The sequence below is a fragment of the Mesoplodon mirus genome (genome assembly GCF_964341445.2).
Source record: "Mesoplodon mirus genome assembly, chromosome: 10".
NCBI lineage: Eukaryota > Metazoa > Chordata > Mammalia > Artiodactyla > Ziphiidae > Mesoplodon > Mesoplodon mirus.
Window position 1 is genome coordinate 104,600,445 of NC_138986.1, and position 144,179 is coordinate 104,744,623.

The window sequence follows — 144,179 nt, forward strand, 5'->3', positions numbered from 1 at the left end:
GGATGCGGCTGGATGCGTGTACGACGAGGACTGTGAGTTTGGGAATATCGGTGGTGCATTCCTTGTGGAATGGGGCTGTGGTGCAGGAGAGTACTGTGGAGCACGTGCTTGGGGTTGATGTGCACTGAGAAGGGCTGTGCCTGGAGGGCGCGTGTATGTGTGAGCTGTGTACACCTGAGCTGGATGGTCCTGCTCTCAGGCTGGAGGTGTATGATGCAGAACTCTGTCCTTCTCTGGAAGCAAAGGCAAAGACAAAGCCTACATTTTCCTCTGAAGATGCTTAATCTGGTCCCTCTTCCCTCCACCTCAAGCCCAGACCTTTCCGGCCCCTGCTCCTTGACTTCCCCACCATGGTAGTAGCAGTATTCACACACACACCCCCAGACTCAGCTGGCATCCATGCCCTCGGAACAGCTCAGGCATCCTGCCCAGGCTCCTCCACAGAGCCCTCATCACCTGTGATGACCCTGGATTTCCTCTCAGCCTCCCTGGGATCTGTGTGCCTCCTGCCTCACAGCCAAGCACCCCCTCACCTGAGGAGCCCCGCGCCCTTACCAGCGTAGCTGAGCTTGCGCGGAGTAGAAGTACAGTAGAAGTATTTAGAGGCAGAGGAGACCTCCCCTGCCCCTGGGCTGCAGCCTTGGGCCACCACAGTGGATCCAAGCCGAGGGGGATCCTCTTGTGACTTCGAGATTCCTGAGGGAGGAATGAAAGGCTCAGGGTGGGTTCATCAGTCCTCTGTCCACAGATATTTACTGAGTGTGTGACACGTGTCAGGTGCAGTGAATACACACAGTTGAGAGTGTGGTTCCCAGTGGATCCTCCAGGATTTAATTCCAATCAATACTTATTCTCTCACTGTCTAGTTGGTAATGTAGGCCTCGGTGGTGACTGTGAGTGTGTGGGAAGAGTGAGTGATGTGTATCAGTTAAGTCTGTGGTAAGTGTGGGGTTGGCATGGGGAGCACAGTGCAGACGTGTCTATCTGTGTCTGTGGCCTTTGTGTGCATGGTTTCTGTTCACAAGTCAGGAATTCTGGGACATGTAACTTTTCCTCATTACATGGTGTGGCTTGTATTTATGGTGCGTGTTCATTCATTCATTCACCAAGATTCAGTAAGCAGCTACTCCTGTGTATCCGGCACTCTTCCATTGTTGTAGTCTTTGGTAACGCTGCACATTCTAGTAGGGGAAGACACACACTAAACAAAACTACAATAACTATATAATACATCAGCTGGTGGTAAGTATATAAGGGTTGCCAGACTTAGCGAACAAGAATACAAGGCACCCAGTTAAATTTCAGTTTCAGAAAAACCCAGAATAATTTTTTAGTGTAAGTATTCCCATGCAGTCTTTGGCCTGACTTAGTTTTAGTGTAAGTATGGCCCATACAATATGTGGGACATACGGATACTGAAAAATTACTTGTTCTTTATCTGGAATTGAAATTGAACTGGATAGCCCATATTTTCTCTGGCAATCCTGACATGGGTTACTGAGACTGTGGTTTACTGTGGTTTGTACAAAGCAGGTCTGGCAGTACTCAAGAATGTGTTATAAGTGTGGTGTGTATGACACGTGACTGGTACTTATAGAGGTATTTAGAGATGGCTGAAGTTAGCTGTGTTTGTGCAAGAGTTGAGGAGATACATGTATATATAGGGTGTGTGTGTGTGTGTGTGTGTGTCCTATATATATAGTGTGTGTGTCTATATACATATCTCATCTCCAGCGTTTGGTGTTGGAGGAGAGGATTGTGATACAGGTGGGTTGTATGAGAACGTAGTATAGGAGGGATGCGTGTATATACCTCCATGTGCTGTGTGTGGTTTACTAAGGAAGTTATATGTGGGGTGTGTGATATTTTTCATGTATCAGAGTGTACATGGGTGTATGAATTACTGTCTCATAAAACACCCCTAACAAGAATTCTGTATACACTCTTACGTACACCGAGTGTCAGCCAGGTCCAGGCAGGGTGACAAGAACTTTACCATGCAGACTTTATATCTGGTAAGCACTCTACCCCCATTCATCTCGCTCTTCTCTGCACTACCACACACACACACACACACACAGAGACACACACACACACTCACACACCCACACCCACACAGGAACATAGAGCAAAATATTCTGAATGGTCAGGGGCAGTCATTGCCTTCCCCAGCCTGTCCCAGCCACTGCCTGGAAATCTGCCTGCTGTCTAGAGCTCCATTCCCAGGGCCCATCCTACAGTCTCCAGGGCCCTGGGCCTGGTAGGAGCTACTGGGCTCTAATCTGGGGCCAAGGCCTCTAGCTGGAGCTCTGGGGTGACCACCCCTCTCCCAGGGCAAGCTACTCGCCTACATTTAATGCACGCAGGCACCACGTGGCCCGTGGCTCTCAGAGCCCCCCGCAGGACCCTGAGGCCATTTCTCACCCCCGATCACGCGGTCTCAGTCTCTGGAAAACCCTTCCCTTCCCTTGATCTCCTTTGGGAAATTCTTCCTGTTGAAGGAATAAATCCTCCTTGCTTTCAATATGACACCATCCCTAGACAAACAATCTTCTTTCAAAGTGCATTCCACTTGTCAAGATATTTTTCAACAGGGCCTTCCACTCATGGGGCTTCTCTTTCCACTTTGGTAAAAGAGGCCAAGCAACTCATGGGTCTCTCTCAGCATCCTTGCATCCTTCACATCCCCCACCTCATGACCCCAGGGAAAGATCCAAGAGACTAAGAGAGAAATCGGGGACTGAGAAAAGCTGCACCTCTAGGTCTGTGCAAGCAGGATGCAGCCTGCTGTGAGTCCGACAAAGCTCCAGGCCCGGCTGCCCCAGGAGAGAGTCCTCAGACCAGCGGAGCTGACCTCCCATCTCCCAGGGGGCATCTGGCCGTTCTGTGCCGTCTCACACCACAGGGGCCCTCCAGATAGATACGGCAGCATCAGTGAGACAAGGTCTCTCGCTCCCTGCTTCACAGGTGACACGTTCTCAGTCCCCCGCTTCCTAGAGAAGCTTCAGTTTGGCAGAAACCCATGTGCCCCAGACAAGTTGCCCCCCACATACCTCCTCCGTTCTCGGCAGTTTTCTGGGACTCTTCATTTTCCAGATGTTTCCTCTTTTGTCGCCGTTCCATCGTACCAACTAGAAGTCTCCCTTAGAAGATGCCTCAAGAGATGTCCAACTCCTCCTCTTCCCTACAGGTTGGCCCTTCTTGGCTCTTGGGCAATCCGTTGAAATGATTCAATACAAATAAAAATGGTCAAGTCTCCTAAATGGCTGAAAAACTTGTACCACTTAGTGAACCAGCAGTACTGCCTAGTGCTCACCAGGGCTGTTATGTTTGCAAGGTTGCCAGGCGCACAGTGGAATTCTGTGACCTCAGTGATGACATCAGAGCATTCGGTGGACCTAGGTTGAGCACAGTGTCTGCAGTAGCACAGGCCCCATTTTCAAGGACAATTCCTTTTTCCCAGCCGAAGCTTTCCCGTGAAATAGAAAGGTTCATACCATATCTATTATAAATTGTATCATACCATGTCTATTATAAAATTCACATTTTGATTGGAGATCTTTTAATGTCTTTTCTAGAGAGATTTAATATGAATATTTTAAATGGTCTCCAGTTTCCCTGTGGATTATTGACATTTTAAACTCTGCACTTCAATTTTCCCTCAATACGTGTAATTTTGTCACGGCTATTTCTGTACTTAAAGATGAGGAACTATATAATTGATTTCTTCATTTTTTCCCCATCTCTTTCCAAGGTACTGCATTTGATTGTGTCTTGCGACTGAGTGAAAAATGCTAGTCCTTGAGTCAGGACATTGGGCCCTTTAGCAAGTAACTCAACCTATCTGGGCTTCAGCTTCTGTATGTGCGATCAAGAGGCTTGGACTAGCTGACTTTTCAAATGCTGTGTTTCTTTGATTCACTCTCACTTACTGATCTGCTCCTTAAGAAGAGGGTCTGTTCTCATAAAGTAACAACAGTCTTTTCCTAACCTTGGGTTGGGCGGAGTTTATCTGTTCGTACTCAGTTTGTTAGTTATATTGCCTTCTACGTATGCTTAGCTCTAAATAATTTATATGGCTCTTGTGACAATTTTTAGATCTTCTTTTTTTCTTATTTTTCTTTTACAGTTTCTAATTTGTTATCGCCAGTGTAGAGGAGCCTGATTGACTTTTAAAATTTATTGATCTTGTATGTGTGTGCCTTGTTGAACCGTCTTATTAGTTCCTGCTAGTTTATCTGTGGGTTCTTTTGGGTCTCCTAGATAAATGAGCATATTAAATGTAAATAATGTGTTCTTTGGATGAAGTTTATTTTCTTGCATCTCTCTATATAGAAGCAATATGTTGAATTGATTTAAATATTTAAATACTTACATACCTGTTATCACAATCTAACATTCTTTATCTTATTTTCTTTCAATCAATATTATGTTTTCAAGATTTATCCACGTGAATCCATATAGATCTAGGTCTTTGATTTTTGACTGCTTGATATTACTTGATCACATGCATATAGCATCATTTATTTTCCATTCAAGCATTATTGGACAATTGGATTGTTTCCCTCCCTTCTCTAGAACAAACACCATTTCCTAGAATATCCCTGAAGATGTCTGACAGTCGAGAAGGGCCAGGCTGCCCGAAGGATTGCTACTTGCTTTTAGCCACCTTCCAACAGGCCGTCTCCAGCCAGCAATTTGAAGCACCGCTGAAATGAGAACTGCCCCAAATGTGAAGATCTTAGGAGCTTTCTAGAAGGTGGGAGGTTCATGATAGGCATCCTGCTGGGATCCCAGGGGAGTCTGAGCTGGCCTGAAGCTCATCTTCCTCCTCCACCTCTCAAGAGAAATGTGGAGGAAAGAAGACTTCAAAAACTGTGAGCAGGCAGAGGGAGAGATATTGGGGGCCGAAGCTGTAACTGAGGTCTTGGAGTGGGCTGTGAGCATGCAGAGCCTCGAGAGAGCCAGGCTCTGCCTTCTGAGAACTTCTCCCCTAAGGCTGCTCATAATTCACGTGATACCAGCCATATAGAGCCGACTTGGCCCACACTGTCACAGAAAGCCTTATCAGAATCTCTTCTTCTTCATACACTCTTGTGTCTGTTACTTGGTTACTGCATTTGGTACTCCACTGATGTGAACCACAGTCGCCAGGGGATGGAGGACACTAGTGACCCATCTTGCTCTGTGGCCTCCGTCCACAGCTTGAGGGTAAGGGAAGAGGCCAAATGAAGGTCAAGAAGGAAAGGTGGAGTTTGAAGAGAAGACCTGAGTTAAGGGTGTCTTCTCAAGACTTGATGACTGAAATGTAGCTCCAGTACCTGAAGTCCTGCTTGTTCTCAAGGCTGACCGTGGGGCTGGGTGCACTCAGTGAAGGAACCGTATACACTTAGTATTTCCTTGCTTGCTCACACTTGCCCTCCTCTGATACACCCTCTGCAAGACTGATCTTCCCCTGAAACAACTTTCCACCTGCCACTGTCATCTCATGAACATTTGCTTCCCCTTCCTAGTGTCCCCCTAGAATGCCATTGCAGCCAATTCATAATTTGATAATCATGCTGCTTAGCATAGTCTCAGCAACTTCTGATAAATTTTATTCACTTTATTCCATAGTCTTCACCCATCAATCATCTTCCTTAACTTCCTAGCTGCAGGTTAACCCATTCGGCATCATTTCTTTTTCTTTCTCTTCTTTGGCAAATCCTTTCTATCTTTTAAGGTCTTTTTCTTGTCTCTCTACCATCCTGCCTTCCTGAACTTCTTTTTTTTCCGTTTAAGTAACCTTTCAATCTCCTTCCCCAGTTTCCTCATAAACATTGAGAGTTTATTCCTCACACGTTAGACAGCGGTTTATGAATGGCCAGGCATAACGGACTCAGAATGAGTTGGCACCCCCGAGGTACCTGTCTTGCTGGGGAGCCACAGGTGAAGGGCTGGCTGCTGGACACATGTTTGCATGGAGTCAGGCTGAGTGGCCTCAGGGTGTTTGCCCTGCACTTGTGTGTGTTTCTCCCTAGTTGGTTTCCTTGTCCAGCCACCTGTGACCTCCCTCCATCCAGCCCAGGGAATCCTTCTCATCACAGGGGTAGGATGTTTGTCTCATTTTCCATCACATCCTTTCCCCAAAGTTTGGTTGTGAGTTGTTCCCATTCCAAAGACCTTTCCTCTTTGAAGAGAAAAGAGAAAATCTTGTCTCTCCTTTCCTCTCACTTCACTTCTGCTCTATTATCTCCTCCGTCCAGAATGGCCCACTGACTCACATGGGTGTAGATCCGAAGATGGCAAGAACTGCCAGCAATTCTGAGATAATAATACGGATGGATCAGGAAAACTTGAAAACCTTTATCCCGCCACATTAAAAAAAAATTGCACTTCCAGTGTATTCAGAGTCTCAGTGTAGAAACACAAATGATAGAGAAATTGAATTACACTCAAGTTTTTCTTTCCTCCTTTCCTGATTTATTCTAATCCTCCATGCTAACATGATGAACTATTTGTTAGGTAAAGTTTCAGACATTTTCTACCCATGCACACTTTTCTTCTTTTCACATAAGAGTGTGAACTAGGTCACTTTCAACATGCTGTGATTCTGTGATTCACTGTCTCCCACCGAGTCATCCACTGATAAAATCATCTGTTTCACGGAGAACTATTTCCAATAGCTAATAGCCAATGTCTGTGGAGTGCTTACTCTGTGTCGGTTTCTTGTAACTACTTTACAGATCATTTGTACAACGTACCCATGGACCAGGTACAATTATGACCCCCAAGTGACAGATAAGTGCAGATAAGTACAAATAAATACAGAGGCCAAGTGACTTGCCCAAGACACTGGAGCAAATCAAAATCCGTGCCTCTGTAATCATTTTGCTCTATTGCCTCTGTCTGGGAGGCTTGATGATTTGGCAACTAAAACCTTAAATATCATGTTCCATTTTTATATCTGTGACACAAGCGTGGGGCTGTGATATGGGGTAACTAACCTGACTACTTTTGAAAACCCTTATGCACCTGGATGAAAGTAAGCCAGGGACTGCAAGCTATAGATTTAAGGTTTCCTACCAACTTTTAAAAATAGCTTCTTGAATGCAATTTACGTAGTGTCAAGTCTAGGATGTAGTCCAAATAGTAACAGAAAAATGGAGATATGTAGAAAAATACTTAAAGTTGACAAGTATTGGGAGTGTAGTATTTTGGGGGCCAGTGTGTAGACCACAGGAAAACTTGCTGTTTCCATCCCAAAGGGAAGAGCCCTACGTTGCAACTGCCAAGGTCCCTGGGGCAGCAAGTGTGCTCACTGCTTAGTAAAGAAGCATCCTCAGTTTGATAGAATCATATGGGAGCCTTACATTTGGTTAGCAGTTCTACATTCTTGATGTAATAATATTTTCAGGGTGTGGGAGGGTATCAAGCTCTGAAAATACCCTTGGAGAGATTTGCTTATTAAGTTTGGCTTTTTCAATCTCCCTACTACTTCTTGACTAAACACCAGGCGGTTTCCTTCACTTTTCAGAACCATGTTGTTTTTCCCTTGTCTAATGAACTTTGAAATACTTTTGGATGAGCTATTAAGTTTGGGAGAAAATAAACATCTCTTTAAAATAAGGAAGATAATAACAATGACAAGTAGACAAAGCTCTAAAACAGAGAATATCCTCCATTCTAGCCAATGACTGGGAGTGGAAGGTGCGTGCTCGCTGTCCAGGATGTAGAAATAAAAGCTGAGGAGGCGCTGAGGCGTCTCCTGGATCTCTATGAGCCTCCATCATTTCTGAAGGGTAGGGTTGACAGATAAAATAGAGGCTGTTTAGTTAAATATGAATGTCAGAAAAACAACAAGTATATTTTTAAGATAAGTATGCCCCAAATAGTTCATAGGACCTACTTATACTAAAAATAATGACTTATTATTCATGTGAAGTTCAAGTTTAACTGGGTATCCTGTACTTTTATTTACTAAATCTGACAGCCCTACTGATGATCCACAATGGAGGCAGTTGAGGAGCGGTACATGCTGGCTCTCGGACAGTCAGAAATGGCTTCAGCAGATCCAGGTACAGTATGAAATTCTTTTTGGATGTAGCTCAGAAGCCATGGCCAGCCCTTGACTGCAAGTACTGCCTCGGGTTTCCCTGAGGTGGGGTAAACCTTCCTCTTAATGGCCTTTTGGTAAGTCTGGAAGACCATATCCAAGGGGAGCCCCAAAGTCAGTTTCATCCTCACAACCATGTTTCCAATTCCTGGAATTGGCTGCATGTGACTCACAAGAGCTGAGGAGGTTTGTGGAAATTGGGAGTGTCATAGCTTGAACCCTTTGTAGGTAAAGTTTTGCTGTTGTGAGAGTTTTAACAGGAGCAATGTGAAAGACTCCAGGTCCCCAGGTAGATAGAAATAATCCTGTTCTACCTGTGTGTATGTGACAAGTCTCTAATAGTTCAGAGAGCAAGTATCTGGTCTTAGAAAGACTGATCCAAGCTTGGATGTTTCTGGTGACAAGGCAAGGTCCTGAGTTTCAAGTTCACCTTTTATGGTTGAGGAGACAATAAGGTGGTCAGAAGGGAAATCATGGAGGAGACCTTGGCTTCATCCATTGTGCAGGCTTGTATATGTGGTTCTATGTAGATTGTGTTTCAAAGGTGGAGCTTGTTTACAACTATGAACATTCTCCGATGTGCTTTTTGGACCTTCATTCCCAGAGCGTGAGCAGTGCCGAGGCTCTAGAAATGCCATGGATATTCTGAGCTGTCAGTGGCATTTCCCAGGTACTGTTCCCCTGGTGCCGCTCCTTGAAATGTCCAAAGGGATTATCATCTGTCTTGTGGCGGGTCCTAGCATTGTGAAAGGAAGCTGCTGCACCTGGCTCAGAGGATTTCGGATGTGGTGGGAGGAGTAGTAGTACTACGACTATAAATTGTATCACAGCATATCTATTCCATCTTGAGAGTGGGGTTGGGGGGTTATGAAGGGGGGCTTTTATTGTACTTTTATACATTGTACCCTTGAAACTAATTCAATTTTTTAAAATTAATTAATTTATTTTGGGCTGCATTGGGTCTTTGTTGCTGCTAGCGGGCGTTCTCTAGTTGCAGTGAGCCGGGGATCCTCTTGGCTGTGGTGCACGGGCTTCTCATTGCAGTGGCTTTTCTTGTTGTGGAGCATGGGCTCTAGGCACGCAGGCTTCCGTAGTCGTGGCACGTGGGCTCGGTTGATGTGGCACACGGGCTCTAGAGCGCAGGCTCAGTAGTTGTGGCGCGCGGGCTTAGTTACTCCGTGGCACGTGGGATCTTCCCCGACCAGGGCTCGAACCCATGTCCCCTGCATTCGCAGGCATATTCTTAACTACTGCTCCACCAGGGAAGCCCAATAATTCAGTTTTTTATAAAGAGAAGATTCCTAATATTATTCCAAAATTTTAAAAATATGTAGTTGGATAACACTATGAAAAATTAACTGATATATTCTTTTATTATTTCTCTTTGCTCCCTGGATTTTTTTTCCTCATCCAGTCAGCTAGGCAGTGTGAGCTCACTGCATTAGGAAGGTAAAGACTCAGCAGAAATGAGGGAGAAAAAAAGAAAATTCTCAGCTTTGGAATGTTCACAACGGAGGCCACAGTAAAACAGGTGAGAATTCTGTGAACAAAAAATAAATGTCGTCTCAAATGCAAAAAAGTATTATCTGCACTGGGAGGCAGGAGAGGGAGGGAGGGAAGGACTGAAGGAGAGAGATCAGTGTGGCCAGGGACATGGAAACTGTGCTTGAGGACGATATGCCCAGGAAGAGAATCAGAATCTGGAGAAGATTCAGCCTGCACGTGATCATTGCCTCCAGCCAGCACCCTCATCTCAGACGTTGGGAAATTCAGAGAGAGAGTGGGAGTACGTCAGGAGGGCCACACGCAGAGTCTGTGTGGCAGGGGTTGTGGCCGTTCCCTATTTGTGAGGAGTCCCCAGCAATTTGCAGGCCTCTTCTGGAAAATGCTGGCGGACGTCTCTAGTGCTTATGTGAAAGCTTGTTCACAAACCTTGAAAGATACAGATGTAGCTGACAGATAGATGCATAGATAGAAAAATGTCATTAAATCAAAGCTCCAGGAAAGGTTTGGAAAATGCCCTTTATTGCATAGGACGCTTCTATTGTCATATGATGTTAGACTGAGTGCCGGTCCCTTCATCCTCCTTCAGACCACGGCATTCTGTCTGCTACTCTCCCGAGGGTCCTTTCTTCTCCCTGGAAGGGATAAAGCAAATGAGGTAGAACAGGAAGAGACAAGAAGCACTCCAAGCTCTGCTGCTCAGGGTTACCCTCCAGCATTGCCTTAATGCTCAGAGCCACACACACCACAGTGAGCTTGGCTCCAGATCAACTACCACGCCACGAAGGTTCTGGAACATTTCCATATCTCGGGGGACCTCATTTCCACGTGACTCTCTTTCCTATTCCCCTTTGTCACAGAAGGCTAGGTACAGTGGTCAGGGTGAGATCTCGGCTCAGGCCCAAGGCTCTCAGACCTCAAAGTTCTGGTCCTGCAAGGGCCCCTGTCCTCTCTTGAGACCACTCCTGGCTCTCTCTGCCGAGAAGGAGCTGCTGGCAGTACGTCCTCTAAGAGTTGAGGTCCATCGTGCAGACCCTGAGAAAACTCCTAGGAAAAGGCTCCACCTTCTTGTTTACGTCAACAGAGGTCAATGCCTTTGTTAGTGCTGGGTGTGTCCCATTTGATGCAACTGCAGAGCCATTAGGTCAACCAGCACATGTGTGCGGCCCCTTCCCTTAGACTCCTCTGGGCCCTCGTGACATAGGCTCAGAAGACTGCCAGCCTCAAGCCTTACCTCTTCCAAGGGACGGCCACACCGTCTTCCAGGATCTTCTGTCCCATGAATCTCAGTTGCTGTTTGGAACTCAAAGGAGAGAAAAGACCCTGCCTGCGGGGTCTCTTTGGGCTGGGGCCTTCCCCCGTGGGCTGCTCTCCCTCATTCTCCTTTTCTTCTTGCTTCTCTTCATCCTCCTCCTCCTCCTCCTCCTCGTTCTCATCCTCCTCCTCCTCGTCCTCCTCCTCAGGGGTGCTTTCGGATTCCACATTGCTCATCCACTGGGCCATGTTGAGATGAAAGACACGGCAGCTGAAGCCCTGCAGGACGCCGAACTTCACGTGCTGCTGGAGGATCTCCAAGGTGGGGAAGACCCAGCAGCAGGCCATGCACCTGAAGCCGGTCTCCATGTTCAGCATCCAGTCCGCTGTCTTGGCGCTGGGTATCTCCTCGACGGCAGGTGGCCCTGATGGACTGCCTGGCTCTGCTCTTTCCACATACTCTTTCTCCTCCCCAGTGGGCTCACTGTCAGACAGGAGGCTTTCGGTGGACACATCAGAAGAGGGGTCAGGGGCTACTGCGCACACATCCTCAGGAAGGGTCACTTCTTCTGTCCTCAGCTGCTTTTCAGGCAACTCCAAGGGTTTCTTTGTCTTCCAGGAGACAGCGACACCCTTGTTCACTTGTACCTGCATGTAGTATATTTTCATGCCCCTTTCCTCTTTGTCTGGGTGCAGATAGTTCTTACAGGGTGAAGAGGGTGAGGAGGAGACACAGTGTGATGGGGAAGCGGTCTCTCCTTCTTCCTGATCCTGGGCTAGGGGTGGTCTAGGCTGGGCAGTGTCTCGATGAAATCTCCGGATTCCTGAAAAAGGAAAATAAAATCATAATAACATGCATGGGCCATGCCGGAAGCTGAGGGAGCAGGTGTGGTAGACGAGAGAGGGACATTGGCACGACATAGCTATGTCGTGAGCTTGGTGTCTGTTGGCCGTAGGACGGAGTGGTGTATCTGGTGTCATCTGTGGGCTTTTCATGTAGGTGGGGGGGGCTATACTGGAGCGGTGTCTGTATACAGGGCTGTGGAGTATGGTAGTGAGGGCTGTAGTATGTGAGGGATGCGGCTGGATGCGTGTACGACGAGGACTGTGAGTTTGGGAATATCGGTGGTGCATTCCTTGTGGAATGGGGCTGTGGTGCAGGAGAGTACTGTGGAGCACGTGCTTGGGGTTGATGTGCACTGAGAAGGGCTGTGCCTGGAGGGCGCGTGTATGTGTGAGCTGTGTACACCTGAGCTGGATGGTCCTGCTCTCAGGCTGGAGGTGTATGATGCAGAACTCTGTCCTTCTCTGGAAGCAAAGGCAAAGACAAAGCCTACATTTTCCTCTGAAGATGCTTAATCTGGTCCCTCTTCCCTCCACCTCAAGCCCAGACCTTTCCGGCCCCTGCTCCTTGACTTCCCCACCATGGTAGTAGCAGTATTCACACACACACCCCCAGACTCAGCTGGCATCCATGCCCTCGGAACAGCTCAGGCATCCTGCCCAGGCTCCTCCACAGAGCCCTCATCACCTGTGATGACCCTGGATTTCCTCTCAGCCTCCCTGGGATCTGTGTGCCTCCTGCCTCACAGCCAAGCACCCCCTCACCTGAGGAGCCCCGCGCCCTTACCAGCGTAGCTGAGCTTGCGCGGAGTAGAAGTACAGTAGAAGTATTTAGAGGCAGAGGAGACCTCCCCTGCCCCTGGGCTGCAGCCTTGGGCCACCACAGTGGATCCAAGCCGAGGGGGATCCTCTTGTGACTTCGAGATTCCTGAGGGAGGAATGAAAGGCTCAGGGTGGGTTCATCAGTCCTCTGTCCACAGATATTTACTGAGTGTGTGACACGTGTCAGGTGCAGTGAATACACACAGTTGAGAGTGTGGTTCCCAGTGGATCCTCCAGGATTTAATTCCAATCAATACTTATTCTCTCACTGTCTAGTTGGTAATGTAGGCCTCGGTGGTGACTGTGAGTGTGTGGGAAGAGTGAGTGATGTGTATCAGTTAAGTCTGTGGTAAGTGTGGGGTTGGCATGGGGAGCACAGTGCAGACGTGTCTATCTGTGTCTGTGGCCTTTGTGTGCATGGTTTCTGTTCACAAGTCAGGAATTCTGGGACATGTAACTTTTCCTCATTACATGGTGTGGCTTGTATTTATGGTGCGTGTTCATTCATTCATTCACCAAGATTCAGTAAGCAGCTACTCCTGTGTATCCGGCACTCTTCCATTGTTGTAGTCTTTGGTAACGCTGCACATTCTAGTAGGGGAAGACACACACTAAACAAAACTACAATAACTATATAATACATCAGCTGGTGGTAAGTATATAAGGGTTGCCAGACTTAGCGAACAAGAATACAAGGCACCCAGTTAAATTTCAGTTTCAGAAAAACCCAGAATAATTTTTTAGTGTAAGTATTCCCATGCAGTCTTTGGCCTGACTTAGTTTTAGTGTAAGTATGGCCCATACAATATGTGGGACATACGGATACTGAAAAATTACTTGTTCTTTATCTGGAATTGAAATTGAACTGGATAGCCCATATTTTCTCTGGCAATCCTGACATGGGTTACTGAGACTGTGGTTTACTGTGGTTTGTACAAAGCAGGTCTGGCAGTACTCAAGAATGTGTTATAAGTGTGGTGTGTATGACACGTGACTGGTACTTATAGAGGTATTTAGAGATGGCTGAAGTTAGCTGTGTTTGTGCAAGAGTTGAGGAGATACATGTATATATAGGGTGTGTGTGTGTGTGTGTGTGTGTCCTATATATATAGTGTGTGTGTCTATATACATATCTCATCTCCAGCGTTTGGTGTTGGAGGAGAGGATTGTGATACAGGTGGGTTGTATGAGAACGTAGTATAGGAGGGATGCGTGTATATACCTCCATGTGCTGTGTGTGGTTTACTAAGGAAGTTATATGTGGGGTGTGTGATATTTTTCATGTATCAGAGTGTACATGGGTGTATGAATTACTGTCTCATAAAACACCCCTAACAAGAATTCTGTATACACTCTTACGTACACCGAGTGTCAGCCAGGTCCAGGCAGGGTGACAAGAACTTTACCATGCAGACTTTATATCTGGTAAGCACTCTACCCCCATTCATCTCGCTCTTCTCTGCACTACCACACACACACACACACACACAGAGACACACACACACACTCACACACCCACACCCACACAGGAACATAGAGCAAAATATTCTGAATGGTCAGGGGCAGTCATTGCCTTCCCCAGCCTGTCCCAGCCACTGCCTGGAAATCTGCCTGCTGTCTAGAGCTCCATTCCCAGGGCCCATCCTACAGTCTCCAGGGCCCTGGGCCTGGTAGGAGCTACTGGGCTCTAATCTGGGGCCAAGGCCTCTAGCTGGAGCTCTGGGGTGACCACCCCTCTCCCAGGGCAAGCTACTCGCCTACATTTAATGCACGCAGGCACCACGTGGCCCGTGGCTCTCAGAGCCCCCCGCATGACCCTGAGGACATTTCTCACCCCCGATCACGCGGTCTCAGTCTCTGGAAAACCCTTCCCTTCCCTTGATCTCCTTTGGGAAATTCTTCCTGTTGAAGGAATAAATCCTCCTTGCTTTCAATATGACACCATCCCTAGACAAACAATCTTCTTTCAAAGTGCATTCCACTTGTCAAGATATTTTTCAATAGGGCCTTCCACTCATGGGGCTTCTCTTTCCACTTTGGTAAAAGAGGCCAAGCAACTCATGGGTCTCTCTCAGCATCCTTGCATCCTTCACATCCCCCACCTCATGACCCCAGGGAAAGATCCAAGAGAATAAGAGAGAAATCGGGGACTGAGAAAAGCTGCACCTCTAGGTCTGTGCAAGCAGGATGCAGCCTGCTGTGAGTCCGACAAAGCTCCAGGCCCGGCTGCCCCAGGAGAGAGTCCTCAGACCAGCGGAGCTGACCTCCCATCTCCCAGGGGGCATCTGGCCGTTCTGTGCCGTCTCACACCACAGGGGCCCTCCAGATAGATACGGCAGCATCAGTGAGACAAGGTCTCTCGCTCCCTGCTTCACAGGTGACACGTTCTCAGTCCCCCGCTTCCTAGAGAAGCTTCAGTTTGGCAGAAACCCATGTGCCCCAGACAAGTTGCCCCCCACATACCTCCTCCGTTCTCGGCAGTTTTCTGGGACTCTTCATTTTCCAGATGTTTCCTCTTTTGTCGCCGTTCCATCGTACCAACTAGAAGTCTCCCTTAGAAGATGCCTCAAGAGATGTCCAACTCCTCCTCTTCCCTACAGGTTGGCCCTTCTTGGCTCTTGGGCAATCCGTTGAAATGATTCAATACAAATAAAAATGGTCAAGTCTCCTAAATGGCTGAAAAACTTGTACCACTTAGTGAACCAGCAGTACTGCCTAGTGCTCACCAGGGCTGTTATGTTTGCAAGGTTGCCAGGCGCACAGTGGAATTCTGTGACCTCAGTGATGACATCAGAGCATTCGGTGGACCTAGGTTGAGCACAGTGTCTGCAGTAGCACAGGCCCCATTTTCAAGGACAATTCCTTTTTCCCAGCCGAAGCTTTCCCGTGAAAGGGAAAGGTTCATACCATATCTATTATAAATTGTATCATACCATGTCTATTATAAAATTCACATTTTGATTGGAGATCTTTTAATGTCTTTTCTAGAGAGATTTAATATGAATATTTTAAATGGTCTCCAGTTTCCCTGTGGATTATTGACATTTTAAACTCTGCACTTCAATTTTCCCTCAATACGTGTAATTTTGTCACGGCTATTTCTGTACTTAAAGATGAGGAACTATATAATTGATTTCTTCATTTTTTCCCCATCTCTTTCCAAGGTACTGCATTTGATTGTGTCTTGCGACTGAGTGAAAAATGCTAGTCCTTGAGTCAGGACATTGGGCCCTTTAGCAAGTAACTCAACCTATCTGGGCTTCAGCTTCTGTATGTGCGATCAAGAGGCTTGGACTAGCTGACTTTTCAAATGCTGTGTTTCTTTGATTCACTCTCACTTACTGATCTGCTCCTTAAGAAGAGGGTCTGTTCTCATAAAGTAACAACAGTCTTTTCCTAACCTTGGGTTGGGCGGAGTTTATCTGTTCGTACTCAGTTTGTTAGTTATATTGCCTTCTACGTATGCTTAGCTCTAAATAATTTATATGGCTCTTGTGACAATTTTTAGATCTTCTTTTTTTCTTATTTTTCTTTTACAGTTTCTAATTTGTTATCGCCAGTGTAGAGGAACCTGATTGACTTTTAAAATTTATTGATCTTGTATGTGTGTGCCTTGTTGAACCGTATTATTAGTTCCTGCTAGTTTATCTGTGGGTTCTTTTGGGTCTCCTAGATAAATGAGCATATTAAATGTAAATAATGTGTTCTTTGGATGAAGTTTATTTTCTTGCATCTCTCTATATAGAAGCAATATGTTGAATTGATTTAAATATTTAAATACTTACATACCTGTTATCACAATCTAACACTCTTTATCTTATTTTCTTTCAATCAATATTATGTTTTCAAGATTTATCCACGTGAATCCATATAGATCTAGGTCTTTGATTTTTGACTGCTTGATATTACTTGATCACATGCATATAGCATCATTTATTTTCCATTCAAGCATTATTGGACAATTGGATTGTTTCCCTCCCTTCTCTAGAACAAACACCATTTCCTAGAATATCCCTGAAGATGTCTGACAGTCGAGAAGGGCCAGGCTGCCCGAAGGATTGCTACTTGCTTTTAGCCACCTTCCAACAGGCCGTCTCCAGCCAGCAATTTGAAGCACAGCTGAAATGAGAACTGCCCCAAATGTGAAGATCTTAGGAGCTTCCTAGAAGGTGGGAGGTTCATGATAGGCATCCTGCTGGGATCCCAGGGGAGTCTGAGCTGGCCTGAAGCTCATCTTCCTCCTCCACCTCTCAAGAGAAATGTGGAGGAAAGAAGACTTCAAAAACTGTGAGCAGGCAGAGGGAGAGATATTGGGGGCCGAAGCTGTAACTGAGGTCTTGGAGTGGGCTGTGAGCATGCAGAGCCTCGAGAGAGCCAGGCTCTGCCTTCTGAGAACTTCTCCCCTAAGGCTGCTCATAATTCACGTGATACCAGCCATATAGAGCCGACTTGGCCCACACTGTCACAGAAAGCCTTATCAGAATCTCTTCTTCTTCATACACTCTTGTGTCTGTTACTTGGTTACTGCCTTTGGTACTCCACTGATGTGAACCACAGTCGCCAGGGGATGGAGGACACTAGTGACCCATCTTGCTCTGTGGCCTCCGTCCACAGCTTGAGGGTAAGGGAAGAGGCCAAATGAAGGTCAAGAAGGAAAGGTGGAGTTTGAAGAGAAGACCTGAGTTAAGGGTGTCTTCTCAAGACTTGATGACTGAAATGTAGCTCCAGTACCTGAAGTCCTGCTTGTTCTCAAGGCTGACCGTGGGGCTGGGTGCACTCAGTGAAGGAACCGTATACACTTAGTATTTCCTTGCTTGCTCACACTTGCCCTCCTCTGATACACCCTCTGCAAGACTGATCTTCCCCTGAAACAACTTTCCACCTGCCACTGTCATCTCATGAACATTTGCTTCCCCTTCCTAGTGTCCCCCTAGAATGCCATTGCAGCCAATTCATAATTTGATAATCATGCTGCTTAGCATAGTCTCAGCAACTTCTGATAAATTTTATTCACTTTATTCCATAGTCTTCACCCATCAATCATCTTCCTTAACTTCCTAGCTGCAGGTTAACCCATTCGGCATCATTTCTTTTTCTTTCTCTTCTTTGGCAAATCCTTTCTATCTTTTAAGGTCTTTTTCTTGTCTCTCTACCATCCTGCCTTCCTGAACTTCTTTTTTTTCCGTTTAAGTAACCTTTCAATCTCCTTCCCCAGTTTCCTCATAAACATTGAGAGTTTATTCCTCACACGTTAGACAGCGGTTTATGAATGGCCAGGCATAACGGACTCAGAATGAGTTGGCACCCCCGAGGTACCTGTCTTGCTGGGGAGCCACAGGTGAAGGGCTGGCTGCTGGACACATGTTTGCATGGAGTCAGGCTGAGTGGCCTCAGGGTGTTTGCCCTGCACTTGTGTGTGTTTCTCCCTAGTTGGTTTCCTTGTCCAGCCACCTGTGACCTCCCTCCATCCAGCCCAGGGAATCCTCCTCATCACAGGGGTAGGATGTTTGTCTCATTTTCCATCACATCCTTTCCCCAAAGTTTGGTTGTGAGTTGTTCCCATTCCAAAGACCTTTCCTCTTTGAAGAGAAAAGAGAAAATCTTGTCTCTCCTTTCCTCTCACTTCACTTCTGCTCTATTATCTCCTCCGTCCAGAATGGCCCACTGACTCACATGGGTGTAGATCCGAAGATGGCAAGAACTGCCAGCAATTCTGAGATAATAATACGGATGGATCAGGAAACCTTGAAAACCTTTATCCCGCCACATTAAAAAAAAATTGCACTTCCAGTGTATTCAGAGTCTCAGTGTAGAAACACAAATGATAGAGAAATTGAATTACACTCAAGTTTTTCTTTCCTCCTTTCCTGATTTATTCTAATCCTCCATGCTAACATGATGAACTATTTGTTAGGTAAAGTTTCAGACATTTTCTACCCATGCACACTTTTCTTCTTTTCACATAAGAGTGTGAACTAGGTCACTTTCAACATGCTGTGATTCTGTGATTCACTGTCTCCCACCGAGTCATCCACTGATAAAGTCATCTGTTTCACGGAGAACTATTTCCAATAGCTAATAGCCAATGTCTGTGGAGTGCTTACTCTGTGTCGGTTTCTTGTAACTACTTTACAGATCATTTGTACAACGTACCCATGGACCAGGTACAATTATGACCCCCAAGTGACAGATAAGTGCAGATAAGTACAAATAAATACAGAGGCCAAGTGACTTGCCCAAGACACTGGAGCAAATCAAAATCCGTGCCTCTGTAATCATTTTGCTCTATTGCCTCTGTCTGGGAGGCTTGATGATTTGGCAACTAAAACCTTAAATATCATGTTCCATTTTTATATCTGTGACACAAGCGTGGGGCTGTGATATGGGGTAACTAACCTGACTACTTTTGAAAACCCTTATGCACCTGGATGAAAGTAAGCCAGGGACTGCAAGCTATAGATTTAAGGTTTCCTACCAACTTTTAAAAATAGCTTCTTGAATGCAATTTACGTAGTGTCAAGTCTAGGATGTAGTCCAAATAGTAACAGAAAAATGGAGATATGTAGAAAAATACTTAAAGTTGACAAGTATTGGGAGTGTAGTATTTTGGGGGCCAGTGTGTAGACCACAGGAAAACTTGCTGTTTCCATCCCAAAGGGAAGAGCCCTACGTTGCAACTGCCAAGGTCCCTGGGGCAGCAAGTGTGCTCACTGCTTAGTAAAGAAGCATCCTCAGTTTGATAGAATCATATGGGAGCCTTACATTTGGTTAGCAGTTCTACATTCTTGATGTAATAATATTTTCAGGGTGTGGGAGGGTATCAAGCTCTGAAAATACCCTTGGAGAGACTTGCTTATTAAGTTTGGCTTTTTCAATCTCCCTACTACTTCTTGACTAAACACCAGGCGGTTTCCTTCACTTTTCAGAACCATGTTGTTTTTCCCTTGTCTAATGAACTTTGAAATACTTTTGGATGAGCTATTAAGTTTGGGAGAAAATAAACATCTCTTTAAAATAAGGAAGATAATAACAATGACAAGTAGACAAAGCTCTAAAACAGAGAATATCCTCCATTCTAGCCAATGACTGGGAGTGGAAGGTGCGTGCTCGCTGTCCAGGATGTAGAAATAAAAGCTGAGGAGGCGCTGAGGCGTCTCCTGGATCTCTATGAGCCTCCATCATTTCTGAAGGGTAGGGTTGACAGATAAAATAGAGGCTGTTTAGTTAAATATGAATGTCAGAAAAACAACAAGTATATTTTTAAGATAAGTATGCCCCAAATAGTTCATAGGACCTACTTATACTAAAAATAATGACTTATTATTCATGTGAAGTTCAAGTTTAACTGGGTATCCTGTACTTTTATTTACTAAATCTGACAGCCCTACTGATGATCCACAATGGAGGCAGTTGAGGAGCGGTACATGCTGGCTCTCGGACAGTCAGAAATGGCTTCAGCAGATCCAGGTACAGTATGAAATTCTTTTTGGATGTAGCTCAGAAGCCATGGCCAGCCCTTGACTGCAAGTACTGCCTCGGGTTTCCCTGAGGTGGGGTAAGCCTTCCTCTTAATGGCCTTTTGGTAAGTCTGGAAGACCATATCCAAGGGGAGCCCCAAAGTCAGTTTCATCCTCACAACCATGTTTCCAATTCCTGGAATTGGCTGCATGTGACTCACAAGAGCTGAGGAGGTTTGTGGAAATTGGGAGTGTCATAGCTTGAACCCTTTGTAGGTAAAGTTTTGCTGTTGTGAGAGTTTTAACAGGAGCAATGTGAAAGACTCCACGTCCCCCGGTAGAGAGAAATAATCCTGTTCTACCTGTGTGTATGTGACAAGTCTCTAATAGTTCAGAGAGCAAGTATCTGGTCTTAGAAAGACTGATCCAAGCTTGGATGTTTCTGGTGACAAGGCAAGGTCCTGAGTTTCAAGTTCACCTTTTATGGTTGAGGAGACAATAAGGTGGTCAGAAGGGAAATCATGGAGGAGACCTTGGCTTCATCCATTGTGCAGGCTTGTATATGTGGTTCTATGTAGATTGTGTTTCAAAGGTGGAGCTTGTTTACAACTATGAACATTCTCCGATGTGCTTTTTGGACCTTCATTCCCAGAGCGTGAGCAGTGCCGAGGCTCTAGAAATGCCATGGATATTCTGAGCTGTCAGTGGCATTTCCCAGGTACTGTTGCCTTGTGCCGCTCCTTGAAATGTCCAAAGGGATTATCATCTGTCTTGTGGCGGGTCCTAGCATTGTGAAAGGAAGCTGCTGCACCTGGCTCAGAGGATTTCGGATGTGGTGGGAGGAGTAGTAGTACTACGACTATAAATTGTATCACAGCATATCTATTCCATCTTGAGAGTGGGGTTGGGGGGTTATGAAGGGGGGCTTTTATTGTACTTTTATACATTGTACCCTTGAAACTAATTCAATTTTTTAAAATTAATTAATTTATTTTGGGCTGCATTGGGTCTTTGTTGCTGCTAGCGGGCGTTCTCTAGTTGCAGTGAGCCGGGGATCCTCTTGGCTGTGGTGCACGGGCTTCTCATTGCAGTGGCTTTTCTTGTTGTGGAGCATGGGCTCTAGGCACGCAGGCTTCCGTAGTCGTGGCACGTGGGCTCGGTTGATGTGGCACACGGGCTCTAGAGCGCAGGCTCAGTAGTTGTGGCGCGCGGGCTTAGTTACTCCGTGGCACGTGGGATCTTCCCAGACCAGGGCTCGAACCCATGTCCCCTGCATTCGCAGGCATATTCTTAACTACTGCTCCACCAGGGAAGCCCAATAATTCAGTTTTTTATAAAGAGAAGATTCCTAATATTATTCCAAAATTTTAAAAATATGTAGTTGGATAACACTATGAAAAATTAACTGATATATTCTTTTATTATTTCTCTTTGCTCCCTGGATTTTTTTTCCTCATCCAGTCAGCTAGGCAGTGTGAGCTCACTGCATTAGGAAGGTAAAGACTCAGCAGAAATGAGGGAGAAAAAAAGAAAATTCTCAGCTTTGGAATGTTCACAACGGAGGCCACAGTAAAACAGGTGAGAATTCTGTGAACAAAAAATAAATGTCGTCTCAAATGCAAAAAAAGTATTCTCTGCACTGGGAGGCAGGAGAGGGAGGGAGGGAAGGACTGAAGGAGAGAGATCAGTGTGGCCAGGGACATGGAAACTGTGCTTGAGGACGATATGCCCAGGAAGAGAATCAGAATCTGGAGAAGATTCAGCCTGCACGTGATCATTGCCTCCAGCCAGCACCCTCATCTCAGACGTTGGGAAATTCAGAGAGAGAGTGGGAGTACGTCAGGAGGGCCACGCGCAGAGTCTGTGTGGCAGGGGTTGTGGCCGTTCCCTATTTGTGAGGAGTCCCCAGCAATTTGCAGGCCTCTTCTGGAAAATGCTGGCGGACGTCTCTAGTGCTTATGTGAAAGCTTGTTCACAAACCTTGAAAGATACAGATGTAGCTGACAGATAGATGCATAGATAGAAAAATGTCATTACAGTGAGAGGCCCGCATACCGCAAAAAAAAAAAAAAGAAAAAAAAGAAAAATGTCATTAAATAAAAGCTCCAGGAAAGGTTTGGAAAATGCCCTTTATTGCATAGGACGCTTCTATTGTCATATGATGTTAGACTGAGTGCCGGTCCCTTCATCCTCCTTCAGACCACGGCATTCTGTCTGCTACTCTCCCGAGGGTCCTTTCTTCTCCCTGGAGGGGATAAAGCAAATGAGGTAGAACAGGAAGAGACAAGAAGCACTCCAAGCTCTGCTGGTCAGGGTTACCCTCCAGCATTGCCTTAATGTTAAGAGCCACACACACCACAGTGAGCTTGGCTCCAGATCAACTACCACGCAACGAAGGTTCTGGAACATTTCTATATCTCGGGGGACCTCATTTCCACGTGACTCTCTTTCCTATTCCCCTTTGTCACAGAAGGCTAGGTACAGTGGTCAGGGTGAGATCTCGGCTCAGGCCCAAGGCTCTCAGACCTCAAAGTTCTGGTCCTGCAAGGGCCCCTGTCCTCTCTTGAGACCACTCCTGGCTCTCTCTGCTGAGAAGGAGCTGCTGGCAGTACGTCCTCTAAGAGTTGAGGTCCATCGTGCAGACCCTGAGAAAACTCCTAGGAAAAGGCTCCACCTTTTTGTTTACGTCAACAGAGGTCAATGTCTTTGTTAGTGCTGGGTGTGTCCCATTTGATGCAACTGCAGAGCCATTAGGTCAACCAGCGCATGTGTGCGGCCCCTTCCCTTAGACTCCTCTGGGCCCTCGTGACATAGGCTCAGAAGACTGCCAGCCTCAAGCCTTACCTCTTCCAAGGGACGGCCACACCGTCTTCCAGGATCTTCTGTCCCATGAAACTCAGTTGCTGTTTGGAACTCAAAGGAGAGAAAAGACCCTGCCTGTGGGGTCTCTTTGGGCTTGGGCCTTCCCCCGTGGGCTGCCCTCCCTCATTCTCCTTTTCTTCCTGCTTCTCTTCATCCTCCTCCTCCTCCTCCTCCTCCTCCTCCTCCTCCTCCTCCTCGATCTCCCCCTTCTCCTCCTCGTCCTCCTCCTCAGGGGTGCTCTGGGATTCCACATTGCCCATCCACTGGGCCATGTTGAGATGAAAGACACGGCAGCTGAAGCCCTGCAGGACGCCAAACTTCACGTGCTGCTGGAGGATCTCCAAGGTGGGGAAGACCCGGCAGCAGGCCATGCACCTGAAGCCAGTCTCCATGGTCAGCATCCAGTCCGCTGTCTTGGCGCTAGGTCTCTCCTCGATGGCAGGTAGCCCTGATGGGCTGCCTGGCTTTGCCCTTTCCTCATACTCTTTCTCCTCCCCAGTGGGCTCACTGTCAGACAGGAGGCTTTCGGTGGACACATCAGAAGGGGGGTCAGTGGCTACTGCACACACATCCTCAGGAAGGGTCACTTCTTCTATCCTCAGCTGCTTTTCAGGCAACTCCAAGGGTTTCTTTGTCTTCCAGGAGACAGCGACACCCTTGTTCACTTGTACCTGCATGTAGTATATTTTCATGCCCCTTTCCTCTTTGTCTGGGTGCAGATAGTTCTTACAGTGTGAAGAGGGTGAGGAGGAGACACAGTGTGATGGGGAAGCGGTCTCTCCTTCTTCCTGATCCTGGGCTAGGAGTGGTCTAGGCTGGGCATTGTCTCGATGAAATCTCTGGATTCCTGAAAAAGGAAATTAAAATCATAATAACATGCATGGGCCATGCCGGAAGCTGAGGGAGCAGGAGTGGTAGACAAGAGAGGGACATTGGCACGACATAGCTATGTCGTGAGCTTGGTGTCTGTTGGCCGTAGGACGGAGTGGTGTATCTGGTGTCATCTGTGGGCTTTTCATGTGCGTGGGGGGGGATACTGGAGCGGTGTCTGTATACAGGGGTGTGGAGTATGGTGGTGAGTGCTGTAGTATGTGAGGGATGCGGCTGGATGCGTGTACGACGAGGAGTGTGAGTTTGGGAATATCGGTGGTGCATTCCTTGTGGAATGGGGCTGTGGTGCAGGAGAGTACTGTGGAGCACGTGCTTGGGGTTGATGTGCACTGAGAAGGGCTGTGCCTGGAGGGCGCCTGTATGTGTGAGCTGTGTGCACCTGAGCTGGATGGTCCTGCTCTCAGGCTGGAGGTGTATGATGCAGAACTCTGTCCTTCTCTGGAAGCAAAGGCGAAGACAAAGCTTACATTTTCCTCTGAAGATGCTTAATCTGGTCCCTCTTCCCTCCACCTCAAGCCCAGACCGTTCCGGCCCCTGCTCCTTCATTTCCCCACCATGGTAGTAGCAGTATTCACACACACACCCCCAGACTCAGCTGGCATCCACGCCCTCGGAACAGCTCAGCCATCCTGCCCAGGCTCCTCCACAGAGCCCTCATCACCTCTGATGACCCTGGATTTCCTCTCAGCCTCCCTGGGATCTGTGTGCCTCCTGCCTCACAGCCAAGCACCCCCTCACCTGAGGAGCCCCGCGCCCTTACCAGCGTAGCTGAGCTTGCGCAGAGTAGAAGTACAGAAGAAGTATTTAGAGGCAGAGGAGACCTCCCCTGCCCCTGGGCTGCAGCCTTGGGCCACCACAGTGGATCCAAGCCGAGGGGGATCCTCTTGTGACTTCGAGATTCCTGAGGGAGGAATGAAAGGCTCAGGGTGGGTTCATCAGTCCTCTGTCCACAGATATTTACTGAGTGTGTGACACGTGTCAGGTGCAGTGGATACACACAGTTGAGAGTTTGGTTCCCAGTGGATCCTCCAGGATTTAATTCCAATCAATACTTATTCTCTCACTGTCTAGTTGGTAATGTAGGCGTCGGTGGTGACTGTGAGTGTGTGGGAAGAGTGAGTGATGTGTATCAGTTAAGTCTGTGGTAAGTGTGGGGTTGGCATGGGGAGCACAGTGCAGACGTGTCTATCTGTGTCTGTGGCCTTTGTGTGCATGGTTTCTGTTCACAAGTCAGGAATTCTGGGACATGTAACTTTTCCTCATTACATGGTGTGGCTTGTATTTATGGTGCGTGTTCATTCATTCATTCACCAAGATTCAGTAAGCAGCTACTCCTGTGTATCCGGCACTCTTCCATTGTTGTAGTCTTTGGTAACGCTGCACATTCTAGTAGGGGAAGACACACACTAAACAAAACTACAATAACTATATAATACATCAGCTGGTGGTAAGTATATAAGGGTTGCCAGACTTAGTGAACAAGAATACAAGGCACCCAGTTAAATTTCAGTTTCAGATAAACCCAGAATAATTTTTTAGTGTAAGTATTCCCATGCAGTATTTGTTCTTACTTAGTTTTAGTGTAAGTATGGCCCATACAATATTTGGACATACTGATACTGAAAAATTACTTGTTGTTTATCTGGAATTCAAATTGAACTGGATAGCCCATATTTTATCTGGCAACCGTGACATGGGTTAGTGAGACTGTGGTTTACTGTGGTTTGTACAAAGCGGGTCTGGCATTACTCAAGAATGTGTTACAAGTGTGGTGTGTATGACACGTGACTGGTTCTTACAGAGGTATTTAGCGATGGCTGAAGTTAGCTGTGTTTGTGCAAGAGTTGTGGAGATACATATATATATATATATATATATATATATATATATATATATATAGTGTGTGTGTGTGTGTCCTATATATATAGTGTGTGTGTCTATATACATATCTCATCTCCAGCGTTTGGTGTTGGAGGAGAGGATTGTGATACAGGTGGTTTGTATGAGAACGTAGTACAGGAGGGATGCGTGTATATACCTCCATGTGCTGTGTGTGGTTTAATACGGAAGTTATATGTGGGGTGTATGATATTTTTGCTGTATCAGAGTGTACATGGGTGTATGAGTTACTGTCTCATAAAACACCCCTAACAAGAGTTCTGCATACACTCTTACATTCACCGAGTGTCAGCCAGGTCCAGGCAGGGTGACAAGAACTGTACCACGCAGAGTTTATATCTGATAAGCACTCTACCCCCATTCATCCTGCTCTTCTCAGCACTACACCCTCCGCCCCCCACCACACACACAGGAACATAGAGCAAAATATTCTGAATGGTCAGGGGCAGTCATTGCCTTCCCCAGCCTGTCCCAGCCACTGCCTGAAAATCTGCCTTCTGTCTAGACCTCCATTCCCAGGGCCCATCCTACAGTATCCAGGGCCCTGTGCCTGGTAGGAGCTACTGGGCTCTAATCTGGGGCAGAGACCTCTAGCTGGATCTCTGGGGTGACCACTCCCTCCCAGGGCAAGCTACTCGCCTACATTTAATGCACACAGGCACCACGTGGCCCGTGGCACTCAGAGATCCCCACAGGACCCTGAGAACATTTTTCACCCTTGCCCACGCGGTCTCAGTCTCTGGAAAGCCCTTCCCTTCCCTTGGTCTCCTTTGGGAAATTGTTCCTGTTGAAGGAATAAAACCTCCTTGCTTTCAATATGACACCATCCCTAGGCAAACAATCGTCTTTCGAACTGCATTCCACTTGTCAAGATATTTTTCAACATGGCCTTCAACTCATGGGGCTTCTCTTTCCACTTTAGTAAAAGAGGCCGAGCAACTCATGGGTCTCTCTCAGCATCCTTGCATCCTTCACATCCCCCACCTCATGACCTCAGCGAAAGATCCAAGAGAATAAGAGAGAAATTGGGGACAGAGAAAAGCTGCACCTCTAGGACTGTGCAAGCAGGATGCAGCCTGCTGTGAGTCCGACAAAGCTCCAGGCTCGGCAGCCCCAGGAGAGGGTCCTCAGAGCAGCGGAGCTGACCTCCCATCTCGCAGGGGGCATCTGGCCGTTCTGTGCCGTCTCACACCACAGGGACACAACGGATGGATACGGCAGCATCAGTGAGACACGGTCTCTCGCTCCCTACTTCACAGGTGACACGTTCTCAGTCCCCCGCTTCCTGGAGAAGCTTCAGTTTGGCAGAAACCCATGTGCCCCAGCCAAGTTGCCCTCCACATACCTCCTCCCTTCTCGGCAGTTTCCTGGGACTCTTCCTTTTCCAGATGTTTCCTCTTTTGTCGCCGTTTCATCGTACCAACTAGAAGTCTCCCTTAGAAGATGCCTCAAGAGATGTCCAACTCCTCCTCTTCCCTACAGGTTGGCCCTTCTTGGCTCTTGGGCAATCCTCTGAAATGATTCAATACAAATAAAAATGGTCAAGTCTCCTAAATGGCTGAAAAACTTGTACCACTTAGTGAACCAGCAGTACTGCCTAGTGCTCACCAGGGCTGTTATGTTTGCAAGGTTGCCAGGCGCACAGTGGAATTCTGTGACCTCAGTGATGACATCAGAGCATTCGGTGGACCTAGGTTGAGCACAGTGTCTGCAGTAGCACAGGCCCCATTTTCAAGGACAATTCCTTTTTCCCAGCCGAAGCTTTCCCGTGAAAGGGAAAGGTTCATACCATATCTATTATAAATTTTATCATACCATGTCTATTATAAAGTTCACATTTTGTTTGCAGATCTTATAATGTCTTTTCTAGAGAGATTTAATATGAATATTTTAAATGGTCTCCAGTTTCCCTGTGGATTATTGACATTTTAAACTCTGCACTTCAATTTTCCCTCAATACGTGTAATTTTGTCACGGCTATTTCTGTACTTAAAGATGAGGAACTATATAATTGATTTCTTCATTTTTTCCCCATCTCTTTCCAAGGTACTGCATTTGATTGTGTCTTGCGACTGAGTGAAAAATGCTAGTCCTTGAGTCAGGACATTGGGCCCTTTAGCAAGTAACTCAACCTATCTGGGCTTCAGCTTCTGTATGTGCGATCAAGAGGCTTGGACTAGCTGACTTTTCAAATGCTGTGTTTCTTTGATTCACTCTCACTTACTGATCTGCTCCTTAAGAAGAGGGTCTGTTCTCATAAAGTAACAACAGTCTTTTCCTAACCTTGGGTTGGGCGGAGTTTATCTGTTCGTACTCAGTTTGTTAGTTATATTGCCTTCTACGTATGCTTAGCTCTAAATAATTTATATGGCTCTTGTGACAATTTTTAGATCTTCTTTTTTTCTTATTTTTCTTTTACAGTTTCTAATTTGTTATCGCCAGTGTAGAGGAACCTGATTGACTTTTAAAATTTATTGATCTTGTATGTGTGTGCCTTGTTGAACCGTATTATTAGTTCCTGCTAGTTTATCTGTGGGTTCTTTTGGGTCTCCTAGATAAATGAGCATATTAAATGTAAATAATGTGTTCTTTGGATGAAGTTTATTTTCTTGCATCTCTCTATATAGAAGCAATATGTTGAATTGATTTAAATATTTAAATACTTACATACCTGTTATCACAATCTAACACTCTTTATCTTATTTTCTTTCAATCAATATTATGTTTTCAAGATTTATCCACGTGAATCCATATAGATCTAGGTCTTTGATTTTTGACTGCTTGATATTACTTGATCACATGCATATAGCATCATTTATTTTCCATTCAAGCATTATTGGACAATTGGATTGTTTCCCTCCCTTCTCTAGAACAAACACCATTTCCTAGAATATCCCTGAAGATGTCTGACAGTCGAGAAGGGCCAGGCTGCCCGAAGGATTGCTACTTGCTTTTAGCCACCTTCCAACAGGCCGTCTCCAGCCAGCAATTTGAAGCACAGCTGAAATGAGAACTGCCCCAAATGTGAAGATCTTAGGAGCTTCCTAGAAGGTGGGAGGTTCATGATAGGCATCCTGCTGGGATCCCAGGGGAGTCTGAGCTGGCCTGAAGCTCATCTTCCTCCTCCACCTCTCAAGAGAAATGTGGAGGAAAGAAGACTTCAAAAACTGTGAGCAGGCAGAGGGAGAGATATTGGGGGCCGAAGCTGTAACTGAGGTCTTGGAGTGGGCTGTGAGCATGCAGAGCCTCGAGAGAGCCAGGCTCTGCCTTCTGAGAACTTCTCCCCTAAGGCTGCTCATAATTCACGTGATACCAGCCATATAGAGCCGACTTGGCCCACACTGTCACAGAAAGCCTTATCAGAATCTCTTCTTCTTCATACACTCTTGTGTCTGTTACTTGGTTACTGCCTTTGGTACTCCACTGATGTGAACCACAGTCGCCAGGGGATGGAGGACACTAGTGACCCATCTTGCTCTGTGGCCTCCGTCCACAGCTTGAGGGTAAGGGAAGAGGCCAAATGAAGGTCAAGAAGGAAAGGTGGAGTTTGAAGAGAAGACCTGAGTTAAGGGTGTCTTCTCAAGACTTGATGACTGAAATGTAGCTCCAGTACCTGAAGTCCTGCTTGTTCTCAAGGCTGACCGTGGGGCTGGGTGCACTCAGTGAAGGAACCGTATACACTTAGTATTTCCTTGCTTGCTCACACTTGCCCTCCTCTGATACACCCTCTGCAAGACTGATCTTCCCCTGAAACAACTTTCCACCTGCCACTGTCATCTCATGAACATTTGCTTCCCCTTCCTAGTGTCCCCCTAGAATGCCATTGCAGCCAATTCATAATTTGATAATCATGCTGCTTAGCATAGTCTCAGCAACTTCTGATAAATTTTATTCACTTTATTCCATAGTCTTCACCCATCAATCATCTTCCTTAACTTCCTAGCTGCAGGTTAACCCATTCGGCATCATTTCTTTTTCTTTCTCTTCTTTGGCAAATCCTTTCTATCTTTTAAGGTCTTTTTCTTGTCTCTCTACCATCCTGCCTTCCTGAACTTCTTTTTTTTCCGTTTAAGTAACCTTTCAATCTCCTTCCCCAGTTTCCTCATAAACATTGAGAGTTTATTCCTCACACGTTAGACAGCGGTTTATGAATGGCCAGGCATAACGGACTCAGAATGAGTTGGCACCCCCGAGGTACCTGTCTTGCTGGGGAGCCACAGGTGAAGGGCTGGCTGCTGGACACATGTTTGCATGGAGTCAGGCTGAGTGGCCTCAGGGTGTTTGCCCTGCACTTGTGTGTGTTTCTCCCTAGTTGGTTTCCTTGTCCAGCCACCTGTGACCTCCCTCCATCCAGCCCAGGGAATCCTCCTCATCACAGGGGTAGGATGTTTGTCTCATTTTCCATCACATCCTTTCCCCAAAGTTTGGTTGTGAGTTGTTCCCATTCCAAAGACCTTTCCTCTTTGAAGAGAAAAGAGAAAATCTTGTCTCTCCTTTCCTCTCACTTCACTTCTGCTCTATTATCTCCTCCGTCCAGAATGGCCCACTGACTCACATGGGTGTAGATCCGAAGATGGCAAGAACTGCCAGCAATTCTGAGATAATAATACGGATGGATCAGGAAACCTTGAAAACCTTTATCCCGCCACATTAAAAAAAAATTGCACTTCCAGTGTATTCAGAGTCTCAGTGTAGAAACACAAATGATAGAGAAATTGAATTACACTCAAGTTTTTCTTTCCTCCTTTCCTGATTTATTCTAATCCTCCATGCTAACATGATGAACTATTTGTTAGGTAAAGTTTCAGACATTTTCTACCCATGCACACTTTTCTTCTTTTCACATAAGAGTGTGAACTAGGTCACTTTCAACATGCTGTGATTCTGTGATTCACTGTCTCCCACCGAGTCATCCACTGATAAAGTCATCTGTTTCACGGAGAACTATTTCCAATAGCTAATAGCCAATGTCTGTGGAGTGCTTACTCTGTGTCGGTTTCTTGTAACTACTTTACAGATCATTTGTACAACGTACCCATGGACCAGGTACAATTATGACCCCCAAGTGACAGATAAGTGCAGATAAGTACAAATAAATACAGAGGCCAAGTGACTTGCCCAAGACACTGGAGCAAATCAAAATCCGTGCCTCTGTAATCATTTTGCTCTATTGCCTCTGTCTGGGAGGCTTGATGATTTGGCAACTAAAACCTTAAATATCATGTTCCATTTTTATATCTGTGACACAAGCGTGGGGCTGTGATATGGGGTAACTAACCTGACTACTTTTGAAAACCCTTATGCACCTGGATGAAAGTAAGCCAGGGACTGCAAGCTATAGATTTAAGGTTTCCTACCAACTTTTAAAAATAGCTTCTTGAATGCAATTTACGTAGTGTCAAGTCTAGGATGTAGTCCAAATAGTAACAGAAAAATGGAGATATGTAGAAAAATACTTAAAGTTGACAAGTATTGGGAGTGTAGTATTTTGGGGGCCAGTGTGTAGACCACAGGAAAACTTGCTGTTTCCATCCCAAAGGGAAGAGCCCTACGTTGCAACTGCCAAGGTCCCTGGGGCAGCAAGTGTGCTCACTGCTTAGTAAAGAAGCATCCTCAGTTTGATAGAATCATATGGGAGCCTTACATTTGGTTAGCAGTTCTACATTCTTGATGTAATAATATTTTCAGGGTGTGGGAGGGTATCAAGCTCTGAAAATACCCTTGGAGAGACTTGCTTATTAAGTTTGGCTTTTTCAATCTCCCTACTACTTCTTGACTAAACACCAGGCGGTTTCCTTCACTTTTCAGAACCATGTTGTTTTTCCCTTGTCTAATGAACTTTGAAATACTTTTGGATGAGCTATTAAGTTTGGGAGAAAATAAACATCTCTTTAAAATAAGGAAGATAATAACAATGACAAGTAGACAAAGCTCTAAAACAGAGAATATCCTCCATTCTAGCCAATGACTGGGAGTGGAAGGTGCGTGCTCGCTGTCCAGGATGTAGAAATAAAAGCTGAGGAGGCGCTGAGGCGTCTCCTGGATCTCTATGAGCCTCCATCATTTCTGAAGGGTAGGGTTGACAGATAAAATAGAGGCTGTTTAGTTAAATATGAATGTCAGAAAAACAACAAGTATATTTTTAAGATAAGTATGCCCCAAATAGTTCATAGGACCTACTTATACTAAAAATAATGACTTATTATTCATGTGAAGTTCAAGTTTAACTGGGTATCCTGTACTTTTATTTACTAAATCTGACAGCCCTACTGATGATCCACAATGGAGGCAGTTGAGGAGCGGTACATGCTGGCTCTCGGACAGTCAGAAATGGCTTCAGCAGATCCAGGTACAGTATGAAATTCTTTTTGGATGTAGCTCAGAAGCCATGGCCAGCCCTTGACTGCAAGTACTGCCTCGGGTTTCCCTGAGGTGGGGTAAGCCTTCCTCTTAATGGCCTTTTGGTAAGTCTGGAAGACCATATCCAAGGGGAGCCCCAAAGTCAGTTTCATCCTCACAACCATGTTTCCAATTCCTGGAATTGGCTGCATGTGACTCACAAGAGCTGAGGAGGTTTGTGGAAATTGGGAGTGTCATAGCTTGAACCCTTTGTAGGTAAAGTTTTGCTGTTGTGAGAGTTTTAACAGGAGCAATGTGAAAGACTCCACGTCCCCCGGTAGAGAGAAATAATCCTGTTCTACCTGTGTGTATGTGACAAGTCTCTAATAGTTCAGAGAGCAAGTATCTGGTCTTAGAAAGACTGATCCAAGCTTGGATGTTTCTGGTGACAAGGCAAGGTCCTGAGTTTCAAGTTCACCTTTTATGGTTGAGGAGACAATAAGGTGGTCAGAAGGGAAATCATGGAGGAGACCTTGGCTTCATCCATTGTGCAGGCTTGTATATGTGGTTCTATGTAGATTGTGTTTCAAAGGTGGAGCTTGTTTACAACTATGAACATTCTCCGATGTGCTTTTTGGACCTTCATTCCCAGAGCGTGAGCAGTGCCGAGGCTCTAGAAATGCCATGGATATTCTGAGCTGTCAGTGGCATTTCCCAGGTACTGTTCCCCTGGTGCCGCTCCTTGAAATGTCCAAAGGGATTATCATCTGTCTTGTGGCGGGTCCTAGCATTGTGAAAGGAAGCTGCTGCACCTGGCTCAGAGGATTTCGGATGTGGTGGGAGGAGTAGTAGTACTACGACTATAAATTGTATCACAGCATATCTATTCCATCTTGAGAGTGGGGTTGGGGGGTTATGAAGGGGGGCTTTTATTGTACTTTTATACATTGTACCCTTGAAACTAATTCAATTTTTTAAAATTAATTAATTTATTTTGGGCTGCATTGGGTCTTTGTTGCTGCTAGCGGGCGTTCTCTAGTTGCAGTGAGCCGGGGATCCTCTTGGCTGTGGTGCACGGGCTTCTCATTGCAGTGGCTTTTCTTGTTGTGGAGCATGGGCTCTAGGCACGCAGGCTTCCGTAGTCGTGGCACGTGGGCTCGGTTGATGTGGCACACGGGCTCTAGAGCGCAGGCTCAGTAGTTGTGGCGCGCGGGCTTAGTTACTCCGTGGCACGTGGGATCTTCCCAGACCAGGGCTCGAACCCATGTCCCCTGCATTCGCAGGCATATTCTTAACTACTGCTCCACCAGGGAAGCCCAATAATTCAGTTTTTTATAAAGAGAAGATTCCTAATATTATTCCAAAATTTTAAAAATATGTAGTTGGATAACACTATGAAAAATTAACTGATATATTCTTTTATTATTTCTCTTTGCTCCCTGGATTTTTTTTCCTCATCCAGTCAGCTAGGCAGTGTGAGCTCACTGCATTAGGAAGGTAAAGACTCAGCAGAAATGAGGGAGAAAAAAAGAAAATTCTCAGCTTTGGAATGTTCACAACGGAGGCCACAGTAAAACAGGTGAGAATTCTGTGAACAAAAAATAAATGTCGTCTCAAATGCAAAAAAAGTATTCTCTGCACTGGGAGGCAGGAGAGGGAGGGAGGGAAGGACTGAAGGAGAGAGATCAGTGTGGCCAGGGACATGGAAACTGTGCTTGAGGACGATATGCCCAGGAAGAGAATCAGAATCTGGAGAAGATTCAGCCTGCACGTGATCATTGCCTCCAGCCAGCACCCTCATCTCAGACGTTGGGAAATTCAGAGAGAGAGTGGGAGTACGTCAGGAGGGCCACGCGCAGAGTCTGTGTGGCAGGGGTTGTGGCCGTTCCCTATTTGTGAGGAGTCCCCAGCAATTTGCAGGCCTCTTCTGGAAAATGCTGGCGGACGTCTCTAGTGCTTATGTGAAAGCTTGTTCACAAACCTTGAAAGATACAGATGTAGCTGACAGATAGATGCATAGATAGAAAAATGTCATTACAGTGAGAGGCCCGCATACCGCAAAAAAAAAAAAAAGAAAAAAAAGAAAAATGTCATTAAATAAAAGCTCCAGGAAAGGTTTGGAAAATGCCCTTTATTGCATAGGACGCTTCTATTGTCATATGATGTTAGACTGAGTGCCGGTCCCTTCATCCTCCTTCAGACCACGGCATTCTGTCTGCTACTCTCCCGAGGGTCCTTTCTTCTCCCTGGAGGGGATAAAGCAAATGAGGTAGAACAGGAAGAGACAAGAAGCACTCCAAGCTCTGCTGGTCAGGGTTACCCTCCAGCATTGCCTTAATGTTAAGAGCCACACACACCACAGTGAGCTTGGCTCCAGATCAACTACCACGCAACGAAGGTTCTGGAACATTTCTATATCTCGGGGGACCTCATTTCCACGTGACTCTCTTTCCTATTCCCCTTTGTCACAGAAGGCTAGGTACAGTGGTCAGGGTGAGATCTCGGCTCAGGCCCAAGGCTCTCAGACCTCAAAGTTCTGGTCCTGCAAGGGCCCCTGTCCTCTCTTGAGACCACTCCTGGCTCTCTCTGCTGAGAAGGAGCTGCTGGCAGTACGTCCTCTAAGAGTTGAGGTCCATCGTGCAGACCCTGAGAAAACTCCTAGGAAAAGGCTCCACCTTTTTGTTTACGTCAACAGAGGTCAATGTCTTTGTTAGTGCTGGGTGTGTCCCATTTGATGCAACTGCAGAGCCATTAGGTCAACCAGCGCATGTGTGCGGCCCCTTCCCTTAGACTCCTCTGGGCCCTCGTGACATAGGCTCAGAAGACTGCCAGCCTCAAGCCTTACCTCTTCCAAGGGACGGCCACACCGTCTTCCAGGATCTTCTGTCCCATGAAACTCAGTTGCTGTTTGGAACTCAAAGGAGAGAAAAGACCCTGCCTGTGGGGTCTCTTTGGGCTTGGGCCTTCCCCCGTGGGCTGCCCTCCCTCATTCTCCTTTTCTTCCTGCTTCTCTTCATCCTCCTCCTCCTCCTCCTCCTCCTCCTCCTCCTCCTCCTCCTCGATCTCCCCCTTCTCCTCCTCGTCCTCCTCCTCAGGGGTGCTCTGGGATTCCACATTGCCCATCCACTGGGCCATGTTGAGATGAAAGACACGGCAGCTGAAGCCCTGCAGGACGCCAAACTTCACGTGCTGCTGGAGGATCTCCAAGGTGGGGAAGACCCGGCAGCAGGCCATGCACCTGAAGCCAGTCTCCATGGTCAGCATCCAGTCCGCTGTCTTGGCGCTAGGTCTCTCCTCGATGGCAGGTAGCCCTGATGGGCTGCCTGGCTTTGCCCTTTCCTCATACTCTTTCTCCTCCCCAGTGGGCTCACTGTCAGACAGGAGGCTTTCGGTGGACACATCAGAAGGGGGGTCAGTGGCTACTGCACACACATCCTCAGGAAGGGTCACTTCTTCTATCCTCAGCTGCTTTTCAGGCAACTCCAAGGGTTTCTTTGTCTTCCAGGAGACAGCGACACCCTTGTTCACTTGTACCTGCATGTAGTATATTTTCATGCCCCTTTCCTCTTTGTCTGGGTGCAGATAGTTCTTACAGTGTGAAGAGGGTGAGGAGGAGACACAGTGTGATGGGGAAGCGGTCTCTCCTTCTTCCTGATCCTGGGCTAGGAGTGGTCTAGGCTGGGCATTGTCTCGATGAAATCTCTGGATTCCTGAAAAAGGAAATTAAAATCATAATAACATGCATGGGCCATGCCGGAAGCTGAGGGAGCAGGAGTGGTAGACAAGAGAGGGACATTGGCACGACATAGCTATGTCGTGAGCTTGGTGTCTGTTGGCCGTAGGACGGAGTGGTGTATCTGGTGTCATCTGTGGGCTTTTCATGTGCGTGGGGGGGGATACTGGAGCGGTGTCTGTATACAGGGGTGTGGAGTATGGTGGTGAGTGCTGTAGTATGTGAGGGATGCGGCTGGATGCGTGTACGACGAGGAGTGTGAGTTTGGGAATATCGGTGGTGCATTCCTTGTGGAATGGGGCTGTGGTGCAGGAGAGTACTGTGGAGCACGTGCTTGGGGTTGATGTGCACTGAGAAGGGCTGTGCCTGGAGGGCGCCTGTATGTGTGAGCTGTGTGCACCTGAGCTGGATGGTCCTGCTCTCAGGCTGGAGGTGTATGATGCAGAACTCTGTCCTTCTCTGGAAGCAAAGGCGAAGACAAAGCTTACATTTTCCTCTGAAGATGCTTAATCTGGTCCCTCTTCCCTCCACCTCAAGCCCAGACCGTTCCGGCCCCTGCTCCTTCATTTCCCCACCATGGTAGTAGCAGTATTCACACACACACCCCCAGACTCAGCTGGCATCCACGCCCTCGGAACAGCTCAGCCATCCTGCCCAGGCTCCTCCACAGAGCCCTCATCACCTCTGATGACCCTGGATTTCCTCTCAGCCTCCCTGGGATCTGTGTGCCTCCTGCCTCACAGCCAAGCACCCCCTCACCTGAGGAGCCCCGCGCCCTTACCAGCGTAGCTGAGCTTGCGCAGAGTAGAAGTACAGAAGAAGTATTTAGAGGCAGAGGAGACCTCCCCTGCCCCTGGGCTGCAGCCTTGGGCCACCACAGTGGATCCAAGCCGAGGGGGATCCTCTTGTGACTTCGAGATTCCTGAGGGAGGAATGAAAGGCTCAGGGTGGGTTCATCAGTCCTCTGTCCACAGATATTTACTGAGTGTGTGACACGTGTCAGGTGCAGTGGATACACACAGTTGAGAGTTTGGTTCCCAGTGGATCCTCCAGGATTTAATTCCAATCAATACTTATTCTCTCACTGTCTAGTTGGTAATGTAGGCGTCGGTGGTGACTGTGAGTGTGTGGGAAGAGTGAGTGATGTGTATCAGTTAAGTCTGTGGTAAGTGTGGGGTTGGCATGGGGAGCACAGTGCAGACGTGTCTATCTGTGTCTGTGGCCTTTGTGTGCATGGTTTCTGTTCACAAGTCAGGAATTCTGGGACATGTAACTTTTCCTCATTACATGGTGTGGCTTGTATTTATGGTGCGTGTTCATTCATTCATTCACCAAGATTCAGTAAGCAGCTACTCCTGTGTATCCGGCACTCTTCCATTGTTGTAGTCTTTGGTAACGCTGCACATTCTAGTAGGGGAAGACACACACTAAACAAAACTACAATAACTATATAATACATCAGCTGGTGGTAAGTATATAAGGGTTGCCAGACTTAGTGAACAAGAATACAAGGCACCCAGTTAAATTTCAGTTTCAGATAAACCCAGAATAATTTTTTAGTGTAAGTATTCCCATGCAGTATTTGTTCTTACTTAGTTTTAGTGTAAGTATGGCCCATACAATATTTGGACATACTGATACTGAAAAATTACTTGTTGTTTATCTGGAATTCAAATTGAACTGGATAGCCCATATTTTATCTGGCAATCGTGACATGGGTTAGTGAGACTGTGGTTTACTGTGGTTTGTACAAAGCGGGTCTGGCATTACTCAAGAATGTGTTACAAGTGTGGTGTGTATGACACGTGACTGGTTCTTACAGAGGTATTTAGCGATGGCTGAAGTTAGCTGTGTTTGTGCAAGAGTTGTGGAGATACATATATATATATATATATATATATATATATATATATATATATAGTGTGTGTGTGTGTGTCCTATATATATAGTGTGTGTGTCTATATACATATCTCATCTCCAGCGTTTGGTGTTGGAGGAGAGGATTGTGATACAGGTGGTTTGTATGAGAACGTAGTACAGGAGGGATGCGTGTATATACCTCCATGTGCTGTGTGTGGTTTAATACGGAAGTTATATGTGGGGTGTATGATATTTTTGCTGTATCAGAGTGTACATGGGTGTATGAGTTACTGTCTCATAAAACACCCCTAACAAGAGTTCTGCATACACTCTTACATTCACCGAGTGTCAGCCAGGTCCAGGCAGGGTGACAAGAACTGTACCACGCAGAGTTTATATCTGATAAGCACTCTACCCCCATTCATCCTGCTCTTCTCAGCACTACACCCTCCGCCCCCCACCACACACACAGGAACATAGAGCAAAATATTCTGAATGGTCAGGGGCAGTCATTGCCTTCCCCAGCCTGTCCCAGCCACTGCCTGAAAATCTGCCTTCTGTCTAGACCTCCATTCCCAGGGCCCATCCTACAGTATCCAGGGCCCTGTGCCTGGTAGGAGCTACTGGGCTCTAATCTGGGGCAGAGACCTCTAGCTGGATCTCTGGGGTGACCACTCCCTCCCAGGGCAAGCTACTCGCCTACATTTAATGCACACAGGCACCACGTGGCCCGTGGCACTCAGAGATCCCCACAGGACCCTGAGAACATTTTTCACCCTTGCCCACGCGGTCTCAGTCTCTGGAAAGCCCTTCCCTTCCCTTGGTCTCCTTTGGGAAATTGTTCCTGTTGAAGGAATAAAACCTCCTTGCTTTCAATATGACACCATCCCTAGGCAAACAATCGTCTTTCGAACTGCATTCCACTTGTCAAGATATTTTTCAACATGGCCTTCAACTCATGGGGCTTCTCTTTCCACTTTAGTAAAAGAGGCCGAGCAACTCATGGGTCTCTCTCAGCATCCTTGCATCCTTCACATCCCCCACCTCATGACCTCAGCGAAAGATCCAAGAGAATAAGAGAGAAATTGGGGACAGAGAAAAGCTGCACCTCTAGGACTGTGCAAGCAGGATGCAGCCTGCTGTGAGTCCGACAAAGCTCCAGGCTCGGCAGCCCCAGGAGAGGGTCCTCAGAGCAGCGGAGCTGACCTCCCAACTCGCAGGGGGCATCTGGCCGTTCTGTGCCGTCTCACACCACAGGGACACAACGGATGGATACGGCAGCATCAGTGAGACACGGTCTCTCGCTCCCTACTTCACAGGTGACACGTTCTCAGTCCCCCGCTTCCTGGAGAAGCTTCAGTTTGGCAGAAACCCATGTGCCCCAGCCAAGTTGCCCTCCACATACCTCCTCCCTTCTCGGCAGTTTCCTGGGACTCTTCCTTTTCCAGATGTTTCCTCTTTTGTCGCCGTTTCATCGTACCAACTAGAAGTCTCCCTTAGAAGATGCCTCAAGAGATGTCCAACTCCTCCTCTTCCCTACAGGTTGGCCCTTCTTGGCTCTTGGGCAATCCTCTGAAATGATTCAATACAAATAAAAATGGTCAAGTCTCCTAAATGGCTGAAAAACTTGTACCACTTAGTGAACCAGCAGTACTGCCTAGTGCTCACCAGGGCTGTTATGTTTGCAAGGTTGCCAGGCGCACAGTGGAATTCTGTGACCTCAGTGATGACATCAGAGCATTCGGTGGACCTAGGTTGAGCACAGTGTCTGCAGTAGCACAGGCCCCATTTTCAAGAACAATTCCTTTTTCCCAGCCGAAGCTTTCCCGTGAAAGGGAAAGGTTCATACCTTATCTATTATAAGTTGTATCATACCATGTCTATTATAAAATTCACATTTTGTTTGTAGATCTTATAATGTCTTTTCTAGAGAGATTTAATATGAATATTTTAAATGGTCTCCAGTTTCCCTGTGGATTATTGACATTTTAAACTCTGCACTTCAATTTTCCCTCAATACGTGTAATTTTGTCACGGCTATTACTGTACTTAAAGACGAGGAACTATATAATTGATTTCTTCATTTTTTCCCCATCTCTTTCCAAGGTACTGCATTTGATTGTGTCTTGCGACTGAGTGAAAAATGCTAGTCCTTGAGTCAGGACATTGGGCCCTTTACCAAGTAACTCAACCTATCTGGGCTTCAGCTTCTGTATGTGCGATCAAGAGGATTGGACTAGCTGACTTTTCAAATGCTGTGTTTCTTTGATTCACTCTCACTTACTGATCTGCTCCTTAAGAAGAGGGTCTGTTCTCATAAAGTAACAACAGTCTTTTCCTAACCTTGGGTTGGGCGAAGTATATCTGTTCATACTCAGTTTGTTAGTTATATTGCCTTCTACGTATGCTTAGCTCTAAATAATTTATATGGCTCTTGTGACTATTTTTAGATCTTCTTTTTTTCTTATTTTCTTTTACAGTTTCTAATTTGTTATCGCCAGTGTAGAGGAGCCTGATTGACTTTTAAAATTTATTGATCTTGTATGTGTGTGCCTTGTTGAACCGTCTTATTAGTTCCTGCTAGTTTATCTGTGGGTTCTTTTGGGTCTCCTAGATAAATGAGCACATTAAATGTAAATAATGTGTTCTTTGGACAAAGTTTATTTTCTTGCATCTCTATATATAGAAGCAATATGTTGAATTGATTTAAATATTTAAATACTTATATACCTGTGATCACAATCTAACATTCTTTATCTTATTTTCTTTCAATCAATATTATGTTTTCAAGATTTATCCACGTGAATCCATATAGATCTAGGTCTTTGATTTTTGACTGTTTGATATTATTTGATCACATGCATATAGCATCATTTATTTTCCATTCAAGCATTATTGGACAATTGGATTGTTTCCCTCCCTTCTCTAGAACAAACAACATATCCTAGAATATCCCTGAAGATGTCTGACAGTCGAGAAGGGCCAGGCTGCCTGAAGGATTGCTACTTGCTTTTAGCCACCTTCCAACAGGCCGTCTCCAGCCAGCAATTTGAAGCACAGCTGAAATGAGAACTGCCCCAAATGTGAAGATCTTAGGAGCTTCCTAGAAGGTGGGAGGTTCATGATAGGCATCCTGCTGGGATCCCAGGGGAGTCTGAGCTGGCCTGAAGCTCATCTTCCTCCTCCACCTCTCAAGAGAAATGTGGAGGAAAGAAGACTTCAAAAACTGTGAGCAGGCAGAGGGAGAGATATTGGGGGCCGAAGCTGTAACTGAGGTCTTGGAGTGGGCTGGGAGCACGCAGATCCTCTAGAGAGCCAGCCTCTGCCTTCTGAGGTCTTCTCCCCTAAGGCTGCTCATAATTCACGTGATACCAGCCATATAGAGCCGACTTGGCCCACACTGTCACAGAAAGCCTTATCAGACTCTCTTCTTCTTCATACACTCTTGTGTCTGTTATTTGGTTATTGCCTTTGGTACTCCACTGATGTGAACCACAGTCACCAGGGGATGGAGGACACTAGTGACCCATTTTGCGCTGTGGCCTCAGTCCACAGCTTGAGGGTAAGGGAAGAGGCCAAATGAAGGTCAAGAAGGAAAGATGGAGTTTGAAGAGAAGACCTGAGTTAAGGGTGTCTTCTCAAGTCCTGATGACTGAAATGTAGCTCCAGTACCTGAAGTCCTGCTTGTTCTCAAGGCTGACCGCGGGGCTGGGTGCACTCAGTGAAGGAACCGTATACACTTAGTATTTCTTTGCTTGCTCACACTTGCCCTCCTCTGATACACCCTCTGCAAGACTGATCTTCCCCTGAAACAACTTTCCACCTGCCACTGTCATCTCATGAACATTTGCTTCCCCTTCCTAGTGTCCCCCTAGAATGCCATTGCAGCCAATTCATAATTTGATAATCATGCTGCTTACCATAGTCTCAGCAACTTCTGATAAATTTTATTCACTTTATTCCATAGTCTTCACCCATCAATAATCTTCCTTAACTTCCTAGCTGCAGGTTAACCCATTCGGATTCATTTCTTTTTCTTTCTCTATTTGACAAATCCTCTCTATCTTTTAAGGTCTTTTTCTTGTCTCTCTACCATCCTGCCTTCCTGAACTTCTTTTTTTTTTCGTTTAAGTAACCTTTCAATGTCCTTCACCAATTTCCTCATAAACATTGAGAGTTTATTCCTCACACGTTAGACAGCGGTTTATGAATGGCCAGGCATAATGGACTCAGAATGAGTTGGCACCCCCGAGGTACCTGTCTTGCTGGGGAGCCACAGGTGAAGGGCTGTCTGCTGGACACATGTTTGCATGGAGTCAGGCTGAGTGGCCTCAGGGTGTTTGCCCTGCACTTGTGTGTGTTTCTCCCTAGTTGGTTTCCTTGTCCAGCCACCTGTGACCTCCCTCCATCCAGCCCAGGGAATCCTTCTCATCACAGGGGTAGGATGTTTGTCTCATTTTCCATCACATCCTTTCCCCAAAGTTTGGTTGTGAGTTGTTCCCATTCCAAAGACCTTTCCTCTTTGAAGAGAAAAGAGAACATCTTTTCTCTCCTTTCCTTTCACTTCACTTCTGCTCTATTATCTCCTCCGTCCAGAATGGCCCACTGACTCACATGGGTGTAGATCCGAAGATGGCAAGAACTGCCAGCAATTCTGAGATAATAATACGGATGGATCAGGAAAACTTGAAAACCTTTATCCCGCCACATTAAAAAAAATTGCACTTCCAGTGTATTCAGAGTCTCAGTGTAGAAACACAAATGATAGAGAAATTGAATGACACTCAAGTTTTTCTTTCCTCCTTTCCTGATTTATTCTAATCCTCCATGCTAACATGATGAACTATTTGTTAGGTAAAGTTTCAGACATTTTCTACCCATGCACACTTTTCTTCTTTTCACATAAGAGTGTGAACTAGGTCACTTTCAACATGCTGTGATTCTGTGATTCACTGTCTCCCACCGCGTCATCCACTGATCAAGTCATCTGTTTCACGGAGAACTATTTCCAATAGCTAATAGCCAATGTCTGTGGAGTGCTTATTCTGTGTCGGTTTCTTGTAACTACTTTACAGATCATTTGTACAATGTACCCATGGACCAGGTACAATTATGACCCCCAAGTGACAGACAAGTGCAGATAAGTACAAATAAATACAGAGGCCAAGTGACTTGCCCAAGACACTGGAGCAAATCAAAATCCATGCCTCTGTAATCATTTTGCTCTATTGCCTCTGTCTGGGAGGCTTGATGATTTGGCAACTAAAACCTTAAATAGCATGTTCCATTTTTATACCTGTGACACAAGCGTGGGGCTGTGATATGGGGTAACTAACCTGACTACTTTTGAAAACCCTTATGCACCTGGATGAAAGTAAGCCAGGGACTGCAAGCTATAGATTTAAGGTTTCCTACCAACTTTTAAAAATAGCTTCTTGAATGCAATTTACGTAGTGTCAAGTCTAGGATGTAGTCCAAATAGTAACAGAAAAATGGAGATATGTAGAAAAATACTTAAAGTTGACAAGTATTGGGAGTGTAGTATTTTGGGGGCCAGTGTGTAGACCACAGGAAAACTTGCTGTTTCCATCCCAAAGGGAAGAGCCCTACGTTGCAACTGCCAAGGTCCCTGGGGCAGCAAGTGTGCTCACTGCTTAGTAAAGAAGCATCCTCAGTTTGATAGAATCATATGGGAGCCTTACATTTGGTTAGCAGTTCTACATTCTTGATGTAATAGTATTTTCAGGGTGTGGGAGGGTATCAAGCTCTGAAAATACCCTTGGAGAGATTTGCTTATTAAGTTTGGCTTTTTCAATCTCCCTACTACTTCTTGACTAAACACCAGGCGGTTTCCTTCACTTTTCAGAACCATGTTGTTTTTCCCTTGTCTAATGAACTTTGAAATACTTTTGGATGAGCTATTAAGTTTGGGAGAAAATAAACATCTCTTTAAAATAAGGAAGATAATAACAATGACAAGTAGAAAAAGCTCTAAAACAGAGAATATCCTCCATTCTAGCCAATGACTGGGAGTGGAAGGTGCGTGCTCGCTGTCCAGGACGTAGAAATAAAAGCTGAGGAGGCGCTGAGGCATCTCCTGGATCTCTATGAGCCTCCATCATTTCTGAAGGGTAGGGTTGACAGATAAAATAGAGGCTGTTTAGTTAAATATGAATGTCAGAAAAACAACAAGTATATTTTTAAGATAAGTATGCCCCAAATAGTTCATAGGATCTACTTATACTAAAAATAATGACTTATTATTCATGTGAAGTTCAAGTTTAACTGGGTATCCTGTACTTTTATTTACTAAATCTGACAGCCCTACTGATGATCCACAATGGAGGCAGTTGAGGAGCGGTACATGCTGGCTCTTGGACAGTCAGAAATGGCTTCAGCAGATCCAGGTACAGTATGAAATTCTTTTTGGATGTAGCTCAGAAGCCATGGCCAGCCCTTGGCTGCAAGTACTGCCTCGGGTTTCCCTGAGGTGGGGTAAACCTTCCTCTTAATGGCCTTTTGGTAAGTCTGGAAGACCATATCCAAGGGGAGCCCCAAAGTCAGTTTCATCCTCACAACCATGTTTCCAATTCCTGGAATTGGCTGCATGTGACTCACAAGAGCTGAGGAGGTTTGTGGAAATTGGGAGTGTCATAGCTTGAACCCTTTGTAGGTAAAGTTTTGCTGTTGTGAGAGTTTTAACAGGAGCAATGTGAAAGACTCCAGGTCCCCCGGTAGAGAGAAATAATCCTGTTCTACCTGTGTGTATGTGCAAGTCTCTAATAGTTCAGAGAGCAAGTATCTGGTCTTAGAAAGACTGATCCAAGCTTAGATGTTCCTGGCGACAAGACAAGGTCCTGAGGTTCAAGTTCACCTTTTATGGTTGAGGAGACAATAAGGTGGTCAGAAGGGAAATCATGGAGGAGACCTTGGCTTCATCCATTGTGCAGGCTTGTATATGTGGTTCTATGTAGATTGTGTTTCAAAGGTGGAGCTTGTTTACAACTATGAACATTCTCCGATGTGCTTTTTGGACCTTCATTCCCAGAGCGTGAGCAGTGCCGAGGCTCTACAAATGCCATGGATATTCTGAGCTGTCAGTGGCATTTCCCCGGTACTGTTCCCCTGGTGCCGCTCCTTGAAATGTCCAAAGGGATTATCATCTGTCTTGTGGCGGGTCCTAGCATTGTGAAACGAAGCTGCTGCACCTGGCTCAGAGGATTTCGGATGTGGTGGGAGGAGTAGTAGTACTACGACTATAAATTGTATCACAGCATATCTATTCCATCCTGAGAGTGGGGTTGGGGGGTTATGAAGGGGGGCTTTTATTGTACTTTTATACATTGTACCCTTGAAACTAATTCAATTTTTTAAAATTAATTAACTTATGTTGGGCTGCATTGGGTCTTTGTTGCTGCTAGCGGGCGTTCTCTAGTTGCAGTGAGCCGGGGCTCCTCTTGGCTGTGGTGCACGGGCTTCTCATTGCAGTGGCTTCTCTTGTTGCGTAGCATGGGCTCTAGGCACGCAGGCTTCCGTAGTCGTGGCACGTGGGCTCGGTTGATGTGGCACACGGGCTCTAGAGCGAAGGATCAGTAGTTGTGGCGCGCGGGCTGTTACTCCGTGGCACGTGGGATCTTCCCCGACCAGGGCTCGAACCCATGTCCCCTGCATTCGCAGGCATATTCTTAACTACTGCTCCACCAGGGAAGCCCAATAATTCAGTTTTTTATAAAGAGAAGATTCCTCATATTATTCCAAAAATTTAAAAATATGTAGTTGGATAACACTATGAAAAATTAACTGATATATTCTTTTATTATTTCTCTTTGCTCCCTGGAATTTTTTTCCTCATCCAGTCAGCTAGGCACTGTGAGCTCACTGCATTAGGAAGGTAAAGACTCAGCAGAAATGAGGGAGAAAAAAAGAAAATTCTCAGCTTTGGAATGTTCACAACGGAGGCCACAGTAAAACAGGTGAGAATTCTGTGAACAAAAAATAAATGTCGTCTCAAATGCAAAAAAGTATTCTCTGCACTGGGAGGCAGGAGAGGGAGGGAGGGAAGGACTGAAGGAGAGAGATCAGTGTGGCCAGGGACATGGAAACTGTGCTTGAGGACGATATGCCCAGGAAGAGAATCAGAATCTGGAGAAGATTCAGCCTGCACGTGATCATTGCCTCCAGCCAGCACCCTCATCTCAGACGTTGGGAAATTCAGAGAGAGAGTGGGAGTACGTCAGGAGGGCCACGCGCAGAGTCTGTGTGGCAGGGGTTGTGGCCGTTCCCTATTTGTGAGGAGTCCCCAGCAATTTGCAGGCCTCTTCTGGAAAATGCTGGCGGACGTCTCTAGTGCTTATGTGAAAGCTTGTTCACAAACCTTGAAAGATACAGATGTAGATGACAGATAGATGCATAGATAGAAAAATGTCATTAAATAAAAGCTCCAGGAAAAGTTTGGAAAATGCCCTTTATTGCATAGGACGCTTCTATTGTCATATGATGTTAGACTGAGTGCCGGTCCCTTCATCCTCCTTCAGACCACGGCATTCTGTCTGCTACTCTCCCGAGGGTCCTTTCTTCTCCCTGGAAGGGATAAAGCAAATGAGGTAGAACAGGAAGAGACAAGAAGCACTCCAAGCTCTGCTGGTCAGGGTTACCCTCCAGCATTGCCTTAATGCTCAGAGCCACACACACCACAGTGAGCTTGGCTCCAGATCAACTACCACGCCACGAAGGTTCTGGAACATTTCCATATCTCGGGGGACCTCATTTCCACGTGACTCTCTTTCTTATTCCCCTTTGTCACAGAAGGCTAGGTACAGTGGTCAGGGTGAGATCTCGGCTCAGGCCCAAGGCTCTCAGACCTCAAAGTTCTGGTCCTGCAAGGGCCCCTGTCCTCTCTTGAGACCACTCCTGGCTCTCTCTGCCGAGAAGGAGCTGCTGGCAGTACGTCCTCTAAGAGTTGAGGTCCATCGTGCAGACCCTGAGAAAACTCCTAGGGAAAGGCTCCACCTTCTTGTTTACGTCAACAGAGGTCAATGCCTTTGTTAGTGCTGGGTGTGTCCCAGTTGATGCAACTGCAGAGCCATTAGGTCAACCAGCACATGTGTGCGGCCCCTTCCCTTAGACTCCTCTGGGCCCTCGTGACATAGGCTCAGAAGACTGCCAGCCTCAAGCCTTACCTCTTCCAAGGGACGGCCACACCGTCTTCCAGGATCTTCTGTCCCATGAATCTCAGTTGCTGTTTGGAACTCAAAGGAGAGAAAAGACCCTGCCTGCGGGGTCTCTTTGGGCTGGGGCCTTCCCCCATGGGCTGCTCTCCCTCATTCTCCTTTTCTTCTTGCTTCTCTTCCTCCTCCTCCTCCTCCTCGTTCTGCTCCTCCTCCTCCTCGTCCTCCTCCTCAGGGGTGCTCTTGGATTCCACATTGCCCATCAGCTAGGCCATGGTTAGATGAAAGACACGGCAGCTGAAGCCCTCCAGGACGCCGAACTTCACGTGCTGCTGGAGGATCTCCAAGGTCGGGAAGACCCGGCAGCAGGCCATGCTGGTGACCTCCATGGTCACCATCCAGTCCGCTGTCTTGGCGCTGGGTCTCTCCTCAACGGCAGGTGGCCCTAATGGGCTGCCTGGCTCTGCCCTTTCCTCATACTCTTTCTCCTCCCCAGTGGGCTCACTGTCAGACAGGAGGCTTTCGGTGGACACATCAAAAGAAGGGTCTGTGCCTACTGTGCACACATCCTCAGGAAGGGTCACTTCTTCTATCCTCAGCTGCTTTTCAGGCAACTCCAAGGGTTTCTTTGTCTTCCAGGAGACAGCGACACCCTTGTTCACTTGTACCTGCATGTAGTATATTTTCATGCCCCTTTCCTCTTTGTCTGGGTGCAGATAGTTCTTACAGGGTGAAGAGGGTGAGGAGGAGACACAGTGTGATGGGGAAGCGGTTTCTCCTTCTTCCTGATCCTGGGCTAGGGGTGGTCTAGGCTGGGCAGTGTCTCGATGAAATCTCCGGGTTCCTGAAAAAGGAAATTAAAATCATAATAACATGCATGGGCCATGCCGGAAGCTGAGGGAGCAGGTGTGGTAGACGAGAGAGGGACATTGGCATGACATAGCTATGTCGTGAGCTTGGTGTCTGTTGGCCGTAGGACGGAGTGGTGTATCTGGTGTCATCTGTGGGCTTTTCATGTGCGTGGGGGGGGGATACTGGAGCGGTGTCTGTATACAGGGGTGTGGAGTATGGTGGTGAGGGCTGTAGTATGTGAGGGATGCGGCTGGATGCGTGTACGACGAGGAGTGTGAGTTTGGGAATATCGGTGGTGCATTCCTTGTGGAATGGGGCTGTGGTGCAGGAGAGTACTGTGGAGCACGTGCTTGGGGTTGATGTGCACTGAGAAGGGCTGTGCCTGGAGGGCGCGTGTATGTGTGAGCTGTGTGCACCTGAGCTGGATGGTCCTGCTCTCAGGCTGGAGGTGTATGATGCAGAACTCTGTCCTTCTCTGGAAGCAAAGGCAAAGACAAAGCCTACATTATCCTCTGAAGATGCTTAATCTGGTCCCTCTTCCCTCCACCTCAAGCCCAGACCTTTCCGGCCCCTGCTCCTTGACTTCCCCACCATGGTACTACCAGTATTCACACACACACACCCAGACTCAGCTGGCATCCACGCCCTCGGAACAGCTCAGCCATCCTGCCCAGGCTCCTCCACAGAGCCCTCATCACCTCTGATGACCCTGGATTTCCTCTCAGCCTCCCTGGGATCTGTGTGCCTCCTGCCTCACAGCCAAGCACCCCCTCACCTGAGGAGCCCCGCGCCCTTACCAGCGTAGCTGAGCTTGCGCGGAGTAGAAGTACAGAAGAAGTATTTAGAGGCAGAGGAGACCTCCCCTGCCCCTGGGCTGCAGCCTTGGGCCACCACAGTGGATCCAAGCCCAGGGGGATCCTCTTGTGACTTCGAGATTCCTGAGGGAGGAATGAAAGGCTCAGGGTGGGTTCATCAGTCCTCTGTCCACAGATATTTACTGAGTGTGTGACACGTGTCAGGTGCAGTGAATACACACAGTTGAGAGTGTGGTTCCCAGTGGATCCTCCAGGATTTAATTCCAATCAATACTTATTCTCTCACTGTCTAGTTGGTAATGTAGGCCTCGGTGGTGACTGTGAGTGTGTGGGAAGAGTGAGTGATGTGTATCAGTTAAGTCTGTGGTAAGTGTGAGTTTGGCATGGGGAGCACAGTGCAGACGTGTCTATCTGTGTCTGTGGCCTTTGTGTGCATGGTTTCTGTTCACACGTCAGGAATTCTGGGACATGTAACTTTTTCTCATTACATTGTGTGGCTTGTATTTATGGTGCGTGTTCATTCATTCATTCACCAAGATTTAGTAAGCAGCTACTCCTGTGTATCCGGCACTCTTCCATTGTTGTAGTCTTTGGTAACGCTGCACATTCTAGTAGGGGAAGACACACACTAAACAAAACTACAATAAATATATAATACATCAGCTGGTGGTAAGTATATAAGGGTTGCCAGACTTAGCGAACAAGAATACAAGGCACCCAGTTAAATTTCAGTTTCAGATAAACCCAGAATAATTTTTTAGTGTAAGTGTTCCCATGCAGTATTTGGCCTGACTTAGTCTTAGTGTAAGTATGGCCCATACAATATTTGGGACATACTGATACTGAAAAATTACTTGTTGTTTATCTGGAATTCAAATTGAACTGGATATCCCATATTTTCTTTGGCAATCCTGACATGGGTTACTGAGACTGTGGTTTAGTGTGGTTTGTACAAAGCGGGTCTGGCATTACTCAAGAATGTGTTACAAGTGTGGTGTGTATGACACGTGACTGGTTCTTACAGAGGTATTTAGCGATGGCTGAAGTTAGCTGTGTTTGGTGAGAGTTGTGGAGATACATATATATATATATATATATATACATATATAGTGTGTGCGTGTGTCCTATATATATAGTGTGTGTGTCTATATACATATCTCATCTCCAGCGTTTGGTGTTGGAGGAGAGGATTGTGATACAGGTGGGGTGTATAAGAACGTAGTACAGGAGGGATCCGTGTATATACCTCCATGTTCTGTGTGTGGTTTAATAAGGAAGTTATATGCGGAGTGTGTGATATTTCTGCTGCATCAGAGTGTACATGGGTGTATGAGTTACTGTCTCATAAAACACCCCTAACAAGAATTCTGTATATACTCTTACGTACACCGAGTGTCAGCCAGGTCCAGGCAGGGTGACAAGAACTTTACCACGCAGACTTTATATCTGGTAAGCACTCTCACCCCATTCATCTCGCTCTTCTCTGCACTACCACACACACACACACACACACACACACACACACACACTCACACACCCACACCCACACAGGAACATAGAGCAAAATATTCTGAATGGTCAGGGGCAGTCATTGCCTTCCCCAGCCTGTCCCAGCCACTGCCTGGAAATCTGCCTGCTGTCTAGAGCTCCATTCCCAGGGCCCATCCTACAGTCTCCAGGGCCCTGGGCCTGGTAGGAGCTACTGGTCTCTAACCTGGGGCAGAGGCCTCTAGCTGGAGCTCTGGGGTGACCACCCCTCTCCCAGGGCAAGCTACTCGCCTACATTTAATGAACGCAGGCACCACGTGGCCCGTGGGTCTCAGAGCTCCCCGCAGGACCATGAGGCCATTTCTCACCCCCGATCACGCGGTCTCAGTCTCTGGAAAACCCTTCCCTTCCCTTGATCTCCTTTGGGAAATTCTTCCTGTTGAAGGAATAAATCCTCCTTGCTTTCAATATGACACCATCCCTAGACAATCTTCTTTGAAAGTGCATTCCACTTGTCAAGATATTTTTCAACAGGGCCTTCAACTCATGGGGCTTCTCTTTCCACTTTGGTAAAAGAGGCCAAGCAACTCATGGGTCTCTCTCAGCATCCTTGCATCCTTCACATCCCCCACCTCATGTCCCCAGGGAAAGATCCAAGAGACTAAGAGAGAAATCGGGGACTGAGAAAAGCTGCACCTCTAGGTCTGTGCAAGCAGGATGCAGCCTGCTGTGAGTCCGACAAAGCTCCAGGCCCGGCTGCCCCAGGAGAGAGTCCTCAGACCAGCGGAGCTGACCTCCCATCTCCCAGGGGGCATCTGGCCGTTCTGTGCCGTCTCACACCACAGGGACCCTCCGGATAGATACGGCAGCATTAGTGAGACAAGGTCTCTCGCTCCCTGCTTCACAGGTGACACGTTCTCAGTCCCCCGCTTCCTAGAGAAGCTTCAGTTTGGCAGAAACCCATGTGCCCCAGACAAGTTGCCCCCCACATACCTCCTCCGTTCTCGGCAGTTTCCTGGGACTCTTCATTTTCCAGATGTTTCCTCTTTTGTCGCCGTTCCATCGTACCAACTAGAAGTCTCCCTTAGAAGATGCCTCAAGAGATGTCCAACTCCTCCTGTTCCCTACAGGTTGGCCCTTCTTGGCTCTTGGGCAATCCGTTGAAATGATTCAATACAAACAAAAATAGTCAAGTCTCCTAAATGGCTGAAAAATTTGTACCACTTAGTGAACCAGCAGTACTGCCTAGTGCTCACCAGGGCTGTTATGTTTGCAAGGTTGCCAGGCGCACAGTGGAATTCTGTGACCTCAGTGATGACATCAGAGCATTCGGTGGACCTAGGTTGAGCCCAGTGTCTGCAATAGTACAGGCCCCATTTTCAAGAACAATTCCTTTTTCCCAGCCGAAGCTTTCCCGTGAAAGGGAAAGGTTCATACCTTATCTATTATAAATTGTATCATACCATGTCTATTATAAAATTCACATTTTGTTTTTAGAACTTTTAATGTCTTTTCTAGAGAGATTTAATATGAATATTTTAAATGGTCTCCAGTTTCCCTGTGGGTTATTGACATTTTAAACTCTGCACTTCAATTTTCCCTCAATACGTGTAATTTTGTCACGGCTATTTCTGTACTTAAAGATGAGGAGCTATAAAATTGATTTCTTCATTTTTTCCCCGTCTCTTTCCAAGGTACTGCATTTGATTGTGTCTTGCGACTGAGTGAAAAATGCTAGTCCTTGAGTCAGGACATTGGGCCCTTTACCAAGTAACTCAACCTATCTGGGCTTCAGCTTCTGTATGTGCGATCAAGAGGCTTGGACTAGCTGACTTTTCAAATGCTGTGTTTCTATGATTCACTCTCACTTACTGATCTGCTCCTTAAGAAGAGGGTCTGTTCTCATAAAGTAACAACAGTCTTTTCCTAACCTTGGGTTGGACGGAGTTTAACTGTTCGTATTCAGTTTGTTAGTTATATTGCCTTCTACGTATGCTTAGCTCTAAATAATTTATATGGCTCTTGTGACTATTTTTAGATCTTCTTTTTTTCTTATTTTCTTTTACAGTTTCTAATTTGTTATCGCCAGTGTAGAGGAGCCTGATTGACTTTTAAAATTTATTGATCTTGTATGTGTGTGCCTTGTTGAACCGTCTTATTAGTTCCTGCTAGTTTATCTGTGGGTTCTTTTGGGTCTCCTAGATAAATGAGCATATTAAATGTAAATAATGTGTTCTTTGGATAAAGTTTATTTTCTTGCATCTCTATATATAGAAGCAATATGTTGAATTGATTTAAATATTTAAATACTTACATACATGTTATCACAATCTAACGTTCTTTATCTTATTTTCTTTCAATCAATATTATGTTTTCAAGATTTATCCACGTGAATCCATATAGATCTAGGTCTTTGATTTTTGACTGTTTGATATTATTTGATCACATGCATATAGCATCATTTATTTTCCATTCAAGCATTATTGGACAATTGGATTGTTTCCCTCCCTTCTCTAGAACAAACAACATTTCCTAGAATATCCCTGAAGATGTCTGACAGTCGAGAAGGGCCAGGCTGCCCGAAGGATTGCTACTTGCTTTTAGCCACCTTCCAACAGGCCGTCTCCAGCCAGCAATTTGAAGCACAGCTGAAATGAGAACTGCCCCAATGTGAAGATCTTAGGAGCTTCCTAGAAGGTGGGAGGTTAATGATAGGCATCCTGCTGGGATCCCAGGGGAGTCTGAGCTGGCCTGAAGCTCATCTTCCTCCTCTACCTCTCAAGAGAAATGTGGAGGAAAGAAGACTTCAAAAACTGTGAGCAGGCAGAGGGAGAGATATTGGGGGCCGAAGCTGTAACTGAGGTCTTGGAGTGGGCTGTGAGCACGCAGAGCCTCTAGAGAGCCAGGCTCTGCCTTCTGAGGACTTCTCCCCTAAGGCTGCTCATAATTCACGTGATACCAGCCATATGGAGCCGACTTGGCCCACACTGTCACAGAAAGCCTTATCAGACTCTCTTCTTCTTCATACACTCTTGTGTCTGTTACTTGGTTATTGCCTTTGGTACTCCACTGATGTGAACCACAGTCGCCGGGGGATGGAGGACACTAGTGACCCATCTTGCTCTGTGGCCTCCGTCCACAGCTTGAAGGTAAGGGAAGAGGCCAAATGAAGGTTAAGAAGGAAAGATGGAGTTTGAAGAGAAGACCTGAGTTAAGGGTGTCTTCTCAAGTCCTGATGACTGAAATGTAGCTCCAGTACCTGAAGTCCTGCTTGTTCTCAAGGCTGACCGCGGGGCTGGGTGCACTCAGTGAAGGAACCGTATACACTTAGTATTTCCTTGCTTGCTCACACTTCCCCTCCTCTGATACACCCTCTGCAAGACTGATCTTCCCCTGAAACAACTTTCCACCTTCTACTGTCATCTCATGAACATTTGCTTCCCCTTCCTAGTGCCCCCCTAGAATGCCATTGCAGCCAATTCATAATTTGATAATCATGCTTCTTACGATAGTCTCAGGAACTTCTGATAAATTTTATTCACTTTATTCCATAGTCTTCACCCATCAATAATCTTCCTTAACTTCCTAGCTGCAGGTTAACCCATTCGGAATCATTTCTTTTTCTTTCTCTTCTTTGGCAAATCCTTTCTATCTTTTAAGGTCTTTTTCTTGTCTCTCTACCATCCTGCCTTCCTGAACTTCTTTTTTTTCCGTTTAAGTAACCTTTCAATCTCCTTCCCCAGTTTCCTCATAAACATTGAGAGTTTATTCCTCACACGTTAGACAGCGGTTTATGAATGGCCAGGCATAACGGACTCAGAATGAGTTGGCACCCCCGAGGTACCTGTCTTGCTGGGGAGCCACAGGTGAAGGGCTGGCTGCTGGACACATGTTTGAATGGAGTCAGGCTGAGTGGCCTCAGGGTGTTTGCCCTGCACTTGTGTGTGTTTCTCCCTAGTTGGATTCCTTGTCCAGCCACATGTGACCTCCCTCCATCCAGCCCAGGGAATCCTTCTCATCACAGGGGTAGGATGTTTGTCTCATTTTCCATCACATTCTTTCCCCAAAGTTTGGTTGTGAGTTGTTCCCATTCCAAAGACCTTTCCTCTTTGAAGAGAAAAGAGAACATCTTTTCTCTCCTTTCCTCTCACTTCACTTCTGCTCTATTATCTCCTCCGTCCAGAATGGCCCACTGACTCACATGGGTGTAGATCCGAAGATGGCAAGAACTGCCAGCAATTCTGAGATAATAATACGGATGGATCAGGAGAACTTGTAAACCTTTATCCCGCCACATTAAAAAAAATTGCACTTCCAGTGTATTCAGAGTCTCAGTGTAGAAACACAAATGATAGAGAAATTGAATGACACTCAAGTTTTTCTTTCCTCCTTTCCTGATTTATTCTAATCCTCCATGCTAACATGATAAACTATTTGTTAGGTAAAGTTTCAGACATTTTCTACCCATGCACACTTTTCTTCCTTTCACATAAGAGTGTGAACTAGGTCACTTTCAACATGCTGTGATTCTGTGATTCACTGTCTCCCACCGAGTCATCCACTGATCAAGTGATCTGTTTCACGGAGAACTATTTCCAATAGCTAATAGCCAATGTCTTTGGAGTGCTTACTCTGTGTCGGTTTCTTGTAACTACTTTACAGATCATTTGTACAACGTACCCATGGACCAGGTACAATTATGACCCCCAAGTGACAGATAAGTGCAGATAAGTACAAATAAATACAGAGGCCAAGTGACTTTCCCAAGACACTGGAGCAAATCAAAATCCGTGCCTCTGTAATCATTTTGCTCTATTGCCTCTGTCTGGGAGGCTTGATGATTTGGCAGCTAAAACCTTAAATATCATGTTCCATTTTTATATCTGTGACACAAGCGTGGGGCTGTGATATGGGGTAACTAACCTGACTACTTTTGAAAACCCTTATGCACCTGGATGAAAGTAAGCCAGGGACTGCAAGCTATAGATTTAAGGTTTCCTACCAACTTTTAAAAATAGCTTCTTGAATGCAATTTACGTAGTGTCAAGTCTAGGATGTAGTCCAAATAGTAACAGAAAAATGGAGATATGTAGAAAAATACTTAAAGTTGACAAGTATTGGGAGTGTAGTATTTTTGGGGCCAGTGTGTAGACCACAGGAAAACTTGCTGTTTCCATCCCAAAGGGAAGAGCCCTACGTTGCAACTGCCAAGGTCCCTGGGGCAGCAAGTGTGCTCACTGCTTAGTAAAGAAGCATCCTCAGTTTGATAGAATCATATGGGAGCCTTACATTTGGTTAGCAGTTCTACATTCTTGATGTAATAATATTTTCAGGGTGTGGGAGGGTATCAAGCTCTGAAAATACCCTTGGAGAGATTTGCTTATTAAGTTTGGCTTTTTCAATCTCCCTACTACTTCTTGACTAAACACCAGGCGGTTTCCTTCACTTTTCAGAACCATGTTGTTTTTCCCTTGTCTAATGAACTTTGAAATACTTTTGGATGAGCTATTAAGTTTGGGAGAAAATAAACATCTCTTTAAAATAAGGAAGATAATAACAATGACAAGTAGACAAAGCTCTAAAACAGAGAATATCCTCCATTCTAGCCAATGACTGGGAGTGGAAGGTGCGTGCTCGCTGTCCAGGATGTAGAAATAAAAGCTGAGGAGGCGCTGAGGCGTCTCCTGGATCTCTATGAGCCTCCATCATTTCTGAAGGGTAGGGTTGACAGATAAAATAGAGGCTGTTTAGTTAAACATGAATGTCAGAAAAACAACAAGTATATTTTTAAGATAAGTATGCCCCAAATAGTTCATAGGATCTACTTATACTAAAAATAATGACTTATTATTCATGTGAAGTTCAAGTTTAACTGGGTATCCTGTACTTTTATTTACTAAATCTGACAGCCCTACTGATGATCCACAATGGAGGCAGTTGAGGAGCAGTACATGCTGGCTCTCGGACAGTCAGAAATGGCTTCAGCAGATCCAGGTACACTATGAAATTCTTTCTGGATGTAGCTCAGAAGCCATGGCCAGCCCTTGAGTGCAAGTACTGCCTCGGGTTTCCCTGAGGTGGGGTAAACCTTCCTCTTAATGGCCTTTTGGTAAGTCTGGAAGACCATATCCAAGGGGAGCCCCAAAGTCAGTTTCATCCTCACAACCATGTTTCCAATTCCTGGAATTGGCTGCATGTGACCCACAAGAGCTGAGGAGGTTTGTGGAAATTGGGAGTGTCATAGCTTGAACCCTTTGTAGGTAAAGTTTTGCTGTTGTGAGAGTTTTAACAGGAGCAATGTGAAAGACCCCAGGTCCCCAGGTAGATAGAAATAATCCTGTTCTACCTGTGTGTATGTGACAAGTCTCTAATAGTTCAGAGAGCAAGTATCTGGTCTTAGAAAGACTGATCCAAGCTTGGATGTTTCTGGCGACAAGGCAAGGTCCTGAGTTTCAAGTTCACCTTTTATGGTTGAGGAGACAATAAGGTGGTCAGAAGGGAAATCATGGAGGAGACCTTGGCTTCATCCATTGTGCAGGCTTGTATATGTGGTTCTATGTAGATTGTGTTTCAAAGGTGGAGCTTGTTTACAACTATGAACATTCTCCGATGTGCTTTTTGGACCTTCATTCCCAGAGCGTGAGCAGTGCCGAGGCTCTAGAAATGCCATGGATATTCTGAGCTGTCAGTGGCATTTCCCAGGTACAGTTCCCCTGGTGCCGCTCCTTGAAATGTCCAAAGGGATTATCATCTGTCTTGTGGCGGGTCCTAGCATTGTGAAAGGAAGCTGCTGCACCTGGCTCAGAGGATTTCGGATGTGGTGGGAGGAGTAGTAGTACTACGACTATAAATTGTATCACAGCATATCTATTCCATCTTGAGAGTGGGGTTGGGGGGTTATGAAGGGGGGCTTTTATTGTACTTTTATACATTGTACCCTTGAAACTAATTCAATTTTTTTAAAATTAATTTATTTATTTTGGGCTGCATTGGGTCTTTGTTGCTGCTAGCGGGCGTTCTCTAGTTGCAGTGAGCTGGGGCTCCTCTTGGCTGTGGTGCACGGGCTTCTCATTGCAGTGGCTTCTCTTGTTGCGGAGCATGGGCTCTAGGCACGCAGGCTTCCGTAGTCGTGGCACGTGGGCTCGGTTGATGTGGCACACGGGCTCTAGAGCGCAGGCTCAGTAGTTGTGGCGCGCGGGCTTAGTTACTCCATGGCACGTGGGAGCTTCCCAGACCAGGGCTCGAACCCATGTCCCCTGCATTCGCAGGCATATTCTTAACTACTGCTCCACCAGGGAAGCCCAATAATTCAGTTTTTTATAAAGAGAAGATTCCTAATATTATTCCAAAATTTTAAAAATATGTAGTTGGATAACACTATGAAAAATTAACTGATATATTCTTTTATTATTTCTCTTTGCTCCCTGGAATTTTTTTCCTCATCCAGTCAGCTAGGCACTGTGAGCTCACTGCATTAGGAAGGTAAAGACTCAGCAGAAATGAGGGAGAAAAAAAGAAAATTCTCAGCTTTGGAATGTTCACAACGGAGGCCACAGTAAAACAGGTGAGAATTCTGTGAACAAAAAATAAATGTCGTCTCAAATGCAAAAAAGTATTCTCTGCACTGGGAGGCAGGAGAGGGAGGGAGGGAAGGACTGAAGGAGAGAGATCAGTGTGGCCAGGGACATGGAAACTGTGCTTGAGGACGATATGCCCAGGAAGAGAATCAGAATCTGGAGAAGATTCAGCCTGCACGTGATCATTGCCTCCAGCCAGCACCCTCATCTCAGACGTTGGGAAATTCAGAGAGAGAGTGGGAGTACGTCAGGAGGGCCACGCGCAGAGTCTGTGTGGCAGGGGTTGTGGCCGTTCCCTATTTGTGAGGAGTCCCCAGCAATTTGCAGGCCTCTTCTGGAAAATGCTGGTGGACATCTCTTGTGCTTATGTGAAAGCTTGTTCACAAACCTTGAAAGATACAGATGTAGCTGACAGATAGATGCATAGATAGAAAAATGTCATTAAATCAAAGCTCCAGGAAAGGTTTGGAAAATGCCCTTTATTGCATAGGACGCTTCTATTGTCATATGATGTTAGACTGAGTGCCGGTCCCTTCATCCTCCTTCAGACCACGGCATTCTGTCTGCTACTCTCCCGAGGGTCCTTTCTTCTCCCTGGAGGGGATAAAGCAAATGAGGTAGAACAGGAAGAGACAAGAAGCACTCCAAGCTCTGCTGGTCAGGGTTACCCTCCAGCATTGCCTTAATGCTCAGAGCCACACACACCACAGTGAGCTTGGCTCCAGATCAACTACCACGCCACGAAGGTTCTGGAACATTTCCATATCTCGGGGGACCTCATTTCCACGTGACTCTCTTTCCTATTCCCCTTTGTCACAGAAGGCTAGGTACAGTGGTCAGGGTGAGATCTCGGCTCAGGCCCAAGGCTCTCAGACCTCAAAGTTCTGGTCCTGCAAGGGCCCCTGTCCTCTCTTGAGACCACTCCTGGCTCTCTCTGCTGAGAAGGAGCTGCTGGCAGTACGTCCTCTAAGAGTTGAGGTCCATCGTGCAGACCCTGAGAAAACTCCTAGGAAAAGGCTCCACCTTCTTGTTTACGTCAACAGAGGTCAATGCCTTTGTTAGTGCTGGGTGTGTCCCAGTTGATGCAACTGCAGAGCCATTAGGTCAACCAGCACATGTGTGCGGCCCCTTCCCTTAGACTCCTCTGGGCCCTCGTGACATAGGCTCAGAAGACTGCCAGCCTCAAGCCTTACCTCTTCCAAGGGACGGCCACACCGTCTTCCAGGATCTTCTGTCCCATGAATCTCAGTTGCTGTTTGGAACTCAAAGGAGACAAAAGACCCTGCCTGCGGGGTCTCTTTGGGCTGGGGCCTTCCCCCGTGGGCTGCTCTCCCTCATTCTCCTTTTCTTCTTGCTTCTCTTCCTCCTCCTCCTCCTCCTCGTCCTCCTCCTCAGGGGTGCTCTCGGATTCCACATTGCCCATCCACTGGGCCATGTTGAGATGAAAGACACGGCAGCTGAAGCCCTCCAGGACGCCGAACTTCACGTGCTGCTGGAGGATGTCCAAGGTGGGGAGGACCCGGCAGCAGGCCATGCACCTGAAGCCGGTCTCCATGGTCACCATCCAGTCCGCTGTCTTGGCGCTGGGTCTCTCCTCAACAGCAGGTGGCCCTGATGGGCTGCCTGTCTCTACCCTTTCCTCATACTGTTTCTCCTCCCCAGTGGGCTCACTGTCAGACAGGAGGCTTTCGGTGGACACATCAAAAGAAGGGTCTGTGCCTACTGTGCACACATCCTCAGGAAGGGTCACTTCTTCTATCCTCAGCTGCTTTTCAGGCAACTCCAAGGGTTTCTTTGTCTTCCAGGAGACAGCGACACCCTTGTTCACTTGTACCTGCATGTAGTATATTTTCATGCCCCTTTCCTCTTTGTCTGGGTGCAGATAGTTCTTACAGGGTGAAGAGGGTGGGGAGGAGACACAGTGTGATGGGGAAGCGGTCTCTCCTTCTTCCTGATCCTGGGCTAGGGGTGGTCTAGGCTGGGCAGTGTCTCGATGAAATCTCCGGATTCCTGAAAAAGGAAATGAAAATCATAATAACATGCATGGGCCATGCCGGAAGCTGAGGGAGCAGGTGTGGTAGACGAGAGAGGGACATTGGCATGACATAGCTATGTCGTGAGCTTGGTGTCTGTTGGCCGTAGGACGGAGTGGTGTATCTGGTGTCATCTGTGGGTTTTTCATGTGCGTGGGGGGGGGATACTGGAGCGGTGTCTGTATACAGGGGTGTGGAGTATGGTGGTGAGGGCTGTAGTATGTGAGGGATGCGGCTGGATGCGTGTATGACGAGGAGTGTGAGTTTGGGAATATCGGTGGTGCATTCCTTGCGGAATGGGGCTGTGGTGCAGGAGAGTACTGTGGAGCACGTGCTTGGGGTTGATGTGCACTGAGAAGGGCTGTGCCTGGAGGGCACGTGTATGCGTGAGCTGTGTGCACCTGAGCTGGATGGTCCTGCTCTCAGGCTGGAGGTGTATGATGCAGAACTCTGTCCTTCTCTGGAAGCAAAGGCAAAGACAAAGCCTACATTTTCCTCTGAAGATGCTTAATCTGGTCCCTCTTCCCTCCACCTCAAGCCCAGACCTTTCCGGCCCCTGCTCCTTGACTTCCCCACCATGGTAGTAGCAGTATTCACACACACACCCCCAGACTCAGCTGGCATCCATGCCCTCGGAACAGCTCAGGCATCCTGCCCAGGCTCCTCCACAGAGCCCTCATCACCTGTGATGACCCTGGATTTCCTCTCAGCCTCCCTGGGATCTGTGTGCCTCCTGCCTCACAGCCAAGCACCCCCTCACCTGAGGAGCCCCACGCCCTTACCAGCGTAGCTGAGCTTGCGCAGAGTAGAAGTACAGAAGAAGTATTTAGAGGCAGAGGAGACCTCCCCTGCCCCTGGGCTGCAGCCTTGGGCCACCACAGTGGATCCAAGCCGAGGGGGATCCTCTTGTGACTTCGAGATTCCTGAGGGAGGAATGAAAGGCTCAGGGTGGGTTCATCAGTCCTCTGTCCACAGATATTTACTGAGTGTGTGACACGTGTCAGGTGCAGTGAATACACACAGTTGAGAGTGTGGTTCCCAGTGGATCCTCCAGGATTTAATTCCAATCAATACTTATTCTCTCACTGTCTAGTTGGTAATGTAGGCCTCGGTGGTGACTGTGAGTGTGTGGGAAGAGTGAGTGATGTGTATCAGTTAAGTCTGTGGTAAGTGTGGGGTTGGCATGGGGAGCACAGTGCAGACGTGTCTATCTGTGTCTGTGGCCTTTGTGTGCATGGTTTCTGTTCACAAGTCAGGAATTCTGGGACATGTAACTTTTCCTCATTACATGGTGTGGCTTGTATTTATGGTGCGTGTTCATTCATTCATTCACCAAGATTCAGTAAGCAGCTACTCCTGTGTATCCGGCACTCTTCCATTGTTGTAGTCTTTGGTAACGCTGCACATTCTAGTAGGGGAAGACACACACTAAACAAAACTACAATAACTATATAATACATCAGCTGGTGGTAAGTATATAAGAGTTGCCAGAGTTAGCGAACAAGAATACAAGGCACCCAGTTAAATTTCAGTTTCAGATAAACCCAGAATAATTTTTTAGTGTAAGTATTCCTATGCAGTATTTGGCCTGACTTAGTTTTAGTGTAAGTATGACCCATACAATATGTGGGACATACGGATACTGAAAAATTACTTGTTGTTTATTTGGAATTCAAATTGAACTGGATAGCCCATATTTGCTCTGGCAATCCTGACATGGGTTACTGAGACTGTGGTTTACTGTGGTTTGTACAAAGCGGGTCTGGCATTACTCAAGAATGTGTTATAAGTGTGGTGTGTATGACACGTGACTGGTTCTTATAGAGGTATTTAGAGATGGCTGAAGTTAGCTGTGTTTGTGCAAGAGTTGAGGAGATACATGTATATATACTGTGTGTGTGTGTGTGTGTGTGTGTCCTATATATATAGTGTGTGTGTCTATATACATATCTCATCTCCAGCGTTTGGTGTTGGAGGAGAGGATTGTGATACAGGTGGGTTGTATGAGAACGTAGTATAGGAGGGATGCGTGTATATACCTCCATGTGCTGTGTGTGGTTTACTAAGGAAGTTATATGTGGGGTGTGTGATATTTTTGCTCTATCAGAGTGTACATGGGTGTATGAGTTACTGTCTCATAAAACACCCCTAACAAGAATTCTGTATAGACTCTTACGTACACCGAGTGTCAGCCAGGTCCAGGCAGGGTGACAAGAACATTACCACGCAGACTTTATATCTCGTAAGCACTCTAACCCCATTCATCTCGCTCATCTCTGCACTATCACATACACACACACACACACACACACTAACACACACACACACACACACAGGAACATAGAGCAAAATATTCTGAATGGTCAGGCGGAGTCATTGCCTTCCCCAGCCTGTCCCAGCCACTGCCTGGAAATCTGCCTGCTGTCTAGAGCTCCATTCCCAGGGCCCATCCTACAGTCTCCAGGGCCCTGGGCCTGGTAGGAGCTACTGGGCTCTAATCTGGGGCAGAGGCCTCTAGCTGGAGCTCTGGGGTGACCACCCCTCTCCCAGGGCAGGCTACTCGCCTACATTTAATGCACGCAGGCACCACGTGGCCCGTGGCTCTCAGAGCTCCCCGCAGGACCATGAGGCCATTTCTCACCCCCGCTCACGCCGTCTCAGTCTCTGGAAAACCCTTCCCTTCCCTTGATCTCCTTTGGGAAATTCTTCCTGTTGAAGGAATAAATCCTCCTTGCTTTCAATATGACACCATCCCTAGACAAACAATCTTCTTTCAAAGTGCATTCCACTTGTCAAGATATTTTTCAACAGGGCCTTCAACTCATGGGGCTTCTCTTTCCACTTTGGTAAAAGAGGCCAAGCAACTCATGGGTCTCTCTCAGCATCCTTTCATCCTTCACATCCCCCACCTCATGACCCCAGGGAAGGATCCAAGAGAATAAGAGAGAAATCGGGGACTGAGAAAAGCTGCACCTCTAGGTCTGTGCAAGCAGGATGCAGCCTGCTGTGAGTCCGACAAAGCTCCAGGCCCGGCTGCCCCAGGAGAGAGTCCTCAGACCAGCGGAGCTGACCTCCCATCTCCCAGGGGGCATCTGGCCGTTCTATGCCGTCTCACACCACAGGGGCCCTCCAGATAGATACGGCAGCATCAGTGAGACAAGGTCTCTCGCTCCCTGCTTCGCAGGTGACACGTTCTCAGCCCCCGCTTCCTAGAGAAGGTTCAGTGTGGCAGAAACTCATGTGCCCCAGACAAGTTGCCCCCCACATACCTCCTCCGTTCTCGGCAGTTTCCTGGGACTCTTCATTTTCCAGATGTTTCCTCTTTTGTCGCCATTCCATCGTACCAACTAGAAGTCTCCCTTAGAAGATGCCTCAAGTGATGTCCAACTCCTTCTCTTCCCTACACGTTGGCCCTTCTTGGCTCTTGGGCAATCCGTTGAAATGATTCAATACAAACAAAAATAGTCAAGTCTCCTAAATGGCTGAAAAACTTGTACCACTTAGTGAACCAGCAGTACTGCCTAGTGCTCACCAGGGCTGTTATGTTTGCAAGGTTGCCAGGCGCACAGTGGAATTCTGTGACCTCAGTGATGACATCAGAGCATTCGGTGGACCTAGGTTGAGCACAGTGTCTGCAGTAGCACAGGCCCCATTTTCAAGAACAATTCCTTTTTCCCAGCCGAAGCTTTCCCGTGAAAGGGAAAGGTTCATACCTTATCTATTATAAGTTGTATCATACCATGTCTATTATAAAATTCACATTTTGTTTGTAGATCTTATAATGTCTTTTCTAGAGAGATTTAATATGAATATTTTAAATGGTCTCCAGTTTCCCTGTGGATTATTGACATTTTAAACTCTGCACTTCAATTTTCCCTCAATACGTGTAATTTTGTCACGGCTATTACTGTACTTAAAGACGAGGAACTATATAATTGATTTCTTCATTTTTTCCCCATCTCTTTCCAAGGTACTGCATTTGATTGTGTCTTGCGACTGAGTGAAAAATGCTAGTCCTTGAGTCAGGACATTGGGCCCTTTACCAAGTAACTCAACCTATCTGGGCTTCAGCTTCTGTATGTGCGATCAAGAGGCTTGGACTAGCTGACTTTTCAAATGCTGTGTTTCTTTGATTCACTCTCACTTACTGATCTGCTCCTTAAGAAGAGGGTCTGTTCTCATAAAGTAACAACAGTCTTTTCCTAACCTTGGGTTGGGCGGAGTTTATCTGTTCGTACTCAGTTTGTTAGTTATATTGCCTTCTACGTATGCTTAGCTCTAAATAATTTATATGGCTCTTGTGACAATTTTTAGATCTTCTTTTTTTCTTATTTTCTTTTACAGTTTCTAATTTGTTATCGCCAGTGTAGACGAGCCTGATTGACTTTTAAAATTTATTGATCTTGTATGTGTGTGCCTTGTTGAACCATCTTATTAGTTCCTGCTAGTTTATCTGTGGGTTCTTTTGAGTCTCCTAGATAAATGAGCATATTAATGTAAATAATGTGTTCTTTGGATAAAGTTTATTTCCTTGCATCTCTATATATAGAAGCAATATGTTGAATTGATTTAAATATTTAAATATTTACATACCTGTTATCACAATCTAACATTCTTTATCTTATTTTCTTTTAATCAATATTATGTTTTCAAGATTTATCCACGTGAATCCATATAGATCTAGGTCTTTGATTTTTGACTGTTTGATATTATTTGATCACATGCATATAGCATCTTTTATTTTCCATTCAAGCATTATTGGACAATTGGATTGTTTCCCTCCCTTCTCTAGAACAAACAACATTTCCTAGAATATCCCTGAAGATGTCTGACAGTCGAGAAGGGCCAGGCTGCCCGATGCATCGCTACTTGCTTTTAGCCACCTTCCAACAGGCCGTCTCCAGCCAGCAATTTGAAGCACAGCTGAAATGAGAACTGCCCCAAATGTGAAGATCTTAGGAGCTTCCTAGAAGGTGGGAGGTTCATGATAGGCATCCTGCTGGGATCCCAGGGGAGTCTGAGCTGGCCTGAAGCTCATCTTCCTCCTCCACCTCTCAAGAGAAATGTGGAGGAAAGAAGACTTCAAAAACTGTGAGCAGGCAGAGGGAGAGATATTGGGGGCCGAAGCTGTAACTGAGGTCTTGGAGTGGGCTGTGAGCACGCAGAGCCTCTAGAGAGCCAGGCTCTGCCTTCTGAGGACTTCTCCCCTAAGGCTGCTCATAATTCACGTGATACCAGCCATATAGAGCCGACTTGGCCCACACTGTCACAGAAAGCCTTATCAGAATCTCTTCTTCTTCATACACTCTTGTGTCTGTTACTTGGTTATTGCCTTTGGTACTCCACTGATGTGAACCAGAGTCGCCGGGGGATGGAGGACACTAGTGACCCATCTTGCTCTGTGGCCTCAGTCCACAGCTTGAGGGTAAGGGAAGAGGCCAAATGAAGGTCAAGAAGGAAAGATGGAGTTTGAAGAGAAGACCTGAGTTAAGGGTGTCTTCTCAAGTCTTGATGACTGATATGTAGCTCCAGTACCTGAAGTCCTGCTTGTTCTCAAGGCTGACCGCGGGGCTGGGTGCACTCAGTGAAGGAACCGTATACACTTAGTATTTCCTTGCTTGCTCACACTTGCCCTCCTCTGATACAACCTCTGCAAACTGATCTTCCCCTGAAACAACTTTCCACCTGCTACTGTCATCTCATGAACATTTGCTTCCCCTTCCTAGTGCCCCCCTAGAATGCCATTGCAGCCAATTCATAATTTGATAATCATGCTTCTTACCATAGTCTCAGCAACTTCTGATAAATTTTATTCACTTTATTCCATAGTCTTCACCCATCAATCATCTTCCTTAACTTCCTAGCTGCAGGTTAACCCATTTGGAATCATTTCTTTTTCTTTCTCTTCTTTGACAAATCCTTTCTATCTTTTAAGGTCTTTTTCTTGTCTCTCTACCATCCTGCCTCCCTGAACTTCTTTTTTTTCCGTTTAAGTAACCTTTCAATCTCCTTCCCCAGTTTCCTCATAAACATTGAGAGCTTATTCCTCACACGTTAGACAGCGGTTTATGAATGGCCCGGCATAATGGACTCAGAATGATTTGGCACCCCCGAGGTACCTGTCTTGCTGGGGAGCCACAGGTGAAGGGCTGTCTGCTGGACACATGTTTGCATGGAGTCAGGCTGAGTGGCCTCAGGGTGTTTGCCCTGCACTTGTGTGTGTTTCTCCCTAGTTGGTTTCCTTGTCCAGCCACCTGTGACCTCCCTCCATCCAGCCCAGGGAATCCTTCTCATCACAGGGGTAGGATGTTTGTCTCATTTTCCATCACATCCTTTCCCCAAAGTTTGGCTGTGAGTTGTTCCCATTCCAAAGACATTTCCTCTTTGAAGAGAAAAGAGAAAATCTTTTCTCTCCTTTCCTCTCACTTCACTTCTGCTCTATTATCTCCTCCATCCAGAATGGCCCACTGACTCACATGGGTGTAGATCCGAAGATGGCAAGAACTGCCAGCAATTCTGAGATAATAATACGGATGGATCAGGAAAACTTGAAAAACTTAATCCCGCCACATTAAAAAAAAAATTGCACTTCCAGTGTATTCAGAGTCTCAGTGTAGAAACACAAATGATAGAGAAATTGAATGACACTCAAGATATTCTTTCCTCCTTTCCTGATTTATTCTAATCCTCCATGCTAACATGATGAACTATTTGTTAGGTAAAGTTTCAGACATTTTCTACCCATGCACACTTTTCTTCTTTTCACATAAGAGTGTGAACTAGGTCACTTTCAACATGCTGTGATTCTGTGATTCACTGTCTCCCACCGAGTCATCCACTGATCAAGTCATCTGTTTCACGGAGAACTATTTCCAATAGCTAATAGCCAATGTCTGTGGAGTGCTTACTCTGTGTCGGTTTCTTGTAACTACTTTACAGATCATTTGTACAACGTACCCATGGACCAGGTACAATTATGACCCCCAAGTGACAGATAAGTGCAGATAAGTACAAATACATACAGAGGCCAAGTGACTTGCCCAAGACACTGGAGCAAATCAAAATCCATGCCTCTGTAATCATTTTGCTCTATTGCCTCTGTCTGGGAGGCTTGATGATTTGGCAACTAAAACCTTAAATAGCATGTTCCATTTTTATACCTGTGACACAAGCGTGGGGCTGTGATATGGGGTAACTAACCTGACTACTTTTGAAAACCCTTATGCACCTGGATGAAAGTAAGCCAGGGACTGCAAGCTATAGATTTAAGGTTTCCTACCAACTTTTAAAAATAGCTTCTTGAATGCAATTTACGTAGTGTCAAGTCTAGGATGTAGTCCAAATAGTAACAGAAAAATGGAGATATGTAGAAAAATACTTAAAGTTGACAAGTATTGGGAGTGTAGTATTTTGGGGGCCAGTGTGTAGACCACAGGAAAACTTGCTGTTTCCATCCCAAAGGGAAGAGCCCTACGTTGCAACTGCCAAGGTCCCTGGGGCAGCAAGTGTGCTCACTGCTTAGTAAAGAAGCATCCTCAGTTTGATAGAATCATATGGGAGCCTTACATTTGGTTAGCAGTTCTACCTTCTTGATGTAATAATATTTTCAGGGTGTGGGAGGGTATCAAGCTCTGAAAATACCCTTGGAGAGATTTGCTTATTAAGTTTGGCTTTTTCAATCTCCCTACTACTTCTTGACTAAACACCAGGCGGTTTCCTTCACTTTTCAGAACCATGTTGTTTTTCCCTTGTCTAATGAACTTTGAAATACTTTTGGATGAGCTATTAAGTTTGGGAGAAAATAAACATCTCTTTAAAATAAGGAAGATAATAACAATGACAAGTAGACAAAGCTCTAAAACAGAGAATATCCTCCATTCTAGCCAATGACTGGATGTGGAAGGTGCGTGCTCACTGTCCAGGACGTACAAATAAAAGCTGAGGAGGCGCTGAGGCGTCTCCTGGATCTCTATGAGCCTCCATCATTTCTGAAGGGTAGGGTTGACAGATAAAATAGAGGCTGTTTAGTTAAATATGAATGTCAGAAAAACAACAAGTATATTTTTAAGATAAGTATGCCCCAAATAGTTCATAGGACCTACTTATACTAAAAATAATGACTTATTATTCATGTGAAGTTCAAGTTTAACTGGGTATCCTGTACTTTTATTTACTAAATCTGACAGCCCTACTGATGATCCACAATGGAGGCAGTTGAGGAGCGGTACATGCTGGCTCTCGGACAGTCAGAAATGGCTTCAGCAGATCCAGGTACAGTATGAAATTCTTTTTGGATGTAGCTCAGAAGCCATGGCCAGCCCTTGACTGCAAGTACTGCCTCGGGTTTCCCTGAGGTGGGGTAAACCTTCCTCTTAATGGCCTTTTGGTAAGTCTGGAAGACCATATCCAAGGGGAGCCCCAAAGTCAGTTTCATCCTCACAACCATGTTTCCAATTCCTGGAATTGGCTGCATGTGACTCACAAGAGCTGAGGAGGTTTGTGGAAATTGGGAGTGTCATAGCTTGAACCCTTTGTAGGTAAAGTTTTGCTGTTGTGAGAGTTTTAACAGGAGCAATGTGAAAGACTCCAGGTCCCCAGGTAGATAGAAATAATCCTGTTCTACCTGTGTGTATGTGACAAGTCTCTAATAGTTCAGAGAGCAAGTATCTGGTCTTAGAAAGACTGATCCAAGCTTGGATGTTTCTGGTGACAAGGCAAGTTCGTGAGTCTGAAGTTGACCTTTGATGGTTGAGGAGACAATAAGGTGGTCAGAAGGGAAATCATGGAGGAGACCTTGGCTTCATCCATTGTGCAGGCTTGTATATGTGGTTCTATGTAGATTGTGTTTCAAAGGTGGAGCTTGTTTACAACTATGAACATTCTCCGATGTGCTTTTTGGACCTTCATTCCCAGAGCGTGAGCAGTGCCGAGGCTCTAGAAATGCCATGGATATTCTGAGCTGTCAGTGGCATTTCCCACGTACTGTTCCCCTGGTGCCGCTCCTTGAAATGTCCAAAGGGATTATCATCTGTCTTGTGGGGGGTCCTAGCATTGTGAAAGGAAGCTGCTGCACCTGGCTCAGAGGATTTCGGATGTGGTGGGAGGAGTAGTAGTACTACGACTATAAATTGTATCACAGCATATCTATTCCATCTTGAGAGTGGGGATGGGGGGTTATGAAGGGGGGCTTTTATTGTACTTTTATACATTGTACCCTTGAAACTAATTCAATTTTTTTAAATTAGTTAATTTATTTTGGGCTGAATTGTGTCTTTCTTGCTGCTAGCGGGTGTTCTCTAGTTGCAGTTAGCCGGGGCTCCTCTTGGCTGTGGTGCACGGGCTTCTCATTGCAGTGGCTTTTCTTCTTGTGGAGCATGGGCTCTAGGCACGCAGGCTTCCGTAGTCGTGGCACGTGGGCTCGGTTGATGTGGCACACGGGCTCTAGAGCGCAGGCTCAGTAGTTGCGGCGCGCGGGCTTAGTTACTCCATGGCACGTGGGATCTTCCCAGACCAGGGCTCGAACCCATGTCCCCTGTATTCACAGGCATATTCTTAACTACTGCTCCACCAGGGAAGCCCAATAATTCAGTTTTTTATAAAGAGAAGATTCCTCATATTATTCCAAAATTTTAAAAATATGTAGTTGGATAACACTATGAAAAATTAACTGATATATTCTTTTATTATTTCTCTTTGCTCCCTGGATTTTTTTTCCTCATCCAGTCAGCTAGGCACTGTGAGCTCACTGCATTAGGAAGGTAAAGACTCAGCAGAAATGAGGGAGAAAAAAAGAAAATTCTCAGCTTTGGAATGTTCACAACGGAGGCCACAGTAAAACAGGTGAGAATTCTGTGAACAAAAAATAAATGTCGTCTCAAATGCAAAAAAGTATTCTCTGCACTGGGAGGCAGGAGAGGGAGGGAGGGAAGGTCTGAAGGAGAGAGATCAGTGTGGTCAGGGACATGGCGACTGTGCTTGAGGACGATATGCCCAGGAAGAGAATCAGAATCTGGAGAAGATTCAGCCTGCACGTGATCATTGCCTCCAGCCAGCACCCTCATCTCAGACGTTGGGAAATTCAGAGAGAGAGTGGGAGTACGTCAGGAGGGCCACGCGCAGAGTCTGTGTGGCAGGGGTTGTGGCCGTTCCCTATTTGTGAGGAGTCCCCAGCAATTTGCAGGCCTCTTCTGGAAAATGCTGGCGAACATCTCTAGTGCTTATGTGAAAGCTTGTTCACAAACCTTGAAAGATACAGATGTAGCTGACAGATAGATGCATAGATAGAAAAATGTCATTAAATCAAAGCTCCAGGAAAGGTTTGGAAAATGCCCTTTATTGCATAGGACGCTTCTATTGTCATATGATGTTAGACTGAGTGCCGGTCCCTTCATCCTCCTTCAGACCACGGCATTCTGTCTGCTACTCTCCCGAGGGTCCTTTCTTCTCCCTGGAAGGGATAAAGCAAATGAGGTAGAACAGGAAGAGACAAGAAGCACTCCAAGCTCTGCTGGTCAGGGTTACCCTCCAGCATTGCCTTAATGCTCAGAGCCACACACACCACAGTGAGCTTGGCTCCAGATCAACTACCACGCCACGAAGGTTCTGGAACATTTCCATATCTCGGGGGACCTCAGTTCCACGTGACTCTCTTTCCTATTCCCCTTTGTCACAGAAGGCTAGGTACAGTGGTCAGGGTGAGATCTCGGCTCAGGCCCAAGGCTCTCAGACCTCAAAGTTCTGGTCCTGCAAGGGCCCCTGTCCTCTCTTGAGACCACTCCTGGCTCTCTCTGCCGAGAAGGAGCTGCTGGCAGTACGTCCTCTAAGAGTTGAGGTCCATCGTGCAGACCCTGAGAAAACTCCTAGGAAAAGGCTCCACCTTCTTGTTTACGTCAACAGAGGTCAATGCCTTTGTTAGTGCTGGGTGTGTCCCATTTGATGCAACTGCAGAGCCATTAGGTCAACCAGCACATGTGTGCGGCCCCTTCCCTTAGACTCCTCTGGGCCCTCGTGACATAGGCTCAGAAGACTGCCAGCCTCAAGCCTTACCTCTTCCAAGGGACGGCCACACCGTCTTCCAGGATCTTCTGTCCCATGAATCTCAGTTGCTGTTTGGAACTCAAAGGAGAGAAAAGACCCTGCCAGCGGGGTTTCTTTGGGCTGGGGCCTTCCCCCGTGGGCTGCTCTCCCTCATTCTCCTTTTCTTCTTGCTTCTCTTCCTCCTCCTCCTCCTCGTCCTCCTCCTCAGGGGTGCTCTCGGATTCCACATTGCCCATCCACTGGGCCATGTTGAGATGAAAGACACGGCAGCTGAAGCCCTGCAGGACGCCGAACTTCACGTGCTGCTGGAGGATCTCCAAGGTGGGGAAGACCCGGCAGCAGGCCATGCACCTGAAGCCGCTCTCCATGGTCAGCATCCAGTCCGCTGTCTTGGCGCTGGGTCTCTCCTCGATGGCAGGCGGCCCTGATGGGCTGCCTGGCTATGCCCTTTCCTCATACTCTTTCTCCTCCCCAGTGGGCTCACTGTCAGACAGGAGGCTTTCGGTGGACACATCAGAAGAGGGGTCAGTGGCTACTGCACACACATCCTCAGGAAGGGTCACTTCTTCTATCGTCAGCTGCTTTTCAGGCAACTCCAAGTGTTTCTTTGTGTTCCAGGAGACAGCGACACCCTTGTTCACTTGTACCTGCATGTAGTATATTTTCATGCCCCTTTCCTCTTTGTCTGGGTGCAGATAGTTTTACAGGGTGAAGAGGGTGAGGAGGAGACACAGTGTGATGGGGAAGCGGTCTCTCCTTCTTCCTGATCCTGGGCTAGGGGTGGTCTAGGCTGGGCAGTGTCTCGATGAAATCTCCGGATTCCTGAAAAAGGAAATGAAAATCAAAATAACATGCATGGGCCATGCCGGAAGCTGAGGGAGCAGGTGTGGTAGACGAGAGAGGGACATTGGCACGACATAGCTATGTCGTGAGCTTGGTGTCTGTTGGCCGTAGGACGGAGTGGTGTATCGGGTGTCATCTGTGGGCTTTCCATGTGCGTGGGGGGGGATACTGGAGCGGTGTCTGTATACAGGGGTGTGGAGCATGGTGGTGAGGGCTATAGTATGTGAGGGATGCGGCTGGATGCGTGTACGACGAGGAGTGTGAGTTTGGGAATAGCGGTGGTGCATTCCTTGTGGAATGGGGCTGTGGTGCAGGAGAGTACTGTGGAGCATGTGCTTGGGGTTGATGTGCACTGAGAAGGGCTGTGCCTGGAGGGCGCGTGTATGTGTGAGCTGTGTACACCTGAGCTGGGTGGTCCTGCTCTCAGGCTGGAGGTGTATGATGCAGAACTCTGTCCTTCTCTGGAAGCAAAGGCAAAGACAAAGCCTACATTTTCCTCTGAAGATGCTTAATCTGGTCCCTCTTCCCTCCACCTCAAGCCCAGACCTTTCCGGCCCCTGCTCCTTGACTTCCCCACCATGGTAGTAGCAGTTTTCACACACAGACACCCAGATTCAGCTGGCATCCATGCCCTCGGAGCAGCTCAGCCATCCTGCCCAGGCTCCTCCACAGAGCCCTCATCACCTCTGATGACCCTGGATTTCCTCTCAGCCTCCCTGGGATCTGTGTGCCTCCTGCCTCACAGCCAAGCACCCCCTCACCTGAGGAGCCCCGCGCCCTTACCAGCGTAGCTGAGCTTGCGCAGAGTAGAAGTACAGAAGAAGTAGTTAGAGGCAGAGGAGACCTCCCCTGCCGCTGGGCTGCAGCCTTGGGCCACCACAGTGGATCCAAGCCGAGGGGGATCCTCTCGTGACTTCGAGATTCCTGAGGGAGGAATGAAAGGCTCAGGGTGGGTTCATCAGTCCTCTGTCCACAAATATTTACTGAGTGTGTGACACGTGTCAGGTGCAGTGAATACACACAGTTGAGAGTGTGGTTCCCAGTGGATCCTCCAGGATTTAATTCCAATGCATACTTATTCTCTCACTGTCTAGTTGGTAATGTAGGCGTCGGTGGTGACTGTGAGTGTGTGGGAAGAGTGAGTGATGTGTATCAGTTAAGTCTGTGGTAAGTGTGAGTTTGGCATGGGGAGCACAGTGCAGACGTGTCTATCTGTGTCTGTGGCCTTTGTGTGCATTTTTTCTGTTCACAAGTCAGGAATTCTGGGACATGTAACTTTTCCTCATTACATGGTGTGGCTTGTATTTATGGTGCGTGTTCATTCATTCATTCACCAAGATTCAGTAAGCAGCTACTCCTGTGTATCCGGCACTCTTCCATTGTTGTAGTCTTTGGTAACGCTGCACATTCTAGTAGGGGAAGACACACACTAAACAAAACTACAATAAATAGATAATACATCAGCTGGTGGTAAGTATATAAGGGTTGCCAGACTTAGCGAACAAGAATACAAGGCACCCAGTTAAATTTCAGTTTCAGATAAACCCAGAATAATTTTTTAGTGTAAGTATTCCCATGCAGCATTTGTTCTTACTTAGTTTTAGTGTAAGTATGACCCATACAATATGTGGGACATACGGATACTGAAAAATTACTTGTTGTTTATCTGGAATTCAAATTGAACTGGATAGCCCATATTTGCTCTGGCAATCCTGACATGGGTTACTGAGACTGTGGTTTCCTGTGGTTTGTACAAAGCGGGTCTGGCATTACTCAAGAATGTGTTACCAGTGTGGTGTGTATGACAGGTGACTGGTTCTTACAGAGGTATTTAGCGATGGCTGAAGTTAGCTGTGTTTGTGCAAGAGTTGTGGAGATACATATATATATATATATAGTGTGTGAGTGTGTGTGTGTCCTATATATATAGTGTGTGTGTCTATATACATATCTCATCTCCAGCGTTTGGTGTTGGAGGAGAGGATTGTGATACAGGTGGGTTGTATGAGAACGTAGTACAGGAGAGATCCGTGTATATACCTCCATGTGCTGTGTGTGGTTTACTAAGGAAGTTATATGTGGGGTTTGTGAAAATTTTGCTGCATCAGAGTGTACATGGGTGTATGAGTTACTGTCTCATAAAACACCCCTAAGAAGAATTCTGTATACACTCTTACGTACACCGAGTGTCAGCCAGGTCCAGGCAGTGTGACAAGAAATTTACCATGCAGACTTTATATCTGGTAAGCACTCTACCCCCATTCATCTCGCTCTTCTCTGCACTAGCACACACACACACACACTCACACACCCACACCCACACAGGAACATAGAGCAAAATATTCTGAATGGTCAGGGGCAGTCATTGCCTTCCCCAGCCTGTCCCAGCCACTGCCTGGAAATCTGCCTGCTGTCTAGAGATCCATTCCCAGGGCCCATCCTACAGTCTCCAGGGCCCTGGGCCTGGTAGGAGCTACTGGGCTCTAATCTGGGGCAGAGGCCTCTAGCTGGAGCTCTGGGGTGACCACCCCTCTCCCAGGGCAGGCTACTCGCCTACATTTAATGCACGCAGGCACCACGTGGCCCGTGGCTCTCAGAGCTCCCCGCAGGACCCTGAGGACATTTCTCACCCCCGCTCACGCCGTCTCAGTCTCTGGAAAACCCTTCCCTTCCCTTGATCTCCTTTGGGAAATTCTTCCTGTTGAAGGAATAAATCCTCCTTGCTTTCAATATGACACCATCCCTAGACAAACAATCTTCTTTCAAAGCGCATTCCACTTGTCAAGATATTTTTCAACAGGGCCTTCACCTCATGGGGCTTCTCTTTCCACTTTGGTAAAAGAGGCCAAGCAACTCATGGGTCTCTCTCAGCATCCTTGCATCCTTCACATCCCCCACCTCATGACCCCAGGGAAAGATCCAAGAGAATAAGAGAGAAATCGGGGACTGAGAAAAGCTGCACCTCTAGGTCTGTGCAAGCAGGATGCAGCCTGCTGTGAGTCTGACAAAGCTCCAGGCCCGGCTGCCCCAGGAGAGAGTCCTCAGACCAGCGGAGCTGACCTCCCATCTCCCAGGGGGCATCTGGCCGTTCTGTGCCGTCTCACACCACAGGGGCCCCCCGGATAGATACGGCAGCATCAGTGAGACAAGGTCTCTCGCTCCCTGCTTCACAGGTGACACGTTCTCAGTCCCCCGCTTCCTAGAGAAGGTTCAGTTTGGCAGAAACCCATGTGCCCCAGACAAGTTGCCCCCCACATACCTCCTCCGTTCTCGGCAGTTTCCTGGGACTCTTCATTTTCCAGATGTTTCCTCTTTTGTCGCCATTCCATCGTACCAACTAGAAGTCTCCCTTAGAAGATGCCTCAAGAGATGTCCAACTCCTCCTCTTCCCTACAGGTTGGCCCTTCTTGGCTCTTGGGCAATCCGTTGAAATGATTCAATACAAACAAAAATAGTCAAGTCTCCTAAATTGCTGAAAAACTTGTACCACTTAGTGAACCAGCAGTACTGCCTAGTGCTCACCAGGGCTGTTATGTTTGCAAGGTTGCCAGGCGCACAGTGGAATTCTGTGACCTCAGTGATGACATCAGAGCATTCGGTGGACCTAGGTTGAGCACAGTGTCTGCAGTAGCACACGCCCCATTTTCAAGAACAATTCCTTTTTCCCAGCCGAACCTTTCCCGTGAAAGGGAAAGGTTCATACCATATCTATTATAAATTGTATCATACCATGTCTATTATAAAATTCACATTTTGATTGGAGATCTTTTAATGTCTTTTCTAGAGAGATTCAATATGAATATTTTAAATGGTCTCCAGTTTCCCTGTGGATTATTGACATTTTAAACTCTGCACTTCAATTTTCCCTCAATACGTGTAATTTTGTCACGGCTATTTCTGTACTTAAAGATGAGGAACTATATACTTGATTTCTTCATTTTTTCCCCATCTCTTTCCAAGGTACTTCATTTGATTGTGTTTTGCCACTGAGTGAAAAATGCTAGTCTTTGAGTCAGGACATTGGGTTCTTTAGCAAGTAACTCAACCTATCTGGGCTTCAGCTTCTGTATGTGCGATCAAGAGGCTTGGACTAGCTGACTTTTCAAATGCTGTGTTTCTTTGATTCACTCTCACTTACTGATCTGCTCCTTAAGAAGAGGGTCTGTTCTCATAAAGTAACAACAGTCTTTTCCTAACCTTGGGTTGGGCGGAGTTAAACTGTTCGTACTCAGTTTGTTAGTTATATTGCCTTCTACATATGCTTAGCTCTAAATAATTTATATGGCTCTTGTGATAATTTTTAGATCTTTTTTTCTTATTTTCTTTTACAGATTCTAATTTGTTATCGCCAGTGTAGAGGACCCTGATTGACTTTTAAAATTTATTGATCTTGTATGTGTGTGCCTTGTTGAACCGTCTTATTAGTTCCTGCTAGTTTATCTGTGGGTTCTTTTGGGTCTCCTTGATAAATGAGCATATTAAATGTAAATAATGTGTTCTTTGGATAAAGTTTGTTTTCTTGCATCTCTATGTATAGAAGCAATATGTTGAATTGATTTAAATATTTAAATACTTACATACCTGTTATCACAATCTAACATTCTTTATCTTATTTTCTTTCAATCAATATTATGTTTTCAAGATTTATCCACGTGAATCCATATAGATCTAGGTCTTTGATTTTTGACTGTTTGATATTATTTGATCACATGCATATAGCATCATTTATTTTCCATTCAAGCATTATTGGAAAATTGGATTGTTTCCCTCCCTTCTATAGAATAAACAACATTTCCTAAAATATCCCTGAAGATGTCTGACAGTCGAGAAGGGCCAGGCTGCCCGAAGGATTGCTACTTGCTTTTAGCCACCTTCCAACAGGCCGTCTCCAGCCAGCAATTTGAAGCACAGCTGAAATGAGAACTGCCCCAAATGTGAAGATCTTAGGAGCTTCCTAGAAGGTGGGAGGTTCATGATAGGCATCCTGCTGGGATCCCAGGGGAGTCTGAGCTGGCCTGAAGCTCATCTTCCTCCTCCACCTCTCAAGAGAAATGTGGAGGAAAGAAGACTTCAAAAACTGTGAGCAGGCAGAGGGAGAGATATTGGGGGCCGAAGCTCTAACTGAGGTCTTGGAGTGGGCTGTGAGCACGCAGAGCCTCTAGAGAGCCAGGCTCTGCCTTCTGAGAACTTCTCCCCTAAGGCTGCTCATAATTCACATGATACCAGCCATATAGAGCCGACTTGGCCCACACTGTCACAGAAAGCCTTATCAGAATCTCTTCTTCTTCATACACTCTTGTGTCTGTTACTTGGTTATTGCCTTTGGTACTCCACTGATGTGAACCACAGTCGCCAGGGGATGGAGGACACTAGTGACCCATCTTGCTCTGTTGCCTCCGTCCACAGCTTGAGGGTAAGGGAAGAGGCCAAATGAAGGTCAAGAAGGAAAGATGGAGTTTGAAGAGAAGACCTGAGTTAAGGGTGTCTTCTCAAGACTTGATGACTGATATGTAGCTGCAGTACCTGAATTCCTGCTTGTTCTCAAGGCTGACCACGGGGCTGGATGCACTCAGTGAAGGAACCGTATAGACCTAGTATTTCCTTGCTTGCTCACACTTGCCCTCCTCTGATACACCCTCTGCAAGACTGATCTTCCCCTGAAACAACTTTCCACCTGCCACTGTCATCTCATGAACATTTGCTTCCCCTTCCTAGTGCCCCCCTAGAATGCCATTGCAGCCAATTCATAATTTGATAATCATGCTGCTTACCATAGTCTCAGCAACTTCTGATAAATTTTATTCACTTTATTCCATAGTCTTCACCCATCAATAATCTTCCTTAACTTCCTAGCTGCAGGTTAACCCATTCGGCATCATTTCTTTTTCTTTCTCTTCTTTGGCAAATCCTTTCTATCTTTTAAGGTCTTTTTCTTGTCCCTCTACCATCCTGCCTTCCTGAACTTCTTTTTTTTTCCGTTTAAGTAACCTTTCAATCTCCTTCCCCAGTTTCCTCATAAACATTGAGAGTTTATTCCTCACACGTTAGACAGCGGTTTATGAATGGCCAGGCATAACGGACTCAGAATGAGTTGGCACCCCCGAGGTACCTGTCTTGCTGGGGAGCCACAGGTGAAGGGCTGGCTGCTGGACACATGTTTGCATGGAGTCAGGCTGAGTGGCCTCAGGGTGTTTGCCCTGCACTTGTGTGTGTTTCTCCCTAGTTGGTTTCCTTGTCCAGCCACCTGTGACCTCCCTCCATCCAGCCCAGGGAATCCTTCTCATCACAGGGTTAGGATGTTTGTCTCATTTTCCATCACATCCTTTCCCCAAAGTTTGGTTGTGAGTTGTTCCCATTCCAAAGACCTTTCCTCTTTGAAGAGAAAAGAGAAAATCTTTTCTCTCCTTTCCTCTCACTTCACTTCTGCTCTATTATCTCCTCCGTCCAGAATGGCCCACTGACTCACATGGGTGAAGATCCGAAGATGGCAAGAACTGCCAGCAATTCTGAGATAATAATACGGATGGATCAGGAAAACTTGAAAACCTTTATCCCGCCACATTAAAAAAAAATGCACTTCCAGTGTATTCAGAGTCTCAGTGTAGAAACACAAATGATAGAGAAATTGAATTACACTCAAGTTTTTCTTTCCTCCTTTCCTGATTTATTCTAATCCTCCATGCTAACATGATGAACTATTTGTTAGGTAAAGTTTCAGACATTTTCTACCCATGCACACTTTTCTTCCTTTCACATAAGAGTGTGAACTAGGTCACTTTCAACATGCTGTGATTCTGTGATTCACTGTCTCCCACCGAGTCATCCACTGATAAAGTCATCTGTTTCATGGAGAAAGATTTCCAATAGCTAATAGCCAATGTCTGTGGAGTGCTTACTCTGTGTCAGTTTCTTGTAACTACTTTACAGATCTTTTGTACAACGTACCCATGGACCAGGTACAATTATAACCCCCAAGTGACAGATAAGTGTAGATAAGTACAAATAAATACAGAGGCCAAGTGACTTGCCCAAGACACTGGGAAGGGCTTCATGTGGAGCCTGAACCTCGACATGCATCGGAAGGTCCCCACAGGAGAGAAACCATATAAGTGTGGGGAGCGTGGTAAGCACTTCAGTCAGGCCTCAAGTCTTCAGCTTCATCAGAGCATCCACACTGGAGAGAAGCCGTACAGATGTGATGTGTGTGGTAAAGTCTTTAGTCGGTGTTCACAGCTTCAGTATCACAGGCGAGTTCATACAGGGGAGAAACCTTACCAGTGTGAGACGTGTGGTAAAAGCTTCAGTTGGCGCTCCAATCTTATAAGTCATCACAAAATGCATACTGGGGATACATTTTATGAAAGCAGCGAGAGTGGTAAGAACATCAAGGAACTGTCAGAGGATAGAAGTTCTACAAAATGTTGTTTTCAAAAAACTCACGTGCAACGTGAATTCTTGCAAGCGTCAGGTCTCATAGGAGAGAAAGTATTTTAAATTAGTTGGTGTTGAAGCAGTAGCTAAACAGATCCTAGTGTTCAGCAGAGCACACAGCAGAGATCCCTTCTGAGTGGTGCAGTAAGGGCTGCATTCGGAACTTTGACATTTATCAGATGTCACTTAGGATATAGCACTTAGAAAGGAGAAGAGTTTGGTCTGGGCTTTAACAAAAGTGTAAGGATGAGCTAGTCAAAATTGATGTCCATGAGAATGTGCGCTCCATGAGGGCAGGGACTTGGCTGCTGAATCTACACAACCTTATCATTGACTAGTGCTTTTAGGTGTGCTCAGTACTTGTGTTTTAAATAAACCAAAAGGGGGAAATGTATAATATATGAAAGTTGTATCCAGATGGGGAAACCTGCAAAATAAAATTAATTCAGGACATGAACTTTTGTTGAAATACTGAAAACCACTGCAGAAAACCAATCTGCAATATATATTTTTTTAATTTATTTTTGGCTGCCTTGGGTCTTTATTGCTGCACGCAGGCTTTCTCTAGTTGCAGTGAGTGGGGGCTACTTTTCATTGCAGTGTGTGGGCTTCTCATTGCAGTGGCTTCTCTTTGTGGAGCACGGGCTCTAGGTGTGCAGGCTTCAGTAGTTGTGGCACGCGGCTGAGCTGCTGTGCAGCATGTGGGATCTTCCTGGACCAGGGCTCAAACCCGTGTCCCCTGCATTGGCAGGCAGATTCTTAACCACTACGCCACCAGGGAAGGGAAGCCCCCCAGTCTTCAATATTAATATGCTATTAGCCTATCGCAACTGGCTCCTTGCCTCCTGCAGCCTCTGTTCTCAAGTTGGGTGGTTATTTGAGACCCCGTCTAGTTTTCCAAGGACTGTGTTCAGTAGAAATTGAACTACCTTGTGATTTTTTTTTTCTGAAGGTACAGAGTGAAAAAACATGATTAACTTTGCAACAACAGTAACTGCATAGTATACAATTGATTTTTTGTCTGTCAATATTAAGGCAGGGTTTACTGTAACACTTTGAAAGTGTCACAAAAATTGTTTGTCCCTAGAAAAAAAATTAGTTGACCTTGAACTTACTGATTTCTAATTCTCTGCATTTTCATCCAGACTTTGAAATGTTTGCCTTCTAATTATTGTAGCATTTCTTCTAAACTTCTCAGGTAGGGGCTATGCCATATTCTTCCCCCACATCCATGAGGCAAATACCCAGAAAACTTGTAGGAATTTGATAAAATTATCCAGTGTATTATTGAGACAAGACTGACATTTATGTGCTTTTCCCTATTGGTTGCAGTAAAGCATGGTTTCAGGAAAGGAGTATATATATCAGAATATATTAGATCTCTTTGATTTAGAAATCATAGAATTGGAAGTTATTGATTATGAGATTAAAATACCAAAAAGATGAACACCACATCAATGATGTCACTAAATTTTTTAATGGAAATTAGTGTACAGCTGTAAGAATTTGAGTTTTGATAGATTCCTATATTAATCTGAAGCCGGAAAAATGATGACAGGGACTTCCCTGGTGGTACAGTGGCTAAGAATTCGCCTGCCAATGCAGGGGACACGGGTTCGAGCCCTGGTCCAGGAAGATCCCACATGCTGTGGAGCAACTAAGCCCGTGTGACACAACTACTGAGGCTGTGTGCCACAACAACTGAAGCCTACGTGCTTAGAGCCTGTGCTCCGCAATAAGAGAAGCCACTGCAATGAGAAGCCCGCGCACCGCAACAAAGAGTAGCCCACACTCACTGCAACTAGAGAAAGCCCGCACGCAGCAACGAAGACCCAATGCAGCCAAAAATAAATTAATTAAATAAAAAATTTATTTTAAAAATTTATGTCATATCATAATCACAGGAGATACACAATATGGGCTTTGAGAGGTCACAGATTGTAGCCTTCATAGTATAATCAACCATAAATCTTTGTTAGTGTTTGTGTATGTGTGCATGTGCACACATGTATGTGTACATGCATAAGATCATGTGTAAAGGGATACTCTTCCAGAGTGGTTTTCCTAGGCTAGGAGCATTTTGTGATTTTTTTCCATTTTATAACTTTATGTTATATTTTTTTCATTGAATAGTGGGTATTGCCAAAGCAGGAAATTATTTTAATAGAATTTGAAAAAGTATTAAATAATTATCCCTTGCAGTTAAGACCTCATATGATTGTTCTATATTGTCATAAGGCATATAATATCAAAATTATGGTATGAACTCTGGAAGCCAATTTCAAAAACAAAACAGTTCTCAGATTATTTTGCATACACAGAAAAATTCATGAGTTTCAACAGTTGAAGCTTTATTATTTATGCTGTGCTTTAACTACAGATCCATAATAGGGAGAGGGAAAATCCTGGAGCTAGAAACAAAAGTGGATATACCTACATTGTGGAGGTTTAAAAAAAAAAGTTTCTCTTGTTGAAAAGATGCACATGAGGAGAGAACTGAGCCTAATAGCAGAGGACCCTCTGGATGTGGAACCAGTAAGGACAAAGCAGGTTTGGATGGCATTCCATACGCAGACCAATGGTGGTATTTTTAATATAGTTGGTTAAAGGGCTTTATTTAGCAAGTTACAGTTGACCCTTGAACAATATGGGTTTGAACTGGGCAGGTCCACTTATATGCAGGGTTTTTTTTAATAGTAATTACTACAGTACTACATGATCTGTGGTTGGTTGAACCCATGGTTGCAGAATTGCGGATACAGAGGAACCACGGATATGGAAGTCTGACCATAAGTTATTTATACAGATCTGTCTACCCATCCATCCATCCGTCCACCCATCTGTAGAGAGAGAGAGGGAGTGAGTGCACGTGCTAGGTATTTACAGAAGTAGATATGGAAGTGCGAGGATATACAAACACACACATGTGTATGTGATGTATATAAGCATGTATATCCACGTTTCTATTTCAGGGCTGGAGCAAGGAAAGTGTAGAATGATCCTGGAGAAAATTTACTGTGCCAGAAAGTAGGAAAGAGTGGTGGGACGTGTAAAAAGATCCAGCTTGAAGAGACTCACACTGGGTAAATCTGAGCAATTTGACCATAAAATAAATAATTATCATACAGAATATGAATAAAAAAAGAGGAAGGGAGGGAAGGAAGGGCTCTCATAATAGAATGCCAAACCATAAATATATAGAAGGAATGACGTAATGTAAAAATCATTATTTACAACCATCATAGTAATGATAGGTTCTGGCAAGAGTAATCAATGAATTATAAAACTACTGGTTGAAAGTTTACAAGGAGCAGGATGCTACAAAACCCAAAATATCTCTCCACAAAGTATTGATCACAACAAGAAATACAGTAGGTATAAATTTGGTGAACACTACCTTAGCCAAGAGGTGAACATTATCAATAACAGAACAAACGAACGTTTTAGATCTCTGGGGTACGATATACTGAGAAGGACGCAACGTTGCTTCAGGATTATTTCTGACAGAAATAAACAACCCGATCTTATCACAAGGAAGCATCCACGTTGAGAGTCTCCTGTTTCACAGTTATGACCACAGGGAGCATAACTGGCCAAAGGTCCCAGCTGCTGCTCTTAAATCCATCACCACGTTTGCCTGGAGGCCGGCCTTGCCCCTGATTGCTCCTAGTCAGCACAGCAGGGATCCTAAGGCAGGCCATTTCTTGGAGACCAGGATTCCTCTGTCCAGTGACCTGTTTTCAAGGACTCTGACAGCCTTGAAGGATTTTACGTAGATGACAAGGCAGTCTCGGATGATTTACCAAATCTTTCTTCCAAATCTTCACTCAGGGTCAGACTTGCACTATGCGCTGATAGTTCTGCCAGCCTTCCAGAGCTCCCTGCCATTTTCTCTCCGATGTTTCCCCTAATGAAATATTTGTTCATTAAAGTCTTTCTCAGCACTTTGCCGTCTAGTTCTTGGAGGACCAGGACAAACCCCAAACCCTAGAAGCATCCCTTTTTGGCTCTTTCTAGTAACCTTCCTTTCCATATGGTAGCCACTAGTTTGTAATGGTGTAGATTCACTTAGCCTATTTTGTACTTGATATAAATGGAGTCATGTAATAGGTGCTATTTTGTGTTGGCTTCATTTGCTCCACAGTATATCCATGACATTTATCCATATTGATGGGAGTGGATACCGTTGATTCATTTTCATTGGTGGATATTATTGCAGTGTGTAAACATATCAAAATCTATTTATTAATCCCATTATTGGTGGGTATTGGGTACTTCCCCATTCTTGGCTATCACAGTTAGTGGTGATGTGAGCAATCTAGAATGTGCCTTGTGCACTTGTTTGAGGGATATTTCTATGGGTGGAACCAAAGGGTTATAGGGTATATGTTCAACTTTGGTAGATACAGTTGACCCTTGAAGAATGCATGGGCATGAGGGATGCATCTGAGTCTTTTATTCCATAGATGTTTTTAAAATCTCTCTCACTTTTGGCCCAAGAGTGCTGCGTTTGGGTTTACGGTGTTTCTTAACTTTGAAATAGTCCAATTTTTCAATTTTTTCTTTCACAGTTGGTGATTTTTTTGGTCTTAAGAAATTCTTCCTACTCCAAGGCAAAAAGGCTGTTATCTTACGTTTCTTTCCTAAAGCATCATTGTTTACTTTTCAAATTTAAGTCTGCAGATCTTCTGGAATTTATATTTTTATATCCTATGCAGTAATGATTAATATTTTTCCCATATGGATATCCAGCTGACTGAGAACCAAGAGTTGACCCTTGGACAACATGGGTTTAAACTACACAAGTGCACTTATACGAGGATTTTTTTTAATAGTAAATACTGCACTACTACACGATCCAAGGTTGGTTCAATCCTCAGATGCAGAATTGCCGATTATGGAGGAACCATGTACGTACAGAGGACTGGCTATAAGTTATACTTGGATTTTCAACTTAGCAGAGGGTTGGCACCCCTAACCCCCTTGAACCCTAGTTCAAGGATCAACTGTATTAGCAAGAGTTCTTTCCCCTCTCTGCTGCAGTGTTTTCTTTTCTTTCTTTTTTCTTTTGGCCGTGCTGCGTGGCTTGCAGGATCTCAGTTCCCTGACCAGGGATTGAACCAGGGTCACCACAGTGAAAGCGCCAAATCCTTACCACTAGACCACCAGGGAGCTCCCTGCAGTGTTTTCTTTTTACACGTTGTTATAATGTCTGTTTCAACATGGATTTTGATGTCTATTATCTTGTCTATCCTTGAGCAAACACCAGACTATCTTATATTGTAGATTTATAGTAAGATTTAATGTGACTCATATCTTTCTTTTCATTCTTCTTTCAGATTGTCCCAGCTCTTCTTTTATTTTTTATTTTTATGTTTTTTTAGACGTTGGGGGTAGGAGTTTCTTTACTTATTTTTGCTGTGTTGGGTCTTCGTTTCTGTGCGAGGGCTTTCTTTAGTTGTGGCAAGCGGGGGCCACTCTTCATCGTGGTGCGTGGGCCTCACTATCACGGCCTCTTGTTGGGGAGCACAGGCTCCAGACGCGCAGGCTCAGTACGTGGCTCACGGGCCTAGTTGCTCCGTGGCATGTGGGATCTTCCCAGACCAGGGCTCAAACCCGTGTCCCCTGCATTAGCAGGCAGATTCTCAACCACTGCGCCACCAGGGAAGCCCCCAGCTCTTCTTGTAGCTCTTTGCTTTCCCACATAATATTTGTAAACATCTCATCAATTTCCAAGGGAAAAAATGCTGATGTTTTTATTGGGGTTTGATTGAGCCTATAGATCATTTTGAGGATTACTGATATCTTTGTAATATTGAATCTTCAAGCCATGAATATCACTATTTTTAAGAATTTCTCTTGGAGAAAAATAAAAGTGGATCCCATGTAATAAAATGTACATAAATACACTCCAAAATATTTAAAGGACCTACATGTGAAAGATAAGTCTAGAGAGTTAATTTTTAAAAGGTAGAAATATATTTTTTCACCTGAGGAGTTTCAGAAGCACAGATATTAAGAAATTATTGGTTGATTATCTTATAATTAAAGATTTCTATTCCATGAAGAACACAATAGAAAAATTTTAGAAACACGTGCCCAATTAGGAAAGGATACTTGTAATTGGTAAAACTGAAAAGGTATTAATAATCAGAATATGTAATAGAAATGAGGAAGAAAAAGATAGCATCCACATTAGAAAATGGGGCAAAAGTTGTAAGTAGACACTTATAGATGAAGCTACCAAGCATTTGAAAAAAAGATCAAACTTATTAGAAATCAGAGAAATTTAACTAAAACAAGATACTACTATACATTTAATACACTAGCAAAATGGTGATGAGTCGTCCAAATGAAGGTAAGTGGTTGCACAAAAACCTGACGTGCAACTCTTTGGTAATCTGGACTGGTGTAGCCGTTCAGGAAGTCAATCTGGCTATATTATTAAAGTATACATATTTGCTATGAAATAATTTCCCTCGGGTATGTACTCCAAAGAAATTCTCAGATACGTCTATAAACAAATGTAAGAAGATGTTTATTTTATTATCATTGGCATGGCAGTTGGAAGAGTACAGGTAAAATGTGGGTGCAGAAAATGGAACTCTATGAAACAAATTAGATAGATGGGTGAATGTTTTTTTTGTTTGTTTCTTTTTCTGCGGTACGTGGGCCTCTCGCTGTTGTGGCCTCTCCCGCTGCGGAGCACAGGCTCCGGATGTGCAGGCTCAGCAGCCATGGCTCACGGGCCCAGCCGCTCCACGGCATGTGGGATTTTCCCAGACTGGGGCGTGAACCCGCGTCCCCTGCATCGGCAGGCAGACTCTCAACCACTGTGCCACCAGGGAAGCCTGGATGGGTGAATCTTAAAAATATACTCCTGAATGAAGGAAATAAACACCAGAATGAATTTTATGACACAATATTATTTATATGAATTGAAAATATACACAAGTGCACATTTTGCACAAGAACACACCCAAAAGAAAACACATCAAACAAATTAGAATGGTAATGGTAGCTTACGGGGTAGAGAAGGGAGTGGAGGGTGCCATAGGGAACAGGAGGTGAATAAATAAAACTTAATCATGTTACCGTATTTCATCATGCTATATCCAAGACTTCACTTTACTTGTAGTGGAAAGAAATCCTGTGTGCTATGTTGGCTTAAGTCAGGAATAGTTCTTGGAGGATATTTTCCTGAAAGAATTTGGAACACATTTTTGAAAAAATCTTTGTTTATACTATGGATGATCTTTTTTTGTTTGTTTTGTTTGTTTCTTTAATTTCTGTTTTGTGGGTGTGTGTGGGATCTACTTTATTTTGTATTTCATTCATCTGATCTTATATTTTTCCATCTGCCTTCTTCAGTTTTATTATTCATTTATTAATTTCCTGAAATGGATGTTTTCTGAATCAATTTTCAACTTCCTTTCTACTTTGTTTTGTTTTGTTTTGTTTTTGTTTTCCTTGCTGTACGCGGGCCTCTCACTGTTGTGGCCTCTCCCGTTGCGGAGCACAGGCTCCGGACGCCCAGGCTCAGCGGCCATGGCTCACGGGCCCAGCCGCTCCGTGGTATGTGGGATCTTCCCGGACCAGGGCACGAGCCCGTGTCCCCTGCATCGGCAGGCGGACTCTCAACCACTGCGCCACCAGGGAAGCCCCCCTTTCTACTTTAATATATGCTTTTAAGGCTCAACATTTCCCTCTATGTATGTGTTCAAATCTCCAGATCCAATTGTGAATTTGAATGTTTCTCTTCATGGTTCTGTCAATGTTTGCTTTATAAAGTATCAGCTGAAGTTATTAGTTTCTGAGAATTTGAAACTTTTATGACTGTGAAGTGTCCCTCCGTATGTCAAGTAATGCTTTTTCCTTCCCCTTAAAGTTCACTTGGTCAAATAGCAATGTCACAGATTTGATAATTACAGAAATAACTTGAGACCTAGGATGTTGATGTCTGTCTCTAGAAAGGATTTTCTCTTGCTTCTGCACGGGTTGTAAGATGCTAACAAAACACGTTCACCTTTACACAATTTCAGGGAATGAGGTGTTTTGGCGTTTGGCTTCAGTCCCTGCCAAAGAAAGCCCAGTTTCCTTCTCCCCTTATTCCAATGGTGAAACTCTTTGGGGTTTACCAGGAAGCCTTCGTGGCTGGTAATGCTTTTATGTCGCTTAGCCTCTGGAAGACGTCCAAAATTCTACTGAGTTTGTACGCCTTTCAATGAACAGAATCTACACTCTTCTGAGGCCTACACAGTAGAACGGCAAGACGGCCTGAGACCTTCTCAGGGATTCCGGAAAGTGAAAACCAGAGTGAAAACATGTAGTCCAGAGCTCGTGCCGGTAGGCACCCCCGCAACCACCCTTGCATTCTGGGACATGTAGTCCAGAGCTCGTAAACTCGTGTAGTCCCATACACTGCAGCTACAGTAACGCCTCGCTGTAAAGGTTTACCCGCGGAATTCTGGGAAATGTGGTCCAGGAGTTCCGGGTTAGTCGCAGGCACTTCCGCCCCAGGAGGACACGCAGCAGCCATGTTTTGCCTGATGACGGTGTTTCAGGTCCGCTCTTCACGACCCATTCAAGCTTCCCCTTTGCAGACCTTTCATTTGGGGAGAAAGAGGAGGAGCGGCTAAAAGCGGAGGTTTGAGGGCCTGGAGTGGTGATGTACGTCCCGCGGGCGGAGCTTCTTTGCGTTTGGTAACGTACCCGGGATGGGGTGGGCTCAGGTCGTGCCTCCTGGGGTTTGAGGGTCTCCCCGGTTTTCTTCACCCCTAACCTGACCCCGTCCCCCACCTATGAGCTAGCCCTACCGCTTCATACGGCGTCACACTGGGTGAGTTGCTTAACTCCTCTGTGCCTCCGTTGCTGTTCGGTAAAAGGGGGGAAAAAGGAACGCCTTGTTAATATAGTGTTGTGAGAAGAAACGAGATAGCACAAGTAAAAGGTCTACAACTGCCTGATACATTGTTGGTATTAATACTACGCTAATTCGGGAGGCACCCATTTCGCAGCGGGATTCTGTGAGCCCAGGAAGCTGAATTGTCCTGGACTCCTGGCCTGTTTTGGGAGGAGAGGACTTGTAGCTGGTACGGGGGCGGAAGGGGGTGCGGTATGAATTAGTGGGGATGGAAACACAGCCCTGGTATTTCACAGTCTCCTTTCCTTCCCCAGCCCTGGCTTCTCACAAAGCACTGCACGGAGGAAGAGGCAACAGAGCCCCACGTGAGTAGGACTTGGCATTCTTCTCCTTAAGGTATTCCTATAAATTGTAGAACGTATGAGACATGGGTAACGATGATAACTGAGCCTTGGTCACTAATTTCCATTCTAAAAGCTTTATGCAAATGAACACTTTTCCATCAGGCGGTGGCTCTGTGAATTGGTACTGCTGTTTTCTCTACTTTAAGGCTGAGGAGCTGGGGGCAGGGAACACAACCCTGTTGGCCCATCCTCACCCAGATGGTAGGAGGCAGAGCTGGGGTTGGGACCCAGGCAGTTTGAGTCCAGCAGCTGAGTTTGCTAATCCCTTTGGTATATTCTCTTTGAGCATAGGGTACTGGCTAGAATCATATCATGAAGGGAGGTCGGGACTTAATTGTGGGGACCTTGAGAGCAAGGTTTAGGCTATTTTATGAGTTTTTAAGATAGTTTTCTCAACTGGGTCATTTATTTTATTTCAAATAATATGTATATCATAGAAGTAGCATAATCATTATGGAAAAATGCAGATATATACATAAAGAAAAATTTTAATTATCTGTAACTTTAGGATGTAAAGATACCAGTTGTTAATGTTTTCGTGCCTTTTTGTCTGGTTACTCTTTGTGTATGTTTCTGTGTCGTGGAGGCTGTTTTTTGTGGGACTGATGTTACACTGCAGGGCTACTCAAATTGTGGTCCACAAACCAGCGGCCTTGGCATCACTTGGATAGAAGTGCCCAGCCTTGAGCCCCATTCGAGACCTTCTGATTTATAATTTCTGCGTAGGGGGTCCAGGAGGCTGCGTTCCAACAAGATCCCGCAGTAATTCACATGCACGTGAAAATTCGAGAAGCTCAAGAGAGGGTCTTTTCTGGAAACTGAGGCCGAGGAAATCGACCCTGCTGGATGTCACAGATAAAACTGAGCTGGATTCACCAAAGGCCTACTTAGTCCAATGATTTTATTCCCCCACTAATTATTGTCAACTGTCAGGGCCCCTTTCAGAATCCTGAATTGAGCAGAAGACAGCTAGCAAGTGTAGAGTCAAAATGGAGGTCGTTAGAAGTTGTGACGATATCTCTCTCCCAAGCTTTGGGGAGTGGAATCATTGCCATCTTTTGTACTAGATCGAACCCGGGCCCCCTGCATTGGGAATGTGGAGTCTTATCCACTGCACCACCAGGGAAGTCTCCCATTTATTTCTTAAACTTTCCTATATTTATAATGATATAATTACAATTCAGATTCCTGTCTTTTTTTCATTTGAATTAGGTATGGACTGTCAAACTATTTTTTACTGTTGTTGCAGAATCCTGGCTTTTATTAGTTCTCTTTACCTCTGTGCATAATTGTCAAAAGGGTACTTCCTGTTTAAAAAGAAACTTAACGTCTTTTTATACCTTTTGTAAAAAGTTGTCCATGTCAATTTAAATATTATTGTTGCAGTCACAAAATCTTTAGGAAGACAAGCAGAGATTTTCAGAAGTCTATAAAGACTCTCACATAACAGGGCAACAACGTATGACCTCCACATGTCTGACAGTCTTCTGTTGGTAGAAATCACATCTCTAAGGATAATTTCTCACTAAAATATCATCTGCTTTACCGCAGTTGCTAAGAAATAAGAAACCCTGACAGTGGTGTTCTCAGAGCTTCCTACCTTATGACGATCTCACGAGGTGGATGCCTGTGTTCTCCCCTACTGGCAGAGGACAGAACTGAGGCGAAGAGATGTGAATAACTTGCCCAGGGTGACACTGCTCGTGAATGGCGTAGCCTGATCAGAGCCCATGCATATTGACTCCAAAACCTACTCTGACTTACATGGTCTCTGTTTACACCATACCCAGAATAAGAATGACCCCTGTGGAAGCTGCAGGCACACTGTGAGGGGGCCACTGCGTATGGATGGGCAGGTCATTCCTCACACAGCCACTGAGGGGGTTCACGGGGGCATCTGGTATCTGCGTGGGGCTCTGCTCATCAAGCATAATCAGCTGTAGCCACCCCGAGGACTGGGAGCCTTGGTAATTCACAATGAGCACCACGTGGGTTAGTGACTTCTTTTTCTTTAAACCAGTTTCCAGTTTGACTTCTTCTTTCCCTGTCTGTCTTGCTAGGACTCTGCACTGCCCCAGAAGGAGAGAGAAAATGAGCACATTCCAGGTGAGTAGAGCTTGCCTTTCTTGCTGTTAAAAACGCCATTTTTGTACTCAGGTTGGACACAGGTTTTCCTCCTTTTTTCTTTTTCTTTTTTTTTTTTGATTGGAGTATAGTTGATTTACAATGTATTAATTTCAGGTGTACAGCAAAGTGATTCAGTTATACATATATATACATATATTTTCAGATTCTTTTCCCTTATAGGTTATTACGAAATATTGGGTATAGTTCCATATGGGTTTTCTCTTTCAAGGAGAGTCTAAGCATATGAGGACCTGAGTGTGCCATGTGTGCTTTTTTTAAAATTCCTGTTAAATTTAATTGGTTTCGGTTTTAATTTTTGTTTTATTTCATCATTTTTTTATTTTACAAGTAAAAGAAAAATTAAGGGAAATGAAGGACATCTTCCAGTCTACCGCTTACCTGCTTACAAATTAGCTGCTTTTATATTTCTGTAATCTCTTCATCATATGTATTCATGGATGTGTATTTGTAGTTATAACATAGATACAGTTTTAAATTGTTTTTTTCATTTAATACTAGCTAACATTCACTTTTAATTGTTTTATCATGTTCCTGCAAACTTATGCACCTATTTTTTTTTTTTTTCTGGTATGCGGGCCTCTCACTGTTGTGGCCTCTCCCGTTGCGGGGCACAGGCTCCGGATGCGCAGGCTCAGCGGCCGTGGCTCACGGGCCCAGCTGCTCCGCGGCATGTGGGGTCTTCCCGGACCGGGGCACGAACCCGTGCCCCCTGCATCGGCAGGCGGACTCTCAACCACTGCGCCACCAGGGGAGCCCTGCACCTATTTTTTAAACTATTCTTCATTCACAGACATTTAGTTTAAAGACTTCTCCTGTTTTAGGAGCACTACAGTGACGGTGTTCCTGATTTAACCTGTTTCTCAAAATATCTGTTCTGAAGAATATTGCCCCTTTTTGCCCTTAACATAGTAGGTTTAGGTATTCAGAATTTAAGAGGTATGTTTTACATGTGGTGCCTTGGATGTTTTTTGGTAGAATATCCAAATACGGCAGAGCACAGCAGGATCAAACTGCTGCTTCACGCAGAAAAAATCATGTATTGTTAGAAGTTTTCTCACGACCAGAGTTAGATTCAGTCTTCCCCATGCTTGAGTCAGACCCTTTGTGTATTTTATTTACTGGTTTGTTTCTTTTTCCATCTTATATTTTTTTCTAATCAGAGTAATACATGACCTTAGTTGAAAAAGTCCAGTGGTACTTAAAGCACTTGTCACTGCATAGACAGCTCAGAACAACTGTATAAAGAGGTGCTTGGTTTCATCTTTGTTTTAAATATAAAGAATCGGGGTTGTGAAAAAAGGAGGAACCAACTCAGACTCACCCAGAAAACCAAGGGTCTGGAGTCAGAGTATTGCATTCAAGCGAAAGACAGGAACGGGGAAAGAGAGAGTTTTCATTCAGAGACCTGGCACGGCCTTTTGGTTAGTTTCCACATATAACACTCCTTCTCAGCTGGTTCCCACCTCAGTGAGAAAGCAGGTGCCATCAAATACTGCCAGGACTAAATTGGTAACTGTTTCTGGGGCACTTGGCAATAATAATTAAAGAGTGAAAGCTTTTTAGTTCAGGATCCAGTGGTTAGAATTCTAGGGAGTTTACTTATGAGTTGTCTGAGAGCCCCAGGTAAATACACAAAGCTTTCTCTTTCATAGCTGCACATCCGGTGAGGCTGAGGAAAGTCAGTGTGTGGCATTGGCAGGATGGAAGGAGGGGGTGCTGGGAAGTCTGCACAGCTCACAGGAGCCGGAGCAACTTCCCATCCTCCTCGTCTCCTCAGGGCTGCCCCTCTTCCACTGGCCACTGGGTATAAGATTGAGGTGGTGTTGTTTGTCGTAGGAGGCGGTGACCTTCAAGGACGTGGCCGTGGCCTTCACAGAGGAGGAGCTGGGGCTGCTGGACTCGGCCCAGAGGAAGCTGTACCAGGATGTGATGGTGGAAAACTTCCGGAACCTGGTCTCAGTGGGTGAGGACAGCCTTTCTCTGCGAGTGTCTTTGTGACCTTGGTGTTTCAAGGCTTTGGGCCTCTTGAGGTGGTTCCCTGAGTTTGGGGACCAGACTTTTGCAATTCCTGTGGGACACGAGAGGATGTCTCTGGTCTTTCCAAACAGTGTGTTTCAGGTCCTTTTCAATTATTTTGTAAAAGAACTGTAAATCGACAGTATCTTGCTGTACCTTGTGTATTCTTCTTCAGATTTCCCTCCCCGCCATTAGTGGGTCATAAAGCCAATTTATTGAGCCCTACGTGTGATTTTTTAATGAAGTAAAATGGTATAGAAAATATCAGAGTTTCTTAGGAAGAGTACAACACATTGCAGCAGAAACTCTGGGCGATGGCATGAGTGGTGTGAGAGCCAGTGGGAACAGATTTCATGAAAGGAGACATTGGTTAGATATAGGTCATTCAAGCTTCGTTTTAGTAATGTATACTTTTCTACCTGTGTATCTAGGTTGTGAAATAAATGCTGTTTCTTCAGTGGGTCGTGATACAAAGTTTGAAAAACACAGCTTTCAATACCTTGAATATGCAGTTGGAACTCAAATTTCTAGTAAACTTTCGCTCTAGCCCGTTCATGTGAACTTGTGACTTTGCATGTTCTCATTCTTCAAACGAGATACAAAACATATAGAAAGAGAAGAGAGGCTTTGGTTGATGAATTCAGCAACCCAGATAGAAATTTAGGTGAGAACCAAGCAGCCGTGAGTTCCTGTGGTTAGCTCTCTATCTGTTTTGCTTCTCACCAGCCCTGTGCTGTCCATCACCTGGTCCCAGTTGGAAATCTCTTTCCAGGATTATTGCATAGTCTTTGTACTGGTCACCTGTTGCCACCCTTCTCCTCCCACAGTTTGTTCTTTAGGTGGCAAAGTGATCTTTTGTAACTTTAAGTCAGATTATGTTCTTGTTTCAAAATTCTCTTGTGGCTTCTTTTACTTAGAATAAAAACCACTTAAAGTGGCTTCTAGAGCCTTCTGTGGGCTGCTGTTCGTTCTCCACCACCTCCCTGAATACACCACCTCTCCTCCCTCTTACCCTATCTTTTCCAGACCTGCAAAGGATGCTTCTGCCACAGAGCCTTTTCCTGGTCCTTCTCTCTGCCTGGAATACTCTTTCACCTGTAATCTTTTAGGCCTCTACTTCTTTCAGTCAGTCACCTTAAAGATGAGGAGGTGGCTGTCCTCTGACCACCCTATGGAAAATACAGTCCTCTCTTTCTTACTCTCTCTGCCCTGCCTTGTTTTGTCTCTAAGCGTTTCACTCATGTACATTTTGTTCACCTGTTTCTCACCTCTCTGTCTTCCACTGGAGGGTAATCCAGGAGTGCAGGAGGAATTCGGGCTGTTATATGTTTATTGCTCACTAGCCTCAGTGCTTAGCATAGTCTTGGTACATGACAGGAACTCTTAAATATTTCTTGAATAAACGAATGAGTTAATGGATAGAGAAATTAGCCTTCCATGAAAATAGCTAGTAGGCGGTGAACAAATCCGAGTGAATAAGGGATATTGCTAAATGTTTTTTTGTCTTCAAATGAATTCCTAGCCTAATTCTAACTTCTCAGGTGCCCATGATGTGTGTATGTGTGTGTTTGCCTTTCTGTACAAGTTGGCCCTCATCAACTTGCACAAAAAATATGTATAGAACCTGTAATTATAACCAAACTGAGTAAAATGCTTTCCCTGTGACTTTCCTTGAGCTCTCAGTAGCAGGGCAAATTCATTTGGGGAGGAAATGCTGTTTTGAATGAGGATTCTTATGTCTACTTCTTAGGTAACCCTCCCATAGAAGGAAAGAAATTTCTATTTCCTTATCCCTTATACCAGGGGAGAACAGGTCTCAGAAAACAGCCAGCTGGTGAGTTAGCCTTTCCCTTAAAAGATTTGCCCCGCTGCGTCCCATTTGCCTCGTCCAAAGCCCACCTCACTAATAAGAAATCGATCTTTGTTAGCTCTACAAACATTTTGTGTGTGTGTGTGTGTGCATTTGTATGTACCTTGTAGAAGGCATTTTAGATAATGTCACCTTGAGTGCTTTGATCATTCTTTAATAGTTTCTAGTCTGTTTCTTCTCAATACTTATCACAGGCTATGGAATTTATTCCCAGCTCACTCATAAAGCCCATTCTTCACTTTGGAACTCATTCTTGTTAAAGACCAATGTATCTGTGTCCAAAAATTGTCCATGCTGTTTTTAAAGAGACAGCATTCTTCCCTAGCCTCTAAATTTTGACTCCTGCTTGGCAGGGGGAGTGGAGGAACATATTAGGCAGCACAAATGCCTGAGAAGGATCCAGTGCATAGGTCTTCATGCTTTTTTTTAACCCCACTGATTCTTAGACCCTTTTTTAAAATTAATTAATTGTTGGTTGCATTGGGTCTTCGTTGCTGCATATGGGCTTTTCTCTAGTTGTGGTGAGTGGGAGCAGCTCTTGGTTGTGGTGCGCAGGCTTCTCATTGCAGTGGCTTCTCTTGTTTCAGAGCACGGTCTCTAGGAACGCGGGCTTCAGTAGTTGTGGCACGTGGGCTCAGTAGTTGTGGCTCACGGGCTTAGTTGCTCTGCGGCATGTGGGATCTTCCCGGACCAGGGCTCGAACCTGTGTCCCCTGCACTGGCAGGCAGATTATTAACCACTGTGCCACCGGGGCAGTCCCGGTTTTTAGCCCCTTTCATATCCTCCTCAGCAGTAACCCCTTTGGTGTGCTGCCGCCTCGGGTGCAGCCTTTCAACTTAAGCAAAACTGTACTTTCCAGTCCTTTTCCTGTATCTGATACCTGACTTGTAAAAGCTGTTTCGCTTCTCTGACTTGGTTCAAACTTAACCTGGGATTCAGAATTGTAGAGAATCCTAGAAATCAAACTGAGTTCACCTGTGCATGCATTTCTTGAGCCCTGACTAACTGCTAGGCACTGTTAAAGCTGTGAGCACAGCAAAATGCTTGTCTTTATTGATACTGTGTTATGGTAGGAATGACATGTAATTTTTGAAAGATGATTTAAATAGTATGTCAGAGTAGTCATTTGGTTTTAAATGGGTTTCATTAATGCTAAGTATTTGGGAGTTTAACAGACCATCTTTTGGTTTCTGTTAGTATATAAACCAGAGAACTTCATTTGTCGTGCGAAAGGTGAGCTGAACCATCCTGAGGCTCATTAAAGTCTCATACTGTGTCTTAAGTGCAAAATCTTGAATCTTTGAACAAAGCTTTCACGTGTCCACATCTCTGAATTCTCTGTCCTTCTAGAAGAAAACAATCAAAGTGAGTTGAGGGCCGTTCAAGACAGAGGATCACGTGAAGAGCTTTCCTGCTGGCAAATCTGGCAACAAATTGCAAATGACTTAACCAGATGCCAAGACTCCATGATAAATAGTTGTCAGTTCCACAAACAAGGTGATTCCCCCTGCCAGATTGGGGCAGGACTCTATTCAAATTTCTGAAGATGAGAACCGTATATGAAATGATAAAGCAGGTGATCCCAGTAGTAGTGGAAATGCAAGGTTTGCAACTTTGAGAGCCCAGGATTCTTGGAGGAAAACTTCATTGGCTGAGTCACAGAATGATCAGCATAGACACCAGCAAATTTCCATGAAAAATAAACTGTGTCAGTGTAAAGAGGATGTTGACACCATCAGTTGGATTTCACATCACCTTGATGCTCATGGAGTACACAAGGGTCAAAAATCTTATGGCTACAGTGACTATAGAAAAGATAGCACGAGGGTTTCAACACTGGATCAGAATACCATGATTCACACAGGACAAAAACTTTACCAGTGTAATGAACGTAAAGAAACCTTCACCGATCGCTCCACCTTTGATCTTCACCAGCAATTGCACTCAAAAGAGAAGTCTCATACGTGCAGTGAGTGTGGAAAAGGCTTCCGTTACAGCTCGGTTCTTCATATTCATCAGAGAGTTCACGCGGGAGGAAAACACAGTGAGTGTGATGAGTGTGGCAAGGAGTTCAGTCAGAGCTCACAGCTGCAGACTCCTTAGAAAGTCCACACTGTAGAGAAACCATTCAAATGTGGGGAATGTGGGAAAGGCTTCAGCCGTAGGTCAGCACTTACCTATTCATTGTAAAGTCCACACGGGAGAGAAACCTTATAATTGTGAGGAGTGTGGGAGGGCCTTCAGTCAGGCCTCTCACCTTCAGGACCATCAGAGAGTCCACACTGGGGAGAAACCATTCAAATGTGACACATGTGATAAGAGCTTCAGTCGGAATTCACACCTTCAGTCCCATCAGAGAGTCCATACGGGAGAGAAACCGTACAAATGTGAGGAGTGTGGGAAGGGCTTCATTTGTAGCTCAAATCTATACATTCATCAGAGGGTCCACACAGGAGAAAAACCCTACAAATGTGAGGAATGTGGGAAAGGCTTTAGTCGGCCTTCAAGTCTTCAGGCCCATCAGGGAGTCCACACTGGAGAGAAATCATACATACGTAATGTGTGTGGTAAAGGCTTTACTCTGAGTTCAAACCTTCAGGCACATCAAAGAGTCCATACAGGAGAGAAACCATACACATGTAATGAGTGTGGGAAGAGCTTCAGGAGGAACTCCCATTATCAAGTTCATCTGGTTGTCCACACAGGGGAGAAGCCCTATAAATGTGAGGTATGTGGGAAGGGCTTCCGTCAGAGTTCATATCTTCAAATCCATCAGAAGGCCCACAGTGTAGAGAAACCTTACAAGTGTGAGGAGTGTGGGCAGGGCTTCAATCAGAGTTCACGACTTCAGATCCACCAGCTGATCCATACCGGTGAGAAACCATACAAATGTGAAGAGTGTGGGAAGGGATTCAGTCGTAGAGCAGATCTTAAAATTCATTGCAGAATCCACACCGGAGAGAAACCGTATAATTGTGAGGAGTGTGGGAAAGTCTTCAGGCAGGCCTCAAATCTTCTGGCCCATGAGAGAGTCCACAGCAGAGAAAAACCATTCAAATGTGAAGAGTGTGGGAAGAGCTTTGGTCGGAGTTCACACCTTCAAGCCCATCAAAAAGTCCACACTGGAGAAAAGCCATACAGATGTGAGGAGTGTGGGAAGGGCTTCAAGTGGAGCCTGAACCTCGACATGCATCAGAGGGTCCACACAGGAGAGAAACCATATAAGTGTGGGGAGTGTGGGAAGCACTTCATTCAGGCCTCAAGTCTTCAGCTTCATCAAAGCGTCCACACTGGAGAGAAGCCGTACAGATGTGACAGATGCAGTAAGGTCTTCAGTCGGCCTTCACAGCTACAGTCTCATCAAAGAGTGCACACAGGGGAGAAGCCTTACAAGTGTGAGACCTGTGGTAAGAGCTTCAGTTGGCGCTCCAGTCTAACAGTTCATCACAGAATCCATGCTGCTGATAAATCCTATAAAAGTGAGAGGAGTGGTAAGACCATCAGAGAGCCCACACACGAGAAAAGTTCCATAAAATGATTAAAACAAAAACAAAAACAACTCAGGTGTCATGTGAATTCTTCCAGTCATCAAGTTCAAAAGAAAAAAAAATCATTTGTTTCATTAAAGTCGGTGTTTCAGCCATAGCTCAACATGTCCCAGTAGTCAGGAGGCCACACGGCAGAGAACTCTGGTAAATGGTGTAGTAAGTTGGAACTTTGACCTCTATTAAATATTAGGGGAGAAGCCTTAGTGTGAGTTTTAGCAGGCCTTGTACAAAAGTATGATGAACATGCCAAAATGTATGCCCATTACAACGTAAATTCCACGAATGCAGCGACGTTTGTTCTGAATCTACAGTCTGAACATTGTCAGCTACTTTGTAGGTGCTCGATATTTGTTCAGTTAATGAATGAGGAAAACCTTTTTGAAAATTATGTTGCAATCCCCTCCAAAATTTCATAAAAATTTGTATTCAGAGCAGTTAACCTAAATCTGGCCTTAAAAGTAATTCAGGGAGACAAAAATTTGAAGTGTTAGAAAACCACTCAGTATTGCAATTTGTAATATTAATGTGGCATCGTCCTGTTATGATGAGCTCCATTTGTCTCCCCCCAGCCTCGCTTCAAGTTGGATCTTATCTTGGACTTTGTCTATCTAATATTCTGTGAATCTTATACAGTACAAATTTAGTTATCTTTTGTGACAGTATAGACTTACTGAAAATGGATTGTTCATCTTGCAATACAGAAAGCATACTGTTGACCCTTTTTTCAGGAATGTCAAGGCAGAGGTTTAAGTGTCAGAAAGAGTTACTAATGACAGTGACAGAGGACAAACATTTCTTAGTAAATGAACTGATCGTTGGTTTCTTATTCACCACATTTCCGTCTAGGTTTTGATGTGATTGTCTCCCAAGGGTTTTAGCATTACTTTCATCAAGACTTCTTAAGTAGAGAAAAGAGGCTGTTTGAAGTAGATTACTTTTGTCAAGTTCTCTATCTCCTTACTCCTCTCTGGCCTGAGATAAAAAGAAAAAAATTATTTGTTGAAATCTGGTAATTTCATCAAACATATTTATTCAACGACTGACTTGCACACTTTTTCCTAGCGGTGGATTGAAAAATTGATTTTCAAAGTGAAGTTGCTGAGTACATATCAAAACATAGAACGTGCGTCCCTTTGATATAGAAATCACAGAATAGGACCTTATAATTAGGAAATTCAAATAGAAAAGGTGAGTAGCATGTCAATGTTACTAAATTTTGTAAAAGTGAAATATTCAATAGGAATGTCTTTATATTTTAAGATAGTTATGTAATAACAGGTCTGTTAAAATGATGGCTTAAACTTAATGACAGAAGCATGTAACAGTTTAATGTATTTTAGGTAGGTACATCACATACCTTAATCAAACATGTATGTGTGTGTGTTAATGCATCCTATCATCTGTAAAGGGATATTCACCCTTAGGTAAACAGTGGCAAGGTTTTCAGGGATTTTTTCCACATGTAACTTCCATATTTTAAATTTTTCATTGAGCATCAATTTTCCAGTAAAATACTGTTACTTTTATAGTAACATAGGTAGTAAAATAATGTAAAATATAATATTAAAAATTACTAAGAACATATTAATCCCTCACAGTAAGAAATCCTATCATCATGAGGTATACATATATATGGCCAAAATTAAGGAATAGACCTCTAGAAATCAGTTATAAAAAGAAAAAATGTATATGGTTATTCAAAGATACAGAATAGTAGTCAGTGTAACGGTCTATTTATAATTAATGCATTTGAAGTTTAGGATAAATCCATGCAGCCCAGAATATTCTGTTTTAATTCCAACAGTAGAAATTTACACATCCTAGTTCTCCTCATCAGGCTTCCTTACTGGGTGAATGGATGGATAGCTCGGGGTACCGGCTTGTCCTTTCAAGTGCTTGGTCTGACTGGAGAAGTAGCTGGGTCGTTCCAGACACTATGACACAGAGAACCATTAGCTGTGGGAAAAAAGGAACTTACCCCCCAAAAAACTTTTTAAAATTGTTTACAAAGTAACAGTGATTGGGCAAATCCTGAAGATAGAGAGTGGAAATAGGTAAGTTTTAGAGGTAAAATTTATCAACGATTCCCTAAGGAAAAATGTGCATAGGGAAGAAACCTAGAATGATGGGAACAAGTTGTTAAGGAGGAGGTTTGCATACCATTTCCTACTTCTTAGTCATTTCACTGATGTTTAACACTTACTTGGTTAAAGGGCTTTACTCAGCAAAAGATGTATTTAATGTGAGAGGCAGGTTTCCAAGATTGGTTTCCTAGACCACACCTTCACATGTGTATGTAAAGTCCATGCTACCTCAAATTGCATTGCATTAGATGTCAGAAATCCTAGGGCTTTCTTGTTTGGTTTGGTTTGGTAGATATCAAACCACCAACTCTCAAGGTAATTTGTAGTTTAGTGAGTTAAGTCAAGGGCTGGAAAACTACCTCTTGTGAGCCCAACCTGGCTCATTGCCTTTAAAGCTTTATTGGAATATAAAAGCTCTTTATTGGCCCATCCATTTATTTACCATCTTTGAGTGTTTCCCATTGTGCTGACAGTGTTCAGTGGTTGTGACGAGCACTGATGGCCCACAAAACCTAAAATATTTACTTTCTGGCCCTTGAGAGAAAAAGTCTGTTGATCCCTGTGTTAAGCCCAAAAGGTTTGTCTCTGTAAGTGAAAGACCACAAGTAGAGCAGAACTTAGACTTGGTTCAGTGAGGATTCCCGAGAGGTTTCCTTTTTGATTCTCATATCTGCCCTTCTGGTTGACCTTGTTCTTTAGTTTGGTTCAAAGACAGTGGTAGCAACTAGGGACTACCTGTTTCTTTCTTCACATTCAATGAAAGAGCTGCTCTTCCATTCTTAGTGTTGAGTAGTTCACAACTCACTCCCAGTGCATGGCTTCCTCTAACCTTGACTCCCACCTATGCTAAAGACTAAATCTTTAGCTTTGTATCCAGTTCCATTGGCCTTTGTAGGGCCTTCAGTTTCAACTCCCAGTTGATAGCTTGAGCTCGAAATCTGTTTTTACCGTTGGGGATTTTCTGTCTTAGCTTTGAGCTTGGCTACATAGCAACACTTTGGGGGACTTGTTATAATCAGCATTTCTATCTTTCTTTCCTTCCTTTTTATTTATTTATTTTTTTAAGGGGATCCAAAGTCAAATTCAGTCAGTGGCTGAATGACAACACATTGATTCACAACCTTGTAGATTCTCTTATGTCCTAGGGCATCAGTGGGAAGGAGTAGAATCCTGGAAATTTGAGGTGGAAATACATGGGCAGATTCCAACAAAGCTGAGGCCTGTGACCTCTGACCTGTGACCTCTTAGTTGAGCCTGCTGTGCTATTAGAAGGAAGTCTGCCTCTACTCTGAGGTAGTTTCCTTGCAGGGGTCTGTGGATCCTCAAGACTTGCCTCCACTACCTCTCGTTTTTCCAGACCTAGTAATCAGACTAGAGTCCTTGAAATGGGGACGGGAGCAGGGAAGGGGTGGGTACCCACCGGGTATAAAGGATGACCATGAGGAGACACTCTCTGCTAAAATAAGGAATTGTATAATTTATATCAATAGAAACCTGAGAAATAATGTGTGTGGATTTTGTAGGTATTGAAGCAGGTGGGAGTAATGTAATATTGGGTTAGGCTGGATTTGTTGATACGAGTGCATTCAACACCCATTCCAGACTCAGCGTGTTAGCTTGGCTACCTGGGAATGCCTTCAACAGTTTGCTCAAATGACTGACACCTGTACCCAAAGTTAGCGTATGCTAAAGTCAAAATGCCAGGACTTTCTAAGTATGTTGTAGCAAAATTTCTTGACGTTGGCATGACTGACATTTTGAACTGGATAGCTCTTTGTTGTTGGGAGCTGTCCTGTGCAATGTAAGATGGGCCAGTGGCACATACTCTTCCCTGCCACCCTAGTTGTAACAATAAAAAGTGCCTTGAGGGCTTCCCTGGTGGCGCAGTGATGGAGAGTCCGCCTGCCGATGCAGGGGACACGGGTTTGTGCCCCAGTCCGGGAAGATCCCACATGCCGCGGGGCAGCTGGGCCCGTGAGCCATGGCCGCTGAGCCTGCGCGTCCGGAGCCTGTGCTTCGCAACGGGAGAGACCACAACAGTGAGAGGCCCACATACCAAAAAAAAAAAAAAAGTGCCTTGATACATCCGTGTGCACCAGCCACGTGGGGCTCATTCATAACACAGCTCCTTAAAGAAAAAAGTCTCAAGGGGCATCCCCGGTGGCGCAGTGGTTGAGAGTCCGCCTGCCGATGCAGGGGACATGGGTCCGTGCCAGGGCCTGGGAAGATCCCACATGCCGTGGAGCAGCTAGGCCCGTGAGCCACGGCCACTGAGCCTGTGCATCCGGAGCTTGTGCTCCACAACAGCAGAGGCCACAACAGTGAGAGGCCCGCATACCACAAAAAAAAAAAAGTCTCAAGACACTGCCACATATTTCCTGGGAGGGGGGACCAAAAGTGTCCCCAGCTGAGAACCACCATTGTAGAAGGTTTACAAAGGCATAGGAATGCCAGACCACTGGAGTGGGTTTATCACATAAGATCTGCTCACCCAAACCCCCTATGTGCCCTGGGAGGGCTCAGAGGACACTTCCTTTGCCAGAGGTTTAAGAAACGTATTGGTGAGAGGAGCGTTAGCAGTCTTGGAATGCTCTGTAGCTGCTCTTCTCTGCAGGCCAGGAATGAGAGGGAAAGTATGTCATCATAATGGGCTCCCTAAATTCAGTGAGGCTAATGGGATCGTGGGGCATCATGGGTCAAGTGGAAACACTTCATTGGCAGAGATAAAGTGAGCGTGTTTTTCACAATGAACAGCAAAATGAAAGGGCTCATTAGAATGCTTTGATACACAGAGATTTTTTATATTTGCTCATGTGCTATCTCTAGGGCTGAAATAAATGGGAAGTCTACTAATACCCTACTTGATTTGAATCAGGAGAAAAGCTCTAGGTCTGATGAACATGTCTGACCGGAATCAACATGGGAGTTGTGCTCCCTCAGCCATTTCGATAACATGAGTCAGTTCCCATTTCCAGAGCATCTTGAATGAAGGGCAGGCCGGGTCCCCTTGAGGGAGGATATACCCTGGTTTACTACCAACTATCCCGAGGGTGCTTTCTTCTCCCTGGAAGGGATAAAACAACTGAGGTAGAACAGGAAGAGACAAGAAGCTCTCCAAGCTCTGCTGGTCAGGGTTACCCTCCAGCGTTGCCTTAATGCTCAGAGCCACACACACCACAGTGAGCTTGGCTCCAGATCAACTACCACGCAACGAAGGTTCTAGAACATTTCCATATCTCGGGGGACCTCATTTCCACGTGACTCTCTTTCCTATTCCCCTTTGTCACAGAAGGCTAGGTACAGTGGTCAGGGTGAGATCTCGGCTCAGGCCCAAGGCTCTCAGACCTCAAAGTTCTGGTCCTGCAAGGGCCCCTGTCCTCTCTTGAGACCACTCCTGGCTCTCTCTGCCGAGAAGGAGCTGCTGGCAGTACGTCCTCTAAGAGTTGAGGTCCATCGTGCAGACCCTGAGAAAACTCCTAGGAAAAGGCTCCACCTTCTTGTTTAAGTCAACAGAGCTCAATTCCTTTGGAAGTGCTGGGTGTGTCCCATTTGATGCAACTTCAGAGCCATTAGGTAAACCAGCACATGTGTGTGGCCCCTTCCCTTAGACTCCTCTGGGCCCTCGTGACATAGGCTCAGAAGACTGCCAGCCTCAAGCCTTACCTCTTCCAAGACCACACCGTCTCCAGGATCTTCTGTCCCATGAATCTCAGTTACTGTGTGGAAATCAAAAGAGAGGAAAGAGCCTGCCTACGGGGTCTCTTTGGGCTGGGGCCTTCTTGCTTCTCTTCCTCCTCCTCCTCGTCCTCCTCGTCCTCCTTGTCCTCCTCCTCGGGGTGATTTCGGATTCCACATTGCCCATCCACTGGGCCATGTTGAGATGAAAGATACGGCAGCTGAAGCCCTCCAGGACGCCGCCCTTCACGTGCTGCTGGAGGACCTCCAAGGTGGGGAAGACTCGGCAGCAGGCCATGCACCTGAAGCCGGTCTCCATGGTCACCATCCAGTCCGGTGTCTTGGCCCTGGGTGTCTCCTCGACGGCAGGTGACCCTGATGGGCTGCCTGGCTCTGCCCTTTCCTCATACTCTTTCTCCTCCCCAGTGGGCTCACTGTCAGACAGGAGGTTTTCGGTGGACACATCAGAGGGGTAAGTGCCTACTGTGCACGCATCCTCAGGAAGGGTCACTTCTTCTATTGTCAGCTGCTTTTCAGGCAACTCCAAGGGTTTCTTTGTCTTCCAGGAGACAGCTACACCCTTGTTCACTTGTACCTGCATGTAGTATATTTTCATGCCCCTTTCCTCTTTGTCTGTGTGCAGATCGTTCTTACAGGGTGAAGAGGGTGAGGAGGAGACACAGTGTGATGGGGGAGCGGTCTCCCCTTTTTCCTGAACCTGGGCTAGGGGTGCGGTAGGCTGGGCAGTGTCTCGATGTGATCTCCGGATTCCTGAAAAAGGAAATTAAAAACATAATAACATGCATGGGCCATGCCAGAAGCTGAGGGAGCAGGTGTGGTAGACGAGAGAGGGACACTTGCATGACGTAGCTATGTCGTGAGCTTGGTGTCTGTTGGCCGTAGGAGGCAGTGGTGTATCTGGTGTCATCTGTGGGCTTTTTTCTGCGTGTTGGGGGATACTGGAGCAGTGTCTGTATACACGGGTGTGGAGTACAGTGGTGAGGACTGTGGTATGTGAGGGATGCGGATGGATGCGTGTGTGATGAGTAGTGTGAGTTTGGGAATATCGGTGGTGCATTCCTTGTGGAATGGGGCGGTGGTGCAGGAGGAGAGTACTGTGGATCACGTGCTTGGGGTTCATGTGTGCACTGAGAAGGGCTGTGCCTGGAGGGCGCATGTGTGTGTGAGCTTTGTGGACCTGAGCTGGATGGTGCTGCTCTCAGGCTGGAGGTCTATGATGTAGAACTCTGTCCTTCTCTGGAAGCAAAGGCAAAGAGAAACCCTACATTTTCCTCTGAAGATGCTTAATCTGGTCCCTCTTCCCTCCACCTCAAGTCCAGACCTTTCCGGCCCCTGCTCCTTGACTTCCCCACCATGGTAGTACCAGGATTGACACCCGCCCCCACCCCTGACTCAGCTGGGATCCACGCCCTCATAACAGCTCAGCCATCCTGCCCAGGCTCCTCCACAGAGCCCTCATCACCTCTGATGACCCTGGGTTTCCTGTCAGCCTCCCTGGGATCTGTGTGCCTCCTGCCTCACAGCCAAGCACCCCCTCACCTGAGGAGCCCCGCGCCCTTACCGGCGTAGATGAGCTTGTGCGGAGAAGAAGCACAGGAGAAGTGTTTAGGGGCAGAGGAGACCTCCCCTGCCCCTGGGCTGCAGCCTTGGGCCACCACAGTGGATCCAAGCCGAGGGGGATCCTCTTGTGACTTCGAGATTCCTGAGGGAGGAATGAAAGGCTCAGGGTGGGTTCATCAGTCCTCTGTCCACAAATATTTACTGAGTGTGTGACACGTGTCAGGTGCAGTGAATACACACAGTTGAGAGTGTGGTTCCCAGTGTATACTCCAGGATTTAATTCCAATCAGTACTTACTCTGTCACTGTCTTGTTGGTAATGTAGGCCTCGGTGGTGACTGTGAGTATGTGGGAAGAGTGAGTGATGTGTATCAGTTAAGTCTGTGGTAAGTGTGGGGTTAGCATGGGGAGCACGGTGCAGATGTGTCTTATCTGTGTCTGTGGCCTTTGTGTGCATGGTTTCTGTTCACAAGTCTGTAATTCTGGGACATGTAACTTTTCCTCATTACATGGTGGGGCTTGTATTTATGGTGTGTGTTCATTCATTCATTCACCAAGATTCAGTAAGCAGCTACTCCTGTGTATCTGGCACTCTTCCATTGTTCTAGTCTCTGGTAATGCTGCACATTCTAGTAGTGGAAGACACAGACTAAACAAAAATACAATAAATATATAATACCTGAGATGCTGGTAAGTATATAAGGGTTGCCAAACTAAGCAAAGAAAAATACAGGGCACCCAGTTAAATTTCAGTTTCAGATAAACCCAGAATAATTTTTTAGTGTAAGTATTCCCATGCAGTATTTGGCCTGACTTAGTTTTAGTGTAAGTATGGCCCGTACAATATTTGGGACATACGGATACTGAAAAATTACTTGTTGTTTATCTGGAATTCAAATTGAACTGGATAACCCATATTTTCTCTGGCAACCCTGACATGGGTTACTGAGACTGTGGTTTACTGTGGTTTGTACAAAGTGGGTCTGGCATTACTCAAGAATGTGTTATAAGTGTGGTGTGTATGACACGTGACTGGTTCTTATAGAGGTACTTAGCGATGGCTGAAGTTAGCTGTGTTTGTGCGAGAGTTGAGCAGATACATATATATATAGTTGTGTGTGTGTGTGTGTCCTATATATATAGTGTGTGTGTCTATATACATATCTCATCTCCAGCGTTTGGTGTTGGAGGACAGGATTGTGGTACAGATGGGTTGTATGAGAACGTAGTATAGGAGGGATGCGTGTATATACCTCCATGTGCTGTGTGTGGTTTACTAAGGAAGTTATATGTGGGGTGAGTGATATTTTTGCTGTATCAGAGTGTACATGGGTGTATGAGTTACTGTCTCCTAAAACACCCCTAACAAGAATTCTGTATTCACTCTTACGTACACCGAGTGTCACCCACGTCCAGGCAGGGTGACAAGAACTTTACCACGCAGACTTTATATCTGATAAGCACTCTACCCCCATTCATCCTGCTCATCTCTGCACTATGACACACACACACGCACAGACACAGTCACACACACACACACAGAAACATAGAGAAAAATATTCTGAATGGTTAGGGGCAGTCATTGCCTTCCCCAGCCTGTCCCAGCCACTGCCTGAAAATCTGCCTACTGTCTAGACCTCCATTGCCAGGGCCCACCCTACAGTCTTCAGTGTCCTTGGCCTGGTAGGAGCTACTGGGCTCTAATCTGGGTCAGAGGCCTCTAGCTGGAACTCTGAGGTGAGCACTCCCGCCCAGGGCATGCTACTCACCTACATTTAATGCACGCAGGCACCCCGTGGCCCGTGGCTCTCAGAGCTCCCCGCAGGACCATGAGGACCTTTCTCACCCCCGCCCACGTGGTCTCAGTCTCTGGAAAACCCTTCCCTTCCCTTGATCTCCTTTGGGCAATTCTTCCTGTTGAAGGAATAAAACCTCCTTGCTTTCAATATGACATCATCCCTAGACAAACAATCTTCTTTCGAACTGCAATCCACTTGTCAAGATACTTTTCAACATGGCCTTCAACTCATGGGGCTTCTCTTTCCACTTTAGTAAAAGAGGCCAAGCAACTCATGGGTCTCTCTCAGCATCCTTGCATCCTTCACATCCCCCACTTCATGACCCCAGGGAAAGATCCAAGAGCATAAGGGAGAAATCGGGGACTGAGAAAAGCTGCACCTCTAGGTCTCTGCAAGCAGGATGCAGCCTGCTGTGAGTTCGACAAAGCTCCAGGCCCGCCAGCCCCAGGAGAGAGTCGCCAGACCAGCGGAGCTGACCTCCCATCTCCCAGGGGCATCTGGCCGTTCTGTGCCGTCTCACACCACAGGGACGCTCCGGATGGATACGGCAGCATCAGTGAGACGAGGTCTCTCGCTACCTGCTTCACAGGTGACACGTTCTCAGTCCCCCCCATCCTAGAGAAGGTTTAGTTTGGCAGAAACCCATGTGCCCCAGACAAGTTGCCCCCCACATACCTCCTCCGTTCTCGGCAGTTTCCTGGGACTCTTCATTTTCCAGATGTTTCCTCTTTTGTCGCCGTTTCATGGTACCAACTAGAAGTCTCCCTTAGAAGATGCCTCAAGAGATGTCCAACTCCTCCTCTTCCCTACAGGTTGGCCCTTCTTGGCTCTTGGGCAATCCGTTGAAATGATTCAATACAAACAAAAATAGTCAAGTCTCCTAAATGGCTGAAAAACTTGTACCGCTTAGTGAACCAGCAGTACTGCCTAGTGCTCACCAGGGCTGTTATGTTTGCAAGGTTGCCAGGCGCACAGTGGAATACTGTGACCTCAGTGATGACATCAGAGCATTCGGTGAACCTAGGTTGAGCACAGTGTCTGCAGTAGCACAGGCCCCATTTTCAAGAACAATTCCTTTTTCCCAGCCGAAGCTTTCCCGTGAAAGGGAAAGGTTCATACCATATCTATTATAAATTGTATCATACCATGTCTATTATAAAATTCACATTTTGATTGGAGATCTTTTAAAGTCTTTTCTAGAGAGATTTAATATGAATATTTTAAATGGTCTCCAGTTTCCCTGTGGATTATTGACATTTTAAACTCTGCACTTCAATTTTCCCTCAATACGTGTAATTTTGTCACGGCTATTTCTGTACTTAAAGATGAGGAACTATATACTTGATTTCTTCATTTTTTCCCCATCTCTTTCCAAGTTACTGCATTTGATTGTGTCTTGCGACTGAGTGAAAAATGCTAGTCCTTGAGTCAGGACATTGGGCCCTTTACCAAGTAACTCAACTTATCTGGGCTTCAGCTTCTGTATGTGCGATCAAGAGGCTTGGACTAGCTGACTTTTCAAATGCTGTGTTTCTTTGATTCACTCTCACTTACTGATCTGCTCCTTAAGAAGAGGGTCTGTTCTCATAAAGTAACAACAGTCTTTTCCTAACCTTGGGTTGGGCGGACTTTAACTGTTCGTACTCAGTTTGTTAGTTATATTGCCTTCTACATATGCTTAGCTCTAAATAATTTATATGGTTCTTGTGACAATTTTTAGATCTTTTTTTCTTATTTTCTTTTACAGTTTCTAATTTGTTATCGCCAGTGTAGAGGAGCCTGATTGACTTTTAAAATTTATTGATCTTGTATGTGTGTGCTTTGTTGAACCGTCTTATTAGTTCCTGCTAGTTTATCTGTGGGTTCTTTTGGGTCTCCTAGATAAATGAGCATATTAAATGTAAATAATGTGTTCTTTGGATAAAGTTTATTTTCTTGCAACTATATATATACAAGCAATATGTTGAATTGATTTAAATATTTAAATACTTACATACCTGTTATCACAATCTAACATTCTTTATCTTATTTTCTTTCAATCAATATTATGTTTTCAAGATTTATCCATGTGAATCCATATAGATCTAGGTCTTTGATTTTTGACTGTTTGATATTATTTGATCACATGCATATAGCATCATTTATTTTCCATTCAAGCATTATTGGACAATTGGATTGTTTCCCTCCATTCTCTAGAACAAACAACATTTCCTAGAATATCCCTGAAGATGTCTGACAGTCGAGAAGGGCCAGGCTGCCTGAAGGATTGCTCCTTGCTTTTAGCCACCTTCCAACAGGCCGTCTCCAGCCAGCAATTTGAAGCATCGCTGAAATGAGAACTGCCCCAAATGTGAAGATCTTAGGAGCTTCCTAGAAGGTGGGAGGTTAATGATAGGCATCCTGCTGGGATCCCAGGGGAGTCTGAGCTGGCCTGAAGCTCATCTTCCTCCTCCACCTCTCAAGAGAAATGTGGAGGAAAGAAGACTTCAAAAACTGTGAGCAGGCAGAGGGAGAGATATTGGGGGCCGAAGCTGTAACTGAGGTCTTGGAGTGGGCTGTGAGCACGCAGAGCCTCTAGAGAGCCAGGCTCTGCCTTCTGAGGACTTCTCCCCTAAGGCTGCTCATAATTCACGTGATGCCAGCCATATAGATCCGACTTGGCCCACACTGTCACAGAAAGCCTTATCAGAATCTCTTCTTCTTCATACACTCTTGTGTCTGTTACTTGGTTATTGCCTTTGGTACTCCACTGATGTGAACCACAGTCGCCAGGGGATGGAGGACACTAGTGACCCATCTTGCTCTGTGGCCTCAGTCCACAGCTTGAGGGTAAGGGAAGAGGCCAAATGAAGGTCAAGAAGGAAAGATGGAGTTTGAAGAGAAGACCTGAGTTAAGGGTTTCTTCTCAAGTCTTGATGACTGAAATGTAGCTCCAGTACCTGAAGTCCTGCTTGTTCTCAAGGCTGACCGCGGGGCTGGGTGCAGTCAGTGAAGGAACCGTATACACTTAGTATTGCCTTGCTTGCTCACACTTGCCCTCCTCTGATACACCCTCTGCAAGACTGATCTTCCCCTGAAACAACTTTCCACCTGCCACTGTCATCTCATGAACATTTGCTTCCTCTTCCTAGTGTCCCCCTAGAATGCCATTGCAGCCAATTCATAATTTGATAATCATGCTGCTTACCATATTCTCAGCAACTTCTGATAAATTTTATTCACTTTATTCCATAGTCTTCACCCATCAATAATCATCCTTAACTTCCTAGCTGCAGGTTAACCCATTTGGAATCACTTCTTTTTCTTTCTCTTCTTTGGCAAATCCTTTCTACCTTTTAAGGTCTTTTTCTTGTCTCTCTACCATCCTGCCTTCCTGAACTTCTTTTTTTTCGTTTAAGTAACCTTTCAATCTCCTTCCCCAGTTTCCTCATAAACATTGAGAGTTTATTCCTCACACGTTAGACAGTGGTTTATGAATGGCCAGGCATAAGGGACTCAGAATGAATTGGCAACCCCGAGGTACCTGTCTTGCTGGGGAGCCACAGGTGAAGGGCTGTCTGCTGGACATATGTTTGCATGGAGTCAGGCTGAGTGGCCTCAGGGTGTTTGCTCTGCACTTGTGTGTGTTTCTCTCTAGTTGGTTTCCTTGTCCAGCCACCTGTGACCTCCCTCCATCCAGCCCAGGGAATCCTTCTCATCACAGGGGTAGGATGTTTGTCTCATTTTCCATCACATCCTTTCCCCAAAGTTTGGTTGTGAGTTGTTCCCATTCCAAAGACCTTTCCTCTTTGAAGAGAAAAGAGAAAATCTTGTCTCTCCTTTCCTCTCACTTCACTTCTGCTCTATTATCTCCTCTGTCCAGAATGGCCCACTGACTCACATGGGTGTAGATCCAAAGATGGCAAGAACTGCCAGCAATTCTGAGATAATAATACGGATGGATCAGGAAAACTTGAAAACCTTTATCCCGCCACATTAAAAAAAAATGCACTTCCAGTGTATTCAGAGTCTCAGTGTAGAAACACAAATGATGTAGAAATTGAATTACACTCAAGTTTTGCTTTCCTCCTTTCCTGATTTATTCTACTCCTCAAAGTTAACATGATGAACTATTTGTTATGTAAACTTTCAGACATTTTCTACTCATGCACACTTTTCTTTTTTTCACATAAGAGTGTGAACTAGGTCACTTTCAACATGCTGTGATTCTGTGATTCACTGTCTCCCACCGAGTCATCCACTGATAAAGTCATCTGTTTCATGGAGAAATATTTCCAGTAGCTAATAGCCAATGTCTGTGGAGTGCTTACTCTGTGTCGGTATCTTCTAACTACTTTACAGTTAATTTGTACAACATACCCATGGACCAGGTACAATTATGACCCCCAAGTGACAGATAAGTGCAGATAAGTACAAATAAATACAGAGGCCAAGTGACTTGCCCAAGACACTGGAGCAAATCAAAATCCATGCCTCTGTAATCATTTTGCTCTATTGCCTCTGTCTGGGAGGCTTGATGATTTGGCAACTAAAACCTTAAATATCATGTTCCATTTTCATATCTGTGACACAAGCGTGGGACTGTGATATGGGGTAACTAACCTGACTACTTTTGAAAACCCTTATGCACCTGGATGAAAGTAAGCCAGGGACTGCAAGCTATAGATTTATGATTTCCTACCAACTTTTAAAAATAGCTTCTTGAATGCAATTTATGTAATGTCAAGGCTATGATGTAGTCCAAATAGTAACAGAAAAATGAAGATATGCAGAAAAATACTTAAATTTGACAAGTATTGGGACTGTAGTATTTTTGGGGCCAGTGTGAAGACCACAGGAAAACTTGCTGTTTCCATCCCAAAGGGAAGAGCTCTGTGTTGCAACTGCCAAGGTCCCTGGGGCAGCAAGTGGGCTCACTGCTTAGTAAAGAAGCATCCTCAGTTTGATAGAATCATATGGGAGCCTTACATTTGGTTAGCAGGTTCTACCTTCTTGATGTAATAATATTTTCAGTTTGTGGGAGGGTATCAAGCTCTGAAAATACCCTTGGAGAGATTTGCTTATTAAGTTTGGCTTTTGCAATCTCCCTACTACTTCTTTACTAAGCACCAGGCGGCTTCCTTCGCTTGTCAGAATCATGTTGTTTTTCCCTTGTCGAATGAACTTCCAAATACTTTTGGATGAGCTATTAAGTTTGGAAAAAAATATTCATCTCTTTAAAATAAGGAAGATAATTACAATGACAAGTAGAAAAGACTCTAAAATGGAGAATATACGCCATTACAGGCAATTAAGGGGAGTGGGAAGCTCGGGCTCACTGTCCAGGACATAAAAATAAAAGCTGAGGATGCTCTGAGGCATCTCTTGGATCTCTATAAGCCTCCATCGTTTCTGCTGAGTAGGGTTGACAGATAAAATATAGGCTCTTCAGTTAAATATGAATGTCAGAAAAACAACGAGTACATTTTTAAGATAAGTATGCCCCAAATAGTACATAGGATCTACTTAAACTAAAAGTGATGACTTACTATTCATGTGAAGTTCAAGTTTAACTGGGTATCCTGTATTTTTATTTAGTAAATCTGACAGCCCTACTGATGATCCACAATGGAGGCAGTTCAGGAACGGTACATGCTGGCTCTCGGACAGTCAGAAATGGCTCCAGCAGATCCAGGTACAGTATGAAATTCTTTTTGGATGTAGCTCAGAAGCCATGGCCAGCCCTTGACTGCAAGTACTGCCTCGGGTTTCCCTGAGGTGGGGTAAACCTTCCTCTTAATGGCCTTTTGGTAAGTCTGGAAGACCATATCCAAGGGGAGCCCCAAAGTCAGTTTCATCCTCACAACCATGTTTCCAATTCCTGGAGTTGGCTGCATTTGACTCACAAGAGATGAGGAGGTTTGTGAAAATTGGGAGTGTCATAGCTTGAACCCTTTGTAGGTAAAGTTTTGCTGTTGTGAGAGTTTTAACAGGAGCAATGTGAAAGACTCCAGGTCCCCAGGTAGATAGAAATAATCCTGTTCTACCTGTGTGTATGTGACAAGTCTCTAGTAGCTCACAGAGCAAATATCTGGTCTTAGAAAGACTGATCCAAGCTTGGATGTTTCTGGTGACAAGGCAAGGTCGTGAGTTTGAAGTTCACCTTTTATGGTTGAGGAGACAATAAGGTTGTCAGAAGTGCAATCATGGAGGAGACGTTGGCTTCATCCATTGTGCAGGCTTGTATATTTGGTTCTATCTAGATTGTGTTTCAAAGGTGGAGCTTGTTTACAATTATGAACATTCTCTGACATGCTTTTTGGACCTTCATTCCTAGAGCGAGAGCAGTGCTGAGGTTCTAGAAATGCCCTGGATATTCTGAGCTGTCAATGGCCTTTCCCAGGTACTGTTCCCTTGGTGCTGCTCCTTGAAATGTGCAAAGGGATTATCATCTGTTTTGTGGTGGGTCCTAGCATTGTGAAAGGAAGCTGCTGCATCTGGCTCAGAGGATTTGGGATGTGGTTGGAGTAGATGGGCCAAATTTAGGTAACTGGTGTTACTCTAGACAAGGACAACAAATTATTGGAAGTGGAGTTGTCTGGGATGGGAATGATGTTGCGATTTCACAAATGCTCCAGGACCAAGGAAGACAACCAGAAGTACTGGGATTGTTTTAGGTTGCAGGTAAGGGACAGAGGGATGGACTAGAGATTGAGCTCATACAGCTGGTTAGTGTGTTGTTCATTCGTTCATTCATTCATTCATTCATCCAACACGTATTTACTGAGTTACTATCATGTGTCAGTTAGTCTGTTAGGTTTTGTGATACGATAGTGGAGGAAACAACTTCTCGGTCTTTAAGGAGTGTATAGTTCAGTCAGAGAGACTGATAAAGAAATAGGTAATTACAACATAGGAAATAAGTCATTTGATAGAGGAAGTAGGTGTTTGTGGGTGTAAACAGGAGGGTAAATTTAACTAAGTCCAGTTGTGGAGGTAGGGAATGGGAGACCCAGAGGGACTTCTTGAACGAAGTGATAGTGGAGATCAGCAGGGTGAGTAGCAATTTTCCAGGACCTTCCCAGGCAAAGATGGAAGGAAGGAAGGAAGTTTCAGGCAGAGGGACCACTCTGTACAAAATCCTTAAGATAAAGAGGATATTGTATGTTCTTCAGCATGGCTGGGGCATGAACTCTGAGAAAGGGGGTTGATAGGAGATATGGCTGGAACGAGAGCCATGGCTCTGTCATTTAGACTTTGTTCTGTAATCAATGGGGATTCATTGAAGGTGAAGGCAGAGGAGTGCCTCCATCAGACTGTGTCCTAGAAAAGCCACTTAGGTGACTGTGTATAGGGTGGGTTTAACTGAGCATCAGCGTGGACAGTAAGCTCAAATTTTTCTGTGTGGGACCAGTGTCACACATGGGACTATGTAGGGCACCAGATTCAATGGGGCAATGAATGTTTGTTGGTTTTTTCCTCCTTTTTTATATGAGGCTAGGCAGATGATGCCATGCCTTCGTTCCATTAAGAGCAATGTGAAATCAGTGAAATCTCCTAAGATTCTGCAAGGCAGATTTTTCTTTGTATGATTTTAAATTCCCTCAAGACCTGAAAGGGCCATTGCTGTAGAAAAGGGGTCTGGTACATGTAACACCTGGATGGAAATAACAGCTTATGGGAAAACATGGAATTTGAGGAATTCTGGGGCAGGATGCTGGAAGTAGATGACTGCAAAAGGCCTTTCCAAGTCACAGCCTTATAGCTCCTGGTCCTCTTTACCTTCTCCTCTTCCTGACCCCAACCTCATGAGGATGAAAGTGTACTCTAGAGACCTTTGATCAAATCCTGCCCACAACAGTCTGTGGTTTGAAAGTTACAAAATTCCCTGAGAATTGGTAAGCTCTCTATCTTCCTCATTAGTCATTTAGTACCATTTATAATTTCCAAACAGCTACTGTTTCTAGAGCCCTTGCTTTCCATTTCTGAGTGTGTTTTGTCATTATTCTTTTTGATCTTGGAAATGTAATCTTTAACAAACCACCAATTAACCATGAAATGTCACTGCAGCAAAACATCAGTATTCTCCATGGGGTTTGTTGTACTTGGATTTGACCTTCATTGTTCATTCTTGGACTGTCTTCCCAGTTTGTGGCTTATTTGGATTCGCATTTCTTCTTTTTGTTGATTACTTGAAAGCTTTTGTGTAGAAATTAAGCTGGTAAAATAACATAGAAGGCTTTTCCCCTATGATAGTCCCTTTCTTTTGATACCAGTAATTAAAAGTGTGCTGTGATAGCATTAGAGGACTTAAAGTTTGAAGGTTTTAAGAATGACTTGGAGACTCAGGAGTGAAAAGGGACTAATACAAGTGAGCATGAATGATTATTTTGCTCAAAATACTATTTAAAAGAGATTAGAATTTAGGTTTATTGAAGAAAATGGTTATATTTGAGCTATTTGAAGTTCTAACAGTCAGATATTCTTTGAAAATCTATTTTAAAGTTCTAACTGGTGATCGTAGAATAAAATTGCCACTTGATGGAATGTGGAATGTGAAGAGGTGAAAGAAAAGTCAGACTGGAATGATGCTACAAAAAAAGAAACTTCCCATCATGACCAGGCAGAGCAAATGGAAATCAGGTGGGAAAGGACATAGAAGCAGAGATGGTTTTGTGATTCCTGGAGCCTGCAGCTCTTTGAAAGTGCTAACCACCATGGGGCAGGTGCAGAGCACCAAATGAGAGCCTCTCGTAAAAGTCCACGCGGCAGAGATGACAGGGGCACCAGGTGGGAAGTCTCTCCATGTTTGGTACACAGGCTGGAATTTCCAAGATATGAAGACACAGGTCTTTCTCTGAAAGGGGCGGACTGTGACGTTTTTTAGATAGAATTTCCAGAGCTAATGACATACTCAAGCTAAAGAAAATATATCTGTCCATCTAGGGACGCTGAAAACAGTGGGAGGCAGAAAGAGAAAATATTTTGGCAACTGAGAGACCTGGGCTGGTGTCTGTTACTTGAGTAAATTACTTAATGCCCCTGAGTCCAGCTTCCTCATCTATAAACTGGTGATGTACTAATAAGATTGTTGTGGGCATTAAATGAGATCATGGACGTTGGGCCATTGGTAGAGTACCTGGCACATAAGAACTGTTTAATAAATGGAAACCAGCACTCATTATTCAAATGATAAGAATAGTGCATCTCAGGCTCTTGTTGAGAGAGGTTTCTTATTATCTATTCTAATTGCTAAGATGACTTGTGAAGCCCTCTGAATTTGCATTTGCCAGTTGCCTGCTATTGGCAATTTGTTCAATGTCCCTCCTATATTTCTTAGACCCTACCATTTTGTGCATGTGGCAAACTTTCAATTGCCATTATTTGGCATTTTCCAGCCCAGGAACTTCTGAAGCTGTTGAAGTCTGCTCTGCCTGTGTAGATGGCAGGAAGGAAGTGAGGGGAATTAATAGCTTCCCAGCAGCAGTCCTCAACCAAGGACTGATGGGAGTGGGTATCTAAATGCCCCAGCTCCCTGGCCCTTCAAGTTGGAAGCTTGTGTTTCCCAGAGTTTCTCTGTGGATTACCTCCACTTTTCCACACTATTACCTGGCTATAACACAGTATTTAATGCTTGCCTTCTCTTCCCTATCTCACTTTCCTATTGGAGTTTCTTCCATTTCTCATATTAACTATTTGAACTGGAATGTTTATGACTGGGTTTGATTCTGGGAGAACCCATAGGAAGTCATTTTCTTGAGAGAAAACAGTTGTCAAGTTGCCTTCTATGAAAAGATATTAAATAATAGAAAAACTTAAGCTTTCTTTATGGTCGATTCATTTTTCCCTATGCACATTAATTGGCTACAGTATTGTTTAAATAATGATATAATATAGAAGTGATACAAAAAGCAAAAGGACACTGCTGATTTTAGAATATTTGTTTTCATGTTAAGCATCTAAGACACATCAGTTATGTGAAATGAAAACATGATGACCCAAAACCTATGGGATGCAGCAACTGCAGTTCTAAGAGGGAAGTTTATAGCGATACAATCCTACCTCAAGAAACAGGAAAAATCTCAAATAAACAACCTAACCTTACACCTAAAGCAATTAGAGAAAGAAAAACAAAAAAGCCCCAAAGTTAGCAAAAGGAAAGAAATCATTAAGATCACATCAGAAATAAACAAAAAAGAAATGAAGGAAACAGTAGCAAAGATCAATAAAACTAAAAGCTGGTTCTTTGAGAAGAGAAGCCAAATTGATAAACCATTAGTCAGACTCATCAGGAAAAAAAGGGAGAAGATGCAAATCAACAGTTAGAAATGAAGAAGAAGTAACAACTGACACTGCAGAAATACAAAGGATCGTGAGAGATGACTACAAGCAACTCTATGCCAATAAAATGGACAACCTGGAAGAAATGGACAAATTATTAGAAAAGCATAACCTTCCGAGACCAAACCAGGAAGGAATAGAAAATATAAACAGACCCATCACAAGTGCTGAAATTGAGACTGTGATTAAAAATCTTCCAAGAAACAAAAGCCCAGGACCAGATGGCTTCACAGGCAACTTCTATCAAACATTTAGAGAAGAGCTAACACGTCTCCTTCTCAAACTCTTCCAAAATGTAGCAGAAGGAGCAACACTCCCAAACTCATTCTACAAGGCCACCATCACCCTGATACCAAAACCAGACAAATATGTCACATTGATAGAAAACTACAGGCCAATATCATTGATGAACAGAGATGAAAAAATCCTCAACAAAATACTAGCAAACAGAATCCAGCAGCACATTAAAAGGATCATACACCACGATCAAGTGGGGTTTATCCCAGGATGCAAGGATTCTTCAATATACGCAAATCAATCATTGTGATAAACCATATTAACAAATTGAAGGAGCAAAACAATATGATCATCTCAAGAGATGCAGAAAAAGCTTTTGACAAAATTCAACACCCATTTATGATAAAAAGCATCCAGAAACTAGGCATAGAGGGAACTTACCTCAGTATAATAAAGGCCATGTATGACAAACCCATAGCTAACATCGTTCTCAATGGTGAGAAACTGAAACCCTTTCCTCTAAGATCAGGAACAAGACAAGGTTGTCCACTCTCACCACTATTATTCAACATAGTTTTGGAAGTTTTAGCCGCAGCAATCAGAGGAGAAAAAGAAATAAAAGGAATCCAAATTGGAAAAGAAGTAAAGCTGTCACTGTTTGCAGATGACATGCTACTTTACATAGAGAATCCTAAAGATGCTACCAGAAAACTACTAGAGCTAATCAATGCATTTGGTAAAGTAGCAGGATACAAAATGGGCAGAAACCTCTTGCATTCCTGTACACTAATGATGAAAAATCTGAAAGAGCAATGAAGGAAACACTCCCATTTACCATGGCAACAAAAAGAATAAAATACCTAGGAATAAACCTACCTAAGGAGACAAAAGACCTGTATGCAGAAAAGTGTAAGACACTGATGAAAGAAATTAAAGATGATTCAAATAGATGGAGAGGAATACCATGTTCTTGGATTGGAAGAATCAACATTGTGAAAATGACTATACGACCCAAAGCAATTGACAGATTCAGTGCAATTCCCATCAAACTAGCAATGGCATTTTTCACAGAACTAGAACAAACATTTTCACAATTTGTATGGAAACACAAAAGACCCTGAATAGCCAAAGCAATGTTGAGAAAGAAAAACGAGCTGGAGGAATCAGGCTCCCAGACTTCATACTATACTACAAAGCTACAGTAATCAAGACAGTATGGTACTGGCACAAAAACAGAAATATAGATCAGTGGAACAGGACAGAAAGCCCGGAGATAAAGCCACGCACATATGGTCACCTTATTTTTGAGAAAGGAGGCAAGAATACACAATGGAAAAAAGAGAGCCTCTTCTATAAGTGGTGCTGAGAAAACTGGACAGCTACATGTTAAAGAATGAAATTAGAACAGTCCCTAACACCATACGAAAAAGAAAGTCAAAATGGATTAATGACCTAAATATACAGCCAGACACTATAAAACTCTTCAAGGAAAACATAGGCAGAACAGCCTATGACATAAATCACAGCAAGATCCTTTTTGACCCACCTCCTAGAGAAATGGAAATAAAAATAAACAAATGGGACCTAATGAAACGTAAAAGCTTTTGCACATCAAAAGAAACCCTAAACAAGATGAAAAGACCACCCTCAGAATGGGAGAAAATATTTGCAAACGAAGCAACTGACAAGGGATCAATCTCCAAAATTCACAAACATCTCATGCAACTCAATATCAAAAAAACAAAGAACCCAATCCAAAAATGGGCAGAAGGCCTAAATAGACATTTCTCCAAAGAAGATATAGAGATTGCCCACAAACACATGAAAGAATGCTCAACATCACTAATCATTAGAGAAATGCAAATCAAAGCTACAATGAGGTATCACCTCACACCAGTCAGAATGGCCATCATCAAAAAATCTACAAACCGTAAATGCTGCAGAGGCTGTGGAGAAAAGGGAAGCCTCTTGCACTGTTGTTGGGAATGTAAATTGATACAGCCACTATGGAGGTCAGTATGGAGGTTCCTTAAAAAACTAAAAATAGAGCTACCATACGACTCAGCAATCCCACTACTGGGCATATACCCTGAGAAAACCATAATTCAAAAAGAGTCATGTGCCACAATGTTCATTGCAGCTCTATTTACAACAGCCAGGGTATGGAAGCAACCTATGTGTCCATCGAGAGATGAATGGATAAAGAAGACGTGGCACATATATACAATGGAATATTACTCAGCCATAAAAAGAAACAAAATTGAGTTATTTGTAGTGAGGTGAATGGAGCTAGAGACTGCTATACAGAGTGAAGTATGTCTGAAAGAGAAAAATAAATACCCTATGCTAACACGTATATATGGTATCTAAAAAAAAAAGGTTCTGAAGAACCTAGGGGCAGGATAGGAATAAAGACACAGATGTAGAGAATGGACTTGAGGACACGAGGAGTGGGAAGGGTAAGCTGGGATGAAGTGAGAGAGAGGCATGGACATATATACACTACCAAATGTGAAATAGATAGCTAGTGGGAAGCGGCCGCATAGCACAGGGAGATCAGCTCGGTGCTTTGTTACCACCTAGAGGGGTGGGATAGGGAGAGTGGGAGGGAGACACAAGAGGGAGGAGATATGGTGATATATGTATATATATAGCTGATTCACTTTTTAATAAAGCATGAACTAACACACCATTTTAAAGTAAGTATAACCCAATAAAGATGTTAAAAAAGAAAAGAAAAGAAAAGATTGAATCTGACCAGAACCCATGTGTAATCAGAGCTCGGTGTTTAACAACTGGTTTAATTCCTTATCATAAATATACAACCAGGCCAGAGGCATCCAATATTTATAATAAATATCAGTGACATGATAGTATCATCATGAGACCTCTGTGTATTCTTTCTGATTCAGATGAAACCCAAATTTTCTGTCTCCCCACAAAACTTACTTTTTCTATTTTCATGCATTGACTGCATAATTGATTTTGGAGAGCTGTTCCATCTGTGTTTTGAGTTGGGCTGAAGTAAGCAGTCTCCCTCTCAGTGGGTATGCCTACTCATAACTCAGACAAAATACAGCATGGAATACACGTTGGATGTTTTGGTTTTATCTATCAGGTTGATTTACAAATGATGCCAGCGGTTGTATCGTCAAAATAGCAGCTTTCAAACTTTTTCCCCCAGTGATTGATTCCTTTTACAAATATAATTTTCTCTAGAACTCCAAAGTATAAACTATATTATGAAAATACTGATTTGACAGGCAGGTAGCTGAAAATGGTAATGGACTGCTGTGTGCTCTCAGGACACTCTGCAGTTATTATTTACCCAGAAACCCATGGGAGGTATAGTAAGAAATCCCATTTCAAAATTGCATCACCAACAATGCCTAACTACTGCTTGTATTTTTTTTTTCATTTTCATATTTTGCGGTACGCGGGCCTCTCACTGCTGTGGCCTCTCCCTTTGCGGAGCACAGGCTCCGGACGCGCAGGCTCAGCGGCCATGGCTCACGGGCCTAGCCGCTCTGCGGCATGTGGGATCGTCCCAGACCGGGGCACAAGTGCGCATCCCCTGCATCGGCAGGCGGACTCTCAACCACTGCACCACCAGGGAAGCCCTTGTATTTCTTATCATAAGCATCAAAGTCAGGGAAGAAGCACACAAAACTTCTAATAAGTACTAAAAGATTTATAACTAAGTAATATTAAAACATTATCTGTTAGAAATTAGTTATTGAGTAATTGACTATGATGTGATAAGACTGGGTTCCAGGTAGATGAGTCTGAATTTTACATGGTATAGAAATTGGAGGGGCATGTTATTGTAGAAGTGGGTTACTGATAGGGGAAAACGGAATTCTCTTATTATATAAATCTTAGAGAAGGGACAGTTTACCGTGATAAACTTAGATGATATGTACTTAGCCAATTGTACCAATAGGCCAGTCTGTGCGATGTTCAAGGAACATGGATTTTCCATTCTCTGAGGTCCTATCCAGTTGCATGAAACCCAGAATGGTGTCTCATCTAACCCTTTATGATCCTGAAAACTGTTTGTCACCCTGAAAATCCAGCATGATTCCCCAACATGATTGCAAAATCTGCCATTAATCAAGCAGCCCTTGTAACCTGGCTCTAGCAGTTTCTCACTATACCACTAGCACCATCTTGCCTCATTGCCCAAAGGTTGCATGATAAGACTAGGTACTGCACATGCCCCATATGGACTGGTTTGGCATGTAGGCTTTGACAAAGGCTTTCACAGACATGAGGACTTGATTACACATCTTTAGAAATGAGAGCAAACCAGGTACTGCTGTTTTAAAAAAATGACCAGGGCCAATCTACACACTTACTAATAAATAACATATTTAAAGTAAGGTCATTTATATACACACATTTGGTAGGAGTCTTACACTGAGATTTGCAGACAAGAATGAGTTAACCAGACATGCCTTGCAAGGGGGTTCACCAAAATGTGTTAAAACCTAATATATATCACTTGTGAGTCAGTGACTCCTAGAATATTCCCACAGTGTTAAAATATACATTAAAAATAAAAAATTTGGACTAAATTATTTGTATGTAACACCTGAAACAACTATGCAGAATTTTAGGGCTTCTAGAAACATAGCTTAAAAATAAATCCTAAAATGAGGTCCCTGGCTTGGAGAATTTGGATTATTGCCATTTTACCAATGGAGAAAAAGCAAACAAATCAAAAAATGACTTAGGCATGATTACATAGTAACTCAATGGCAGGCCTGAAGAGTGGAACTCAGGGTTTCTGTGCTGAAATCCAGGAATCCAATGAGCTAAACTTCCAGGAAGTAGAGTATAGCACTGAAGTTCCAGACGACAGCTATATCATTGAGTTTGGTGTAAAATAAAATTCATTTCATTCAAGTGAGAACTGTTAGTTGCTCAAAAATAATATTGGGATATAACTTCCTATTACTTTGACTTTGCTCCTAATCCATGTCTGATGGCTTGGTAATGATAAAAAATCAAAGTGTAAAGTTATGTGCAGGAATACTCATTAGACTTGGAGGACAGAACCAGTAATGGGAAGGAATTGTAGGCTACTGTCTTAGGCTGTGAAGTCATTCATAATAAGCTTCTTATTAGCTTTTGGGCCACCATGTTGTACTGAATATCAAGCGTTGATCACCTCAGCTTGTAGACTGTAAAGTGTCTATAGGAAACAGAGTGTCATTTGATTTTCCCTAAAGTGATGCTGAAGCACATTGGCAATAGATTAACATTTTAAAGGACCATCATTTAAAGAAATGCTTTTCCTCAAAGAGTGAAATTCAGAACAACCTATTCTAGCCTTAAAGTTCGGATGGCTCTTTGTTTGCATCCAACTTCATTCTGATGGGAAATTTTGGACAGTCCCCTTCCCTCATTGTGGAGAGTCAGGGGGAGCTCAGATAAGGTGCTTGCCTTGAAAATGCATGGTGAAGTTTGTGTAGTGAAGGAAGATGTAGGGGTGAGTATTCACTAAAGGCATTTAGTTTTCTCATTCAGAAGATAAGTTCAGATTTTCCCAAAAGGTAGGAAAAGATCTAGAAATGGAAGACAAAGCTGAGAGTAGAAGTAGGACAATGTGAGATCAGGTGGGCATGGAGCATGGAAGGATCTCTTTTTCTCTTTGTTGATTTTCAACTGGTTTATTGGCTTTACTGGTGTATTAGTTTTGGAGAGAAGGTGTGAACGTAGGCTTTGTGTATGTACAATCTTCTCGTTTCCTTTTACTGAGAATCTCTGGTACAGGGTGGGATTAGGATCAGTGATAGTGGGTATGAGTCAGCAGAGGAACAGATCTCAAGAAATAGTTCAATTGAAACATTTTAATAACGAACTAATAATTTCATAAGAAGATAGGGCATGTTTCAGCCCACAAAGGGAATATTTTATTGAAAAATACACTCTCTCCATAGTATGTGCTTGTACCCACTGGGGTAATTCTGGGAGTTAGATAATGCTTTGAAGTTAGTTGGGTGGTTTGAAGGTTTCTACCACTCTGTTCCTGAAAAGGTGTTTTTCATCTTTCTTTTGGATAATAATGCTTACAGGCTTTGTAGAGTAGATACAATGATGCAGAATAAACTCAATAGATAGAACAAATAGGTAGCTAAAATACCTCTCAATGGAAGGGGACCAAATGCATTGTGAATAACCAAGTGTTCATTTTATTCCAAGGAGGGGGTTGGGTAAATGACCCTGGTGCTGTGCCAGATGTTGTTTAACAACTGGAGCTAGTGGCGATGGAGTCTTGCTGTGTCACTTCAGAAAGGACGTGTTGACTACCATTGTCAGTCTATCTGGTGGCAGTCTTTGTCGTCATTCGCCACAGCCGAGAAGGCAGGCGTCTCACACAAAGTTGTTTAGTTGACAGATGTTTCTTGCATGGAAGCTCCGAGTTAGCTACCTTTGTAGAGTTTCCTATCCAGCTCAAGCTGGGACTACAGGAACCATTCAGCAAATGAACACTGACTCTACCAGCTGTTCCATCTACAGCACACGGAGGCTTTTCAGCTTGTCTGAAGCCTGGTACAATTTGTCTGCACAGGTGCTGCAGGTGGAAAGGTATATTAGACTCTCATTAACGCTGGCATTTCACTAGAGGCATTCAAGCCTCCCAGAGCTGGAAAGGGTTGCACTCTTAAATGTTAGGATTCAAAGGACATTCAGATCTTAAGGAGAGAAGCAGGGACATGTAGGCAATGGCCCTCTTTGTTTATAATGTCTCCTTGGTTTCTGAACTCATTCAGTGTTTTGTCCTCCCCTGCCGCTCTGGATGCTGCCGTGCCAGATTCATTAACTGATTAACCCCCCTTTTCATTTTCATGTGAAATGATTCTAACGTTTAAGTAATGAACCCTGGTCTCACTGGTGTGCTGCTGACCTTGGGCTTGTTTTGAATTTGCTAGCTGGCTGCAGTTTACTCTTCAAGCCTTGCCTAAAGTTATCATTCTGTGATGAGATATGAAGAAAATCGGTTAGAAATGGTCCAAAAGACTGAACCAATACAGGAATGGATGATTTTTTTTTTCACCCAAACAGAGATGGAAGAGAGGGAAGTAGGATAACTGCATCTTGGTGGGACATGGCATGTCTGAAGTGAGTGGGAAAGGGAGACGAATATGGAAATTCTTTAGCCCTTGCAGTAGAGACTGGGGGTAGAGGGATAGCTTTAAGTTCCCTTTAGTTTATTTAAGAAATGATTTTATCCTCACATCTGAATGGTCTGAGTACAAATCCAAGTTAATTACAGTGGAACCCGTTGGACTCCTGATGTTATGGTGGGAGTCCTCTACCTGCTTTATGAGTTGGCTGCATAAGATGGGTCTTCGATTCTATTCTGTGTTTCTGTTAGAAAGGATGTTAGGATAGTGACGTATCTTAGGGGTATCAGTGCATTGTGCTGTGATACTCCTTCTTTTCTTTCCTTCTCTCCCCACCTTCTTCCTTCTCCTCAGCACATATAGAAGCCAGAAATGTCCTAACCTCTTTTTACCTTCAATTTTTAAAACATTGGCCCTGTCCCTGGCTCTGTGCCAGGTAATGTTGATTCATTACCCCATTTAATATCCTCAGCAAGCAGCAGAAGTAAGCATTATCAGCACCATGTTACAGACAGAAAATTGAGGCTCAGAGAGGTAACGACACTAATGTCAGGTCATGTAACTAATAAGTGATAAGGCTGAGATTCAGATCCATATCTCACTACAAAAGCCGCCTTTCCCCCACATGACTGATGTGCATTGACTTTCAATCCGTGTTTTCTTTAAAAAACTTTGGAGAGAGACCAAGTCCTTGACTTGGGTTAGAAAGGAGTTTCATAGACCTGAATCTCAAAATGCTTAAATTACTGAAATAACAAACAGTAAGAAGTCCAGACCTTCTCCACATTTGGAATCGTTGTTCTTCCCATAGTCTTGTGTCTGTTTCATCAAATATGAGTTGATTATGTTTCAATAAGAAAGGCCACTGAAACATAAAGCTGGGTGATTTAAAGTCATCTTTCGAGGCTTGACAGTCAGTGAATGTTTTATTCTCCTCTGTTGCTATGTCACAAGGACAAACGTAGATCTGATTATAAAATGCAATTGTGTTCCTCTCCGTATTCTACACAGAAAGTGTTATTAAGCCGTGGTGACCTTTACTCACAAGAAACGTGGTTGGCGAGTCACAGAAAGTGTGAGCAATTGCTCCCCCATGAAGCCCTGCTCCTGTGAATGGAGAGACGTCTTTTGGTAAAATGTAGCCATCTGGGAGGATTTAGGAAGGTTGAATACTGAGAAGTAAAGTGATGTGGGTCTTACGGATGGTTGTTGTGAAGTAGATCATTTGTCTAAATCCCAAACCCTGAAATGGCTATCTCTATGAAATGGAACATAGCTTTTATGATATGAATATTCAGTGACCTGACATCAATAAAAAGAGGAATGAAAAGAAGAAAAGCACATAGGTCAATTACATTTTTCCCACCTGGAGAGGTCTTTGCCGCTGAAGCTTGGCATGTCTCTGGACGCAGAGCATCCTTCTGGTGTGTGCTTCAGGCATTGTGCGCAGGTGTCTGGTTCCCATTGTGCTGCCAGTGGGCTGGGGGGCCACTTGCTGATGGAGCTCATTGGCAGCTCTTTGTGTATCTTCCTGCTCCCACGAAGCATCATGTCTTTATCTTCTTCCCTCACTGCCTACCTCAGGCACAGCAGGGGGATTGGATCCTCTAGCACCACCATGAACTTGAGAGCTTTGCCTCTGCTCTTAAATCTTGCCAAAAGCTTAATTGACACGTTGAATTGAAAATTCTTTTTTACGTTATAACTAAATCTTTTGGAGCTTTTTCCAGGTTCCTTTGTTGGAGTTTTCTCTTACTTGCTGTGAATTTGCTCTTAGTTGTCAATTCGTGGAAGTATCAAATTTGGTCTGTCTTTTATTCATGGTTAATTTTACGTTATTCATTATCCATTGATATTGTAACTCCTTTAAGCATATTTAATGGTGGTACACGTCATGCCAAACACGTCTGAGTTTCTCAGATCCATCTGAAGCAGAGAGGATGAAAAAAAAATCAGCATCTTCACTTTTCCAGAGGAAGGGGGGCCAGACCTTCTAATATTGTAAAATGTGTGAAATCATTGCTGTCTCCAACCGCAAGATTGTTTCAGCATCCATGAGGCAATTTTATGTGTTTTTGGAATGAGATCCTTTAGTTTCTCTCTGTATTACATTTAGTGTCTGATAAACAGTCCCTACTGTCTACACTTTTGTCCTGTTAGTAGTCTAAAGACTTCATTCTCACAAACTGTACCAGTTGACTTTTATCTCCCCTGTTATAATAAGTAGTTTGATGTCTGTTATAAGTAGCCTTGCCAGTAATGTTCGAGAATCATCAGGTTCACTAAAATCCCTTTGGGCTGAAATGTTTTCAGTATTCCTGCTCACCTCATTGTGTTCAACCAGCCCTTCTAAGCTTTCTTTAATGTTTCCATTGATTTCCTTCCTAAGTCACAGTCCCTATGACCAGTCCTGCCATTGCAGGTGCACTCAGAGTTCACCCTGGTGGATCACAGGTTCTCATGTCTATCAAATGAAGTGGGATGATATTGTAAAGAAGAAATACGTTAAGTCCGTATGGCTGGCATCTCATGAAACTCACTTGGCATGTGGGCTAACATGCTTTCATGATTTTATAGTCTTTGTTTTTAAAAAATGTTTGAAAACATTGTGGTAAAATATACATAACATGTAATTTACCATTTTAACCATTTTATAAAAAGGTATACACTTCAGTGGCATTCACACTGTTGTGCAACCATCACTACTATCCACTTCGAGGACTTTTTTCATCTCGTAAGATGGGAACCCGGTACTCATTAAACAATAACTCCTCTTTCCTCCCTTCCCCCAGCCCCTGGCAACTATCATTCTACTTTCTGTCTCTATGAATTTGACTATTCTAGGTATCGTGTATAGGTGAGGTAATATACAGTATTTGTCCTTTTGTGACTGGCTTATTTCACTTCACATACTATCTTCAAGGTTCATCCATGTTGTAGCATGTGTCAGAATTTCTTTCCTTTTTAAGGTTGCATAATACTTCACGCTAGGTGTATACCACATTTTCTTTATCCATGCATGCGTTGGTGCACAATTGGGTTGTTTCCTCCTTTTGGCTATTGTGAATACTACTGCTATGAATGTGGGTGGGCAAATATCTTTTCACATCCTTGCTTTCAATTCTTTTGGGTATATATCCAAAAGTGGAATTGTTGGATCAGATAGTAATCCTATTTTTAATTTTTTGAGGAACTGCCATACTACTTTCCACAGTGTTGCACTGTTTTATATTCCCACCAGCAGCGCACAAGAGCTCCGATTTCTCCGCATCTTCACCAATAGTTATTTTCCGTTTTTTTGATAATAACCATTCTGACGAATGGGAAGTGGTGTCTCACTGTGGTTTTGATTTGTATTTTCCTAATATTAGAGATGTAAAGCCATCTCTTCATGCGCTTATTAGATATTTGTATATTTTCTTGGAAGAAATTCCTATTCAAGTCCTTTGCCCATTTTTAAATTGAGTTGTTTGTTTGTTTTGTTGTTGAGTTGTAGGAGTTCTGTTTATATTCTTGATATTAACCCTTTGTCAGACATATAATTTGCAAATATTTTGTTTCATTCCAAGAGCTGCCTTTTCACTTTGTTGATAGTACAAAAGTTGGATGCATAAAAGTTTTAAATTTTGATATAGTCCAATTTACCTATTTTTTTTCTTTGGCTGCTTCTGCAGCCTTTGTCTTTTTAGATTCAATCTTTTATAGTGTTTTTATCTTGAAAGAATAATCTTGGTTATTTTATTCTTTCCTCAAGATTCATATTATAGACCTTTACTTAACCTCACTGCTAAGCATGCTTTTCACTCTCACAGACACTAAAATCTAGCCTGGAGTGTTGCTCCACGTGGAAGGTGAGTGGGCAGGCTGCAAGGGACCTTACATCCCCATGCTTTTACTTAGGCTTTCTCTAGGTTGAAGTTGTGTTATAAACAATAACGTATGATTTGGTTTGTTGGATAGCCTCAGAATTCCACTTTCTTTTCCATCCATGTATTCACTGTTCATTGGTGCTTGTATTTTCTATTTGTGCAGTTACTTTTCTATTAGTGTTATCTGAAAAATTAATGAGTATTCTAGATACCCTCATCTAGGTCAGGGTTTTTTTAACTTCTTTCTTTAAAGCACTTGAACCCCTTTTCTAACAAAAGCTTAAGTAGAAGCTCAGTACAGTGGCTAAGAGCAGTGGTTACTCAGGAGCAGGGAATGAAGATGTTCAGCTCACTGCTTTCCCTCCTCCAGCCCTTGAACCTTTCCCTTTGAACCTGGATGGAGGCTCTGTGGAGCCGAGTTTGCTCAGGACAGAAAAGCCTGTTGATAAGGCAGGAGATGAATTACAGTCATTCACTTCCCACTTCTCCAGTCCTACTTACATCAAAGCAATTCAACTTTTGTATGGTAAATGTATTTAGGAATCCATGTACTATTCAGCTTAAACTACAGGGTTCTCTCAAACTGGAAATCAAATAAACAAACATCCCCCCACCCCCTCAAAACAACCAGGTTTCTCTGCCTGAAATTGTTGTTCAGAAACCTCCAATCGACTTTACTGACCAAAACGATAACCCACACACGCCAAGGACTTGTAACCATGATACATGATACACTTCTTGGGACACCCCATTGTGCATAGTGACCCATTTTATTGATGAGTATTTCACATAGGAAGATTCAAAAGCCAGAGGAGAGTCCCCTGGTAAGGAGGCCACCTACTGAGACACAGGAAACTTAATTTTGATCCACAGACATTTTAAACTAGAAAGGAACTTGGAGATCGGTAGCCCAAGAGGCAGCAAGAGTGGTGTGTTTGGTTTGCACAGAATTTAAAAAATTAGTTGCCAGCATTAAAAAAAAAAAAACAGCAGTGTTTATATAAACATTACAAATAAAGATAAAAATCTTGATTTTAGCCTGTCTTGGAAAAATCATAACATGTGACACTAGGCCCATGGTCCTGTATGGCACTGATGAATTACAGGAGGCCTTTAAAAACTCCCAGTGTCGGGCTTCCTTGGTGGCGCAGTGGTTGAGAGTCCGCCTGCCGATGCAGGGGACACGGGTTCGTGCCCCGGTCTGGGAAGGTCCCACATGCCATGGAGCGGCTGGGCCCGTGAGCCATGGCTGCTGAGCCTGCGCCTCTGGAGCCTGTGCTCCGCAACGGGAGAGGCCACAACAGCGAGAGGCCCGCGTACTGCAAAAAAAAAATTAAAAAAAATAAAATAAAATCCCAGTGTCCAGTCTGCATCCCAGACAAATTAAATGATATTCTCTGTGGTTAGCACTCAGACGTCAGTATATATTTAAAAAATTGTACTAAAAACACATGACAGTGATTATCATCTAAGTCATTTTAAGCGTACAGTTTAGTGTTTTAAGTGTTTTCACATTGTTGTGCAACAGACTTCTAGAACTTTTTCATCTTGCAGAACTGAAACTCGATACCCATTAAACACTAATTCCCCCACCCTCCTTCTTCCAGCCCTTCCTTGGCAACCACTTTTCTACTTTCTGTTTCTATGATTTTGAGTACTCTACATACTTCATATGAGAGGAATCATACAGTATTTGTCCTTTTGTGACTGGCTTATTTTGCTTAGCATCATGTCCTCAGGATTCATCCATGTTGTAGCATTTGACAGGATTCCCTTCTTTTTTTTTAAGGCTGTATAATATTTCATTGTTTGTATGTCCATTCATCTGTGAAGGAATATTTTGTTTGCTTCCACCTCCTGACTATTGTGAATAATGTTGCAGAGTGTGCAGATTTATTTCTGAGATCCTGCTTTGAATTATTTTGCATATAAACCCAGAAGTGGGATTGCTGGATCATATGGTAATTTTATTTTTAATTTTTTGAGGAACTTCTGTACTATTTTCTATAGTGGCTGCACCATTTCTCATTCCCAGCAAGAGGGCACAGGGTTCTAACCTCTCCGTGTCCTCTCCAACACTTGTTATTTCTGTTCTTTTGACAGTGGCCATCCCAATGGGTGTGAGATAATGTCTCATTGTGGCCTTGATTTGCATTTCTCTTAAGTTTAGTGATGTTGAGCATCTTTTCATGTGCTTGTTGGCCATTTGCATATCTTCACTGGAGACTTGTCTATTCAAGTTCTTTGCACTTAAAAAATCAGTTATTTGTGGGTTTTTTTGTTGAGTTGTGGAAGTTCCTCAGATATTTTGGATATTAATCCCACATTAGATATAAGATTTTCAAATATTTTTCCCATTCCAATAGGTTGCCTTGTCATTCTGTTGATTGTTTCCTTACCTGCATGGAAGTTTTAAAATTTGATGTAGTCCTATTTGTCTACTTTTGCATTGTTGTATGTGCTTTTAGTATCGTATCCCAGAAATTATTGCCAAATGTAATGTCCTAAAATTTTTACCCTATGCTTGCTTCTAGGAGTTTTATAGTTTTGGTCCTGTACTTCTTTCTTTCTTTCTTTCTTTTTTTTTTTTTTTTGCGGTACGCGGGCCTCTCATTGTTGTGGCCTGTCCTGTTGTGGAGCACAGGCTCTGCACGCGCAGGCTCAGTGGCCATGGCTCACGGGCCTAGCCGCTCCGCGGCATGTGGGATCGTCCCGGACCAGGGGAACGAACCCATGTCCCCTGCATCGGCAGGTGGACTCTCAACCACTGCGCCACAGGGAACCCCTGTACTTCGTTCTTTAATTTATTCTTTTGCAAGTAGATATCCAGTTTTCCAATATCATTTGTTGAAGAGATTGTGTTTTCCCCATTGTGTATTTTTGGCACCTTTGTCAAAAATCGTTTGGCCATATAAGCAAGGGTTAATTTCTAGGCTCTCTACTCTGTTAAACTGGTCTAAATGTTTTTCTACAAGTACCATACCACTTTGATTGCTGTTGCTTTGTACTGTGTTTTGAAATCAGGAAGTGTGAGGCTTCTAACTTTGTTCTTTTACAAGATTGTTATGGCTACTTGAGGCTCCATAAGAATCATAAGATATTTTTCTGCTACTGGGATTTTGATCGGAATTGCATTCAATTTGTAGATTTCTTTGGGTAGCGTGGCCATTTTAACGATATTCCAATCCTTGAGCATGGGATGTCTTTCCATTTATATACAAATACAATCTTCCTTGATATCTTTAAGCAGTGTGTTGTAGTTTTCAATGTACAAGTTCTTCCCCTTCTTGGCTAATTTTATACCTAAGCATTTTCTCCTTCTTGATGCTGCTGTAAGTGAGATTATTTTCTTAATTCTCTTTCAGATTGATCATTGTTAATGTATAAAAATGCAACTGCATTGTGTTTGTTAATTTTGTATTCTGCAACTTTGCTAAAATTATTTCTTGGGTTCAGCAGGTTTGTTTGTGTGTGTGTGTGTGTGTGTAATCTTTAGGAATTTTTGTGCCTAATATGTCATCTGTAAACAGAGATCATTTTACTTCTTCCTTTCAAATTTGGATGCCTTTTATTTTATTTTTTTGTGTGTCTGATTTCTCTGGCTAGGACATTTAGTACTATGTTGAATAGTAGTGATGACAGTGGGTATCTTTTCCGTCTTCCTGGTCTTAGAGGAAAAGCTTTAAGTCTTTCACTGCCGAGTATGATGTTAGCTGTTGGTTTTTCATATATGGCTTTTATTATGTTGAAGTACTTTCCTTCTATTAATAGTTCGCTGTGTTTTTATCAGGAAAGGGTATTAAACTTTTGTCAAATGTTTTTTCTACATCAGTTGATATAATCACGTGGTTTTGTCTTTCCTTCTGTTAATTTGCTGTATTACAATGATTGATTTTCATATGTTTCATCATCACTGCATTTCATTTGGGCATGGTGTATAGTACTTTTTTTTTTTTTTTGGCGGTATGTGGACCTCTCACTGTTGTGGCCTCTCCCGTTGTGGAGCACAGGCTCCGGACGTGCAGGCCCAGCAGCCATGGCTCACGGGCCCAGCGGCTCCGCGGCATGCGGGATGCTCCCGGACCGGGGCACGAACCCGTGTCCCCTGCATCGGCAGGCGGACTCCCAACCACTGCACCACCAGGGAAGCCCGAGGGCTGTCACTTTTGTTCAGTTACATGAACATGGTGACAGGCAAGCATAAATGCAGAGATGGCATTCCTGTGCTGGTATGGGGAAAAGGAAGAGAGGCCACTGGTCAGGACATTGTTTTGCCTAGGGAGGAAGAAGATCCAGTACTTTGGTAATTTATTTAAGCTTTTGTTTTCTTTTGCGGGATAGAGGAGCAAGTAGGGGAGCTCATACTTGAAGCCGAATCCGGCCTCCGTACCCTGACACTGAATTAAATCTCAAGACAGAGTTGTGGGTGAAGTAGAAAAGAATAGCTTTATTGCTTTGCCAGGCAAAGGGGGCTAGAGCAGGCGATTGCCCTCAAAACTCTGTGTCCCTGACCTGGAGAGGGTAGTGAGGAGTTTTATAGTAATCGTTCAAAGAGGAGAGCATGATCAGCTCATAGACATTTCTCTGATTGGTTGGTGGTGAGGTAAGTGGGTGTCAGCATCATCAACCTTACGGTTCCAACTGGTTCTGGGGTCTGCGTGTTTGTGGGTAGCACACCATTAACTTCTCCCACCTAGTGGGGGTTTCAGTATCTGCAAAACAGCTCAAAGATATTGTTATGTGTATCCCTTAAGGGGGAACCAAGACCCTGACCGAAGGCTGCACTAGTGTTTCTTTTGACTACTCCTCCCTTGTCTCACATCCCCTCCCTTCTCTAATTAGCAACTGATTGAACCTGCTCCTTGGAACTCAGGGAAGGTCATGGAGGCTGAATGAAGCCTATTTCCTGTAATCAAGAAATGGGGGACACCGATACAGGCTTTGTGCCCAGGAGCCCACAGGGTCCTGCTAGGGATCATACTCAGTGCAAGGAGATGTGGAAAATCCAGAGATAAGGAATCATGGCCTCTTACTTTCCAAGGGCTCCTACTCTATGTTGTGGGGGAAATCAGACGCATTCATTAAGAGTCTGCCCGATTGAAGGATGTGAAAAGAGTTATCACAGAGGTACAACTAACATGCTGGGAAAATGTGTGGTCCATTCTCACTGGGATATCTGGAAGGGCTTCCTGTAGAAAGTGGGATTTTAATTGAACTTAAAAACAATTTGTACTTTGAAAAATTATACTGTTGAAAGAAATGAGTTGAGCAAGCGCCTGTCCTCTGATGGAGGGAGGGAAGTCTGGCCTAGTTGAGTGGAGGCGGGAAGGTGAGTGTTACGCTTAGTCTGGAAAACTCGGCAGGGTCTTCAACCCTACGGGGCTTTGAACGTTCGGTTGACTCTTTTCGGTTTTCTTCTTCTCGCATTGGGAAGCCATTTAAGATTTAAGCAGGGGAATAATATTCTTAAAGAAAATAACTATGACCAGGATGAATTGAAGGGAGGGAGAAACGACATACTCATTTACCTACAATTTGGGGAAGAGAGGAAGATTATCTCTAATTCATTAGATGTGCATTGTATCAGCAGGAGGGAAATAAGCAGCATATCTTGATACATAAATCCTCCTCCCATATATGCATTCTTTTTCACCAGGGAGCAAGTATTTGGCAGCCAAGTTATCTTTAAAGTAATAATAAGAAAGCTATTTGGAATAAATGTTTCAGAACCATTTGTTACTTTGCACAGACCTATGAGCAAGTAGGATTGAGCTAAAGCATTTACAGTGGTATGTGGTTCTGCAGGGGCCACCACCCTATTATGTATACTTATATCTTGGCTAAACTCCAGCTGTTGCCACTGCTATTAGTCAAAGAACTGAAGTGTCAACGAGCTAATCAAAATAGCAAAGTGGGAGTCAAGAGTTTTTCCGCCTGTTTCCTAAAGTCTTAGGAAGATTGTTTCCTTTTTATTCCTTATATTCAGAACATAAAAGCCTCCCAGACATCTAATCTTTACTAGGTCAAACATTTCAAAAGGCAGTGGGATTATTTTCCAGTTGCTTTTCAGTTTAAGGCAAGTGTTTTAGGGGCTTCCAAAGCCTCCCTCCTGAATCCATTTATGAAAAAAAAAACAAAAACAAAAAATGAAAGGCATTATTAACCCAACTACATTGTCTTGGTGTAAAAATCCTAACATATAGCATAGTGGGAAAAGGTTCTGAATCATGACCTAAGAGATGTGAGTTCTAGACCGAGTTTTGTGAATGCATAGCTTGGTGGTTTTGTCAAGTCTCCTATTTAACAGGGAGGGATTAGAATTTTTCTGTATGGTTTCTGTACTATTCAGTAGTATTGTTCACAATTACTTTTGCCTAAGGAGTTTAGAAAATGGAGAGACACATGATACTGTTGCAGGAAGAGGGACCTCTTCCAGGGCCCAAGAGTGGGCTCTTGTCTACCACTCAGAAAAGAATTTTCTGAGGAGACACACGTGCTGACAAAGCAACAGACTTTATTGGGAAGGGGTGTCCGGGTGCAGAGCAGGAGGGGAAGGGAACCCAGGAGAACTGCTCTGCCATGTGGCTCGCAGTCTCAGGTTTTATGGTGATGGGGTTAGTTTCTGGGTTGTCTCCGGCCAGTCATTCTGACTCAGGATCCTTTCTGGTGGTGCACACATTGCTCAGCTAAGATAGGTTCCAGAGAGAAGGATTCTGGGAGGTTGGTAGGACATATGGACAGGAGTCTCCTCTCTCCTTTTGACCTTTCCCTAATTCTTCCGGTTGGTGGTAGTTGGTTAGTTCCGCGTTCCTTACCAGGACCTCCTGTTTTAAGATAACTCGTGAAAGTGGTTACTGTCAGGCCTGGTCAGGGCAGGCAGTTTTGGGCAGTGGTTTCCCTAAAAATAAGATTGTGGTCAACAATTTTGGGTGGAAGTGATGTGTGTTACTTTTGGGCGAGAACTCACACTGCCAGTGTGAGGCTCCAGAATTCTTTCTCTCTACAAAGATGACTGAGAGGTGGCTTTGTCAAGCTGGGGGCAGGAATAAGGAAAACGAAGAGCAGAACTCCTAGGCAGCCCATGATGGGCATGTACAACGAGCGGGAAATGAACCTTTGTTGTTTTAAACCACTGAGATTTGGAGGAATTATTCAAGCTTATTCCTTTTTGTTTGTTTGTTTGTTTGTTTGTTTTGCAATATGCGGGCCTCTCACTGCTGTGAGAGGAAGATAATAACAATGACAAGTAGCAAAACCTCTAAAATGGAGACTATACTCCATTATAGCCAATTAATGGGAGTGGGAAGCTCGGGCTCACTGTCCAGGACATAGAAATAAAAGCTGAGGATGCTCTGAGGCATCTCTTGGATCTCTATAAGCCTCCATCGTTTCTGCTGAGTAGGGTTGACAGATAAAATATAGGCTCTTCAGTTAAATATGAATGTCATAAAAACAACGAGTACATTTTTAAGGTAAGTATGCCCCAAATAGTACATAGGATCTACTTATACTAAAAGTGAAGACTTATTATTCATGTGAAGTTCAAGTTTAACTGGGTATCCTGTACTTTTATTTACTAAATCTGACAGCCCTACTGATGATCCACAATGGAGGCAGTTGAGGAGCGGTACATGCTGGCTCTCGGACAGTCAAAAATGGCATCAGCAGATCCAGGTACGGTATGAAATTCTTTTTGGATGTAGCTCAGAAGCCATGGCCAGCCCTTGACTGCAAGTACTGCCTCGGGTTTCCCTGAGGTGGGGTAAACCGTCCTCTTAATGGCCTTTTGGTATGTCTGGAAGACCATATCCAAGGGGAGCCCCAAAGTCAGTTTCATCCTCACAACCATGTTTCCAATTCCTGGAATTGGCTGCATGTGACTCAAAAGAGATGAGGAGGTTTGTGAAAATTGGGAGTGTCATAGCTTGAACCCTTTGTAGGTAAAATTTTGCTGTTGTGAGAGTTTTAACAGGAGCAATGTGAAAGACTCCAGGTCCCCAGGTAGATAGAAACAATCCTGTTTTACTTCTGTGTATGTGACAAGTCTCTAATAGTTCACAGAGCAAATATCTGCTCTTAGAAAGACTGATCCAAGCTTGGATGTTTCTGGTGACAAGGCAAGGTCCTGAGTTTCAAGTTCACCTTTTATGGTTGAGGAGACAATAAGGTGGTCAGAAGGGAAATCATGGAGGAGACGTTGGCTTCATCCATTGTGCAGGCTTGTATATGTGGTTCTATGTAGATTGTGTTTCAAAGGTGGAGCTTGTTTACAACTATGAACATTCTCCGATGTGCTTTTTGGACCTTCATTCCCAGAGCGAGAGCAGTGCCGAGGCTCTAGGAATGCCATGGATATTCTGAGCTGTCAGTGGCATTTCCCAGGTACTGTTGCCTTGTGCCGCTCCTTGAAATGTCCAAAGGGATTATCATCTGTCTTGTGGCGGGTCCTAGCATTGTGAAAGGAAGCTGCTGCACCTGGCTCAGAGGATTTCGGATGTGGTGGGAGGAGTAGTAGTACTACGACTATAAATTGTATCACAGCATATCTATTCCATCTTGAGAGTGGGGTTGGGGGGTTATGAAGGGGGGCTTTTATTGTACTTTTATACATTGTACCCTTGAAACTAATTCAATTTTTTAAAATCAATTAATTTATTTTGGGCTGCATTGGGTCTTTGTTGCTGCTAGTGGGCATTCTCTAGTTGCAGTGAGCCGGGACTCCTCTTGGCTGTGGTGCACGGGCTTCTCATTGCAGTGGCTTCTCTTGTTGCGGAGCATGGGCTCTAGGCACGCAGGCTTCCGTAGTCGTGGCACGTGGGCTCTGTTGATGTGGCACACGGGCTCTAGAGCGCAGGCTCAGTAGTTGTGGCACGCGGGCTTAGTTACTCTGTGGCACGTGGGATCTTCCCAGACCAGGGCTCGAACCCATGTCCCCTGCATTCGCAGGCATATTCTTAACTACTGCTCCACCAGGGAAGCCCAATAATTCAGTTTTTTATAAAGAGAAGATTCCTAATATTATTCCAAAATTTTAAAAATATATAGTTGGATAACACTATGAAAAATTAACTGATATATTCTTTTATTATTTCTCTTTGCTCCCTGGATCTTTTTCCCCATCCAGTCAGCTAGGCACTGTGAGCTCACTGCATTAGGAAGGTAAAGACTCAGCAGAAATGAGGGAGAAAAAAAGAAAATTCTCAGCTTTGGAATGTTCACAACGGAGGCCACAGTAAAACAGGTGAGAATTCTGTGAACAAAAAATAAATGTCGTCTCAAATGCAAAAAAGTATTCTCTGCACTGGGAGGCAGGAGAGGGAGGGAGGGAAGGACTGAAGGAGAGAGATCAGTGTGGCCAGGGACATGGAAACTGTGCGTGAGGACGATATGCCCAGGAAGAGAATCAGAATCTGGAGAAGATTCAGCCTGCACGTGATCATTGCCTCCAGCCAGCACCCTCATCTCAGACGTTGTGAAATTCAGAGAGAGAGTGGGAGTACGTCAGGAGGGCCACGCGCAGAGTCTGTGTGGCAGGGGTTGTGGCCGTTCCCTATTTGTGAGGAGTCCCCAGCAATTTGCAGGCCTCTTCTGGAAAGTGCTGGCAGACGTCTCTAGTGCTTATGTGAAAGCTTGTTCACAAACCTTGAAAGATACAGATGTAGCTGACAGATAGATGCATAGATAGAAAAATGTCATTAAATAAAAGCTCCAGGAAAGGTTTGGAAAATGCCCTTTATTGCATAGGACGCTTCTATTGTTATATGATGTTAGACTGAGTGCCGGTCCCTTCATCCTCCTTCAGACCACGGCATTCTGTCTGCTACTCTCCCGAGGGTCCTTTCTTCTCCCTGGAAGGGATAAAGCAAATGAGGTAGAACAGGAAGAGACAAGAAGCACTCCAAGCTCTGCTGGTCAGGGTTACCCTCCAGCACTGCCTTAATGCTCAGAGCCTCACAAACCACAGTGAGCTTGGCTCCAGATCAACTACCACGCCACGAAGGTTCTGGAACATTTCCATATCTCGGGGGACCTCATTTCCACGTGACTCTCTTTCCTATTCCCCTTTGTCACAGAAGGCTAGGTACAGTGGTCAGGGTGAGATCTCGGCTCAGGCCCAAGGCTCTCAGACCTCAAAGTTCTGGTCCTGCAAGGGCCCCTGTCCTCTCTTGAGACCACTCCTGGCTCTCTCTGCCGAGAAGGAGCTGCTGGCAGTACGTCCTCTAAGAGTTGAGGTCCATCGTGCAGACCCTGAGAAAACTCCTAGGAAAAGGCTCCACCTTCTTGTTTACGTCAACAGAGGTCAATGCCTTTGTTAGTGCTGGGTGTGTCCCATTTGATGCAACTGCAGAGCCATTAGGTCAACCAGCACATGTGTGCGGCCCCTTCCCTTAGACTCCTCTGGGCCCTCGTGACCTAGGCTCAGAAGACTGCCAGCCTCAAGCCTTACCTCTTCCAAGGGACGGCCACACCGTCTTCCAGGATCTTCTGTCCCATGAATCTCAGTTGCTGTTTGGAACTCAAAGGAGAGAAAAGACCCTGCCTGCGGGGTCTCTTTGGGCTGGGGCCTTCCCCCGTGGGCTGCTCTCCCTCATTCTCCTTTTCTTCTTGCTTCTCTTCATCCTCCTCCTCCTCCTCCTCCTCCTCCTCCTCCTCCTCCTCCTCCTCGTTCTCCTCCTCCTTCTCCTCATCCTCCTCCTCAGGGGTGCTCTCGGATTCCACATTGCCCATCCACTGGGCCATGTTGAGATGAAAGACACGGCAGCTGAAGCCCTGCAGGACGCCGAACTTCACGTGCTGCTGGAGGATTTCCAAGGTGGGGAAGACCCGGCAGCAAGCCATGCACCTGAAGCCGGTCTCCATGGTCAGCATCCAGTCCGCTGTCTTGGCGCTGGGTCTCTCCTCGACTGCAGGTGGCCCTGATGGGCTGCCTGCCTCTGCCCTTTCGTCATACTCTTTCTCCTCCCCAGTGGGCTCACTGTCAGACAGGAGGCTTTTGGTGGACACATCAGAAGAGGGGTCAGTGGCTACTGCACACACATCCTCAGGAAGGGTCACTTCTTCTATCGTCAGCTGCTTTTCAGGCAACTCCAAGGGTTTCTTTGTCTTCCAGGAGACAGCGACACCCTTGTTCACTTGTACCTGCATGTAGTATATTTTCATGCCCCTTTCCTCTTTGTCTGGGTGCAGATAGTTCTTACAGGGTGAAGAGGGTGAGGAGGAGACACAGTGTGATGGGGAAGCGGTCTCTCCTTCTTCCTGATCCTGGGCTAGGGGTGGTCTAGGCTGGGCAGTGTCTCGATGAAATCTCCGGATTCCTGAAAAAGGAAATGAAAATCATAATAACATGCATGGGCCATGCCGGAAGCTGAGGGAGCAGGTGTGGTAGACGAGAGAGGGACATTGGCACGACATAGCTATGTTGTGAGCTTGGTGTCTGTTGGGCGTAGGACGGAGTGGTGTATCGGGTGTCATCTGTGGGCTTTTCATGTGCGTGGGGTGGGATACTGGAGCGGTGTCTGTATACAGGGGTGTGGAGTATGGTGGTGAGGGCTGTAGTATGTGAGGGATGCGGCTGGATGCGTGTACGACGAGGAGTGTGTTTGGGAATATCGGTGGTGCATTCCTTGTGGAATGGGGCTGTGGTGCAGGAGAGTACTGTGGAGCACGTACTTGGGGTTGATGTGCACTGAGAAGGGCTGTGCCTGGAGGGCGCGTGTATGTGTGAGCTGATTGCACCAGAGCTGGATGGTCCTGCTCTCAGGCTGGAGGTGTATGATGCAGAACTCTGTCCTTCTCTGGAAGCAAAGGCAAAGACAAAGCCTACATTTTCCTCTGAAGATGCTTAATCTGGTCCCTCTTCCCTCCACCTCAAGCCCAGACCTTTCCGGCCCCTGCTCCTTGACTTCCCCACCATGGTAGTAGCAGTATTCACACACACACCCCCAGACTCAGCTGGCATCCACGCCCTCGGAACAGCTCAGCCATCCTGCCCAGGCTCCTCCACAGAGGCCTCATCACCTCTGATGACCCTGCATTTCCTCTCAGCCTCCCTGGGATCTGTGTGCCTCCTGCCTCACAGCCAAGCACCCCCTCACCTGAGGAGCCCCGCGCCCTTACCAGCGTAGCTGAGCTTGCGCAGAGTAGAAGTACAGAAGAAGTATTTAGAGGCAGAGGAGACCTCCCCTGCCACTGGGCTGCAGCCTTGGGCCACCACAGTGGATCCAAGCCGAGGGGGATCCTCTTGTGACTTCGAGAGTCCTGAGGGAGGAATGAAAGGCTCAGGGTGGGTTCATCAGTCCTCTGTCTACAAATATTTACTGAGTGTGTGACACGTGTCAGGTGCAGTGAATACACACAGTTGAGAGTGTGGTTCCCAGTGGATCCTCCAGGATTTAATTCCAATCAATACTTATTCTCTCACTGTCTAGTTGGTAATGTAGGCGTCGGTGGTGACTGTGAGTGTGTGGGAAGAGTGAGTGATGTGTATCAGTTAAGTCTGTGGTAAGTGTGGGGTTGGCATGGGGAGCACAGTGCAGACGTGTCTATCTGTGTCTGTGGCCTTTGTGTGCATGGTTTCTGTTCACAAGTCAGGAATTCTGGGACATGTAACTTTTCCTCATTACATGGTGTGGCTTGTATTTATGGTGCGTGTTCATTCATTCATTCACCAACATTCAGTAAGCAGCTTCTCCTGTGTATCCGGCACTCTTCCATTGTTGTAGTCTTTGGTAACGCTGCACATTCTAGTAGGGGAAGACACACACTAAACAAAACTACAATAAATATATAATACATCAGCTGGTGGTAAGTATATAAGGGTTGCCAGACTTAGCGAACAAGAATACAAGGCACCCTGTTAAATTTCAGTTTCAGATAAACCCAGAATAATTTTTTAGTGTAAGTATTCCCATGCAGTATTTGGCCTGAGTTAGTTTTAGTGTAAGTATGGCCCATACAATATGTGGGACATACGGATACTGAAAAATTACTTGTTGTTTATCTGGAATTCAAATTGAACTGGATAGCCCATATTTTCTCTGGCAACCCTGACATGGGTTACTGAGACTGTGGTTTACTGTGGTTTGTACAAAGCGGGTCTGGCATTACTCAAGAATGTGTTATAAGTGTGGTGTGTATGACACGTGACTGGTTCTTATAGAAGTATTTAGAGATGGCTGAAGTTAGCTGTGTTTGTGCAAGAGTTGAGGAGATACATGTATATATAGTGTGTGTGTGTGTGTGTGTGTGTGTCCTATATATATAGTGTGTGTGTCTATATACATATCTCATCTCCAGCGTTTGGTGTTGGAGGAGAGGATTGTGATACAGGTGGGTTGTATGAGAACGTAGTATAGGAGGGATGCGTGTATATACCTCCATGTGCTGTGTGTGGTTTAATAAGGAAGTTATATGTGGGGTGTGTGATATTTTTGCTGTATCAGAGTGCACATGGGTGTATGAGTTACTGTCTCATAAAACACCCCTAACAAGAATTCTGTATACACTCTTAGGTACACCGAGTGTCAGCCAGGTCCAGGCAGGGTGACAAGAACTTTACCACGCAGATTTTATATCTGGTAAGCACTCTACCCCCATTCATCTCGCTCTTCTCTGCACTACCACACACACACACACACACACACAGACACACACACTCACACACCCACACACACACAGGAACATAGAGCAAAATATTCTGAATGGTCAGGGGCAGTCATTGCCTTCCCCAGCCTGTCCCAGCCACTGCCTGGAAATCTGCCTGCTGTCTAGAGCTCCATTCCCAGGGCCCATCCTACAGTCTCCAGGGCCCTGGGCCTGGTAGGAGCTACTGGGCTCTAATCTGGGGCAGAGGCCTCTAGCTGGAGCTCTGGGGTGACCACCCCTCTCCCAGGGCAGGCTACTCGCCTACATTTAATGCACGCAGGCACCACGTGGCCCGTGGCTCTCAGAGCTCCCCGCAGGACCCTGAGGACATTTCTCACCCCCGCTCACACGGTCTCAGTCTCTGGAAAACCCTTCCCTTCCCTTGATCTCCTTTGGGAAATTCTTCCTTTTGAAGGAATAAATCCTCCTTGCTTTCAATATGACACCATCCCTAGACAAACAATCTTCTTTCAAAGTGCATTCCACTTGTCAAGATATTTTTCAACAGGGCCTTCAACTCATGGGGCTTCTCTTTCCACTTTGGTAAAAGAGGCCAAGCAACTCATGGGTCTCTCTCAGCATCCTTGCATCCTTCACATCCCCCACCTCATGACCCCAGGGAAAGATCCAAGAGAATAAGAGAGAAATCGGGGACTGAGAAAAGCTGCACCTCTAGGTCTGTGCAAGCAGGATGCAGCCTGCTGTGAGTCCGACAAAGCTCCAGGCCCGGCTGCCCCAGGAGAGAGTCCTCAGACCAGCGGAGCTGACCTCCCATCTCCCAGGGGGCATCTGGCCGTTCTGTGCCGTCTCACACCACAGGGGCCCTCCAGATAGATACGGCAGCATCAGTGAGACAAGGTCTCTCACTCCCTGCTTCACAGGTGACACGTTCTCAGTCCCCCGCTTCCTGGAGAAGGTTCAGTTTGGCAGAAACCCATGTGCCCCAGACAAGTTGCCCCCCACATACCTCCTCCATTCTCGGCAGTTTCCTGGGACTCTTCATTTTCCAGATGTTTCCTCTTTTGTTGCCGTTCCATCGTACCAACTAGAAGTCTCCCTTAGAAGATGCCTCAAGAGATGTCCAACTCCTCCTCTTCCCTACAGGTTGGCCCTTCTTGACTCTTGGGCAATCCGTTGAAATGATTCTATACAAATAAAAATGGTCAAGTCTCCTAAATGGCTGAAAAACTTGTACCACTTAGTGAACCAGCAGTACTGCCTAGTGCTCACCAGGGCTGTTATGTTTGCAAGGTTTCCAGGCGCACAGTGGAATTCTGTGACCTCAGTGATGACATCAGAGCATTCGGTGGACCTAGGTTGAGCACAGTGTCTGCAGTAGCACAGGCCCCATTTTCAAGAACAATTCCTTTTTCCCAGCCGAACCTTTCCCGTGAAAGGGAAAGGTTCATACCATATCTATTATAAATTGTATCATACCATGTCTATTATAAAATACACATTTTGATTGGAGATCTTTTAATGTCTTTTCTAGAGAGATTTAATATGAATATTTTAAATGGTCTCCAGTTTCCCTGTGGATTATTGACATTTTAAACTCTGCACTTCAATTTTCCCTCGATACGTGTAATTTTGTCACAGCTATTTCTGTACTTAAAGATGAGGAACTATATAATTGATTTCTTCATTTTTTCCCCATCTCTTTCCAAGGTACTGCATTTGATTGTGTCTTGCGACTGAGTGAAAAATGCTAGTCCTTGAGTCAGGACATTGGGCCCTTTAGCAAGTAACTCAACCTATCTGGGCTTCAGCTTCTGTATGTGCGATCAAGAGGCTTGGACTAGCTGACTTTTCAAATGCTGTGTTTCTTTGATTCACTCTCACTTACTGATCTGCTCCTTAAGAAGAGGGTCTGTTCTCATAAAGTAACAACAGTCTTTTCCTAACCTTGGGTTGGGCGGACTTTATCTGTTCGAACTCAGTTTGTTAGCTATATTGCCTTCTACATATGCTTAGCTCTAAATAATTTATATGGCTCTTGTGACTATTTTTAGATCTTCTTTTTTTCTTATTTTTCTTTTACAGTTTCTAATTTGTTATCGCCAGTGTAGAGGAGCCTGATTGACTTTTAAAATTTATTGATCTTGTATGTGTGTGCCTTGTTGAACCGTCTTATTAGTTCCTGCTAGTTTATCTGTGGGTTCTTTTGGGTCTCCTAGATAAATGAGCA